We start from the raw sequence: 129,433 nt of genomic DNA, 5'->3' as shown, positions 1-129,433 counted from the left end.
GTTTGATAGTTTATGTATAAAAGTTGTCGCTGGTCTTCAGATATTTTATATTATTTATTCATTACTTATCATAGTTTTTAATTACTTATTTCCTTTCCTTACTAGGCTATTTTGATATGTTGGAGCTCTGGGCTTATAGCATCATGCTTTTCTAATCAGGGTTATAGCTTAGCTAGTAATAATGATAACAATAATAATTTAGAAAGCAAAGTAAAATATCAACTATGGAAAGTGTGAAGAACTTTAGCGAATTTAATTTGCCTTTGATTTTATATATTATTTATTGCATGGAGGTACAAACAAGATGACCTAACCATGTCATGAATTTGCATTTGTATCCCAATTTAATCATTAGGGTAAGAAATTAATATACTGATCAACATGCAGATAAAAGCTAATTCGCCTCATTGGGAAGGCAGACGTCTTCACTTAGATCAAGTTACCCATGAAATTCCAGCAGCAAAGAAAACTAAGGCAAGAATTTCCTTATATAAAAACGTATTTTAGGAAAATGTAAGGAAAACTCTTGTAGTTCTATATTTCTTCACAGAACGTTCAAATTAAATTACAGTAAATATCTTGAACTTTTTAAAGGCCTCGTTTAAGAACGGGTTGATATGTTTCGTTTCATAATTTATGTATAAAAGTTGTTGTTGATAAGATATTTTATATTGTTTATTCATTACTTTTCTATAGTTTATTTATTTACTTATTTCCCTTCCTCACTAGGCAATTTTAATCTGTTGGACCCTAGGGCTTATAGCATCATGCTTTTCTAATCAGGGTTATAGCTTAGCTTGTAATGATGATAATATTAATGTAAAGGCAAAGTAAAATATAAACTATGAATAGTGTCAACTTTAGCGAATTTAATTTGCCCTTTATTTTATGGATTATTTATTGTATGAAGGCACAAGAGAACCTATTTTGTTTTTATTGCGTCCTAGGAGCGTTTGTAGGGTGACGGCCAGATCCCGTAGAAAACGGGAATATTCTGATCTGTGGCCGTCGTTCTAAAAACGATTTTGGCGGGAGAAGCTAACTTAAAAAACCCACCTAACCTATGCTAAAAGCCATATCCTTACCCAGAGGGGCTTCGCCCCCCCCCCCTTACACAACAGTTTCCTTACCTACAAGTAGGACGGGAGAAGCTAACTTAAAAACCCACCTAACCTATGATACAAGCCGTGTCCTTACCCAGGGGCGCTGCGCCCCCCGGAACCCCCCCCCCCCTACACAACATATTTAAGATCCGTAGACCATTTCCAAACGTTTTTATTCTATACAAGATAACAGTCGGTGCGATCATAAGCAAATTAGGACGCTTGGTCGTAGCGCTACAAACTACCCGCATCCTAATTTAATCATCAGGGTAAGAAATTAATATATTGATCAACATACTGGTAAAAGCTAATTCGCCTCCATGTGGAAGGCTGATGTCTTCAATTAGTTTAAGTTATCCATATATTTACAGCAAAGAAAACTAACACAAGGAGATTTTTTTATAGAAAACGTATTTTCGGAAACTTTTGGTAAACTCCTGTAAATCTATCTCTTCACAATTTGCCTATTTGCGACGGGAACGAGTGTAATTTACGAAGAGAGCGGAATTTTTTCTATAGCAAAAGTAGTTTTTTTTCCTAAGTTACATTGCCCTGTAATACAGTACAATAATACCAAAATCATTTCATTAAGCTGTCACTCCTTGAGATTCATATCGTATTTAACCTACGTTAGAGAACCCCCTACTTACCCTGTGTAAATGAACTTGCCACCAAGACAAAATCCATACTTCAGTATTCACTACGGTTAACTTTTCAAATAAGCATGAAAACATTCTGTACTTGGTATATATATATATATATATATATATATATATATATATATATATATATATATATATATATATATATATATATATATATATATATATATATATATATATATATATATATATATATATATATATATATATATATATATATATATAATCTTCTTATTGTTTTCAAAACTTAACAGTCTCCAAACAGAGCAGCTTTAGGAAAAAAAATGGTCAGGGACACACGTTTGAACTTGAGAGTTGAGGGTGATCCCCATATTCAGGAAACTTCCACATATGATTCTTACTTGATTTAGTTAGAGTATGAATATGGAAGACGCGGATGTCTGTTTTCTGTTGTAACCACCCTTGTTAGTGAAAATTGATAAATGAACATCTTAAGCTTATGTGTTACTGTCAATGCAAACAAATTGTAACAACTTTCAACTTTACCAGTTAAATTGTTGATAAATCCCCCTGTGCAGTAAGATTTCCATGACATAAGTTACTTCATACATATACATAAAAGGCTCATCAGTAGCACACTGAACTGCTACACACATTCTGCCAATGACTCCTATATTGCATCCTCTCTTTAGGCTTCAAGGTCCTCCTTTTTCATTGTCTATATAGCCCTATCGAGGCCTTCCTCTCCTACTTCTATGCACACGTTATCTGCTTGAAGGACATTATGATTAAAATCCTGTTGAATGCTCACTATTGTTTTTTGGAGGGCAATGCTTACAGCTTTAGCTATTATGCCCAGAGATGTGTAAATTTTACAGTGAAGATTACATCGGACACTATCCTACCATGACACTCCAAAGATGTACGTTGTCCCACCTAAATCAGGTGATACAACAACATTACGTCAATATCCATGACTGGAAATCCTCCCAAAAAGAACAAATTGACAGAGCCTAGATTGTTCACAGGGAGAAAAATTACAGCAGGCTCATAATAGCTGAAGCTATATACTGCAGGCTTCTTAAACGGTGATTTCAGGGATTCAGTGAAGAAGCTCTCAGAGCAGTTTTTGTAGAAGAGCCTAGGCCCTTAAAAGTAATTGATCAATGAATCAGGGAGTCGTGACTCACCTTTCTCCATATCAATACTGTGGCCTTGACGTCCTTGTGCAGGAAAGGGTCACAGCCTCAAGCACTGGGGCATTTCTTGGGGCGATTACTTCCTCCTGTCCCACTTGACCAGTGAATCAGGAAGCCACTGCATTGCTTCTTTTCATGACCCACTTGGCCCATTAGTTCGCTAACAGATGGGCCAAATAAGTCACCGCCTTCATGCCTGGGAGGACTAAGTAGATGTATTTCTTGTTCATTGTGAGATTCGACAATTCTTGAGATAAAGCAAAATATACAATTGCCCATGACAAGTGGTCAATCGAGAATGTGCTTGGAGGCATGATATGGAAGCCACCTTTCATGGGAGCAAACTCAGAGTCCGAGAACGAAATGCCCTCGTACTTGAGTTTCTCTGCCGGGATCCCTGCTGTCAGCACTGCTATAGCTGGATCGATCGGAAGAAGCAATGGGTTCACTTCTTCCAGCACATAGAACCTGCGTTGTCGAGAGAGAGCTGGAGGCAGGATGTGATAAGGTCGGCTCAAGAGAAAGGAATTCTTTGGGCAAGAAGTCTGAGAATTTACCCTCACAAGTGTCCCTTGAGCAGGAACAGAACACAGGAGCTTAAAGACATGTCTCAATCCTTGAGGTGTGCTAAACCATCAAGCAATGATTGTTATCCTGCTTTTAATTGGCTCCATAGAAGTCTCTCTTAAGGTGTTGAACTCAATGATGTGTGAGACCTTGACGAAATTGTACTCTGTCTTAGGATTATCGGCGTCAATGACCTTAGATGTCAGGATGCCTGGAAACTTTAAATCAATTAATCAATCTCAAGATTCTACTCTCTGCTTGCACCAGTCCTGAGTCGGGTGCTGTAAGGTCGATAACCTTCCGAGACTCAAACCCCCTCTCTTACTATAGGAGTAAAAGCATTAATATATTATATTAAATATGCACAAAAGACACTAGGCTACACTAGCATAAAACTCATGCACAAAGGGTCAGCCATTTAAGCTAGTCTATCAAACCATATAAAACCTTGTTTAACTCAAAAGAGGTAAAGAGGTAACAAATTACTCCCAAGCCATCATGAATATCGAAGCTGTGACGGCATGTTATATCAGAAACTGTAAACAACTCTACACTACATATGCCTTAGATAAGGATAATCATCTATATGAAAGGGGGAAAATTTCATAGAAGTGGTTTAGGTGGAAAGATACAAAAATTAAACACTGTCATGCTGACATGAAAGCCATAAGTGAATGGTGTCATATGCAATACAGTATCAACAAATCAAAACAAATCACAAAAATGTTATTTTTATTAATAAAATAAATTTTTGAATATACTTACCCGATAATCATGTAGCTGTCAACTCCGTTGCCCGACAGAATTCTATGGAGGGATACGCCAGCTATCACAATACTAGAAGGGGGTGTACTTACCAGCGCCACCTGTGGCCAGGTACTCAATCATTTGTTGTTGACACCTCCTCAATTATTCCTCGGTCCACTGGTTCTCTCTGGGGAGGAAAGGGAGGGTCGATTAAATCATGATTATCGGGTAAGTATATTCAAAAATTTATTTTATTAATAAAAATAACATTTTTCAATATTAAACTTACCCGATAATCATGTAGCTGATTCACACCCAGGGAGGTGGGTGAAAACCAGTGTACATGATTAAAGGATAGCTAAGTATCCCAAATTTCATATAACAGTTATCTCAAATAACAATGAAATAATAAGTACCTGGTAAGGAAGTCGAATAGAACCGTTACTCTGCCTTTTATTTAAAGTTCGTCTTCCTTACTGAGCGCAGCGTTCCTCTTGGAGGCTGAATCAACCCAAAGGTGCCAAAGTACAAGGGGTTGCAACCCTACTAAAGGACCTCTACCAAACCTTTAACCCAGGCGCTTCTCAAGAATGAATAGACCACCCGCCAAATCCAAGGATGCGGAAGGCTTCTTAGCCTACCGTAACAACCATAAAAACAACAATAAAAGTATTCAAGAGAAAGGTTAAAAAGGTTATGGGATTAAGGGAATGTAGTGGCTGAGCCCTCACCTACTACTGCACTCGCTGCTACGAATGGTCCCAGGGTGTAGCAGTTCTCGTAAAGAGACTGGACATCTTTCAGATAAAATGATGCAAACACTGACTTGCTCCTCCAATAGGTTGCATCCATAATGCTCTGCAGAGAACGGTTTTTATTAAAGGCCAACGAAGTAGCTACAGCTCTTACTTCGTGGGTCCTTACCTTCAGCAATGCAAGGTCTTCCTCCTTTAAGTGAGAATGTGCTTCTCTGATCAGAAGCCTTATATAGTACGAAAGCCCATTCTTGGACATGGGTCTCGAGGGTTTCTTGATGGCACACCATAAGGCTTCTGACTGTCCTCGAATAGGTTTAGACCTCTTCAGATAATATTTGAGAGCTCTGACAGGGCAAAGAACTCTCTCTAGTTCGTTACCTACCATGTTGGAGAGGCTAGGTATTTCGAACGATCTAGGCCAAGGACGTGAAGGAAGCTCGTTCTTTGCTAGGAATCCAAGCTGAAAAGAACATGTAGCTGATTCGGTTGTGAAACCAATGTTCTTGCTGAAGGCATGAACCTCACTGACTCTCTTAGCTGTTGCAAGGCAAACGAGAAAAGCAGTCTTGAGGGTAAGATCCTTGAAGGAAGCTGACTGGAGAGGTTCGAACCTAGATGTCATAAGGAACCTTAAGACTACGTCGATTCCAGCCTGGAGTGGAAAGACGACGTTCTTTAGACGTCTCAAAAGACTTGAGAATGTCTTGAAGGTCCTTGTTGGAAGACAGGTCCAAACCCCTGTGGCGGAGGACTGAGGCCAACATGCTCCTATACCCTTTAATCGTAGGTGTTGAAAGGGATCTCTCATTCCTAAGATGAAGAAGGAAGTCAGCTATTTGGATCACAGAGGTATTGGTAGAGGATATTGAATTGGCTCTACACCAGCTTCGGAAGACCTCCCACTTAGACTGGTAGACTCTACGAGTGGAAATTCTTCTAGCTCTGGCAATCGCACTGGCTGCCTCCTTCGAAAAGCCTCTAGCTCTAGCGAATCTTTCGACAGTCTGAAGGCAGTCAGTCGAAGAGCGTGGAGGTTTGGGTGCAACCTGTCTACGTGTGGTTGACGTAGAAGGTCCACTCTTAGAGGTAGAGTCCTGGGGAAGTCGACTAGCCATTGAAGTACCTCTGTGTACCATTCTCTTGCAGGCCAAAGGGGAGCAACCAGCGTCAGCCGTGTCCCTTCGTGCGAGACGAATTTCTGCAGAACTTTGTTTATAATCTTGAACGGAGGGAATGCGTACAGGTCGAGATGGGACCAGTTCAGAAGAAAAGCATCCACATGAACCGCTGCAGGGTCTGGAACAGGGGAACAATAAAGCGGAAGTCTCTTGGTGATGGAGGTGGCAAACAGATCTATGGTAGGTTGACCCCACAAGGTCCAAAGTCTGTTGCACACACTCTTGTGGAGGGTCCATTCCGTGGGAATGACCTGATTCCTTCTGCTGAGGCGATCCGCTGAAACATTCATATCGCCCTGGATGAACCTCGTGACCAGTGTGAGGTTTAGACCTCTTGACCAAATGAGGAGGTCCCTTGCGATCTCGTAAAGGCTCCTCGAATGGGTCCCTCCTTGCTTGGAGATGTAAGCCAAGGCTGTGGTGTTGTCTGAATTCACCTCCACCACTTTGCCTAGCAGGAGGGACTTGAAGTTCAACAGGGCAAGATGAACTGCTAACAGTTCCTTGCAGTTGATGTGGAGTAATCCTTGTTCCTTGTTCCATACTCCTGAGCATTCCCGTCCGTCCAAGGTCGCACCCCAGCCCGAGTCCGATGCATCCGAGAAGAGATGAAGATGGGGGGTCTGGATGGCCAATGATAGACCCTCCTTGAGAAGGAGATTGTGCTTCCACCACCGGAGAGTGGTCTTCATCTCTTGGTTGATAGGGATAGAGACTGCTTCTAGAGTCGAGCCCTTGTCCCAATGAGCTGCAAGATGGAATTGAAGAGGGCGGAGGTGGAGTCTCCCTAGCTCGACAAACAGGGCCAGAGATGAGAGGGTCCCTGTGAGACTCATCCACTGTCTCACTGAGCAATTGCTCCTCTTCAGCATGCTCATGATGCACTCTAGGGCTTGGTTTATCCTGGGGGCCGATGGAAAAGCCCGAAAATCCCGACTCTGAATCTCCATTCCCAGGTACACAATGGATTGGGAGGGAATGAGTTGAGATTTCTCTATATTGACTAATAGACCTAGGTCTCTGATTAGATCTAAAGTCCAAGAGAGGTTCTCCAGACAACGACGACTCGTGGAGGCTCTCAACAGCCAGTCGTCTAGGTAGAGGGAGGCTCTGATGTTCGATAAGTGCAGGAATTTCGCTACATTCCTCATCAGATGAGTAAAGACCATAGGAGCTGTGCTTAGGCCAAAACACAGGGCTTGGAACTGATAGACAACCTTTCCGAAAACGAATCTCAGGAAAGGTTGGGAGTCTGGATGAATGGGAACGTGAAAGTATGCATCTTTCAAGTCCAACGAGACCATCCAGTCCTCCTGTCTGACCGCTGCTAAGACCGACTTGGTCGTCTCCATTGTGAACGTCTGCTTGGTGACATACTCGTTGAGAGAGCTGACGTCCAGCACCGGTCTCCAACCTCCTGTCTTTTTGGCTACAAGAAAGAGACGGTTGTAGAAGCCCGGGGATTGATGGTCCCGGACTATAACCACTGCCTTCTTCTGCACAAGTAGCGACACCTCCTGTTGCAATGCTAGCCTCTTGTCCTCTTCTTTGTAGTTGGGAGAGAGGTTGATGGGCGATGTGGTCAGAGGCGGTTTGAGGCAGAATGGAATCCTGTAACCGTACCTCAGCCAACTGACAGACTGTGCGTCTGCACCTCTCTTCTCCCAGGCTTGCCAGAAGATCTTGAGTCTGGCTCCTACTGTTGTCTGGAGAATCTGAGAGTCAGTGCTTTCCCTTAGATGTCCTGGGTCCTTTCCTAGACTTGCCCCTGTGAGAGTCTGGACGGGAGCTTCCTCGGCTGGGGGCTCTACCACGAAAGGGCGGTATGAACCTAGTGGCCGGGGTATCAGCCACTGGGGAGCGATAAGTCTTGGGGACAGAGGTGGTAACCTTAGACTTACGAGCCGATGAGGCTACAAGATCGTGCGTGTCCTTCTGTATCAGGGCAGCCGACAAGTCCTTAACTAGCTCCTCGGGAAAGAGGAACTTTGAGAGTGGAGCAAAAAGGAGCTGTGACCGCTGGCACGGTGTAATGCTGGCTGAGAGGAAGGTACACAGTTGTTCCCTTTTCTTCAACACCCCTGATACAAATAACGACGCTAGCTCACCCGATCCATCCCTGATAGCCTTATCCATGCAGGACATAATTAGCATGGCAGAGTCTTTGTCCGCAGGAGATGTTTTCTTGCTGAGGGCTCCCAGCCACCAGTCGAGAAAGTTGAACATTTCGAAAGCTCTGAACAACCCTTTCAGAAGATGATCCAGGTCTGAGAAGGTCCAACAAACCTTCGAGCGTCTCATCGCAGTCCTCCTAGGCGAGTCCACCAGACTTGAGAAGTCAGCCTGGGCAGAGGCAGGTACTCCCAAGCCTGGTGCTTCCCCTGTGGCATACCAAACGCAACCTTTCGAAGCGAGCTTCGTTGGAGGGAACATGAAGGAAGTCTTGCCCAGGTGTTGTTTAGACTGAAGCCACTCCCCTAAGATCCTTAAAGCCCTCTTGGAGGATCTAGCTAGGACAAGCTTAGTATAGTTCGACTTAGCTTGTTGTACGCCTAGCGAAAACTCAGATGGAGGAGAGCGGGGAACAGCAGAGACGAAGTGGTCAGGGTAAAGCTCCCTGAGTAGAGCCAAGACCTTTCGAAAATCAAAAGACAATGGAGAAAGCTTAGACTCCTCCACGTCTGATGAGGGATCAAGGTGTGCCTCCTCATCATCCGACACTTCATCAGCAGAGGGTAGCGAAGCAATAGGACCAGAATGCTGAACCGCAGAGTCAGAACGGGTAGGAACAATAACAGAGGTTTCCTCATCTTGAGGGAAAACCTGAGGCTCAGACTGCATAGGCTGAACAACAGACGGAGCAGAAGGCAGGCGCATGGGTGAAGGAGGTTGACTCCTAGCAAGAGTTGAACCCAAGGATTGCACAAGCTGAGCGGAGGACGGAGGCGGAGTAGTCCGTTCCTGTTCCTGTGAGATGAGTGGAGCATGAGAAGGTTGAGGCTGCGCAGAACAAGGTAAAGTTCTCGCAAGCTGAGGCTCCTGAGGCGCAAGTCCATGGTGTAGAGGAGCTTGCCTAGATGAGGGTTGAGCTCGCTGCAGCGATGGTTGAGCAGACAGACTCACGGAGGGGAGAGGTTGTTGTACCCCAACCGAGAGTTGCACCACTGGTGGAGCAGCAAGGGGAGGAGGAGGAAGAGTGGAATAACTCTCCTGATCCCAAAGCAAGGGTTGCCTTAAAGAAGGCTGAGGCTGAACAACACTGTGAACAGCAAACTCCGAAAGTGGCTCAACATCGTACGCCTGGCAGATGGTGCTGCGACCAGGCGGAGCAGGTGCAGGCTGGGCGAGCACAGGCGGAGCAGGTGCAGGCTGGGCGAGCACAGGCGGAGCGAGAACAGGTGGAGGGAGTGTAGGCGGAGGAGGAGGTGCAACACTCTCAGCCCGACACTCACGCATCAAGTCCGAAAGCTGAGCTTGCATGGACTGAAGCAGGGTCCACTTGGGGTCGGCAGAAACGATAACAGACTGAGGTAAAGTCACAGTCGGGGTCTGTATAGGCAGAACCTTACTCCTCTTGGGCGGAGTACAGTCGACCGATGACTGAGGCGAGTCGGAGCTGAGCCAATGACTACAACCTGGCTGAGCACTCGCTGACTGAACTCTACGTTTAAGCGGTCTCGAGACCTGAGACCAACGTTTCTTCCCTGCATGAAGATCAGCGGACGAGAAGACGGGCTCAATCGTCTGCGGGTGGGAGTGACGGTCTAAGGAAGACACGCCCGCAACCACCGAGGATAATTCTGTGCGCCTAACAAGGCCTGTCGAACCCTTAAGCCCTTCGACATTGCTTCTCCCCTGGGCATGGGAGCTTGCAAGAGGTCCCGGACTGGGAGGACGACTGGCTCGCACAGAAAAATCCTCACGCACCACACTGGCACCACTAGCACTTGGCACTGCACAGACACTAGCACTCGTCACAGCACTGGCACTATTTCCACCCACTGCACTCTTGACCTTCAGTTCTTTAACCTCGGCCATCAGAGACTTATGGTCACTTACCACTGATTCTACTTTATCTCCTAAAGCCTGAATAGCACGCAAAACAGTTGACATATCAGGCGGAGGGCACACAGTAGGTTCGGGGGTAGCCACTACAGGGGTAGGAAAAGGTAGGGGATCATGAGGTGAGGAAAACATAGAAGAGTGAGAAGAACTTCTCCTAACTCTAGTTCTCTCTAACTTAGATGAATATTTTAAAAGACGTACAAAATCCAATTCCGAAAGTCCGGCGCACTCCTCACACCGATTTTCTAATAGACAGGGCCTGTCCCTACAGTCAGAACAAGCGGTGTGAGGATCTACTGAGGCCTTCGGAATACGCCTATTGCAAGACCTACATCGTCTATGGGAGGGAGCTTGCGAAACGTCAGACATCTTGTTTCAAAGAGTTAGTCAAAGGGTGATCCAAAAACAAGCAAAAATTCATTAACCGTTAATCAGTATTTATATAAAAGCTATCTAGCTAATATAAAAAGGATTCCAGTATGCGACAGCCGTTAATCTAAGAGAATACTTCACCAAATATCCATGAATAAACTCGAAGACCATGAGCGTATCCCAGAACGTCTAGCCGGAAGCACGACAGAGGAATAATTGAGGAGGTGTCAACAACAAATGATTGAGTACCTGGCCACAGGTGGCGCTGGTAAGTACACCCCCTTCTAGTATTGTGATAGCTGGCGTATCCCTCCATAGAATTCTGTCGGGCAACGGAGTTGACAGCTACATGATTATCGGGTAAGTTTAATATTGAAAAATAAATTTTTATCATTAAATTAACACCTAATTGTTCAGTAGCCACTTTCCACTTGGTAAGGGTAGAAGAGGCTCTTTAGATATGGTAAGCAAGTCTAGTCTTGGATAATGCTATAGCCTCTGTACCATGGTTTTCCACTGTCTTGGGTTAGAGTTCTATTGCTTGAGGGTACACCCAGATACACTCTTCTGTGTTTCCATATTGTTTATAACAAGCAAAAGATAGTGGCTGGGTGCAATCTAAGCTCCCAGATAGTGGTCTCCAGTATTAGCATTGGTGCTCACTGATGATGTGTTAGGGGATGCCAGACGAATTTCAGCATTGGAGGTGCTGTGACAGGTTCAATTGATCCTAAACTTGTAGGTCTTGCCACAAGTTGGGAAACTACTGCCAGAGTTATTGATTCCTTTTAATGACCAGATAGTACTAAATTGGATCTCTCTCTCTCTCTCTCTCTCTCTCTCTCTCTCTCTCTCTCTCTCTCTCTCTCTCTCTCTCTCTCTCTCTCTCGTTATGGTTCATTTTTCTTTTTCCTCTTTCCCCCTACACCAGGGAACACTATGACAACCAAAAAATGCCTCTTAATTCATGGAGTTGATTACTGCTCTGTAATGGGTCAGTGGCTAATTTCTACTTGATAAGTGTAGAAGAGAGACTTTAGCTGTGATAAGCAGCTCTTTTAGGAAACTCCAAAATCAAACCATTGTTTTTTAGTATTGGTTAGTGCCATAGCCTCTGTACCATGGTCTTTCATGGTCTTGGATTATATTTTTTTTGCTTGAGGGTACACTCAGACACAATATTCTATCTGTTCTCTTATTTCCTCACTGGGCTATTTTACTTATTGGATTCCTTGAGCTTATGTCATCCTGCTTTTCCAACTAGGGTTGTAGCTTAGATAGTAGTAAGAATAATAATAATAATAATAATAATAATAATAATAATAATAATAAAAATATTAGTTACAATAATGCACAGTGAGGCAGTGCTTTACACGGTGAAACATGGGCTATTACGAGCTAATATCTGTAAGAATTCTTGATATGCCTGTTTTTTCCATGAATCGGTATTTGTGGCTAGAGTTAAGGCAGTCAGATTACCGAAAACTTGAAAAGCACTTGAAGTAGTTAGTTGGTAAAATAAGATGAAAATCAGTAGATAAATTATAGAATACTGTACAATACTAACTTAATTAATATCTAAACTCAGTTTTTTTTTACATTCATAGCTTATTTAACTTTGGTAGCCATTTGGCTGAGATTTTGATAAGGGGTCATCTTAGAATATTAAGATTCATGGTTGGAGTAGAGTAGTAAGATTATGTTGCAAATTTGGAAATGAAAGAAGATTGAGAACCTACATAGTGAAATAATTTGAATATGTAATGAGGACAAAGACCTCTAGGAAGGCTCAGGAAATTGGGGAAAAGCCCTAACACGAATTAATGAAAACAATTTAAAGTACTCAAAGGAATGAAGAGAACTCATTTCCTGTCTAACCACATAAAGGAGAAAGTTAACTTAAACATTTATGAGGATGATTTTTCAAAAGGATGAATTCTTAAATCTATTATCCATACCAAGGTTTAATATTCTATTATACTAGATAAAACACCCTGACTTCTAAGTTTCCTATGAGAAGTGATCAGTTTGTAGTAAGGACCATGACAAAAGTAAAATTACAAGACAAATTACTTTATATAAGGGATTTTGACAAAGGAAGAATCTATTTCTGGGCGAGAGACCTGTGCCGCCCAGTGAAATGCTCCTTTTAGCACCATTTCTTAGGTATATAACTGCTATATATATTACCAGAGAAAAATTGCATAGGAATGCCAGGTTGAACCCAGCTCGCTCACCTATATAAGGTGTCGGTATAATACTGGGTCGAGATAAATCATAACCAGAGGCCTCGCACCAATTAGAGATTTCCTCTTCAAAATCCCTGAAACAGCGAGATGCCGTTCAACATCTATGCTGCGTAAGCTACTACTACCAACCCAACCCAAGCTAGTGACCTCACTCCCTATAGCACCCCAAGTTTGGGGCCCAAGCAGGGAGGGATTTGGAGGATGGGTTCAGTGGGCGGCACAGGTCTCTCGCCCAGAAATAGATTTTTCCTTCGTCAAAATCCCTTTTCTGGGCTGAACCTGTGCCGTCCAGTGAAATAGTACAAGAGAAAAGGTCCCAAACTTGAAAATTACCTGAGAGGAAAACAATTAAAGACATGGTAACACCAAATGGTTTACTCAATAAACGTATATAAGGATTAGGGGTATAACCTCTCTAATATCGAAAATTAATAAAGATAACATGTAAATCACTCTCCCTAGGAGGGATGACAGGGACAGCTAGGTATTAGCAGTCACAGGATAAAACCTAAATTACAACATGATTGAAAAGGTAATATGAGTGAAAACAACAAAAAACAATTCGTGGAATAAGAACGATTGACATAATAAAATGTTACACTGTACTGGTATAGCTCAGCTAAAACAAAACCAAAAACCAAGGTAGGAACTGTAAGTAAGGCAGGTAAGAGGAAGGAGATAGCAAGACATGGTTAGTTAAGACTCAGCATGATCAGGTGGAACCACATTCCCCGCTGCTACTGTAGCGAATTTAAGGGCTTCCAGAAGTTTTAAATAGTGTCGCTTAAATACTGTTGGGGACTTCCAGCCTGTATATTTAGTAAGTTCAGTGAAATTCATGTAATGAAAGTAGTTAACTGAGGTAACTACAGCTCGTATATCATGGACATGGGGGAATGAATCAGGATTAGCCTGTTTAATGAAATATAAAATTTGTTGCCTGATCCCTTTGAGGGTAATGGTACCACCATGTTCTCTAATGAATAAGGGCCCTGAGGACTTATAGGAGGTTCTATTTAAGTAGGATTTCAGGGTGGTTACGAGACATAGTGATGGGTCCGGAGGAAGCGGAACAATCTTCCAGGAGGACCACCTATTCTGGGGATTCTCATTTTTGGCTAAGAAAACTTTGTCAGGAGAGAGGAGAACTTCCCCTGACGAGAGAAATTCAATATGGCCCGGGTCCCTAGTCAAGGCTGCAAGTTCTCATATTCTGGTGCCAGAAGCTAGGCTCATAAGGAATCAGGTCTTCCTTAGCAAGGGTATATAATCACATGAGTCATTGAGGGTCTCGGATGCCAACTTGAGGACATTCAAAAACCAGCAAACCGAGCAAGGGCGAATAGATGGTTTCAATCTGGCGCAGGCTTTTGGGATTGATGAGAATAGTGGATCTGTTAGGTCTATGTTAAACTCGATATGGAAAATCTTCTTTAGAGCAGATTTAATCGTGGTAATAGTGTTGGCTGCCAGACCTGACTCAAAAAGGGATCTGAAGAAGGTTACAGTCAGATTCATAGTCATTAATTCGACCTTTGAGTCTTTCAAAAATTTTGCAAGCTTCCTAACTGCTGAATCGTATTGGCGAAGGGTAGAATCCCTTTTGTCAGACTCCAAAAATAAAGTATTTTGCGGATCGATATCTGCACCTTTTTGGGCTGCAAATTTCAAGACGTCCATAAAGCTAGGGCACCCTGAATGTTTGAGGAAGCGAACACAGTGCAAGTTTGTACTATTTGCGTCAGAATTGGGTTGGGTATCTGATGGGGATGGAGACCCAATTCCAGCATCAGAGGAAACCAATTGCTCCTGGACCAATTGGGAGCCACGAGAGCCACTTGTCCCGTGAAAGTCCGGAGTTTGTCCAGCACCTTCATCAGCAGATTTACCGGTGGGAACAAGTAAATCTTCTCCCAAGTGTTCCAGTCTAGGGACATTGCGTCTACGGCATAAGCTCGAGGGTCCAGGTTTGGGGCTACATAACATGCCAGTTTGTGATTGGACTCTGTTGCAAAGAGGTTTACTTGGAGACCTGGGACAGGATCCAGCGGAATGACTTCAGATCTAGAGACCATTCAGACTCCAACGGGGTTGTCCTCGAGAGTACGTCCGCCACTACATTTCGGACTCCCGCCAGGTGGACGGCTGACAAGTGCCACTGATTTGATGCTGCTAACGAAAAGATTGTTAAAATCACATGGTTGATGTTGCCTGACTTGGAACCTCCTCTGTTTATTCAGCGGACTATGACTTCACTGTCGAGACCCAGTCTTATGTGTTGTTTCTTGGCTGGGGATAGTCGTTTCAGAGTTAGTAAGACTGTCATGGCTTCTAAGATATTGATGTGAAATTGTTAAAGCATCGTCGACCATAGTCCCTGAACCTTCCTGTGCTGTGAGTATCCTCCCCAGCCTGTCAAGGAGGTGTCTGTGTGGATAATGAGTTTTGGAGGTGGGTATTGTAAGGGGACTGACTTTGCCAGGTTTTTGGCCTTCGCCCATGGCCGGAGTCTCCTCCTCAGAACTGGAGGAAGACGAGCTTTCTCATCCCGATACCTTTCGTTCGCTCTGGAGCGCCAAACTCTGTTTATGTCCTTCAGTCTGGCCTTCAGTAAGACATCTGTGACTGAGGCGAACTGTAAGGAGCCCAGGATCCTCTCCTGGTTCCTTCTGGACGTCAGCTTGTCCTTGAGAAAACGTTTCGTGCTCTTTGCTATTTCTGTTCTCTTGGCTTTGGGGAGACATAAGGTATGAGAGCGTAGATCCCACTGTAGTCCTAGCCACTGAAATTTGGACTCTGGGACCAGCCGAGACTTCCCGAAGTTGATCTGGAACCTTAAGTGTTGTAGGAATTGAATTACTTTGTCCGTTGCCTTGAGATAGTCCTAGACGTTGTCTGACCAAATAAGCCAGTCGTCTAGGTATGCAACTACCTGAATTCCTTGGGTTCGTAACTCCTGGATTACTGTTTCTGCCAACTTTGTGAAAATTCTGGGGGCAATATTAAGCCCGAATGGCATTACTTTGAATGTGTAGGCTTAGTTGCCTAGTTTGAATCCTAGGAATGGACGGAAGTGCCTTGCTAACGGAACGTGATAGTAGGCATCTGTAAGATCTATGGAGGTGGTGACGGCCCCACGGGGAAGTAAGGTCCGCACTTGAGAAACGGTTAGCATGCGGAACTTGTTGCATTGAATGAACAAGTTCAGACGAGACAGATCTAGAATGACCCTTCGATTGTCTGAGCCTTTCTTTGGCACGCTGAACAAGCGACCTTGAAATCTCAAATGTTTTGCTTCTTTGATTGCGTTCTTTTGCAGTAGATCTTGAACAAATAAAGTCAGCTCCTCCGTTGGAAGTTGATGGAAACTGGTCGGTGGAGGGGGCCCTTCTATCCACCTCCACTCCAGACCTCTAGAAATTATGCTGAAGGCCCAATTGCTGAACTTCCAACGGTTCCAGAATGCACAAAGCCTTCCCCCTACCTGAGAGCTTTCAATAGCTTGATGTGGATTTGCCTCCACGTCCTCCGACTGATCCTCTGCCACGGTAGAAGGATTTTCCGCCACCTCTGTTGTGAAATGATCACCTTGTTCCGGAACCTCTACCACGTTGGTAACCCTGAGAGTTACCCCCGGGTTCGTAGTTGGGGTTAAAGGTGGGGGAGGTGGCAAAGGAGGTGGAAAGCACCTGGCTCTGGGGAACCAACACGTATTGTTGTTGGGGGTGGCCTTTGGAAGTGGATGGTTGATTTCCCTGTGCCACCGGGATAGGCTGTACCACTTGAAGAGGTTGGCGGTATTGGGCAGAGTGGTACGGGCGTAGCCTCTTCTTGCCTCGAGATTGAATGCTTGGCTGTTCAAACTTTCGTTTGGGCATGAGGCCCCAGCGAACCTTGAGGCTCTGATTAACCCTAGCCGCTTCCGCAAGGACATTATTCACCAGGTCTTCCGGGAACAAGTCCGGACCCCAGAAGGGGACTTTAATAAGTTTATTCGGCTAATGCCGAATGGTAGCTTCGGCTAGCACATGCCTACGGCAACGGCGTCTAGCTACTAGAAAGTCGTAAGCATCTGACAATAATAATTGAAGTAAAGACTTCGTTAACACTTTAAATACCGGCTCCTCTTCGTATGTGAGAGAGAGCACCTCTGCCATCATCCCGGAATTAAGAGTAAACCTGGTCCGGGTTTCAAACTCAAGACGGATCAAGGATTCCGGGAGCCTCGGAAGTTTTTCGCTGAACTGTGCCGAAGCACAGTCAGCTGCTAGTTTGCCAGAAGTAAAAGTGGCCTGAATATTGTGCCAGCACTCATTGTCTGACGGGAGCAAGAGAGATGTTGAGTCTGTCTGTCGTAGTTGTGGCAATGGTTTGTCTCCGGCAACGGCCTGAAGAGCGAGCTCCATCACTTTTGTAATGCATGGAGTAGGGGTTTGCTCGTCCACAAGGAACGTGGGATAGGAACTCTTGTGGGGGGTCAGCATAGTGTTGACACAATCCCATTCGCCCATGGTCCAAACCCAAGTAGATTGGGCTTGCTCCTTGGGATAAATAACGGTCTCTTTTGGGACCTTGTCCAATCTAACAAGAGCCTCCTCAGTCAGCCGGGCGAAGCCGGGAAAAGGGAATTTAAGACCGGGAGGGAAGAATTCAAAATCTTCGACCGGCCAGGTGCCACAACCTTCGATGGTCAACATGCCATCAGTGTAGGGAGAGTGCAAGGCCATTCTCCAAGGATTATTTTTAGTGAAGGGTGGGAGCTTAGAGGCGTCCGGGATGATGAATTGTTGCTGCTGTGGCAACCCCTGTCTCATGAGGCCCTCCATGAGACCTTCTTGGGTCTGCAGCTTGTCCGTGATGGAAGACATCATCGAACCAATCTGCGTCAGCAGTTTAGATGAAAAATCCTCCGGGTCGAAGGACGCCGGAAGAGGTGCGGAGGCTGTCTGCGCTCCGGGGTCGTGAGAGGGAGGGGAGGCGACAGCGGAGTCTTTAGGGACTCTAGAGCAAGAAGCCTTTACAGACTTCGAAGACTTCGGACATTTAGAAGCCTTCCGAGTCTTAAGCAAAGGCCTCTTCTGAGACTTTACTTTAGGGGGAACCGGGCGGGATCTGGTACCAGACCCGTGGTCCCTCCAGGAAACCCTGAAAAGAAGAAGTATTAGAGGATGTAGAGAAAGACGGGCTAAGGAGAGGAATCTTAGCCCGAGACCCACCTGCCTCCCTACCTGGTTCTGGCTCGTCAAGAGCCATAGGTTCCACGTCCAGGTTCAGAGCAGCGACATCGTCAGTGATAGGGTCGTTGGAAGGTCCTAAATCCGCAGGGAGGCCGATCATTGCGTTAATGTCGGCAATGATGGGGGCCGCGACATCACTGGAAACTGCTGCCGATGATTTAGCATTCGGGTATATTAGGTTGCAATACTCCTCCGATAGTACATAAGGCTGCTTTGCTTTTACGTTTCGAGCAAAGCTACCTACCCAGACTTTCAGGGTTTCCCGGGCTGAAGTCTTAGCAGACTGGGAGCTCTGAAAGAATATACTTTAAGGATAGAAATCCGGAGGAGTAAGGATATCTTAATTGTCAAGGAATGAATCAATCAAAATTGTAAGGAACAGACATGGAAATAAAGGTTAAACCATGCATAAGGGTGGATCGAAACCGAGAGATACTCACCGAATCCGAGGAGAGGGTGGAGATCAACTCATAGCATATGAGGCAGTTGTCCGGGTGCCAAACCACCATGCCGTCCACCTGGACGCCACAATTGGCATGGGACCTACACACTTCGTGGCCGCAGGGTTGATGGAGAACGGCCGCGCAGGCTGTCATTTGGCAACGGACCATCTGTAATAGGAATGATCCATGAGTACCCCATATTATTAGATATCTTACAAAGGAACCCAGGGGGTCCGGGTATTAAAATTAAATCAGCATGCACATCGGCATATAGGATCATGGTATGTAAGCAGCTTAAGATATCTCAGAAGGACCCGGGGGACCGGGTAAGATAAGTCAGGGTACACTTGAATATAAGCTAAGAGAATATTTCTAATAGTTAAGATATCTCAGAGAGGTCCGGGGGAGCCGGATATTAAACTTAAGTCAGGATGCACTTAAATGTAGAATAAGGATACGTTACAGTAACCTAGAAAATAAACCTCTGAGAAAAAATCTAGTTCCGTATTATGATCATTTCAAAGTGTGTTGTCCATGGCGAAAGATATAGTTTCCCGTCCATAATGTAAAAGAGTAGAGTCGTAATATTAAAATCAGTCCCGTCAGACCCGGGAAGCAGTTGCAGGAGGCCCGGAGGCCAAGCAATGTGTCGTAAGACCCTCTCAATAAATTCAAACCTTCATAGCAAGATTCCCCAGTAACGGGAGAAAACAGGACAGTTCCGTGACACACGGGACAGACGGGAAAACTGGTAGCACAAAGCACTCAATGTAAAACTGGTAAGACTTAATCATAAAGGAAGTTCCGTAGGTTGCGGAACATACTTGTATCCTAACAAACACAATAACTCTCCATATCCAGGGTGTAAATTAAAATAATACGGATTCCGTCGAGTACGGAAATAATAAAAATGCAACCCGGCCGGGCTTAGTTCTCCCTCCCGACGCTGATGGCCAATCAGGGCGGCGGGGAGAAAACGGGAACGACCAGGTACATGTGTACTGGATGAAAACCCCGGGGGAAAGTCTCGCCACCCACTAGTGAGTCGTAATAAATCCCCGTAGGGATGAGGGGGAGGGGAAGGTGGTGGGAGAACTGAGGTACGAGAAGACTCGCCCGTAGAGTTAAACCACACACACAATGAACAGTAGGAGAGGGACCCCTGAGTTGGGGGTGAGATAGTGGGGGAGCGAGAACAAGTCCATGAGGAGGAACAAGGAGATCACGTGAATATGAGACAGGAATGCCAACCTGTCCGAAATAACTAAGAACATAATAGCCTGGTTGTAATCGGATACGGAACAAACAGAGATCATAACGGAACAGTAATAATGATCAACTAAATATCAAATAATGTAAAGCATTGAACTGGAATAAGCATGCATAAAACAAATTAGTAAGAGAGGGACGCAGGAGATTGGCAGGGGGGGGGGGGTATGATGGGGAGCCTGTAGAGCGGGTGAGACGCTCTGATCAGGGGTACCAACTGAATCTACTGCGGATAGATGCCGACAGTAAGATGCTAATAACTGCCTCTCGTAATAAAATATCCGTGTCTCGAGAGTCCCACTCGAACTAAATAATGATACTAGATGGTAATCATAGCGTAAACAATGATAAATATTGAAACTGACAATAAATAAGGCATGAGCGAAACCAACTAGACCAAGCCCGAAGGCAGGCATGCCAACCGAGAACAAGCTATGATGAATAGATGATCTAAAAATTAAACTGGATCTAAAAGACTTACAATAAATATAGGTGTAATGGTGAAATAACTCCAAAATAATGTTCGGAACGGATAACAATCAGTAATGAAACTCATTGTGAAACGTGACGAACGAGCGAAGGAGGGAAGCGCACCAACAGACCTCGGACGGTCGGGACATCGAGACAATAACACTCGAATAATTAACAATTAAAGGCAATGCTACCTCCCAAAGCTCAAAACTCATAGATCTGGTACTTAACTTTGATGGGGAGACCTGAGAGTCCGACATCAGAGCGAAAAGCGGAGAAAACACCAAAGAAACACCAGACAAAAAAACGTAAGGCGTATACTATACGGGTGCTATAAATGGAGTGAGTTCACTAGCGTGGGTTGGGTTGGTAGTAGTAGCTTACACAGCATAGATGTTGAACGGCACCTCGCTGTTTCAGGGATTTTGAAGAGGAAATCTCTATTTGGTGCGAGGCCTCTGGTTATGATTTATCTCGCCCCAGTAATATACCGACACCTTATATAGGTGAGTGAGCTGGGTTCAACCTGGCATTCCTATGCAATTTTTCTCTGGTAATATATAGCAGTTATATACCTTAGAAATGGTGCTAAAAGGAGCATTTCACTGGGCGGCACAGGTTGAGCCCAGAAAACCCATTTTTAAATATTGTGCATCTGCCCAGGTACAATTTTTTTCACTGCTATGGTAATGTAAACAGATTTTGTTTATTTTATTTAATAATGAATAAATATATGACAGTTCTTTGAACAGTACATTTATGCTCTGCAGTAGGAGAATCAAGAATTACATACAATGCGTGGAATCTTTCAAAAGGCTGCCTCTCCAAAAAATAATTTATCTTTACAATAAATCTTTACCAAACACAACACTAGAGAGAACAGCTTTCCAATCTAGAGAAGGAGGAGATGGTAAAACATCACATTTGGCATATTTCAAAGCTTCACTAACTGGTGTAGGCCAAGTGTATAATTGAAATTTTAAAATCGATGACTGGTGATCTGCAGGGTTCTTACATACTTCAAGGCATATTTCACCTGCAAATATAAACATGTTAGTTAACCTCTGATAAAAAATCTAGAGAAAAAATAAAGAAACAAGCTATATAAAATATAAAACCATCAATAGCCATAAAAATAATAGTATTATCTCCAAGAAAACCATATCTTATTGAGCAAGAGACAGAAATATCACCATAATATACAGATTTATCCACAAATTTATATTGTACTGTTATGTAAAAAATAAAATTTCAAAATGCAAGCAGCCAACTACTAATCAATTTGTTACCACAAGAATTATGAAATGATAGTTTGAAAGTGTAGCTGAAATTTAAGATGCTGTATTTGAGCATTTGTAGTAAGAGAACTACTTAGCCAGGATTTGACATAAACTCATCCAAGAGAATACAAAATACTGTAACATGACTCAACAATACATTCAGAGAATCAATAAGCAAATAATTACCATGAACTCAATCAGAAACTAGCAGTGGAGACTGGGTGTATCACAAAGTAGTAGATTGTTCTTAAATTCCAGTTACCAGTAAGCTCTTGCGTAACAATACACACGACCCTATGTATTGCAAAAACTAGAGCAGTTCCTGATATTTATTGATTGGGTCGAAGAAAAATTTCTACCATCATTCATGTAGTTAATTATTAGAGTAAAAATGACAAATTCGGAGATAATTTGTATTTTTCCTAACTATACAAACCTTAGCTATTTACATTGGGTTTACCTTTCGGCATAGCTGAAATTGACAAGCCAATAGATTTTAATGAGGGTTAGCTACCCCCGTGCTAGTTAGCGTACCCCTCCCCCCCCCCACACACACACTAGTGATTTGCTTCACTTCACTTAGAGATAGGACTTGACTTGGGGGACAGGGCTGGTGGGCAAATATGTGTAAATAGCTAAGGTTTGTATGGTTAGGAAAAATACAAATTATCTCCGAATTTGTCATTTGTTCCGTAACCGAAATACAAACCACGCTATTTACATTGGGTGACTTACCCCTTAGGAAGGGTGGAAAGTCCCCAGCCATACTGACTTTGGCTTTACCCGGGGACTCTGACTCCAAGTGAGCATCACTCGAGAGAGGGAGTCCCTGCATCTCACAAGTTCCTTGCTACGCAAGGAACGTGTGGCCTACATAAGTTGTGTGTGGAGGAAAGAGCGTAACTCGCCCTATGAAGTTGACCTTGAGACCTTTGGATAGGAATCCAGGATAGGACGTTCCCAATACCACCTCGTCAGGGTATGTAGGACGCGACAGTATTAAGCTTAATACTAGGAACACAAGGAAGCATGGTTTACCTGCACACGTTGAGGTCAGCTATGCGGAGACCAGGATGCTGCTTCCCCAAGAGAGGGGAGGATGAAGAAAGAAGTAAGGGTCAGACATACACTTTCATTCACGCAGACTAAAACCGGGTACCAATGCCCTCAACCTACTGCTACTTGTCCATAAAGGAGCCTGAGGTTAGACCAGCTGTTGTGCAGCCATCACAGGGCCGATAGAAAAAGTATCGAGGCTCCTTTGGGTCACGTCCTGCAGGTAGTGGGCTGTGAAGGTCGTCTGACGCTTCGAGACCCCAGCTTGAGGTACCTGCGTCACAGAGAAGTTTCTCTTGAAGGCCAGGGACGTAGCGATGCCCCTGACGTCATGTGCCCTAGGGCGACGTGACGAAGGAGGGTCTGGATTCAAGGCGTAATGAATAACCCTTCGAATCCAAGCCGAGATGGTGTTTTTGGTGATCCTCCTCTTCATCCTGCCTGTGCTAACAAACAATGCTTGCACTTGAGGACGAACTGCAGCTGTTCTCTTCAAGTAACACCTCAAGACTCCTCACTGGACATAGTAGCAGCTGGTCTGGGTCGCTTGTTACAGAATGGAGACTCGCGACCCTGAAAGAGTCGAACCGTGGGTCCGGCACTCCAGGGTTCTGAGTCTTGGCAACAAACTCAGGGACGAACCTGAACGTTACCTCCCCCCATCCCCTTGAATGGGCGACGTCGTACGCGAGACCATGAAGTTCTCTAACTCGCTTGGCAGAGGTCAAAGCGAGCAGGAAAGCCGTCTTCCAAGACAGGTGACGATCAGAGGCCTAGCGTAATGGTTCGAAGGGAGGTCTCTTAAGAGCCCTGAGGACCCGAACCACATTCCAAGGAGGTCTCACTTCCGACTGAGGGCAGGTAAGCTCATAGCTACGTATGAGTAAGGAGAGTTCCATCGAGGAAGAAATGTCCACTCCTTTCAGCCTAAAAACCAAGCTCAAGTCTGAGCGATAGCCTTTCACCGCTGAGACTGAAAGGCGCATTTCCTCCCGCAAATAAATGAGAAACTCCGCTATTGCTGGAATAGTGGCATCGAGTGGAGAGATACCCCTCCCACGACACCAACCACAGAAGACTCCACTTCGCCTGGTAGACTCCCTCTGAGGACTTTCGCAGGTGCCGAGACATCCTCTCTGCAACCTGTTGCGAAAAGCCTTTCTCCATGAGGAGACGCTGGACAGTCTCCAGGCGTGAAGCCGAAGCGATGCTATGGCTCTGTGGAAGATGTTGCAATGCGGTTGTCTGAGTAGCTTGCGTCGTGGGGGAAGTTCTCTCGGGAGCTCCGTCAGGAGCTGCAGAAGGTCCGGGAACCATTCTGCGTGATGCCACAGCGGAGCTATCAGAGTCATCGACAAGTTGACCGATAGTCTGGTCCTGTTGAGCACCCTTCTCATCAGACAGAACAGTGGGAAGGCGTACACGTCGATGTTGCCCCACCGTTGTTGGAAAGCATCTTGCCAGAGTGCCTTGGGGTCCGGGACTGGGGAGCAGTACAGGGGCAGTTTGAAATTCAAAGCTGTCGCGAATAGATCCACGTTCGGGGAACCCCACAAATCAGGACTTTGTTGGCTATCTGAGGATCCAAAGACCACTCGTTACTCACTATCTGCGAAGCCCTGCTCAGACTGTCGGCGAGCACATTCCTCTTGCCAGGAATGAAGCGAGCTGATAGTGTTATCGAATGGACTTCGATCCACCTCGGAATCTCTACTGCAAGATGGGATTAGCCGCTGCGAAAAAGTACCTCCCTGCTTGTTGATGTAAGCCACTACTGTGGTGTTGTCGCTCATCACCACCACGGAGTGACCCGCCAGGGTCCGTTGGAACTGTTGAAGAGCCAGGAAAACGGCCTTCATTTCTAGCAGGTTGATGTGCAGGTACTTTTCTGATTCTGACCAAAGGCCTGAGGTCCTCTGGTTCAGAACGTGAGCCCCCACCCTTCTTCTGACTCGTCCGAAAACAGTGTCAATTCCGGGGGGAGGGCGAGAAGATCCACTCCCTTTCGCAGGTTCTCGGCGACCAGCCACCACCGCAGGTCTGCCTGTTCCGAAGGTCCCATTGGGACCAGGAAGTCCGGGGAATCGGATCCTTGATTCCACCGGGACTTGAGCCGCCACTACAGGGATCTCATCCTGAGACGGCCGTTTGGAACCAGACGGGCCAGGGAGAACAGGTGACCTAAGAGACGCAACCACGATTGGGCAGGAAGCTCTTCTCACCTGAGGAAGGGTTCCGCCACCCTCCTCAGCCTTGCTATCCTGTCGTCTGATGGAAAGGCTTTGTGGAGATTGGTGTCTAACAACATGCCTAGATAAACCAGTCGTTGGGACGGCTGCAGAGAGGACTTCTAGAGATTTACCACGATCCCCAGATCCTGGCAAAGTCCTAGAAGCCTGTCTCGGTGTCGAAGAAGGGTCAACTCCGAGTCTGCTAGGATCAGCCAGTCGTCCAGATAACGGAGGAGACGGATGCCGTTCCTGTGCGCCCACGACGAAATCAAAGTAAACACTCTGGTGAACACCTGAGGTGCTGTGGAGAGACCGAAGCACAGCACCTTGAACTGGTAGGTCTTACTGTCTAGGCAGAATCTCAAGTACTTCCAGGAATACGGATGGATTGGGATCTGGAAGTACGCGTCCTTCAGATCCAGTGTGCACATGAAGTCTTGTGGTCTCACCGCAAGTCTGACCGTGTCCGCTGTCTCCATGCTGAACGGAGTTTGCTTGACAAACTTGTTCAGAGCTGAGAGGTCGATGACGGGTCTCCAGCCTCCAGACGCCTTCTTTACAAGAAAGAATCGACTGAAGAAGCCTGGGGAGCCGTCGACGACCTCCTGGAGAGCATCCTTCTTGAGCATGGTCTCGACTTCTGCCCGAAGGGCTAGCCCCTTTACCGATCCCATGGCATAGGAGCTCAAAGACACTGGATTCGCTGTCAGGGGAGGTTGAAATGTCGTGAATGGGACGCGATATCCTTGGCCAATCACGGAGACCGTCCAAGCATCGGCCCCATGTTGCTGCCACCTGTGCACGCAACTTTGAAGGCATCCCCCCACAAGTGGACACGCGGGGGGACTGCCACTCCTAGCGCTTGCGGCCAAGGCCGCTTCCTCTAGGAGTCTTGCCTCCCCTGGAGGACTTACCGCCCCTCTTGTCCTTGGCAGGAAAGGGCTGGGGCTTAGACACCACTTTCTTAGCTGCCGGCGCCTGCTTCGGTGTCTTGCAAGGTTGCTGCTGATGTTGCTGTGGAGCTGGAGGCTTGTAGGGCCAAGATGCAAGGGCCGTTTGGAGGAGGGAGTCCTGATTTGACTTCCTCCACCTCTCAGCTGTACGTTCCATGTCCTGGGGCTCAAACAAATTCCCCCCGAGGAGGGAGGCATGCCTGAGCCTGTTGACGTCCACGGCGGGGACCTTCGGATGGATCTTCTCGGTCACCGCATCACGGCGCTTGAGAACCGAGTTGGCCCACAGGTTGGTAACCTGATGTACCAGGAACTCGATGCTCTCCTTAGACAGATCCTCAGAGCGCAATAGGATGCCCAGAAGACCCTAGCCAGACATCCAACCACGAAGTGGCCTGCATGGCGCACTTCGCGACCTTCTCATGGATTAAAAACTCCGACGCCGAGAACGTCACCTGCTGGGCGGAGAGCTTTTCAAGAGGAACTCCCCTAATCAGCTCTTCTACCAAATGGTGGAGGGGAAGAGCGAGGCTAGACTCCCCCATGATCTCAAAATACCTCCTCTGGTGGAGACGAGGAGGTGGGAGGAGTTTGTTCCCGGCAGAGGAACGACTGGAGGTAGCGAGTACAGTGTACTGCGAGTTGAGCATTAGCCCTGGCTCTGGCACTCTTCAGCCCCTGGGACTAGGACAGAGCCGCAATGGCCTTTGGGGGCTTCTGAGTCCCATAAACCTGATCCAGGACCGTGTCCTTGCCTTCACGGGGGGCGATCACAGGGTCCATGAACCCATTGAGCTGTCTCATGAGGCCAAGGACCTGCCAGAAGGCATGCTCAGACTCTTGCTGCTCCCCTCCCTGCAGACTGGCAGCTAAGTCTCCTGTCCCCGGAAGCTCTTCCTGGGGAGACACGTGGACGTTCTCCCGGGGTCTAGCTGGTTCCTGACGAATACGTGCAGAAGACTTCGGCAACGTCTTGGAGTCCTTGGGTTCCCTCCTGAGCGGGATACAAGACTCCAGCAAGGTGGTCTGGTAGGCACCCTCCCCGCGAGACGATTCTCCTTCACGAGGAGGTGACTCCCCCCTTGGTGCCGAGGGGGAGACCGCCGCCTCACTGGACTCTCCCGAGGACGGAAAAGCCTCGTCCAAGGGAGAAGGAGAAAACGACTGTGAAGGGGACGGGGCCTTCCTGACGGACCTCTTAGGAACCAACTTCTCCCTGGGAGAAGTCACCACGAAGTCCACTCCCCTCCTTCTCTTCAGCGGGGGCGAGGCCGTCGCTGGTTTGTGTCCTGGATCGGCGAGTGCCGGCTTCATAGCCTTCACTAACGCCCGCATCAAAGGACCAAATCAGGACTGCCGAGACACGGACACAGAGTCCGAAATTCCCGCTGGAGGGAAGGGGATCGGGCGATCCTTCGGAGTGGACACCACTGGACCTGCCTGTAAAAAAAAAAAGGGGAAAAAAGTTGTCTAGACCTCTCCGAAGGTCCTTCCTTGTCCTGCAAAAGTGACCTGCGCTTAGGAGGAGGCGATCCCGACTGTGACCTGGCGACACATGTCCCTGCTGCTGCCACGAGCTGCGATACCCGACGCGAACGAGGGTCGTGCTGACGCTCACGCGAGGGCGACACGAAAGAGTCGTGTGCGAGGGGCTGTTGGAGCGCGGGCGCGGAGACAAACGAGCTCGGGAGCGATCGTGAGCCGGCGCACGGGCACGTAGGCGAGTGAGCGAGTGGGGCGAGCGGACGAGCTGGCGAGTGAGCGTGTTGGCGCGTTGGCGAGTGAACGCATTGGCGCATGGGCGAGTAAACGCGTTGGCGCGTGGGCGAACGAGAGCGTTCAGGAGATCGCTGAAGGCCAGGAGACCGATAGTGTCCTGGAGATCTGTGACGCGTGGGCGAGCGATGGCGAGTTGGCCATCAATGGCGCGTTGGCGAACGCTGACGCACAGGCGAGCGATGGCGAGCGGTGGCGCGTTAGCGAGCAATAGCGCGTAGAACGCACAGGCGAGTTGATCACAGGGGACTTATGTTTCTCTGGATCTGCTGGGCGCTGACGCATAGGATAGCGCTTGCGCGCAGGCAATGGATCACGCGAAGGATTAGGAGATCGCCGGCGCTCAGGAGAACGCTGACGAGAACGAGAACGTTGACGCCTCGGAAATCGCTGTCGCGCTGGAGAACGCTGGCGAGCAGGGAGACGGCGCATAGAAGGCTGCACATGAACTGTCGGCGCGACGCGCAAAGGCGAACGCTCGCGAGTTGGCTCAGGAAGAGGAGGCGCGTGGGCGTGCAGGGACTCTAGACGTTCGCGCAGGAGACCGCGCGCATTGCTGCGCAGGAGAAAGCTGACGAGCAGGATGGCGCTGATGAGCAGGATCGCGAGGACGAGAAGTTAAGTCCTTGTCCAAGTCCTGAACCGGAGTTCTAGGACGCGTGGGCGAGCGTGGGTGACAGGGCGCGTGTCAGGAACTGGAAGCACAGGTGCGCGGTGGCGAGCAGGAGATCTAGTGCGCTCAGGAGACCGTTGGCGCGCTGGGCGCACAGCAGGAACAGGAGGATGTTCTTTATCCTTAGGAGAGCGCTGGCGAGCAGTAGGGCGTTGATCATCCGAAGAGCGCTGGCGATCAGGAGAGCGCTGGCGATCAGGAGAGCGCTGACGAGCAGGAGAGCGCTGACGAGCCGGAGAGCGTTGGTGAGAAGCTATGCGTGAACGCGCAGGAGGGCGCGCAGAGGAACCCTGACGCGCAAGGGAAGTGCCCACACCGTGGGCGACATCCCTTTGCCCCGAAGGGACCGGTGCCCGTCAGCTGACGAGATCAGACTGCTGGCCATCTGCACAGGAAGTCGAAGGTCTGGAAGGTGTAGGAGAACGAGAACGATCCCCGGAGAGGTCTAAGGACGCTGCTGCTACAGACTGCTTCTGGTGAGGAGAGTCCCCATCGAAGGACGGAGGAGAAGACTCGAAAAGGCGCCTCTTGACACCCTTATAGGGAGACGGGAGGCCCTTGCGGCGAAGCGGACGATGAGCCTTACGGCGAAGGCAGCCACAAGGAAGGTCGTCAGGATCATCAGTCCTCCGAAGAGGAGTCTCAGTCAGAGTGCTCCCCCGAGGGGGAGACTTAGCCGCAGGAGAGCCCGTAGGACCCCCTTCCCCCTCCGAAGGATGTACAGAAGGGGGAGGAGAGCCTTCAGCAACGTCATCACCATCAGGTGCCGCAGATGTCTGACCAGACTAGTTGGAAGCCTCTGCCACCACGACGTCGACGATAGACAGAGGATCTACCTCTGCTATCACCGGCGACTGCTTGACAGCGGCCCCCAACTGAATAAGGTCAAATAGGGCTTCCTTGGAGGGCAGGCCCTTAAGCCCCAAGGAACCCCAAAGCTGAAAAAGATCATCATTATACATGGAGTTAACATCATCAAAATCCTCCCCCGGAGGAGGAGGGGGAACCGCCCCGCTAAGGGAGGCGACGCCCTCTCCCGCACTCCGAGGTCGGGAAACAGAATTAGGGCCTGCGCTCCCACTCGGCGGCCTCTCAACAGGAGCCGGACGAGGGGGAGCTTCGGAGGAGGTTTAGGGGGCGGAAGAAGAATCCCGAGAGCCTTCCTCCTTCAAGGCAACCCTCGAAGGAGAATGGTCTCTCTTGGGCTTCTTCTTACGCCGGCGGGCAAACCTCTCCCACTGGGAGGCAGACCACTCACTACATGTATTTTCACTATCACACCGTCGGCCTCGACACTGCGGGCAAAGGGTGTGAGGATCAGTATCCACCGCAGACATGAAGGTACCGCAAGGGCGGCCGGCAATACCAGGGCACTTGCGCATGATGAACTGCAAAGGGCGAGGCCAACTTCAAACAGACAAAGTCTGAGGAAAAGCAAAAAAAAGATTAAGGCTGTCAAAAAACGAACAATAGCCAGAGACGTCTGTTCATTGTCCGAGCCAAAAGTGAAGTGAAGCAAATCACCGGTGTGTGGGAGGGGAGGGGCATTAGCTACCCCTTCCCCTACCCCCGCTAACTAGCGCGGGGGTAGTTAACCCTTGTTAAAATCTATTGGCTCGTCAATTTCAGCTACGCAAAAAGGTAAACCCAATGTAAATATGGTTTGTATTTCGGTTACGGAACAAAGCAAGCTTTTCCCTTCAAATCGTCCCTTGTGAAAAGGAAGCATTAATCTTGCATTTCAATTGCTGTTGTTATCTTTTCGGCATAAGTCGGACTAAAAAAGTATCATAGAACCAATTTCCCTGCTCAGGTCCTAAGCAAGAATGCTATGCTACCGACTGTGTAATGTAGTTTGACAGACTCAGCATGTGAAAAATTAAAAGTGACTCCTGATTTATAGACAGACTAATCAGTGAGTCTCTTAATATTGACTGAGTTCAAGCACTCAAGACAGGGCAGTCTGAAGCTCCCCAAAACAAATTTTTTTATTCAAATGAGCTTTCAATCATATTAATACTAGTCTATGAAGAATGTGTAGGACTCATTGAAATATAAAATATTTACCTTTGATTACATTAGAACCCATCAAATTCAAGGCCACTAAATAGAGAGGATTGAAATTCAAAAGCCAGATGCATGAAGTCAGGATACCTCGCACAGCACTAAGGCTAACTCGAAGCTGTAAAAGGGAAATTGTTTTAAAATGATTTCATAAAAGAATATCTTCCTAAGACTCCCTCACATAGGTTAGTCACCTTTCTTTTGTATTTGCAAATAAAAAACTTTATTGCAGGTGTACTTATGATCCAAATTATGAGAAGGAATCACCTTTTAAGGGAAGTCTTCTGTATTTTGTTTACATAATGTAAAAACATTCTTCTATTTTTCATAATACTTTGAAGTAATATCAAACCTACTTTATATTAGTATACTTACAAACTCATACAAAGATTGACTTACCATGACAAAGACCAGATAATAAACAGTAGTTGTTGGTAATAAGAATATTACAAGTGTGAAAACCACAGCCGTGAGAACTCTTTTCAAGGACATATGCTTTCCTGTGTCACTGTCAATTCTTAATTTTAAGGGGTTCCATTTCCGACCTCGAAAGGCTCTCCACTGGGATCCTAACAGTGATATTTGGAGCATGTGGATCCTGCAAAACAAAATATGACAACCGTATACAGTAGTTTAGTAGTTTCCACTAATAATGACTAGTAAATTACAGGATTGAGTAGCTTCCAGACATAAAGATTAAAGCTAATAAATTTCTCTATGTACCATTTATAAGTTACATACTTTTGGATGTTTTGAAAAATGTCCATGACAATACATTAAGAAAAAAATATGCACAGAATTTACAGCTGACATTTAAGAATAAAGATTTAGGTAGTGTATATTACTCGATACTGTATCTGCAGTCCTTTATACAGAATACTTTTACCCTATTAAACTCCAATATTATTCCTTACTGAGTATAACAGGTCTAAAATTAAGGGATGAATATGGTAAAATATTTTCCTATCTTTACTAAAGAAAAAGAGCAATAAATTTTCACCAATGTTAAATAAATAAACACTATGCAGGAGAGAAAATAAGAAGCCTTATATGGAAAAATGATACTGTATTTTAATTATAAAATAAATTTTTGAATATACTTACCCGGTGAATATATAAATTGCTGCAACTCTGTTGCTCGACAGACACATACATAAAAAAACTCGCCAGCGATCGCTATACAGGTTGCGGGTGTGCCCACCAGCGCCATCTGTCGGCCAGATACCACTCTCGATGTAAACAAAACCTCAATTTCTTCTCATCCCACTGCATCTCTATTGGGGAGGAAGGGAGGGTCGTTTAATTTATATATTCACCGGGTAAGTATATTAAAAAATTTATTTTATAATTAAAATATCATTTTTAAATATTTAACTTAGCCGGTGAATATATAATAGCTGATTCACACCCAAGGAGGTGGGTAGAGACCAGAGTTAAAAATGTTTACATCGTATAAGCTAAGAGTTTTTTATTTCATTTTGACAGTTATCAATATAACAAAACCAAAATAAATAGGTACCTAGTAAGGAAGTCGACTTAGACGATTACTCTGCCTTGTAAGTACGTCTTCCTTACGGAGCCCAGCAATCCTCTTAGGATGCTGACAGACCCCTAGGAGCTGAAGTATCAAGGGCTGCAACCCATACAACAGGACCTCATCAAACCCCTAATCTGGGCGCTCTCAAGAAATGACTTTGACCACCCGCCAAATCAACCAGGATGCGAAAGGCTTCTTAGCCTTCCGGACAACCCATAAAAACAACATTAAAACATTCCAAGAGACAGATTAAAAGGATATGGAATTAGGGAATTGTAGTGGTTGAGCCCTCACCCACTACTGCACTCGCTGCTACGAATGGTCCCAGTGTGTAGCAGTTCTCGTAAAGAGACTGGACATCTTTCAAGTAAAATGACGCGAACACTGACTTGCTTCTCCAATAGGTTGCGTCCATGATACTTTGCAGAGATCTATTTTGCTTAAAGGCCACGGAAGTTGCTACAGCTCTAACCTCGTGCGTCTTAACCTTAAGCAAAGATCGGTCTTCCTCACTCAAGTGTGAATGAGCTTCTCGTATTAACAATCTGATAAAATATGACAAAGCATTCTTTGACATAAGCAAGGATGGTTTCTTAACCGAACACCATAACGCTTCAGATTGGCCTCGTAAAGGTTTAGTACGAGCTAAGTAGAACTTAAGAGCTCTAACAGGGCATAAGACTCTTTCTAGTTCATTGCCTACGATCTCCGATAAGCTAGGAATATCGAAAGATTTAGGCCAAGGAAGAGAAGGTAGCTCATTTTTGGCTAGGAAACCAAGCTGCAGAGAACAAGTAGCTTTTTCTGACGAAAACCCGATGTTCTTGCTGAAGGCATGAATCTCACTGACTCTTTTAGCCGAGGCTAAGCATACCAGGAAAAGAGTCTTAAGAGTGAGATCTTTCAGGGAGGCTGACTGTAAAGTCTCAAACCTGTCTGACAAGAGGAATCTTAGGACCACGTCTAAATTCCACCCAGGAGTAGCCAAACGACGCTCCTTAGAGGTCTCGAAAGACTTAAGGTCTTGCAGATGTTTATTGTTGGAAAGATCTAAGCCTCTATGCCGGAAGACCGAGGCCAACATGCTTCTGTAGCCCTTGATAGTAGGAGCTGAAAGGGATCATACTTTTCTCAGGTATAAGAGAAAATCAGCTATTTGGGCTACAGAGGTACTGGTCGAGGATACGGAAACTGACTTGCACCAGTCTCGGAAGACTTCCCACTTCGATTGGTAGACTCTAATGGTAGACGCTCTCCTTGCTCTAGCAATCGCACTGGCTGCCTCCTTCGAAAAGCCTCTAGCTCTCGAGAGTCTTTCGATAGTCTGAAGGCAGTCAGACGAAGAGCGTGGAGGCTTTGGTGTACCTTCTTTACGTGTGGCTGACGTAGAAGACTTCTGGGAACGTCTGCTAGCCATCGAAGTACCTCGGTGAACCATTCTCTCGCGGGCCAGAGGGGAGCAACTAACGTCAACCTTGTCCCTTCGTGAGAGGCGAATTTCTGCAGTACCTTGTTGACAATCTTGAATGGTGGGAATGCGTAAAGATCTAGATGTGACCAATCTAGGAGGAAGGCATCTATATGTATTGCTGCTGGATCCGGGACTGGAGAGCAATAGATTGGAAGCCTCTTGGTCAGCGAGGTTGCAAAGAGATCTATGGTGGGTTGACCCCAAGTCGCCCAAAGTCTCTTGCACACATCCTTGTGGAGGGTCCATTCGGTTGGAATTACTTGACCTTTCCGACTGAGACAATCTGCTAGGACGTTCAAGTCGCCCTGGATGAACCTCGTTACTAGGGAGATGCCTCGATCTTTTGACCAGATGAGCAGGTCCCTTGCGATCTCGTACAAAGTCAGTGGGTGGGTACCTCCCTGTTTGGAAATGTACGCCAAGGCCGTGGTGTTGTCCGAGTTTACCTCCACCACCTTGCCTCGAAGGAGATTCTCGAAGCTTATCAAGGCCAGATGAACCGCCAAAAGCTCCTTGCTGTTGATATGCATGCTCCTCTGACTCGAGTTCCACAGACCTGAGCATTCCCGACCGTCCAGCGTCGCGCCCCAGCCCAAGTCCGATGCGAACGAGAAGAGAACGTGGTTGGGTATCTGAACTGCCAGGGGAAGACCCTCTCGTAGGCTGATATTGTCCTTCCACCAAGTCAGACAAGACTTTATCTTTTCGGAAATCGGGATCGAGACCGCCTCTAGCGTCTTGTCCTTTTTCCAGTGAAAAGCCAGATGGAATTGAAGAGGACGGAGGTGTAGCCTTCCTAGCGAGACAAATTGCTCCAGGGATGACAGCGTTCCTACCAGACTCATCCACAGCCTGACTGAGCAGCGTTCTTTCTTCAGCATCTTCTGGATGGAGAGCAGGGCTTGATCTATTCTGGGGGCCGACGGAAAAGCCCGAAAAACTTGACTGTGAATCTCCATCCCTAAATACAGAATAGTTTGGGATGGGACCAGCTGTGACTTTTCCAAGTTGACTAGGAGTCCCAATTCCTTGGTCAGATCTAGAGTCCAATTGAGATCCTTCAGACAGCGATGACTGGAAGAGGCTCTGAGAAGCCAGTCGTCCAAATAAAGGGAGGCTCGGATGTCCGATAAGGGGAGGAATTTTGCCACATTCCTCATAAGCCTCGTAAACACGAGAGGAGCTGTGCTTAGGCCAAAGCACAGGGCCCGAAACTGGTACACCACATCGTCGAAGACGAATCTCAGAAAAGGTTGGGAGTCTGAGTGAATGGGGATGTGAGAGACCATCCAGTCTTCCTTTCTGACCGCTGCTAGGACTGACTTTGTGGTCTCCATGGTAAACTTCGTCTTTGTGACAAAGACATTCAGAGCACTGACGTCTAGCACCGGTCTCCAACCTCCTGTCTTCTTTGATACTAGGAAGAGACGGTTGTAAAACCCCGGTGATTGAATGTCCGAGACTTTGACCACCGCTCCCTTCTCTAGCAAAAGAGACACTTCCAGTTTCAGGGCTTGTCTCTTTTCTTCCTCACGGTACCTGGGAGAGAGATCGATGGGGGACGTCGCTAGAGGAGGTTTGCGTACAAAAGGGATTTTGTACCCCTCTCTGAGCAACCTCACAGATTGTTGATCTGCGCCTCTCTTCTCCCAGGCTTGCCAGAAGTTCTTGAGTCTGGCACCTACTGCTGTCTGAAGTTGCGGGCAGTCAGACTCTGCCCTTAAAGGACTTGGATCCTTTTCTCTTCCCTCTCTTCCCTTCGGCACGAGCACCTCCCCTGCTGGAGGCTCTGCCACGAAAGGGCGGGATAAACCGAGACGCTGGAGTGTCTATCCTAGGTCTAGCAGACAAGGCAGGCAAAGGGGGAGCTTTGCGAGCCGAGGACGCAACTAGATCGTGGGTGTCCTTCTGCACTAAAGACAAGGCAATTTCCTTAACCAAGACTTCAGGAAACAGGCACTTAGACAAGGGCGCAAAGAGTAGCTCAGATCTTTGGCATGGCGTCACTCCAGCAGACAGGAAAGAGCACAGAGACTCTCGTTTCTTCAGGACTCCGGACGTGAATGAAGCGGCAAGTTCGTTGGACCCATCACGGACGGCCTTGTCCATGCAGGACATAATGAGTAAGGAAACGTCCTTATCTGCAGAAGAGATTTTCCTACTCAGGGCTCCTAAACACCAGTCCAGGAAGTTAAAGACTTCGAACGCCCTAAATATGCCTTTAAGAAGGTGGTCCAGGTCCGAGGGTGACCAACAAATCTTCGAGCGTCTCATGGCAAGGCGGCGGGGAGAGTCTACAAGACTTGAGAAGTCGCCCTGGGCAGAGGCAGGAACTCCCAAGCCGAGAACTTCTCCCGTGGCATACCAGACGCTCGATCTAGACGAGAGTTTAGATGGGGGGAAGGCAAATGCTGTCTTCCCTAAACTCCTCTTGGTCTCTAACCAATCGCCTAACAGCCGTAAAGCTCTCTTGGATGAGCGAGAGAGAACGAGTTTAGTAAAGGCAGGCATGGTAGTAGGAACGCCTAAGACAAACTCTTGACGGCGGCGAACAAGGAGCCACAGAAATAAAGTGATCAGGGAACAACTCTTTAAAAACAGCCATGACTTTTCTAAAGTCCAAGGATGGTTGAACTGCTTTAGGCTCATCTAGTTCTGAAGGTTGATCCTCAGGATGTGGTTCAGCAACGTCCTCATCTGACAGTTCCTCATCCGATAACTGATGAGAAAACGGCAAAGGTGTAGGCATCGTTTGACTCGCAGAGTCCGGTCGCACTGGTGCATACGTGACGGAGCCGGACGCAGCGTCCTGGAACTGCTGAACAGTCTGGGAACTGTCAACAACAACAGGTGCGCGAGGACGCACAGCGTCCACCCGAGACTGTTTAGACCGTCTGGGTTGTGCAGTCAACACCATACCGGGTTGCGGAGGTTGACGCACCGCGTCAAAACAAGTCAACTCTGATGGTTGATGAACGTCCTGAACGTCACCAATCACATCAGTGCGTTGCCTAACGTCAACGTGCGGCTGGAAATCCACACTGGGTCGCATCGGTGGAGGTACTACCCCAACTGGTTGACGCGAGAAAGCTACATCAACGTCAACAGGACGCACAACAGACCGCTTGGATGGCTGATGGCCAGTAGGTTCAACGGAAACCTTCTCAGCATTGTAGTCCTCCATCAAGGACGCAAGCTTGGACTGCATGTCTTGCAGTAACACCCATTTAGGGTCTACGGAAGCAGGTGCGGTAACAGACGGGGTTAGCGAATGAGACGGCACAACTTTGCCTCTCTTAGGCGGCGAGCAGTCATCAGATGACGGCAACGGGTCCGAACTGTCCCAGTGGCTACAACCGGGACGTTGGACTTGTCCTGAAGGGACCGACTTCCGCTTTAAAGGTCTGGAGACCTTGGTCCAAGGTTTCTTACGAGAAACACCTTCGGACGACGAGGTAAAAATGGGCTCTCTCGTCTTACGTTGGTAGGGGCGATCTTGGAGAGATACGCCTGATACCATAGAGGGAACGTCTGTTCGCTGATCAAGGCCTCTCGAACCCATGAGTCGTACGACATTGCTTCTCCCCTGGGCTTGGGAGCTTGCAAGAGGTCCCGGACTAGGGGGACGACAGGCACGAACAGACGAACCCTCGAGCGCAACACTGTTCACAACACTTTGAGAAACACTAGGCACTTTAACACTTTCCGCCGTGGCACTTTGGCACTTGAGTTCCTTTACGTCCGCCATGAGTTGATTTCGGTCACTTGCTAAGGCCTCAACTCTCTCCCCCAAGGCATGAATAGCACGCATCATGTCTTGCATAGACGGTTCCTGAGTGCTAGGAGGGGGGTTAGGAACAACCACTACAGGGGAAGGATTAGGTTCAGGGGCATGTGGAGAGGAAAAATCTACCGACCTAGAAGAACTTCTCCTTACCCTATCTCTCTCTAGTCTGCGTGTATATTTATCGAATTCGATAAAATCGAATTCCGAAAGGCCCGCGCATTGCTCACACCGATCTTCCAATTGACAGGTTTTACCCCGACAATTGGAACAAACAGTGTGAGGGTCGAGAGAAGCCTTTGGAAGACGCCTATGACAGTCCCTAGCATTACATTTTCTGAACTTGGGAACTTGAGAAGGGTCAGCCATTTTGAATTAGTCAAGGGAAAATTCCAAAAAACGATCTAAGCCATCAACAATTAATCCGATTCAAAAAAGAGTTCAAGGATTTATTTGAAGAAAAACACCTGTACTGCGAAAGCTCAAACCAAATTAAAGTACTTCACCAAATATGATGGGAAAAAACTCCAGGTTCAACAGCGAGTAAAGTACGTCTTGTCGACACGTCGACAGAGAAGAAATTGAGGTTTTGTTTACATCGAGAGTGGTATCTGGCCGACAGTTGGCGCTGGTGGGCACACCCGCAACCTGTATAGCGATCGCTGGCGAGTTTTTTTATGTATGTGTCTGTCGAGCAACAGAGTTGCAGCAATTTATATATTCACCGGCTAAGTTAAATATTTAAAAAGATCACTTTCAAGGAAGTCTATGTTGATACTTATTGACGTAGTACAGTATATTGTACTCTTTTCACACGTAATTAAAAAAAAGTGACAAATATTAGTATGAGGGTTTTATTGCAAAAACATATGTTAACTGAACAGACTAATTTGAAGTTGCAATTCAACGATAAATTTTACTCTAAATTGAAGATATAATATATGAGTTATAATGAAAATTCAATACAAAATAACCAATAAAAATGTTTCAATACATTCCTCGTCCTAAATTATTATGCCATGCCAAAATAAGTCTCCAAATTTGTATAAGGCTTTATTCAAATAATTATCAGCAATTACAGTTAGTTCTCCATAGAACTGATGCAAAAACTTTTCCTAAAGATAAAGGCCTTAAAAAACTGAGCACACTGGCTACCGCTCTGATAGCATGCGATTTATCCTTCTCACAGGCAAGAGAGATTTGTCCAGTGAGGTGTGAGAATAGCTGATAAATTCCTTTAACAAAAAAGACATTGCATTTTTTATATTAATCATCATCATCCCTTCTTCTACACCTATTGACAAAAAGAGTCTTGGTTAGATTTTCCCAGTCGTCTCTATTTTGAGCTTTTAGACCAATACCTCTCCATTCATCATCTCCTACATCACGCTTCATAGATTTCAGCCATGTAGGCCTGGGCCTTCCAACTCTTCTAGTGCCTTGTGGATCCCAGTTAAAAATTTGGTGAACTAATCTCTCTTGGGAACGGTGAAGAGCATGCCCAAACCATCTCTATCTACCCCTCACCATGATGTCATCCACATATGGCACTCGAGTAATCTCTCTTATAGTTTCATTTCTAATCCTGCCCTTCCAGTTAACTCCCAATATTCTTCTGAGGGCTTCGTTCTTAAATCTACAAAATCTGTTGAATGGTGTTTCACTGTCTTACCATGACTCATGTCCACACAGCAACAGCGATCTCACTAACCTGCCATATGTAGTCTGATTTTCATATGTAATTTCAGGGGATTTGATTTCCAAATTTTAATTAACCTAGCCATTGTCTAATTATCTTTTTTTCAATCTTTCATTAAAATCCAATTTTAAAGACCTTGCATTAGAGATAATAGTTCCTAAATATTTATATGATTCTACCTCATTAATCTGTTCTCCTTCCAATGATATTTCATCTTCATTGCATATTCCATTCTCAACATCTCTGTCTTTCTTTTATTTATCTTCAGCCCAACCTCATGTGATATTTTATGCATTTTGGTAAGCAAACATTGCAAATCCTTTGGTTTTCTGCTAATTAGGACAGCATCATCAGCATTCTCTAGGTCAGCTAATTTCTTATTACCAATCCAGTCCAATCTTTCGCCACCATCTCCAACTGTTCTATGCATTACAAAATTCATGAGAAGGATAAACAACATAGGGGACAACACATTCCCCTGGAGTACTCCATTTTTCATTGGAAATTCATTTGACAGGACTCTACTAACATCAATTTTGCACTTGCTATGCTCTTGAACAGACTTAATCAAATTTATATATTTAAGAAGATTAACATGGTAATGCAGTGCTCGCCACATTGATGTTTTGCTTTCAATGTCAGTTACATAGAAAAGGTATATCAGCTGCAAATATGTTATAAAAAATTACAGTATGTTCCGTAGTAAATGCTTATTAATACATTTCAAATCAATAACATATATTAAATTGATTAGAAAAAGCAATCACAGATTTCAAAATGATTATCTAAACACTAATTATACTTTTATAACAATGATAATCCAGTTACTCTGAAAATACTCGGCATCATTCAGACTTTTTCCACCACTAATAGAAGTTGTTTTCTTTTAATTAAATAAATATCAGCCTTTGATAAAATTACTGTACAATAAAAATAGCTCTGGACTCAGATCATATTTTGGATTAACAGCAAAATAAAACTGTTTCAAATCTCAAAAATAAAATATCTGAATGGATTTCAAGAATCTTAAATTTTCCTTCCTTAGAGATTTGGATAATTCTGCCAACAGACAGAATTGAAAATAATTACAATAGTTACTTTTACATAAAGGTCATGAAATTCACAAACCATACCTTGCAGCATAAACATAAAAACAGTACAGATGGAGAGTTGCTAGATCTAGGAGATCTGATAGAATGGCTACTTGAATTGAAAATCCAAACATTCCAAGCCATACTAAGATCCAGGCTAAAGCTTTCAACAGAGGATCAGCCAGTTCTGAAAATAAAGGTTCTCTATTGAAGTTTTTTCATACGAGTTAATAGTACACATTTAACAATAGAAGCCTTGTACATTAAAACATGACAAATTCGAAGATAATTTGTATTTTTCCTAACCATACAAACCTTAGCTATTTACATTGGGTTTACCTTTTAGCGCAGCTGAAATGGCGAGCCATTAGAATTTACCGGGGGGGGGGGGGGGGGGGGGGGAGTGGTAGCTAGCTACCCCTCCCCCCCCCTCACACAGATGAATGCTCACTTTCACTTAGAGATAGGACTTGTCTTGGGGGACAGGGCTGGCGGGCAAATATGTGTAAATAGCTAAGGTTTGTATGGTTAGGAAAAATACAAATTATCTTCGAATTTGTCATTTGTTCCGTAACCGAAATACAAACCATGCTATTTACATTGGGTGACTTACCCATTAGGTAGGGTGGAAAGTCCCCAGCCATACTGGCTTTGGCTTTACCCAAGGACTCAGAATCCGAGTGAATCGCACTCGAGAAAAGGAGTCCTTGCACCTCACAAGTTCCTTGCTCCGCAAGGAACCGTGTGGCCTACATAAGCTTGTGTGTGAAGGAAGAAGTGTGACCCGTCCTAGGCAGTTGACCTGGAGTTCCCGAAGGAACTCTGGGTTAGGACGTTCCCAATACCACCTCGTCAGGGTATGAGGGACGCGACAGTATTGACTCAATACTCGGAACACAAGGAAGCATGGTTTACCTGCAGAGGTTCGAGGTCAGCTATGCAGAGACCAGGATGCTGCCTCCCCATAGAGGGGATGATGAAGAAAAAAATAAGGGCCAGACATACTTCTTTCATTCATGCAGACTAAAACCTGATAACAATGCCCTCAACCTTCTGCTACCTGTCCAAAAAGGAGCCTGAGGTTAGACCAGCTGTTGTGTAGCCACCACAGAGCGATAGAAAATGTATCAAGACTCCTGTGGGTCACGCCCTGCAGGAAGCGGGCTGCGAAGGTCATTAGACGCTTCCAGACTCCAGCTTGTAGCACCTGCGTCACAGAGTAGTATTACTCGAAGGCGAGGGACGTTGCGATGTATCCAACATCGTGCTGTAGGGCGACGTGACGGGGGAAGGTCTGGAGACAGGTCGAGATGAATGTCCTTGAGTCCGGGCTGAAGAGGTATACTGATGACTCTCCCCCATGTCCTCCTTGTGCTCCCAAATCGGCTGCAACTGAGGACAAACTGCAGCTGTTCCCAAAGCTAACCTCTCGATTCCTTTACTGGCAAGAAAGAGAAGGTCTTGGGACATCAGATACAGAATGGAGACTCGAAATCTTGAAGGAATTGGACCGAAGGGCTGGGACCCCAAGAATCTGAGTCTAGCCAACAACTCAGGAGTGAACCTGAATGTTGACTTCCCCTCTTCCTTAGAAAGGGGGAGTCGTACGAGACCAAGAAGATTGCTTACACACTGGCCGTGGCCAGAGTGAGCAGGACCCCCCGGGCCGGAATACAATCCGAGGCCTGTCGTAAAGGGTCTTGAGAAGATCTCTTAAAGGACTAAAAGTCCGAGCCATGCTTCATGTTGGAGGTCTTCCTCCGACTAGGGGAGGGACGATCGTAGCTTCGCATGAGCGAGGAAAGATCCAGCGGGCAGGAAAAAGTTATTCCTTTAAGCCTGAAGGTCAGGGAAAGGCTGAGCGACAGGCTTCATTGCCGAGAGCGGAAAGGAGTTTCCTCCCGCTGAAAGGCAATAAGACCATTATTGCTGGAGAAGAGTCCTCAAGGGAAGAGGTATATCTCCCACGGCACCAACCACCGAAGACTCTTCACTTTGCCTGGAAGACCCCTGCGGATGACTATCGCAGATGACGCGACCTCCGTACCGCGACTGTAGCGGGTTGTCTCTTCTTGAGGAGGAGGCGTAGTGTCTCCAGGCATGAAGCCGAAGCGACGCCCCGGTTCGGGAGAGATGTCGCAGTGTGGTTGTTTGAGTAGTCTGCGCCGTGGGAGAAGCTCTCCCGGGAGTTCCGTCAGGGGAAGCAGAGGGTCCAGAAACCGTTCTGCGCATAGTCCCAGTGGAGCTCTCCCATTGAAAGGTTGACAGACAACCTGGTCTTGTTGAGACCCATTGTCCACAGACAAAAAGGAGGGAAGACGCAGGCGTCGAAGTTGTCCCACCATCACCGGAATGCATCTTGCCAGAGTCTCGGGGTCTGAGACTGGGGGGAAGAACAGCGGAAGCTTGAGGTTCCAAGCTGTCGCGATCAGGTCCCCCAGACCAGGACTTGCTGGTTACTCAAGGTCAAAGACTCCCAGGTACACTCTCTCTACGAGGCTCTGCTCGGATAGTCGGAGAGAACATTCCCCTGCCTGGAATGAGAGATCCGATGGTGGTATTGAGAGAATCTCAATCATCCCGGTATCTCTACTGCAAGATGTGAAGGTGTGAAAATGCGTCCCCTGCTGGTTAGAACACGCCAGAATCATGAAGTCGACGCGCACGGGGCGACTCCTGTAGGATCTGTAGAGGGGCCAGACTACGGCCCCTAAGCCTTCCTGAATGATGGAGAGGTATCCTTCAGGTCTTGACCATAGGCCTGGACCAGAACATGGGCCCCCCCTTTCCTTTGACGAGTCCAAGAACAGCATCAAGAATGTGGGGAAAGGACGAGAATATCCACTACCATCAAGAGGCTCCATAGGTCAACACCCATTGCAGGTCTAATAGTTCCGCTGGTCCCATAGGGGCCAGGAAGTCCGGTTAAACGTTGCCTGAAACCACCGGAACTTGGACCGCCCCACATGGAACTTATCCTGGGGCGACCGTTCGGACTATAGGCGGGTCAATGAGGAAAGGAGAACTAGGAAACATTCCAAGGTAGGGCTGAAAGCTCTGCTTGACTGAGAACAGGTACTGCGACTCTCCTCAGTCTTGCCACAGTCAACTGAAGGAAGGGTCGGAGGATGTGGCAACAGAATCTGGCGTCCCCAGGTGGACACCCATCCAAGTACCGACCAGAACCGACGTTGCTTAACCTTGCTGGACGGACGAGAAGCGGGGTTTTCAACGTGGTAAGGCCGTTGACTCAATATCATGGCCAGATACTCCAGATGTTGAGGCAGAAGAAGAGAAGGCTCCAAGCAAAATACCATGAACCCAAACTCATGGTAAGCATCCAGAAGCTTGTCCTGGCGCTGAAGAAGGTCGAACCCGAGCCTACCGGAATTGACCAGCCCTCCAAAAAGCAGAGGAGGCGAAAGCCTGCATCTGAGCGGCCATGAGGAAAGCAGGGAGAGTTCTCTGGGGAAAAAAACCTGCTATGCCATGGCGGGATAGCCACACTGCATCATAAGCAGGAATACTTGCAGTCTAGGCTGAATTCGACGAGCTCCCTGGAAGATGGATGGAATGGAAACTGAAAGTACCCGTCCTTCCGATCCAGGGTTTAAGGAGTCCTGTCGCCTCGTTACCAGTCTGATCGATTCTGCTGTTCTACGCTGGCCGAAGTTTGTTCGACAAACTTGATCAGGGCTGAGAGGTCGACTACGGAACTCCCCTCTCAGATCCTTCCTTACAAGAAAGGATCGACTGAAGAGGCCGGGGGTAAAGCCGTCGGTGATCCTATGGAGGACCTTCGCCTAAGGTATGGATCATTCTGCCCAACCAGGCAACTCTTGCTGACGCTATGGCATAGAGGTTCAGAGACACTGAATTCGCTGACAGAGACGGCAGGCGCGATATCCTTGGCTGATCACAGAGATTATGCGGGAATGGGCATCGGGAAGCTGTCATCCGGATGAGTAACCTTAAGCATCCTCCCAGTGAGAAACCTGCAATCCTAGAGTTCGTGAACTCTGCCGCTCCTTTTAGGACTATGCCCCCCCCGGGGGAGCCTCCCGTGCCATCTGTTCCTGACAGGAGGAAACTGCAATTGGACACCTTGTCCCAGTTGTCGTAGCCAATAACTTAGGGCGACGTGGTTGAAAGAAAAGGGCGCTGGAGCCCTGCAGAGTCTGGAAGAAAGCGCCTTGGAGGAGTGAAAACGGAAGTCGATTTCCTCGCACAGCCGCTGTCTAAGTCTCTGTCCTTGGGCACAAACAAACTCTTCTCAAGGATGGAAGGGTGCCTGAGGTTGTCGACCTCCACAGATGAGACACCCGAAGGAAGCCCTCAGTCAGCGCGTCCAGATGGTACAACATCGAGCTTGTCCGCAAGTTAGATACTTAACGACGAAAGGACAAGGTGCCTGAGCCCGAGTGGAGGAAAGTACCCATGATCTTCCTGTAGTTTCCTTGAACCAAACCTCGGGCCGTAACCGAGGAGGGAAAGGACCTGGTAAGCCCCCAGAGGAAGGGGTAAGCAGTCACCCCTTGGCCGATGGAGAAATCTCGAACGGAAAGCCCCCCGCCAAAAATCCTTCCAGGGAATGACGGGGAAGGGCTAACCCAGGTTCTGGAAAGAGGAGTGTTGCTCAGACTTCCTTAAGTTTCTTCGTATTCTTGCAAGTGTCATGCTCTGCGTTTACGGGGTGAGGCCGTGTTCTGGAAATACGCTCCAGAAGAACTCGCCAGGCTGGCCATGCTGCGAAAACCCCAATGGGAATCGTGGTCGCTATTGCCCTGGAGCTCGCGCGATGGTAATTCAAAGATTTGCGCGTGGGCGAACGTGGAAGCGCCCATACGCGGTCACGCAGGAACGCAATCGAAGGTGAGCGAAGGAGCGCAGAAGGAGGGCGAGCGTGGTAGGAAGGGCGAGAGCTGGTGGTCGGCGAGCGATAACCCATAGACGAGCAATGGATACTGCAAGAATTAGGCCGACATTCGTGCGAAGAAACACTGTAGGTTCGAGCGACGGAACACCGTCGGTTCGCTCGACGGAACACCGTCGGTTCGCGCGACGGCACACCGTCCGTCCGCGCGATGGAATACCGTCGCGGGCGAACATTGGAGAGCATGCGTGTGGGCGCGCGGGCGCGCAGGCAAGCGGTCGCGCGGGCGCGCAGGCAAGCGGTCGCGCGGGGCGCGCAGGCGAGCGATCGCGCGGGCGTGCAGGCGAGCGATCGCGGGGGCGAACGGCCGCGCGGGCGAGCGGGCGCGCAGGCGAGCGGGCGCGCGGGCGAGCGGGCGCGCGGGCGAGCGGGCGCGCGGGCGAGCGGGCGCGCGGGCGAGCGGGCGCGCGGGCGAGCGGGCGCGCGGGCGAGCGGGCGCGCGGGGCGAGCGGGCACGCGGGCGCGCGGGCGAGCGGGCACGCGGGCGAGCGGCCGCGCGGGGCGAACAGCCGCGCGGGCGCGCAGGCGAGCGGTCGCGAGGGTGGGCAGGTGAATGAGCGCGATTCCGAGGCGGCGAACGCAAGCGTTAGCGCGATGGTGAGGAAACGCGCTGCCGCGTGGGCGAGGAAGACCGCTGGCGATATGGATCAACTGGCGATCGGTGGTGAGCTGGTGAGCGCTAACGCGCAGGTTGGCGATGGCACGTTGTGGCATGTCGACGCGATGGCGAGCGATGGCGAGCAGCATGCGCAGGTGAGCGATCGCGCGATGGCGAGCAGCATGCGCAGGTGAGCGATCGCGCGATGGCGAGCAGCATGCGCAGGAGGGCGATCGGGCGATGGCGAGCAGCATGCGCAGGAGGGCGATCGCGCGATGGCGAGCAGCATGCGCAGGAGGGCGATCGCGCGATGGCGAGCAGCATGCGCAGGAGGGCGATCGCGCGATGGCGAGCAGCATGCGCAGGAGGGCGATCACGCGATGGCGAGCAGCATCCGCAGGTGGGCGATCGCGCGATGGTGAGCAGCATCCGCAGGTGGGCGATCGCGCGATGGCGAGCAGCATGCGCAGGTGGGCGATCGAGCGATGGCGAGCAGCATGCGCAGGTGGGCGATCGCACGATGGCGAGCAGCATGCGCAAGTGGGCGATGGCGAGCTAGTAGCTGGCGAACCATGTTCCTTCAGAAGCGTTGGAGAACGTTGGCGCGCCGGCTGTAACACACGCGGGCGATCCGGAGATCGCCGAGAGACAGCTGATAGCTGACGTGTAGAATGCTGTTGAATAGGCGATACTAAAATCGCCTGTGCGCGCTGGCGAGCAGGTGAACGCTGGCGAGCAGGTGAACGCTGGCGAGCAGGTGATCGCTGGCGAGCTGATGATCGCTGGCGAGCTGATGATCGCTGACGAGCAGAAGGCAACGCGTGGAAGCCTGCGCATAGAAGAAGAGTCCTTGACCCAGACCTGAACCGAAGTTCTAGATCGCGAGGGCGAACGTGGGTGCACAGGGCGCGTAACAGGAACCAACAGGAACAGCAGGGATGATCATCATGAAAGCGCTGGCGAAAGGAGAGCGCTAGTGATCAGGAAGCGCTGATGAGCAGGAGAGCGCCTGTGCGCTAACACTGAGCAGGAGCAGGAGAGAACACAGCAGAAGGGCGCGCAGGGGAACCCTGACACGCAATGGAAGAACCCCCGTGGGAGGCAACCCTTTGCTCCGAAGGGAACGTTGTCCGTCGGGAGACAGATGTCCATCGGAAGACCGTTGCCTGTCCGCTGGGAGACTGATGTCCGTTGGAAGACCGTTGTCCGTCGGGAAGACCGTTGCCCGTCGGAAGACGAGATCAGACTGCTGTCCATCTGCACCAAGGTGGAAGATCAAGAAGAAGGAGTTGTAGGCTGCAAACGGAGATTCAAAAAGGCGCCTCTTAGCACCCTTATAGGGAGATGAGAGGCCCTTACGACGAGGCAGACGGTGGGCCTTACGGCGAAGGAGGCCAACAGCAACAGCAGCAGAAGAATCCTCCGAAGAGGAGTCTCTATGAGTGTACTCTCTCGCGAACGAAAGAGAAACACTTCGTAGAAGAGACTGGTCAGCCAGTGACCTAAAAGGAGCAATCCTCCAAAGAAGGGCTCCTGCAGTTGCCCAGCCCCTTGAGCGAAACTGCAGGTGTGACCGCTCAGCACCAAGAGCATAGTCGCACGAAAAAAGGGCAAGAGAAGAACCCCCCCCCCCCCCAAAAGGGGAAAAACTCAAGCCTGGACAGGAAACTTCCCTCAGAAGGAAAGTTACCCGCCCAAGGAGGCAAGCCTCCTGAGAGTTCTAAAATGAACTGGAGAGCTGTCCGTCGTCACGGGAGTACTTCCAGTAGAAGGAGACACGCCCCTGACGAAAATACAAGGGGGGAGGCAGCAACAGCCGAATCCCCAGGCCTCAACAAGACAGCTCACATCGTTGCCATATTACAGAAACGAACTAGATCGGTACGTAACTGTAAAAAAATCATTAGTACACATTCATTCCCCCGGGAAGGCTCCGAAGAGGAATCCCGAGGGAAAGGAAACAAGAATTACACAACAGGCACGTGCCCTCACAACCACTTACACTCACGGAAGGAGAGCTGTAACCAAAACAGAATTATAACAATTATAATTATGAAACTATGTAATTATGTAATTTAAAAATGAACACTAAAGAAAGAACGAAAACCTCGAAAGGAATCGTTCTACAGGCTGAAAAATTAACAACCACAATTAGATTCATAAACTAATTGAGACAAACGTACGACGTAGCAACCCCCCCACAAGGAAAGGAAGCTACAAGGGCGTAGTAACACGTAGTAAAAGGGTGAACGACCTCAAGAGAGAGAGAGAGAGAGAAAGACCTAAGTCAAACTTGATCGCCACCCATAAAATTACGCCGTGGTGGCCTAACTGCCGAGGACTCCACGCAGATATCGTACACTACACACACAACTCTGAAAAGGAAACTTACTGATTTCTATACTCAAATATATATACAAACATGAAAACATGTTTACATATATATTGAGTAAAAGAAAAGTAAGCGATTAAGTAAAGACAACACAAACAATGGCTGCCAAGAGAGGACCAAGACAGAGACGTGTGTCACAGTCCAAGCCAAAAGTGAAAGTGAGCATTCATCTAATGGTTAGCCATTTCAGCTGCGCTAAAAGGAAAACCCAATGTAAATAGCGTGGCTTGTATTTCGGTTACGGAACAAACTAAGTTTTACATTACTATTCACCAGTAAACTCTATACTGTATTGACATTACATCTATATAATATGTTATTTTGATAATAAAATAAATTTTTGAATATACTTAGCCGGTGATTATATAAGCTGCAGCTCTGCTGCTCGACAGAAAACTCTAGGTAAAAAATCCGCCAGCGATCGCTATGCAGGTAGGGGGTGTACTTCAACAGCGCCATCTGTCGTGCAGGTACTCAGTACTCATTGTAAACAAAGAACTCAATTTTCTCCTCGGTCCACTGCGTCTCTATTGGGGAGGAAGGGAGGGTCCTTTAATATGTAATCACCGGGTAAGTATATTCAAAAATTTATTTTATTATCAAAATAACATTATTCAATATTTAACTTAGCCGGTGATTATATAAGCTGATTCACACCCAGGGGGGTGGGTAGAGACCAGCAATAAATGTTTACATTATTATGAGCTAAGGATTTTTTATTTCATTTTAGAAGTTATCAAAATAACAAAAATAAAATAAATAAGTACCTGGTAAGGAAGTCGACTTGAACAATTACTCTGCCTTTTTAAGTACGTCTTCCTTACGGAGCCTCGCGATCCTCTTAGGATGCTGAGCGACCCCTAGGATCTGAAGTATGAAGGGTTGCAACCCATACCACAGGACCTCATCAAAACCTCTAATCTAGGCGCTTCTCAAGAAAAGAATTTGACCACCCGCCAAATCAACCAGGATGCGAAAGGCTTCTTAGCCTTCCGGACAACCCAAAAACAACAATAAAAACATTTCAAGAGAAAGATTAAAAAGGTTATGGAATTAGGGGATTGTAGTGGTTGAGCCCTCACCCACTACTGCACTCGCTGCTACGAATGGTCCCAGGGTGTAGCAGTTCTCGTAAAGAGACTGGACATCTTTAAGATAAAAAGACGCGAACACTGACTTGCTTCTCCAATAGGTTGCGTCCATTATACATCGCAGAGATCTATTTTGTTTAAAGGCCACTGAAGTTGCGACAGCTCTAACTTGATGTGTCCTTACCTTCAGCAAAGCTTGGTCTTCCTCACTCAGATGGGAATGAGCTTCTCGTATTAACAGTCTGATAAAATAGGATAAAGCATTCTTTGACATAGGCAAAGATGGTTTCTTAACTGAACTCCATAAAGCTTCTGACTGTCCTCGTAAAGGTTTAGTTCGTCTTAAATAGAACTTAAGAGCTCTCACAGGGCATAAGACTCTTTCTAGTTCATTTCCAACCATATTCGATAGGCTTGGAATATCGAACGATTTCGGCCAAGGACGAGAGGGTAGCTCGTTTTTAGCTAGAAAACCAAGTTGTAAAGAACATGTAGCCGTTTCAGATGAAAATCCGATATTCCTGCTGAAGGCGTGAATCTCACTGACTCTTTTAGCTGTGGCTAAGCAAACCAGGAAAAGAGTCTTTAAAGTGAGATCTTTAAAGGAGGCTGATTGTAGCGGCTCGAACCTTTCTGACATGAGGAATCTTAGTACCATGTCTAAATTCCAACCAGGTGTAGCCAAACGACGCTCCTTCGTGGTCTCAAAAGACTTAAGGAGGTCCTCTAGATCTTTGTTGTTGGAAAGATCTAAGCCTCTGTGACGGAAGACTGATGCCAACATGCTTCTGTAACCCTTGATAGTGGGAGCTGAAAGAGATCGTTCTTTCCTCAGGTATAAAAGGAAGTCAGCTATTTGAGTTACAGAGGTACTGGTCGAGGATACAGATACTGACTTGCACCAGTTTCGGAAGACTTCCCACTTCGATTGGTAGACTCTAAGGGTGGATGTCCTCCTTGCTCTAACAATCGCCCTGGCTGCCTCCTTCGAAAAGCCTCTAGCTCTCGAGAGTCTTTCGATAGTCTGAAGGCAGTCAGACGAAGAGCGTGGAGGCCTTGGTGTACCTTCTTTACGTGTGGCTGACGTAGAAGGTCCACCCTTAGAGGAAGAGTTCTGGGAACGTCCACTAGCCATCGAAGTACCTCGGTGAACCATTCTCTCGCGGGCCAGAGGGGAGCAACTAACGTCAACCTTGTCCCTTCGTGAGAGGCGAACTTCTGCAGTACCTTGTTGACAATCTTGAACGGGGGGAATGCATATAGGTCTAGATGTGACCAATCTAGGAGAAAGGCATCTATATGAACTGCTGCTGGGTCCGGGATTGGTGAGCAATATATTGGGAGCCTCTTGGTCATCGAGGTTGCGAAGAGATCTATGGTAGGCTGGCCCCATGTGGCCCAAAGTCTCTTGCACACATCCTTGTGTAGGGTCCATTCTGTTGGAATGATTTGTCCCTTCCGACTGAGGCAATCTGCCATGACATTCAAGTTGCCTTGGATGAACCTCGTTACTAGTGAAATGTTTAGATCTTTTGACCAGGTGAGGAGGTCCCTTGCGATCTCGTACAACGTCATAGAGTGGGTCCCTCCTTGCTTGGAGATGTACGCCAAAGCCGTGGTGTTGTCCGAGTTCACCTCCACCACTTTGCCTTGAAGGAGAGACTTGAAGCTTTTCAAGGCCAGATGAACTGCCAGTAGCTCCTTGCAGTTGATATGCATTGTCCTTTGACTCGAGTCCCAAGTTCCCGAGCATTCCCGACCGTCTAATGTCGCGCCCCAGCCCGTGTCCGATGCGTCCGAGAAGAGAACGTGGTTGGGAGTCTGAACAGCTAGGGGCAAACCCTCTCTGAGGCTGATACTGTCCTTCCACCAAGTCAGGGAAGACTTCATCTTCTCGGAAATGGGGATCGAGACCGCTTCTAGCGTCTTGTCCTTTTTCCAGTAAACAGCTAGGTGATATTGAAGAGGACGGAGATGTAATCTTCCTAACGATACGAACTGCTCCAGGGATGATAGTGTCCCTATCAGACTCATCCACTGCCTGACTGAACATCGTTCCTTCTTCAGCATGTTCTGGATGCATAACTGGGCTTGACTTGTTCTGGGGGCCGACGGAAAAGCCCGAAAAGCTAGACTGTGAATCTCCATCCCTAAATACACAATAGTTTGGGATGGGACCACTTGAGACTTTTCCATATTGACCAGGAGACCCAATTCCTTGGTCAGATCTAGAGTCCACTTTAGATCCTTCAGACAGCGACGACTGGAAGAAGCTCTTAGAAGCCAGTCGTCCAAATAGAGGGAGGCTCTGATGTCCGCTAAATGAAGGAATTTGGCTACATTCCTCATCAGCCTCGTAAACACAAGAGGAGCTGTGCTTAGGCCAAAGCACAGGGCTTGAAACTGGTAGACAACCTTTTCGTAAACGAATCTCAGAAAAGGTTGGGAGTCTGGGTGGATGGGGACGTGAAAGTATGCGTCCCTTAGGTCTAAAGAGACCATCCAGTCTTCCCTTCTGACTGCTGCTAGAACGGACTTTGTGGTCTCCATGGCGAACGTCTGCTTTGTGACAAAGACATTCAGCGCACTGACGTCTAGCACCGGCCTCCACCCTCCTGTCTTCTTTGCCACTAAGAAGAGACGGTTGTAGAAGCCCGGGGTTTGATGGTCCAGGACTTTGACTACCGCTCCCTTTTCTAGTAAGAGAGACACCTCCTGTTTCAATGCTCGTCTCTTGTCTTCCTCTCTGTACCTGGGAGAGAGATCGATGGGAGACGTTGCTAGAGGGGGTTTTCGTACAAACGGGATCTTGTACCCCTCTCTGAGCAACTTCACAGATTGTGCATCTGCGCCTCTCTTCTCCCAGGTCTGCCAGAAGTTCTTGAGTCTGGCTCCCACTGCTGTCTGAAGAAGCTGGCAGTCAGACTCTGCCTTTAAAGGACTTGGTTCCTTTCTTCTTCCCACGTCTCCCTTCGGCACGAGCACCTCCTCTGCTGGAGGCTCTGCCACGAAAGGGCGGAATAAATCGGGACGCTGGAGTGTCCATCCTTGGTCTAGCTGACAAGGTAGGCAAAGGGGTGGCTTTGCGGGCAGAGGACGCAACCAGGTCATGGGTGTCCTTCTGTATCAAAGAAGCAGCAATCTCCTTAATCAAGTCCTCTGGAAAAAGGCACTTAGAGAGAGGAGCAAACAGAAGTTCGGATCTTTGACAAGGTGTCACTCCAGCTGACAGGAAAGAGCAAAGGTTCTCACACTTCTTGAGGACTCCGGATACGAACGATGCAGCAAGCTCACTAGACCCGTCACGTATGGCCTTGTCCATGCAGGACATGATGAGCAAGGAAGATTCCTTCTCAGTCGGGGAGATCTTCCTGCTCAAAGCTCCCAGACACCAGTCTAAAAAGTTGAAGACCTCGAAGGCTCTAAATATCCCTTTCAACAGATGGTCTAGGTCCGAAGGTGACCAGCATATCTTAGAGCGTCTCATGGCTAGCCTGCGGGGAGAGTCTACAAGACTTGAGAAGTCGCCCTGGTCAGAGGCAGGAACTCCCAAGCCGAGAACTTCTCCCGTGGCATACCAGACGCTCGATCTGGAAGAGAGTTTAGCAGGGGGAAACGTAAAGGCTGTCTTCCCTAGACTCTTTTTGGACTGCATCCACTCTCCTATAACTCGTAAAGCTCTCTTGGACGAGCGTGCGAGCACGAGTCTAGTAAAGGCAGGCGAGGATGACTGCGTACCTAAAGCAAACTCTGATGGAGGAGAGCGCGGAGCCACAGACACAAACTGGTCCGGAAACATCTCTTTGAACAGAGCAAGAACTTTTCTAAAGTCCAAAGAGGGTTGCGTGGACTTGGGCTCGTCAAGGTCCGAATGTGGTTCATCAACGTGTGCCGCATCGTCATCATCAGAGAGTCCATCATCCGAGTATTGAGGAGGAAGCGGCAATGGAGTAGGTATCGGCTGGTTAGCTGAGTCCGGTCGCACGGGTGCACGCGTGACTGAACCGGACGCAACGTCATGGAACTGTTGCCCAGTCTGTGAGCTGGCAACAACCATAGCAGCGCGGGGACGCACAGCATCTACTCCAGACTGTCTAGTCTGATGTGGGCGAGCAGAGGTAACCACACTGGGTTGCGGAGGTTGACGCTCCGCGTCAAAACAAAACAACTCTGACGGTTGTTGTACCTCGCGAACGTCAACGGAAGGTTCCGTGCGTCGCTGAACGTCAACATGCGACTGGCAGGGTACACTGGAACGCATGGGTGGCGGGACTCTCTCAGCTGGAGTGAGCAAGAAGGTCGCCTCAGCGTCCACAGGACGCACAACCGAGAGTGTTGTTGGTTGTAGGCAAGAGGTTGGTGCAGCAGCAACCTTCTCCGCACGAAAGTCCTGCATTAGAGACGTTAATTGGTACTGCATGGTCTGCAGCAAAGACCACTTAGGGTCTGCAGTAGCAGGTGCGGCGACAGACGGTGTAACTGCCTGAGGCGGTACCGCTTTGCCTCTCTTAGGAGGTGAGCAGTCGTCGGAAGACTGCAGCGAGTCCGAACTGACCCAGTGGCTACAACTGGGCCGTTGGACTTGCGCGGAAGGGACCGACTTGCGCTTAAGAGGCCGTGAGACCTTGGTCCATGGTTTCTTATGAGAAACCTCTTCCGCAGACGAGGAATAAATGGGCTCTCTCGTCTTTGTGTGGGTGGGACGATCTTGGGTAGATACAGTGATACCTCGGTAGTCGAACGACTCTATACTCGAACAATTCGGAGTTCGACCAAAATTTTCGAGAAATTTTTGCTGCGGTGCTCGACCAAAAATTCGGTACTCGACCAGCCGAACACGTGACGACCGCATGGGCTTTGTGATGATCGCGCCATCTCGGCCACTCTCGCTTGTTCGGGAAGCATCAGTTCTCTCGAGAGCGTCACTCAGACAACGCGCGATCAGCATTCGTTGTGATTTAGTGATTTTCAGTGCTTTTAATTGCTTTTTTAGCTTTCATAATGAGTCCCAAGAAAGTAATGAGTGTTAAGGGGAAGGAGAAGAGGAAAACAGTGCGAACAACGATCGAGTTGAAGAAGGAAATTATAGCGAAATATGAGAATGGTGTACGAGTGTCCGATTTAGCGGTAGAATACGGAATGGCGAAGTCGACCATTTCTACGTTTTTAAAGCATAAAGAAATGATTAAGAAGGCGAATGTTGCAACGGGAGTTACGGCGGTAACTAAGCAAAGGCCACAAGTGATTGAGGAGATGGAAAAGTTGCTTTTAATATTTATTAAAGAAAAACAGTTGGCCGGGGAAAGTGTTAGTGAAGCGTTCATTTGTGAAAAAGCGTTGCATATCTATGAAGAATTAGTGAAGAAAAGTCCGAGTACCAGTGAAAGTGATTCATTTACATTTAAAGCGAGCAGGGGTTGGTTTGAAAAGTTTCGTAATAGAACAGGTATTCATCGTGTTACTAGGCATGGGGAGGCAGCTAGTTCGGATCAAATTGCAGCCGATAAATACGTGGGGGAATTCGATCGGTACATAAATGAACAAAATTTGATCGCACAACAAGTCTTTAATTGTGATGAGACTGGGTTATTTTGGAAGAAAATGCCAGCCAATACGTACATTACCAAGGACGAGACGAAGATGCCAGGTCACAAGCCAATGAAAGATAGGCTAACATTGTTGCTGTGTGCAAATGCAAGTGGCGATTGCAAGATCAAACCCTTGTTAGTGTACCACTCGGACAACCCCCGGGTGTTCAAACGAAATAATATTTGTAAAAGTGCACTACCAGTTATGTGGCGCTCGAACACTAAATCTTGGGTCACAAGACAATTCTTTACTGAGTGGATAAACGAAGTGTTTGCCCCCCAGGTTAAGGCTTACCTCATTGAAAAGAGCTTGCCAATGAAATGTCTTCTGGTTATGGACAATGCTCCTGCACATCCTCCAGGTCTCGAGGATGACTTGAAAGAAGAATACAGCTTTATCAAAATCAAATTCTTGCCCCCCAATACTACTCCCATACTCCAGCCCATGGACCAACAGGTCATTTCAAACTTCAAAAAACTCTATACCAAGGCCCTTTTCAGAAAGTGTTTTGAAGTGACCAGTGACACGAAGTTGACCCTAAAGGAATTCTGGAAGGAACACTTCAGCATCCTCAACTCTGTTAACATGATTGACCAAGCTTGGCGAGGTGTGACCTATAGGACATTGAACTCTGCCTGGCGTAAGCTGTGGCCATCATGTGTCACAGAGAGGGAGTTTGAAGGTTTCCAACCAGAGGCGGGTCCAAGCACTGCTACCCCTGTAATTTCTGATGACACTGATGTCGTTGAGGAAATTGTTGTCATGGGCAGGAGTTTGGGGCTTGAGGTCGACAAGGATGATATTGATGAGCTTGTAGAAAGCCATTCTACCGAGTTGACTGTGGAGGAATTGTTGCACCTGCAACAACAACAGCAGCAGGATCTGATTGTGGAGCAGGAATCTTCAGAAGAGGATGAGGTAAGGGAGGATGTTCCAAGTTCTCTCATCAATGAAATTTGTTCCAAGTGGGCAGATGTGCAGGCTTTTGCTGAAAAATACCACCCAGAAATTGCAGTAGCAAACCGGGCAGTGCATATGTTTAATGATAGTGTCATGTATCATTTTCGAAAAATACTGCAGAGGAGGAAGAAACAATTAACAATAGACCAGTTTTTCACAAAAGAAAAGAAAGCTGCTACATCAAAGCCTGTTTCTCCTCCAAAGAAGAGACAAAGAAGAGAAGAAACCCCTGAAATAGATCTGCCCACCCTTTCATTGGAGAGAGAAACAACTCCTGAAGGAGAACTACCCCGCCACATCATGGAAGGGGACTCTCCTTCCAAGCAGTAACCTCCCCCTTCCATCCTCTCCACATCCATCCCTGTATGCCATCGAACCGCTGCTCAAAGGTATGTTCACTACAGTACAGAAAATGGTTTAAAATTGTTTTATTTTAGTACAGTAAATGGTTTAAAATTGTTTTATAGGATTTTCTGACCAATTTCATACACATTTAGATAATTATTGTTGTTTAGGTACACGTTTTATTAATATTTTGGGCCTGTTCGAGTGCTTGGGAACGGAATAGAATATATACCATTATTTCTTATGGGGAAAAAAAATTCGGTACTCGAACAAATCGGAGGTCGAACACGGATCTCGAACGGATTATGGTCGAGTACCGAGGTATCACTGTACGCCCGAAACCACGGAGGGAACGTCTGTTCGCTGATTAAAGCCTCTCGAACCCATTGGTCGTACGACATTGCTTCTCCCCTGGACTTGGGAGCTTGCAAGAGGTCCCGGACTAGGAGGACGACAGGCACGAACAGACGAACCCTCAAACGCAACACTATCCACAACACTATCACTCACTTTACCACTTCCCACTGCACTTTTACACTTCAGCTCCTTGACGTCTGCCATGAGCTGGTTACGGTCACTAGCCAGGGACTCAACTCTCTCACCCAGAGCTTGGATGGCACGCATCATGTCAGCCATCGAAGGTTCCTGAGTGCCAGAAGGGGGATCGGGAGCAACCACTACAGGGGAAGGAATAGGTTGTGGGGCATGAGGAGAGGAAAAATCAACAGAACGAGATGAACTTCTCCTGACTCTATCTCTCTCTAGCCTACGTGTATATTTTTGGAATTCGATAAAATCGAATTCCGAAAGCCCAACGCATTCCTCACATCGATCTTCCAATTGACAGGTTTTATCCCGACAATTGGAACAAACGGTGTGAGGATCGATAGAGGCCTTCGGAAGACGCCTTGAACAGTCCCTAGCATTACACTTCCTGAATTTTGGGACTTGAGATGGGTCAGCCATTTTGAATTGGTCAAAGGGGGATTCAAAAACTATCCAAAGTCATCAACAAATAATCCGATATCAAAAAAAGAATGCAAGGATTTATTGAAGAGAAAGCCTGCACAGCGAAAGCTCAAAACTAGAATAGTGTACTTCACCAAATAGTTGTGAAAACAAATCCAGTTAGCAACAGCGAATTAGTAGGTCTTGCCGGTAGCACGACAGAGAGAAAATTGAGTTCTTTGTTTACAATGAGTACTGAGTACCTGCACGACAGATGGCGCTGTTGAAGTACACCCCCTACCTGCATAGCGATCGCTGGCGGATTTTTTACGTAGAGTTTTCTGTCGAGCAGCAGAGCTGCAGCTTATATAATCACCGGCTAAGTTAAATATTGAAAATATATAAATAATTATGCATGAATAGTATATTTCAGCCCTAATATAACAAACTGCATGTATCCACTGAAATGAATCTTATTCTATGAAAAAAGTCCAATAGTGTACTGTATTTCCTTTTTCCTCAAATCTGATTGAGCTAGTTCCACATTTAAACTAATGTACCCTGCAGTATTTCAGGCAAAACCCTTGCATAGTTAAAAATAAATGCTGGTGTTATATATTTACATAATGAGTGTTTCTTGGATTTTGTAAAGGGGATGTAGAAGACATCCCCTATACCCTAAATAAGTGGATGATTGAAAAATAACTACTTACATAAGGCTGGCCCAAAATGTTTCAATATTTAATAGGTAATAAAAACTGGAGCACGAATATACATGAAAATGTTAGATTCTCTGTTAGAAGGGAAAGGGAATAAATGGAAATTTTATTGAGCAAAGGGAATTTTTTGAGTCCAAGATTGCCCTTATTACTAGCTTAGCTCATAATAATAATAATAATAATGATAATAATAATAATAATAATAATAATAATAATAATAATAATAATAATAATAATAATAATAACAAGTGAGCAAGTCCTGAACGCGGACATGGTCCTCGTAGAGGACATACCTCCGCCAAGGTGACCTAGAGCGCCATATGTCCTAGAATCATGAATTGATGTGACTTCGACCTTCACATGACCTTGACCTTCACGTGACCTTCAAGTGACCTTGACCTTCACGTGACCTTGACCTTCACATGACCTTGGCTTCAAGTGACCTTGATCTTCAAATGTACTTGACCTTCACGTGACCTTGACCTTCAGGTGACCTTGACCTTCACGTGACCTTGACCTTCACGTGACCTTGACCTTCAAGTGACCTGCTTGACTTTTGACCTTCAAGTGATCTTTGTTCATTTGCCACTGATACTTAATATGACATTGATATAATGCACCAATATGACCTTGACCTTTGACCTTTATAAATTTGAACATCACCCATGGGTTGCGCCTGGACTAGGACTTCCCTGTTGGCTTATGCAAAAGTCAGTGCTTTATTTCTGTCTCTTGATATGGCCACTTATGTCATAGTGACACCAGTGACCCCTGTGACCTTGACCTTGGGGTGACCTTGACCAAAATTTAATCAGTTCTTCCATACACATTGGGGAACTACTTGGCCAAGTTTGAAGTGATTCCGTGTAGAAATGTGGCCTCTACGTTGTCCACAGACAGACAGACAAACAGAGAAACAAACAAACAAACAAACCGAACCGAAAACATACCCTCCTGGCGGAGGTAATAATAATAATAATAATAATAATGGCAGGATCTGTTCACTGATGCCTTATGAAGATTAATACTTAGGGTCTATAATAGAAGATATGGGGAGAATAAATGATGAGGAAAAACATCAGATACAAAAAGGTTGGAACAAGTGGAAAACAGCCTCTGGAGTTCTTTGTGACAAAAGAGTGAAGGGAAAGTTCCATAAGATCAGTTATGCTCTGCAATACAGAAACAGGAAGTAGGACAAAGAAAGAGAAGAAAATGTACATAGGAGAGATGAGAGAATTAAGATAGATGTCTAGTGTAACAAGAGAGAACAAAAAAAGTAATAAGTACACGAGAGGGTCAACTAAAGTGTTCAGAATATCAAGGAAGTGCAGAATTGGAAACTGAAAAGGTATGAAGACCTACTAAGAAGGAAAAAGACCGTATTAAAAGGTATGTCATGGAAATGGAGTTGCAAGATAGAGGAAGAAGAAGAAAAAGAAAGAGGTGAAGACACTGTGTAGAAGGGGACTAACAGAAGAGGGACTTGATGAAGCAAAAGAGCACTTAGGAAATAGATGGACAATAGATGTATTGCCGAGTTGAGATTTTAAAAATTAGTCATAATTTGGTGTGGAAAAGTGATGAAAACTGTAGAAGCTGGTGAAGGTTTGGAAGAGCGTGAAAGGTAAATGTTGTGAGCAAATGACATGTAGTTATGTATGAGGGTAAAAGAAACCAATGGTTGTTTACATGAATGGTGGAAGAATGGTATCAGATGATTTGTATAGGTATTTGGGAGTAAATAATAACAGATGACAGCAGGATGAGAAAAAATGCACCTTAATAAAAGAACAAGGAAAAACTAGACTGCATATAAGACCAGGGTGAGTGGTACAATAGGATTGTGAATGATTCATTGAGCTGATCATGAACCTTATTATGTGTTCAAGTCAGACATCTATTGTAGTTGAAATAGTGTCAGGTAGTGAATGCTTTGTTTGGCGAGACAGGGGGCTTTCCATGCTTTCATAATTTCTACTAGTTAAATGGCATTGTTTCTCCACCCAACCTGAGTGTTAAGACTTTATGCTCCTTTCTCTCCATCCAGATCTAATCACATAGGAGTAAAAGAAAATAATACTATAAAGGAAACGAGAATATATACAGCAGAATATGGCAATGACAGAATATAAAATGAGATAAAGTGGAGTAATGTACTTCTTTATTTCTTAAAAGTTACCTACCTAAATACACTCTCCAAAGGTGTACATGGTAAGAGAAAAAAGCAGACAGTGCTTGTGTGAGGGGTTGATTCAACTTAAGACCTGCCGGAGCTCCACTCAGCCATTCCAAGAGATCTTGGACACAAGACGATAAAACCTGTTGAGTGGGAGAAAAATTATTCACTATTACTTGCATTAAAAGTAATGACTTGAATAGTTGATGAGATAAAAATATCACACTAAGGTAAATAATATGTCAATTCCCTTACAAAATAAATCACATGCTATGCAAAAAACAATAATAAACTGGAATACTGTGTTTACACAGTGGAATTATCCAAGTTTCTTGTTCAACCTTGTGGAAAATATGATATTTTAATTATAAAATAAATTTTTGAATATACTTACCCGGTGAATATATAGCTGCAACTCTGTTGCTCGACAGACAAAAAACTGTACAAAAAAAACTCGCCAGCGATCGCTATACAGGTTGCGGGTGTGCCCATCAGCGCCAACTGTCGGCCAGATACCAAGCTCCATGTAAACAAAGACTCAATTTTCTCCTCGTCCCACTGCGTCTCTATTGGGGAGGAAGGGAGGGTCATTTAATTTATATATTCACCGGGTAAGTATATTCAAAAATTTATTTTATAATTAAAATATCATTTTTAAATACTTAACTTAGCCGGTGAATATATAGCTGATTCACACCCAGGATGGTGGGTAGAGACCAGTAAAATATGTTTACATTTTATGAGCTAAGAGTTTTTATTTCATTTTAGAAGTTATCAAAATAACAAAAACAAAATAAATAGGTACCTGGTAAGGAAGTCGACTTGAACGATTACTCTGCCTTATAAGTACGTCTTCCTTACGGAGCCTCGCGATCCTCTTAGGATGCTGATAGACCCCTAGGAGCTGAAGTATCAAGGGCTGCAACCCATACAACAGGACCTCATCAAACCCCTAATCTGGGCGCTCTCAAGAAATGACTTTGACCACCCGCCAAATCAACCAGGATGCGAAAGGCTTCTTAGCCTTCCAGACAACCCATAAAAACAACATTAAAAACATTTCAAGCGACAGATTAAAAGGATATGGAATTAGGGAATTGTAGTGGTTGAGCCCTCACCCACTACTGCACTCGCTGCTACGAATGGTCCCAGTGTGTAGCAGTTCTCGTAAAGAGACTGGACATCCTTTAGATAAAAAGACGCGAACACTGACTTGCTTCTCCAATAGGTTGCGTCCATTATACTTCGCAGAGATCTATTTTGCTTAAAGGCCACGGAAGTTGCTACAGCTCTAACTTCGTGCATCTTCACCTTAAGCAAAGCTCGGTCTTCCTCACTCAGATGTGAATGAGCTTCTCGTATTAACAATCTGATAAAGTATGATAAAGCATTCTTTGACATAGGCAAAGATGGTTTCTTAACTGAACACCATAAAGCTTCAGATTGGCCTCGTAAAGGTTTGGTACGCTTTAAATAGAACTTAAGAGCTCTAACAGGGCATAAGACTCTTTCTAGTTCATTGCCTACGATCTCCGATAAGCTGGGAATATCGAAAGATTTAGGCCAAGGCCGAGAAGGCAGCTCATTTTTGGCTAGAAAACCAAGTTGCAGCGAACAGGTGGCTTTTTCTGACGAAAATCCGATGTTCTTGCTGAAGGCATGAATCTCACTGACTCTTTTAGCCGAGGCTAAGCATACCAGGAAAAGAGTCTTTAGAGTGAGATCTTTCAGGGAGACTGATTGTAACGGCTCAAACCTGTCTGACATGAAGAATCTTAGCACCACGTCTAAATTCCATCCAGGGGTAGCCAAACGACGCTCCTTGGTGGTCTCAAAAGACTTAAGGAGGTCTTGAAGATTTTTATTGTTGGAAAGATCTAAGCCTCTATGCCGGAAGACCGATGCCAACATGCTTCTGTAGCCCTTGATAGTGGGAGCTGAAAGGGATCGTCCTTTTCTCATTAATAAGAGAAAATCAGCTATTTGAGCTACAGAGGTACTGGTCGAGGATACAGAAACTGACTTGCACCAGTCTCGGAAGACTTCCCACTTCGACTGGTAGACTCTAATGGTGGACGCTCTCCTTGCTCTAGCAATCGCACTGGCTGCCTCCTTCGAAAAGCCTCTAGCTCTCGAGAGTCTTTCGATAGTCTGAAGGCAGTCAGACGAAGAGCGAGGAGGATTTGGTGTACCTTCTTTACGTGAGGCTGACGTAGAAGGTCCACCCTTAGAGGAAGACTTCTGGGAACGTCTACTAGCCATCGAAGTACCTCGGTGAACCATTCTCTCGCGGGCCAGAGGGGAGCAACTAACGTCAACCTTGTCCCTTCGTGAGAGGCGAACTTCTGCAGTACCTTGTTGACAATCTTGAACGGTGGGAATGCGTAGAGATCCAGATGTGACCAATCTAGGAGGAAGGCATCTATATGTATTGCTGCTGGGTCCGGGACTGGGGAGCAATAGATTGGAAGCCTCTTGGTCAGCGAGGTTGCAAAGAGATCTATGGTTGGTTGGCCCCAAGTGGCCCAACGTCTCTTGCACACATCCTTGTGGAGGGTCCATTCTGTTGGAATTACTTGCCCTTTCCGACTGAGACAATCTGTTATGACATTCAAGTTGCCTTGGATGAACCTCGTTACTAGGGAGATGTCTTGACCTTTTGACCAGATGAGCAGGTCCCTTGCGATCTCGTACAACGTCAGTGATTGGGTACCTCCTTGTTTGGAGATGTACGCCAAGGCCGTGGTGTTGTCTGAGTTTACTTCCACCACTTTGCCTCGAAGGAGAAACTTGAAGCTTTTCAAGGCCAGATGTACTGCCAACAGCTCCTTGCAGTTGATATGCATGCTCCTCTGACTCGAGTTCCACAGTCCTGAGCATTCCCGACCGTCTAGTGTCGCGCCCCAGCCCACGTCCGATGCGTCCGAGAAGAGAACGTGGTTGAGAGTCTGAACAGCCAGGGGAAGACCCTCTCTTAGGTTGATATTGTCCTTCCACCAAGTCAAACAAGACTTTATCTTTTCGGAAATCGGGATCGAGACCGCTTCTAGCGTCTTGTCCTTTTTCCAGTGAAAAGCTAGATGGTATTGAAGAGGACGGAGGTGTAGTCTTCCTAGTGACACAAATTGTTCCAGGGATGACAGCGTCTCTACTAGACTCATCCACAGCCTGACTGAGCAGCGTTCCTTCTTCAGCATGTTCTGGATGAATAACAGGGCTTGACTTATTCTGGGGGCCGACGGAAAAGCCCGAAAAGCCAGACTGTGAATCTCCATCCCTAAATACACAATAGTTTGGGATGGGACCAGTTGCGACTTTTCCAAATTGACTAGGAGTCCCAATTCCTTGGTCAGATCTAGAGTCCACTTGAGATCCTTCAGACAGCGACGACTGGAAGAGGCTCTGAGAAGCCAGTCGTCCAAATAAAGGGAGGCTCGGATGTCCGATAAGTGGAGGAATTTGGCCACATTCCCCATCAGCCTCGTAAACACGAGAGGAGCTGTGCTTAGGCCAAAGCACAGGGCCCGAAACTGGTAGACCACATTTTCGAAAACGAATCTCAGAAAAGGTTGGGAGTCTGAGTGAATGGGGACGTGGAAGTAGGCGTCCCTTAGGTCTAGCGAGACCATCCAGTCTTCCCTTCTGACCGCTGCTAAGACTGACTTTGTGGTCTCCATGGAGAACTTCGTCTTTGTGACAAAGACATTCAGAGCACTGACGTCTAGCACCGGTCTCCACCCTCCTGTCTTCTTTGAAACTAGGAAGAGGCGGTTGTAGAATCCCGGTGATTGAAGGTCCGAGACTTTGACCACCACTCCCTTCTCTAGCAAAAGAGACACTTCCAGTTTCAGGGCTTGTCTCTTTTCTTCCTCTCTGTACCTGGGAGAGAGATCGATGGGAGACGTTGCTAGAGGGGGTTTGCGTACAAAAGGGATTTTGTACCCCTCTCTGAGTAACTTCACAGATTGTGAATCTGCGCCTCTCCTCTCCCAGGCTTCCCAGAAGTTCTTGAGTCTGGCTCCCACTGCTGTCTGAAGTTGCGGGCAGTCAGACTCTGCCCTTAGAGGACTTGGATCCTTTCCTCTTCCCTCGCTTCCCTTCGGCACGAGCACCTCCTCTGCTAGAGGCTCTGCCACGAAAGGGCGGAATAAAGCGAAACGCTGGAGTGTCTATCCTCGGTCTAGCGGAAGATGAAGGCAAAGGGGGAGCTTTGCGAGCTGAGGACGCAACTAGATCGTGAGTGTCCTTCTGCACTAACGAAGCAGCAATTTCCTTTACCAAGACTTCTGGAAACAGGCACTTGGAAAGGGGAGCAAAGAGAAGTTCAGATCTCTGGCATGGTGTAACTCCAGCAGACCGGAACGAGCAGAGAGACTCTCGCTTTTTCAGGACTCCGGATGTGAATGAGGCAGCTAGCTCATTGGACCCATCACGGACGGCCTTGTCCATGCAGGACATAATGAGCAAAGAAATATCTTTATCTGTCGAAGAAATTTTCCTGCTCAGGGCTCCTAAGCACCAGTCTAAAAAGTTAAAGACTTCAAAAGCCCTAAAGATCCCTTTCATAAGGTGGTCCAGGTCCGATGGTGACCAACAAATCTTCGAGCGTCTCATGGCAAGGCGGCGGGGAGAGTCTACAAGACTTGAGAAGTCGCCCTGGGCAGAGGCAGGAACTCCCAAGCCGAGAACTTCTCCCGTGGCATACCAGACGCTCGATCTAGAAGAGAGTTTAGATGGGGGAAAGGCAAATGCTGTCTTCCCTAAACTCTTCTTGGACTCTAACCAGTCTCCTATCAGCCGCAAAGCTCTCTTAGACGGGCGTGCGAGGACGAGTCTAGTAAAGGCAGGTGCGGTAGAAGGCATGCCTAATACAAACTCTGACGGCGGAGAACGAGGAGCCACAGAAATAAACTGGTCAGGAAACAACTCTTTGAATACAGCCAAGACTTTTCTAAAGTCCAAAGATGGTTGAGTTGACTTAGGCTCGTCCAGTTCTGACTGTTGATCGTCTTGTTGTTCAGCAACATCCTCATCAGAAAGTTCCTCATCCGAAAACTGATGAGGAAACGGCAACGGGGTGGGCAACGTCTGGTTCGCTGAGTCCGGTCGCACTGGTGCATGCGTGACGGAGCCGGACGCAACGTCATGGAACTGCTGCACAGTCTGTGAACTGTCAACAACCATGGAAGCGCGAGGACGCACAGCGTCCACCCGAGACTGTCTAGACCGTCTGGGTTGAGCAGTGGAAACCACACCGGGTTGCGGAGGTTGACGCACCGCGTCAAAACAAGTCACCTCTGATGGTTGTTGAACGTCCTGAACGTCAACAACCACCTCCGTGCGTCGCTTAACGTCAACGTGCGGCTGGCAACCCACACTGGATCGCATCGGTGGAGGAACCACCTCAACTGGTAGACGCGAGAAGGTTACCTCAGCGTCAACAGGACGCACAACCGATCGCTTGGAAGGTTGTTGGCCAGAAGGTACGGTAGCAACCTTCTCCGCATGAAAGTCCTGCATCAAAGACGTAAGCTTGGACTGCATGTCTTGCAGCAAAGCCCATTTAGGGTCTACGGGAGCAGGTGCGGCGACAGACGGTGTTAGTGACTGAAGCGGTACCGCTTTGCCTCTCTTAGGCGGTGAGCAGTCATCAGATGACGGCAACGAGTCCGAACTGACCCAGTGGCTACAACCGGGACGTTGGACTTGTCCTGAAGGGACCGATTTACGCTTTAAAGGTCGTGAGACCTTGGTCCAAAGTTTCTTACGAGAAACACCTTCAGACGACGAGGTATAAACGGGATCTCTCGTCTTACGTAGGTAGGGGCGATCTTGGGGAGATATGCCTGATACCATGGAGGGAACGTCTGTTCGCTGATTAAAGCCTCTCGAACCCATGCGTCGTGCGACATTGCTTCTCCCCTGGACTTGGGAGCTTGCAAGAGGTCCCGGACTAGGAGGAAGACAGGCACGAACAGACGAACCCTCAAGCGCAACACTGTTCACTTTCACTTGGCACTTTATCACTTCCCGCGGCACTTTGGCACTTAAGCTCCTTAACATCTGCCATGAGTTGATTGCGGTCACTTGCAAGGGACTCAACTCTCTCCCCCAGGGCATGGATGGCACGCATCATGTCAGCCATCGATGGTTCCTGAGTGCTAGGAGGGGGGTTAGGAACAACCACTACAGGGGAAGGAATAGGTTGTGGGGCATGAGGAGAGGAAACATCAATAGACCTAGAAGAACTTCTCCTAATTCTATCTCTCTCTAGCCTGCGTGTGTACTTTTCAAATTCGATAAAATCGAATTCCGAAAGGCCCACGCACTCCTCACTCCGATCTTCCAATTGACAGGTTTTACCCCGACAATTGGAACAAACAGTGTGAGGGTCGAGAGAAGCCTTCGGAAGACGCCTAGAACAGTCCCTAGCATTGCATTTTCTAAACTTGGGAACTTGTGAAAGGTCAGCCATTTTGAATTGGTCAAGGGAAAATTCAAAAAAACGATCTAAGTCATCAACAATGAATCCGATACAAAAAAGAGTTCAAGGATTTATTTGAAGAAAAACCCTGCACAGCGAAAGCTCAAAACCAGAATATAGTACTTCACCAAGATGATGTGAAAAACTCCAGTTAGCAACAGCGAGTAAAGTACGTCTTGTCGACACGTCGACAGAGAGAAAATTGAGTCTTTGTTTACATGGAGCTTGGTATCTGGCCGACAGTTGGCGCTGATGGGCACACCCGCAACCTGTATAGCGATCGCTGGCGAGTTTTTTTTGTACAGTTTTTTGTCTGTCGAGCAACAGAGTTGCAGCTATATATTCACCGGCTAAGTTAAATATTTAAAAAAGTCTATTGTCAGTGATCTTAAAAAAGCAGGAAGCCTTCCCTACATCAGTATGTAGGGACTACTGCAAGCTTACAACCTGTCTCTAATGACTGAGCTTGTCTGCTAGAAAATTTTTCTCGGATTGTGGTAGCTGATGTGGTAATGTCCCTGACTGGCAAACGCTCAAATTCATTAATTACTTTGGTCGCTGCAGCAACCTCACCATCCTTGTGAGCTAAGGAAAGGGGGTTTGGGAGAGCCTATAGATCTTTCTGCTTAGTCATCAGCAGACACTGCCAGGCCCTCCTTTGTCCTAGCTTGGGTGGAGAGGGGCTTGGGCACTGATCATATGTACAGTATATGTGGTCAGTCTCTAGGGCATTATCCTGCTTGATATGGCAGTGTCACTCTCCCTTGCCTTTGCCATTCATGAGTGGCCTTTAAAAATAAAAAGAAAATGAACAGTGCTATCAGCTGTACGGTGTTGTTAACTCTCCAGGTAAGCACCTGCTTTGCCAACTCACAAAGGATCTGTGATGGACCCCTCAGGCAGCTTAGGTGCATGAATCACCACTCCTTTGACTGGCCAGACAGTGGTGCACTGAATCCTTCTCTCTGGTTATGGCTCATTTTCCCTTTGCCTACACATACACTGAATAGTCTGGCCTATTCTTTATATACTCTCCTCTGTCCTCATACATTTTACAACACTGAGATTACCAAACAATTCTTCTTTGCTTAAGGGGTTAACTACTGCACTGTAATTGTTCATTGGCTACTTTCCTCTTGACAAGGGTAGAAGAGACTCTTTTAGCTATGGTAAGCAGCTCTTATAGGAGAAGGACACTTCAAAATCAAACCAATGTTCTCTAGTCTTGGGTAGTGCCATAGCCTCTGTACCATGGTGTTCCGCTGTCTTGGGTGTAGAGTTCTGTTGCTTGATGGTACACTCGGGCACACTGTTCTATATTATTTCTCCTCTTGTTTTGTTAAAGTTTTTATATTTTATATAGGAGATATTTATGCTGTTACTGTTCTTAAAATATTTTATTTCTTCATGTTTCCTTTCCTCACTAGGTTATTTTCCCTGTTGGAGCCCCAGAGCTTATAGCATCCTGCTTTTCCAACTAGGGTTGTAGCTTAGCAAATAATAATAATAATAATAATACTAATAATAATAATAATAATAATAATAATAATAATAATAATCTGTAAACAGCCACATCTTTGGAAGAAGACAGTAGAGTGGAACTCCTCTGGTGAATTTTTCGTTGTTCAGCAGCATTGGTTGCGGATCAGTGACGTTTCAGAAACCACTGGAGCGATTACTGGTGGAGACATCTGTGAGGAACAAGTTTCTCCAATGAGGAAAAATGCCCCAGAGGACACTATAGGAATAGGTGCGCCACCTCTCTGAGCCTGCCAATACGCTGCTGCTGTATCTAATAACATACCCAGGTACTCTATCTTCTGCTTAGTGGAACTCTTCTTTTTTCAATTGATCATAATCCCCAGATCATTACTGTTCACATTTCACAATGATCTTTAGAACACTAATCTAGCTTGTGATCACTAAACTACTCTCTATACTTAATTTAGCCTTCTTTTTAAGTTTACCAGTTCAACGTTCTAAAACAATAATCTGTGCCAATAGGCTTCAATTTGATTTCTCCCCTTTAGGTGTCTTTAGTGTATATAACATTCTATATTTTTCTCATTACATCTTCCACTTGCACTAGATTTTTGTTTTTATCTTGTCTCTTTTTGAATGTTTTTTCTCTGATTTGTACAATACACAGTACTGTTTAATGGAAAGCTCATTAATTTCTACAACTTTTACCAATTCCTCCATACATAGTATCCATGCAAGATATGCCTTTCTGTAGTAGATTTTTATCATATAAATAATTTACCTAACCAACTATGAATAATAATGATGGTTAATTGCAATGTCTGATTCTCTCATAACTTTGAAGAACTACAGTTTTCAAGTAACTTCTATATCTATATACTGTATCAAGAAAACTGAATTATTTTTTCAAATCTCTCCTCCAGAAAAATACATGCCTACTTTATAAAATTCTAATATATTTGTATATGCCTTTTTTTTCCATACTGAGAATACTGTGTTAAAATTAAGTTCCTTACCTTTGTCCAGCTGCAGAAAGTGTCATACATATCATTTACTGAGGCGTGATGACCGATAAAGTATGCAACAGTTATTCCACAGAACACATCTAAAAATATCATTGTAATCAAACGGCCACTCAATATAGTACTCCTTCTGTTTTTTAACAAGGAGGTTATTTTTTCTAATTGGCTAATCCTGAAAATTATCTGTTGAAGTGCACTGCTCGTGTAATCCACCTTGTTTTGAAGAACAGAATGAATATTTCTTATGACAATATTTGGAATGAATGTCATTGTATAAATCAGAACTTCTATGAACAACACAGCATGTGAAATATTTCTTTTATTCCTGCTTTCATAGACTTTTTCTTCTTTTGCAACACACTCCACAAAATAAGGCACTACATTTTCTGAGTGCTTATCTCCCTGCATGGAATACTTTTGAAGAACAAGTTCTGATTCCCATATTTCTTCACTATTGAAGTAAACAACAGTAACATCCTCTAATGGGACACTATGCCCATATAAACTTAGTCGTTTCACGCTGACACTAGGTCCACTTAGTAATTCTAACCAAATGTTTCGATAGGAACTTTGACTTGTTTCTAAATTGCTCCCCATGAAACCAACAATTTGCCCGGGTTGGGACTCTCCAGGTGACAAAACAATAACCAAACTCTCAGCATCTGTAAGTGACCCTGCAAAAAAATAAATAAGTAAATAAAAATCATCACTGTACATTCTTCCTTCTACATTTGTAGAAGTATACTTGAGCATTAATTACTATTTTTCAATATTAAACTTACCCGATAATCATGTAGCTGTCAACTCCGTTGCCCGACAGAATTCTATGGAGGGATACGCCAGCTATCACAATACTAGAAGGGGGTGTATTTACCAGCGCCACCTGTGGCCAGGTACTCAAGTACTTCTTGTTGACACCTCCTCAATTATTCCTCTGTCGTGCTTCCGGCAAGACGTTCTGGGATACGCTTATGTTCTTGGAGTATTTTCACGACTTTGGTGAAGTATTTCTCTTTGATTTCGGCTGTCGCTTTACTGGAAACTTCTATATTAGCTTAGTTAGCTTTTGGAATTAATTTGATTAATTATGGTGACGAGAGAGTATGAACTCTCGTTCACTTTTCAATGGCCGACCCTTCCCTTAGACGGAAGTGTTGGTGTCTAAGAGAGTATAGACTCTTTCTTAATTTTGCTTAACAAAAGTTATAGATTTATTTTATATCTCTCCGCCTCTTATAGGCCTCTTCGATTAACTTCCTTTTATTATAAACTCATTAAAATTAATTTTTATATTTGTTTATATTCGACCTTCCTAATAGTAGGCGGTCTTTTACCGAAGTTAATAAACTTTGAGCCCGTCATTTTGGTTTTACCTGTTAACATATTATGCTATTTCCGCCACAGAGTTTGAAAGATTTTCTTTGACAGTCTCGTACTGTTTTCAAAGTTGAACTAACGTTTTGTTTTGTCTCTGCAGTTGTTGACGTTCAGAACGTTCAACTTGCACTCTATCGTTACGATAGAGAAAGAATGTTCACGGTTTCACGTTGCAGTAAGAGTAACCGTGTCTAGCGTTTTGTTCATTCTTTCTTAACTTAATGGTTTTGATCCTAATAAAGGAACTTTTCAGTTTTTTTTTTTTTTTTTTTTTTTTTTTTTTTTTTTTTTTTTTTTTTTTTTTTTTTTCCTTTAACAATAATATGTTTTAACGATATATATGATTGGGCTCTTCTCTCAGGTTCTAAGTCAAGAGAGAGAGAGAGAGAGAGAGAGATAGAGACGGAGGGAGAAAGAGGATAAACGTTTCATTCAAACCTGCCAGGCGTACGAGTAACGTCGTTATCGTTTTTGCTCTTCTCCCTAGTCTCTTTAGGGGAAGAAACTAAACGTTTCTAGAGTGATCTAGTGTTTAGTCTCTTTCCAACCACTGAATTATCTTTCATTAGATTTTTCTGTTACATTGTAATTCTGTTTTCGCAATTACTAACTTTGAGAAAGGATAGAATTGCGTATTTCAGGTACAAACCACTTAAAGTTTCGAGTTCAGTGAAATAAGTGCAAACAGAAATCAAAGTGATAAGTGATTAGTGCGTGAGGGTACTTTTGTGCGCGCCAGTCGTCCTCCCAGTCCGGGACCTCTTGCAAGCTCCCAAGCCCAGGGGAGAAGCAATGTCGAAGGGCATAAGGGTTCAGCAGGCCTTGATCGGCGCACAGAAGTATTCTCGGTGGTTGTGGGCGTGTCTTACCGAGACCGTCACTCCCACCCGCAGACGATTGAGCCCTTATTTTGCTCGTCTGCAGAAGAGATTAGGAGAGAAAATAAAGGCAGAGTAACGCTGGTCTCAGGTCTCAAGACCTCTTAAACGTTAAGTCCAGCCTATGCCAGACGTACGAAGTTAAAGTTCACAACCCGAATGCAGTCATTGGGTTAGCTCTGACTCTCCTCAGTCATCAGTTGATTACACTCCGCCTAAGAGGAGTAAGGTTCTGCCACAACAGATCTCTGCTGTTAAGGCTTTACCTCAGCAGAACTTAGTGTCTGCCGACCCCAAGTTAACTCTACTGCAGTCCATACAGTCACAACTTTCGGTCTTGATGCGTGAGTGTCGGGCTGAGAGTGTTGCGCCTCCGCCTCCGCCTACACTCCCCCCCGCCTATGATCGCTCCGCCTGATCACAGTACCACCTGCCAGGCGTACGATGTTGTGAACTCTACTACAGTCCATGCAAGCACAGCTTTCGGACTTGATGCGTGAGTGTCGGGCTGAGAGTGTTGCTCCTCCGCCTCCGCCTACACTCCCTCCACCTACACTCGCTCCGCCTGATCACAGTACCATCTGCCAGGCGTACGATGTTGTGGACTCTACTACAGTCCATGCAAGCACAGCTTTCGGACTTGATGCGTGAGTGTCGGGCTGAGAGTGTTGCTCCTCCGCCTCCGCCTACACTCCCTCCACCTACACTCGCTCCGCCTGATCGCAGTACCACCTGCCAGCAGTTCCACCTGCCAGGCGTACGATGTTGAGCCACGTGCTGAGTTTGCTGTTCCCTGTGGTGTTCAGCCTCCGCCTTCCTTAAGGCAACCTTTACATTGGGATCAGGAGGATTATACCTCTCTTCCTCCGCCTCCACTTGCTGCTCCACCAGTGATGCAACACTCGGTTGAGGTACAACAACCTCTCCCGTCCATGAGTCAGTCTCCTCAGCTCTTGCTGCAGCGAGCTCAACCCTCCACAAGGCAAGCACCACAACACCTTAGCCTTGCGCCTCAGGAGCCTCAGCTTGCGAGACATTTACCTTGTTCTGCGCAGCCTCTTCCTCATCGCGCTCCGCTCACACCACAGGAACTGGAACTTGCTACTCCGCTTCCGCCAACCGCTCAGCAAGCGCAACCCTTGGGTTCAACCACTCATGCTAGGAGTCAGCCTCCTCCACCCATGCGCCTTCCTTCTGCTTGTCTTTTATTCAGCCTTTGCAGACTGAGCCTCAGGTGTTCCCTCATCGGAGTCTTGAAGAGGAAACCACAACTATTGTTGTTCCAGCTCGTTCTGACTCTGCTGTTCAGCATACCTTACCTCCATTTTCATACCATGGTTTAAACCCCATGCAAGCATGCATAAAGCACTCTAGCACTGGTCATGGAATTTCTGAGAAATGTTAAACGCCATGCACACGCTCTGCTTTCCTTACAGCAGGCTCTGCTTACAGCAGGCTCTGCTTACTACATGCTCAGCATTCAGCATGCTCTGCATTCAGCATGCTCTGCATACAACATGCTCTGCATACAGCATGCTCTGCATTCAGCATGCTCTGCATACAACATGCTCTACATACAGCATGCTCTGCATACAGCATACTCTGCATACATCATGCTCTGCATACCTTACCGCATGCTTCTCAACACATCTTGGGTTGTTGCCAACTCACTAGACTGTCAAGCAGTTTCATAACGTTGCCTTCTAGTCTGCTGCTTTTGCACCAGTGAACCCTCACTCAGAGAACTTAGCTTTTCTAGGATAAGGTCCCTGTAGATGAGAAAGTTCTTTTCTCCCTCCTTCTGATATTCCCTTGAGGACTCTGTCATTTGGAGGGAGCCTTTAGCTGCATAACCTCTTATGGACTTTTATTTAAGCATAACATGCTTACAGGGAAGGTAATGGTTCCACTTCAGCCGCTAATCCCGTCTGTTACCACACCTGCTCCCATAGACCTTGAGCTGTGTTGCATGACATGCAGTCCAAGCTTAGTCCTTGTTAGAGGATTTTTTGTTTACGGAGTCAATGTGTCACGAGGAAGACGTTCAACAACCAACAGAAGGGACTTGTTGTGACGCAGTGCGGCAACCTCAGCAACCCGTTAAGGAGTTGTCTGTACGACCCAGACAGTCTAGACAGATTCGGGTTGTCACTGTACTTCCTCGCTTGCCCATGATTGACAGTTTACAGACTGTGCAGCAGTATCATGATCTTGTGTCCGGCTCCGTCAGACGACTGGCTTTTAAGAGCTCCCACAAGTCGTCGCTGTCTGGAGATTTTCAAATGGACTATGGATCTGACCAAGGAACTGGGCCTCCTGGTCAATTTTGAGGAGTCTCAGCTCGTTCCATCCCAGACCATTGTCTCCTTGGGTATGGATCTTCAGAGTCGAGCTTTTCGGACTTGTCCGTCGGCCCCAAGGATCTTCCAAGCCCTAGAATGCTTCCAGAGCATGCTGAGAAGGAACCGATGCTTAGTCAGGCAGTGGATGAGTCTAACAGGGACACTTTCATCGCTGGCCCTGTTCATCGAGTTAGGGAGACTCCACCTCCGCCCCCTTCAGTATCATCTAGCTGCTCACTGGATAAAGGTCATGACGCTAGAGACGGGCTCAGTTCCTGTTTCCGAAGAGATGAGGTCTACTCTAACGTGGTGGAAGAACAGCATTCTTCTCAAGGAAGGTCTACCATTGGCTGTTCAGACCCCCGACCACCGTCTCTTCTCGGACGCATCGGACACGGGCTGGGGTGCGACACTGGACGGACAGGAATGCTCGGGAACATGGAATCAGGAGCAAAGGACACTTCACATCTATTGCAAGGAGTTGTTGGCAGTTCATCTGGCCTTGATAAACTTCAAGTCCCTCCAGCTTAACAAGGTGGTGGAGGTGAACTCCGACTACACCACAGCCTTGGCTTACATCTCCAAGCAGGGAGGGACTCATTCGAGGAAGTTGTTCGAGATCGCAAGGGACCTCCTCATTTGGTCAAAAGATCGAAAGCTCACGCTGGTAACGAGGCTCATTCAGGGCGATATGAATGTCATGGCAGATCGCCTCAGCCGGAAGGGTCAGGTCTTCCCCACAGAGTGGACCCTTCACAAGAATGTTTGCAGCAGACTTTGGGCCCTGTGGGGTCAGCCAACCATAGATCTATTCGCTACCTCGATGACCAAGAGGCTCCTCTTGTATTGTTCTCCGATTCCAGACCCAGCAGCAGTTCGCGTGGATGCCTTTCTGCTGGATTGGTCCCATCTCAACCTGTATGCATTCCCGCCGTTCAAGATTGTCAACAAGGTACTGCAGAAGTTCGCCTCTCACAAAGGGACACGGCTGACGTTGGTTGCTCCCCTCTGGCCCGCGAGAGAATGGTTCACCGAGGTACTGCAATGGCTGGTCGACGTTCCCAGGACTCTTCCTCCTAGAGTGGACCTTCTGCGTCAACCTCACGTAAAGAAGGTACACCCAAACCTCCACGCTCTTCGTCTGACTGCCTTCAGACTATCGAAAGACTCTCAAGAGCTAGAGGCTTTTCGAAGGAGGCAGCCAGAGCGATTGCCAGAGCAAGGACGACATCCACTCTCAGAGTCTATCAGTCTTAATGGGAAGTCTTCCGAAGCTGGTGCAAGGCCAATGCAGTTTTCCTCAACAAGTACCACTGTAACCCAGATTGCTGACTTCCTGTTACCTCTAAGGAACGTAAGATCCCTATCAGCTCCTACGATCAAGGGTTACAGAAGTATGTTGGCAGCGGTTTTCCGCCACAGAGGCTTGGATCTTTCCTCCAACAAAGATCTACAGGACCTCCTTAGGTCTTTTGAGACCTCAAAGGAACGTCGGTTGTCCACTCCAGGCTGGAATCTAGACGTGGTCCTAAGGTTCCTAATGTCATCAGGATTTGAACCGCTCCAATCAGCCTCTTTTAAGGACCTCACATTAAAAACTCTTTTCCTCGTGTGCTTAGCAACAGGTAAAAGAGTAAGTGAGATCCACGCCTTCAGCAGGAACATAGGTTTCACATCTGAAACGGCTACATGTTCCTTGCAGCTCGGTTTTTTGGCTAAAAACGAGCTTCCTTCCCGTCCTTGGCCTAAGTCGTTCGAGATCCCAAGCCTGTCCAACATGGTGGGGAACGAACTGGAGAGAGTACTTTGCCCAGTTAGAGCTCTTAAGTACTATCTAAGAAGGTCAAAACCATTACGAGGACAATCAGAAGCCTTATGGTGTGCTATCAAGAAGCCTTCTCTTCCAATGTCTAAGAACTCAGTTTCTTACTACATCAGGCTTCTGATTAGAGAAGCAAATTCTCATCTGAAGGAAGAAGACCTTGCTTTGCTGAAGGTAAGGACACATGAAGTGAGAACTGTGGCTACTTCAGTGGCCTTCAAACAGAACCGTTCTCTGCAGAGTGTTATGGATGCAACCTATTGGAGAAGCAAGTCAGTGTTCGCATCATTCTATCTCAAAGATGTCCAGTCTCTTTACGAGTACTGCTACACCCTGGGTCCATTCGTAGCAACGAATGCAGTAGTAGGCGAGGGCTCAGCCACTACATTCCCATAATCCCATAACTTTTTAACCTTTCTCTTGAATACTTTTTATGGGTTGTACGGTCGGCCAAGAAGCCTTCCACATCCTTGTTGATTTGGCGGGTGGTCAATTCTTTCTTGAGAAGCGCCAAGGTTAAAGGTTGTGATGAGGTCCTTTAGTATGGGTTGCAGCCCTGTATACTTTAGCACCTTTGAGTTGATTCAGCCTCCCAAGAGGAACGCTGCGCTCAGTAAGGAAGACGATCTTATTAAAGGCAGAGTAACGGTTCAAGTCGACTTCCTTACCAGGTACTTATTATTTCATTGTTATTGTGGATAACTGATTATATGAAATACGGGATACTTAGCTATCCTTTAGTCTTGTACACTGGTTTTTCACCCACCCCCCTGGGTGTGAATCAGCTACATGATTATCGGGTAAGTTTAATATTGAAAAATGTTATTTTTATTAATAAAATAAATTTTTGAATATACTTACCCGATAATCATGATTTAATCGACCCTCCCTTCCTCCCCATAGAGAACCAGTGGACCGAGGAATAATTGAGGAGGTGTCAACAAGAAGTACTTGAGTACCTGGCCACAGGTGGCGCTGGTAAATACACCCCCTTCTAGTATTGTGATAGCTGGCGTATCCCTCCATAGAATTCTGTCGGGCAACGGAGTTGACAGCTACATGATTATCGGGTAAGTATATTCAAAAATTTATTTTATTAATAAAAATAACATATTTCAATAAAATATTGAGCAATTACTGTACATTAATAATGGTGTTTCATAAACATAGATTTCTTACTTTGTTCCTACCATAATAACCAAATAAATTAAGACATTTGTAGTGACATATTAGATCTATAAATGTTTCATTTATACCTTAATATAAAAAAGAAGGCATTAATACCTAATTTGAAAAACAAGTGAAATAAAGTGGAATCTCTGTTGTAGCCAAGACCTCTAGCACCAGGTTGAGTCCCTCTGTCTCAAGTGTCTAGCTCAACAAAAAGGTTAATCTTGGAGGAACTTTAATAAAGAGCTATGAAGAATTCTCACCCACTAAATATGTGTTTTTTTCCTATAAAAGGTAAAAATTTTAAACATAAATATGTATTCAATACAGGTACTAAAAATAATATAGAATATATCTTTCTTCCAAGTGAATTGTAGTTCAGGATGGAGGCTGTTAAACTTGCCTCAACACACTTCAACCAATCAGAGGTAATTTGTATCTTCAACTTTATTACAATTATAATACCTCTGGGTGGTATTCACCCTGGTTCTAAATTGAATAAGTAATATGCTTATGTAAAGGATTGTTTGTTACCTTACTTACCCAAGAATGAAGCCTCTGTGGAATGTGCATTCACTGTAGTGATACCATATATATCAACCTAAAATAGGATCTATAAGTTGCTGGGAGACTTAATAAGTGGATATTGACTCTAATTCTGAAAAGTCTAATAAATGAATCATATAAGCTATTGAGGATCCTCCAAGCAGATAATTTGTTTGTTTCTTTTCTGCATTTTGCACAGTAGATATAGGAAGCTTCATAGGCTAATGGTAGAAGGATACATTTTCATCACTTCCTTTTTAGAAGAGAACTACTGTACATAACAGGAAAAGGAGAATGTTATATCTATCTTAACAGTTTCTTACTTAAGGCCTGGGAGAGGATCTACAGAAGAACTTTGAGAAAAGGTCATTACAGTATCCAAATTAATCTACTATAAATCCATGTGCTATTCATTTAAATAAGCAAGAGATTTCACAATCTCTTTAGAAATACAAAGCATTTCCATTTTCGATTTAGTTGCCAAAAATATGAAGAACCAGTTTAAGGATACAGCATGATTGCTCATGCATCCTGTCTTGTCCAACATTTCAAAACTTCATTCTTGTAGAGCCGCATTTATTAGAAATACACTTTTTGTTGGTGCTGCATTTTTTCCAGTTGTGGGGATTTTGAGCTTAGCACTCACTTCCTTAGTGACCGGAATTATTCATGTGTCCACTAAGTTTCTTAGAGCCAGTTTTTGTGAGGTTTGTAAGATAAATAGACTTACTTCTGGGAAGTTGAGCCCTATATGAAATGTGTTCAATGATGCAGCAGTGTGTGCTTAAATTTGTCTCGTACTGAATGTGGTAGTTTGCATGAAGATGAAATAATTGAATATTTATGTTTAGCTGCAGTTAGGGGTAAATATACGGATAATAAATATAAAGATAGCGAAAGCACTATTAGATTGGAGTCTGGTTCTAGTTCCCAGATGTTCCTAAACCTTCCCCCACTGCTGTAGTTTTTCTTGCACGCAAGACTGGGTCATGTAAGTAAGTCAGGTTAGTATAGTGGGATTTCAAAATGTTGTGGTTTTAATACCTAATGTAAATGGGAGATAAGATCTGATGTGTCTGCTTTCTAATTTAAGAAATGTTTAAAATTTATGAATGCAAGTACAGTAGTAAAGAAGGCAATTGCATAGATTCCATAGCCAAGTAAAGATATCCTTTGCCTTACAAGGATGCCTCGTCTTATGATTAAGATGTTACCTGACAGACAACTGTAAGCATATACAAGGTGGAAGGCAACTAATCAGAATGGGGGAGGTTTCTGTGTGCTCATCAAGCAACTAAGATGTAACAATAGCCCTCCCTTAATTACTGTGATGCAAAATTTTACCATAAGCAACTATATGTACAGTATTAAGCTTTATGCCACTGCCACTAGCAAATGACTAAGGAAATTGCAGACTAAATTCCCAGAGAAATTTTGCATACTGTATATATAATTACAAGACACTCTGCCTCCTAAATATTTTTTTACTTCATTTGATTGTCCTAGTATGAACCAAGACAATTTGTCCTGTTCTTTTTTTCCTGTTCATCACTTGGGGAAATATTCCAATAGTCCTCTAAACAAAATTTTAAAGAAATTTGCATATTTCCCAACTATAAAATCTGGAGTTTTTTAATAAGAATATGACTCCAGCAAAGCTGGAACAGCTGTTACAGACAAGCCAGAGGAGGAGAAAGTAGAAGTAAAAGAAGAGGAAGAGTGCACAAGCTGCTTCTTGCCAGTTTTCTTCGGAGTTGAGGTCTTGGGGGATCAACAATGATGTTTCCACGAATGAAGAGGCCACAGGGGCCTCTTCAGCAGGAGGCATGACCACCACAACACCAAGGGATGCTTTAAAAGTCTTGGTGGCAGCTAACACTTTCAAAAACTTTCCTGCCAACTAAGTACTAGCAATGCCCTAAGAAGGCCACAACTTCCTAATGTCCAAGTCCTCATCATTGTCATCGGTTTGTAAAACCAGACGAGACCTTTAAGGTAAAGGCAGAGGAATATTACCTTCACTATGGGAAAATTATTATTTCTCTTTCCCCAAGGATTGCCACGAGGGCGAGTTGATCTCCCCTCCACGAATTCCTTCAGAGGACCCGGCCCTAAAAGAACACGAGGGAGACACAGCAGGTCGAAAAACACTGACAGTAAAGGAGCTTGAAAGTTTCTTCAGTATCAGTTATGGCATAGTCAACGCTGATTCCAAATGTCTTTCTAAGCTTCCTACTTTTTCTTCTTAGCAAATTCCACCCACTGCTAAATTGGCCATGACTTGCACTCATCACAAGGGGATGACTGCGAACAGTCAAACCTCTACAAAAAATACAGATTTTAATGGCTGTTCCAACATTGCTGATGCCATTCTCTTGTTAATGAACAATGGTTTGTATTCATGTAGGCACCAAATAAATTCATCGTACCTGAAGATCTGGTAAATTGTCCGTGAACTGGTCCAGGTCCACGTGTTCCAAGTTGTTTTGGCACAAAAATTGTTGCAGTGAAGCCTGTCATTTTGATCTCATGTAGACACCAAAATCATATCTGAAATCTTAGAAAAGAATTATTACAAAGAGATACCTGGTAAAATAAGAAAGCATTTATTTATGATTATGATATTTTAATCCTTTAAATTTCTTTTTCAGTCCTGTGAATATTGAACTGTTTCATTATTTGACAGGAAATTAATTAGTACAGTACCATTATATTTGATACTAGAATAAATATTCATATTTTGTATAGTACAAATCAGTAACAATCTTCTTTATAAACTGCAACACAGTTAACCCTTTTACCTCCAGGGTATTTGGAAATTTCCAACCCTTAACCCCCAGGGGGTTATTTTTTTCCCAGCACATTTTGCAGTATATTTTTTTTAAAATTGCTCTAACAGACTTAATTTTTGTCATAGAGAGGTCAGGTTGGTCTCATTCTCTTGGAAAATGCCTGAATTTTCTCAAAAAATTATCAAAAAATATGAAAAACTAATTTTTATAGCTTTTTTTTTGCAAGGACGTACCGGTACGTCCATGGGGGTAAAAGGATGGCTTTTGTGAAATGTACCAGTACGTCCTTTGGGGGTAAAAGGGTTATTTGTCTACTTTAGTTCGAATATTAGAATACCTTAACTGTACTAGATACTTCACCATTTACAGTTAATAAAACCATTAAATTTAACAAGTTTAAAAGTAATTTGTATTTTTTCCGAGCTATACACAACCGAGTCCTTTAAAATAAGGATATGTCCTCAACAGAGTTGGAGTGATCTTTGAATTATTACTAAGGTAGTCATTTAATGGCAGGTAATCATAATCAATTATTTTCAAGACAAGATATAATCATGTTATGGCAATAGAGAAATAATAACATCTACAGGTTTTGTTAATTATGTACATAAGGCAGACTCGTTAAAAATGGGGACCTAAATGAGGTTAACTTGAAAAGTATTAGTTAGGAGATGGTACAATAGGTATGCTTAGGCATGTAGTAACAGCTCAAAGGCTAGACAATGAATCATTGATTAATTGGTAATTTATTCTTCTTTTCAATTATCTTTATTCATTAATATTTTGCCCTTCTGTGTGTTTAATGTATATCACCAACACTGTTAAAATTAATCGTAAGTTTTAATTTTACCCCACTCCAAGCTGTATTTGGAGCCTTTGTATATCAGCGGCCAGTTCCTTGAGCAAGTATAAATATGGAAACCATCCAAGTTAAAATTTAATCCCCTGACCTACAAGCCATGTCCTTACCCACTTATCTAACGTCCCCTTGTGACGCCCCTTATAATGCTGTATTCTTAGTCAGCCGTCATTAACATACAGGTAGCTGTGTTTTCCCAAGATTATGATATAATAGTCCAGTTGCTAATCTATATCCCCGGCTTTTTCAAATCTTTAAAGCTAAATTAGACTATAATTAGTTATCAGAAAAAAATTGTCTACATTAGCATAATTGAAAAGTACTGTACCCAGCTATAGGCTACAGCAAGAATTATCCTTAACTACTGTAGCCTATATCGATGCTATCTCATTTGAGGGAATTTAATCATTTGGATTAGGATAATCCATTATCTTTCACTTACAAAGAACGGTTCAAGTGTTGTAGCATAATTAGTCATAAGGATAAAGGGTGGGGTTAGGCTACTGTCCTCCAAGACTGTGGCACACTCAACTTCCAACAATGCTTACGTACAATTAACGTAATTGTAACTTACAATATGGAATGGTTGAATTAAACAGCATCTGCAGTGTACAACTAATAATATTCACAAAAATATTTATCATAAATGTAAAAATACTATGATCTACAGTCCAGGCCAGTTTATTTTAGTAGTGTTTTGGGTCGTTAACTTTGTAACGGCTACCCTTTGCTTATTTTTCTCCAATTTTGGTTTAACTCCTGTTATTATGTTATCTCAAGTTTTTGAGTTTCTTCTTCCCTTTTGTATTATGTGTATATATATATATATATATATATATATATATATATATATATATATATATATATATATATATATATATATATATATATATATATATATATATATATATATATATATATATATATATATATATATATATATATATATATATATATATATATATATATATATATATATATATATATATATATATATATATATATATATATATATATATATATATATATATATATATATATATATATATATATATATATATATATATATATATATATATATATATATATATATATATATATATATATATATATATATATATATATATATATATATATATATATATATATATATATATATATATATATATATATATATATATATATATATATATATATATATATATATATATATATATATATATATATATATATATATATATATATATATATATATATATATATATATATATATATATATATATATATATATATATATATATATATATATATATATATATATATATATATATATATATATATATATATATATATATATATATATATATATATATATATATATATATATATATATATATATATATATATATATATATATATATATATATATATATATATATATATATATATATATATATATATATATATATATAGTCAAACTTCTCCCTCCATTGCAGGTTAAAAGTAATCTTGTCTATCCCCATAAATGATTTTTCTACTTTTCCATCTACAGTAAAGATTTTTTGCATATCTTCGCATATTGTTAGCCCGATCTGCATTTATTACTATCTACCTTTAATGGATTAAGGAGGCTCTGTGTATGTAAATTCTTAACTTGAAGCTATTTTTTGCCCAGCCCGTATTTTGTTTCGCAAACGTATTGAGATAGATATCCACCGGTACCAAATCATATCCGTTTTCTTTCACCAATTCATGTCCGTTTTCTTTCACGATAGTATGTTGTCTTGTTTTAATATCTTACTTACTTGTTTACTTGTTTTGGGTTTAAATCCAACCCTCCACTGAAGTCGAGTGAACTACTTCTCGGGCGGGTCCATATTAATCATCTAACGAAACATTTTCATTATAACTTATACAATTCTTTGATTGTAGCATCTTCCAAATCATATGATCTTGTGAAAAATAATGTCTTTAGTTTCTTCTTGAATCCAATTGCTCCCTTTAGGTCCTTCATTTCAGTTGGCAGTTTATTATAATGTCTAGGCGCACAGTAGCTAAAAGCCCTTTCACCAAATTTACTATTTGTTCTTGGTTCAGATAGCTTATGTTTGTCACTCATGTGTTTTATGTTAACATTTGTTTCTATTTCTAGTTTGTTCAGGCATTCTTTTAGATATTTTGGTTCAGTATCTTAAACGTTAGTAAGAGTAGCTTGTATTCAATTCTCGCTTTTACCGGTAGCCAGTGTAATCTAATTAGTGCAGGGGTAATTCTTTCCCTATTGTGTAGTCCTTTTTATTAATCTAGCGGCTCTGTTTTGTATTCTGAATTTTCTTCAGCTGATAATTTGGTAAGCCATAGAACAGTGAGTTCCAGTAACTAATTCTTGAAAATATGTGGTGATTAATGAGTATGGCCACAGATTTTTCATCTAAGTATTTACTAATAAATGCTATGTTTCTAATATGATAGTTACAATTTCTTACCATATTATTTATATGTTCATTCATTGTCAGTCTATCATCCATGATTACTCCAAGATTTCTGACAGATTTCTTTAGGTCAATGATCGATTGACCTATTTCAATTCTTTGGAAGCATTCGATTCTTTTTATATCTTTTTCATTTTCAAAAATAATACATTCACTTTTATCTTCATTGAGCTTGAGTTTTTTTGTTAACATCCAAGCCTTAATGTCATTCATTATTTCATGTATCTTTCTTTTAGCTTCATCAACTGATTCTATTGAGAAATAGAATTGTGTATCATCAGCGTATATTTTAAATTTAACTCTCTGAGTTTCAAGTATATTTGCTAGTTCAATCGTGTAAATTTCAAACAGGAGAGGACCTAGTACACTGCCTTGAGGCACCCCTTTGGTTAGTTTTCTTGTCTCAGATTCAACATTTGATATTACTACTTTAACTTTGCGGTTTTCAAGATAACTCACAAACCAGTCATATGCTCGTTTTACGATGCCCACAGCTTTAAGTTCTTCCATCAGATATGTATGTTCTACAGTATCAAATGCTGCACTTAGATCAAGCATCACAAGAATGCAACACTTGCCATTTGTTATAATTTCTGTTATGTCATTTTTAATGGCTAACACTGTTGTTTCTGTGGAGTAATTATCTCTGTATGCAGATTGATCATCAGGTATGGCATTGGATTTTTTCAGATGTTTCCAGGTTTGTTCTTGTACAGCAGTTTCAATAATTTTCGAAAAATATGACAGATTTGATATTGGCCTATATGAACTTAAATTGTCTGCATCACCTTTTCCTTTGTACACAGTCTTGATACATGCAACTTTTTCACAATCAGGGAAAACTGCCTGTGTTAGACTCATATTTACCATGTTTCGGTAGGTCTCTTGTAGTCTGGTGAAATTTTCTGCATCTTTTACATCGTTAATTGGAAATGGGTCATTTCCGCAGTAGTTTTTTTTTACTTTCTTTATTATTCTCATATAATCACTTTGACTTAACTTTTTGAATACCCTTAGCTTACTTACACCTGTTGCTGATGTATTCCTTCGTTCTGTTGTGACGATGTTGTGAAAACTGGAGCAGATTTGATTTATTTTGTCCTCAAAATAATCAATAAAATTATCTGCTAGGCATTTAGGATCATTAGTTATGTCAGGCAATACTATTTCTGTCTTTAGACCTAATAGTTTATTTAGGTTCTTATGTATTTTCTGTGGGTCATTTTCATTGCACACTTTATAATAGGCCTTTTTTTTTAACTAAGATAAGGTAATTGTAGCTATTTCTAGCTGCTTTGTAATGTTGCCAGTTTTCATTAATTTTATTTCTTTTCCATTTATCCTCCATTTTTCTTTTTCTCTTTTTCTCTTCGTGTAATTCATTATCAAACCAGTTCGATTTTTCTTTAATTGTGATTATTTTTGTTATTTCCGGGCACCTATTATTATAATTAGTTGCAAGTATAGTTTTACTTCTATCAGTAATGCAGTTTATACAGGATTGTCTCTCTACGAGGGTGTGGTTTTCTTCACAGTTACAGATTGGTGTTATCCCTTTTATATCCTCTAGGCTTTGTTCAATTAACTCTTTTGGATCAAAGTTAGTCTTAGTTCTGTATGTGATTTCCTTCTGTATTGCATTATTTTTTTCTAACATCTGTTTCAAAAGACATTAACTTATGCATTGGGGATATAGAGCAGTCAGGTTCAGTCTCCATGTTTAGTATGATGTTGTTGTTTTTGTTTATTATAACTAGATCTAGTATATGATTAGACTGAGCTGTTGGTTCAGACACTATGTTTTCAAGGTCGTGGTTGTCAATCAATTCTCTAAATTCATTGACATATGGGTCTACTCTGTTATCAAAATGTAGGTTGAAATCACCACATATTATTACATTTCGATTATCGTTCAATGTATCTAGTAAGTTATTAAATTCATCTAAGAACACTCTTTTGCTTTTGCTCGGTGGTCTGTAGAGTATAACTATTTGTACATTTACATTTCGAGATAAAATTTTAATATTCATATATTCAAATGAATTAACTATGAGATGATTTCTTACTGTGACTTTATATGATTTCTTAATTAAGATTCCAATGCCACCACCTCTTTTGTCTTCTCTTGATTCATGATAAAAGTTATAAGATTTAGGTGTCATTTCATTTATTATCTCTAGTGTAATAACAGAATGACCCAAACTTCAGTCCTTAATGCTCAATTGGCTGTATACTTTGGAGCTCGTAATATCAATTTAGACGTCTTGTTTCCAGAACTTATAACTTGTCTGTATCCTCTTTGATTAGATGAATTATTTCTGTCGACTGCTATCCAGTTACTAAAATCAGTGTAGACATTACCTTACAACAAAATAATGAAAACTTTGTGTCATGCACCAAGATAACCACATTTATTATCTTACTAATGCAAATATATCAGATGCAATTAATTAAGGAGAGCGTGTTTACGCTGAAGCCGGTAACTGTAGACAAGGTTAGTGGTAGGCTACAGAGCAAAGATAGATCATGGTGTACCTGAGGTGTCCTGCAATTAAATGTAACATGACTAAAGTCCCGCTTCTACAACGTCTTAACGGTTTTTTTTTAAAGCTAGCAAAATGTCGCACTTTCAATTAACTTTTGTGAGTTTTGTCCTGCTTTGTTCACGTTTATTCCATTTGGTTTTTTTTTTTTTTTTTTGGTGTTACAAAAATAAAATTCCCCATTTTAGTGGAATAGTACTGAAATTTTAGTAATTGTTTACAACACGCTCTCCATTTACTCCAAAATAATGCAATCCCGCAGTTCTCTTGGTTATTTAAATTCTGGGAAAACAATAATTAGCAAGATATGTTGAGGAAGGGGAAGGGGTTATAAAAAGAAAATTTTGTTTAATTTTGATATTTCCTTTATCTGGTAACTTGAATCGTCCTCTCCGACTGCCACGATACCGAGTGAAGTAAATTAAAGGAATAGTATAGTCTGTAAAGTGCATGAAGTGTAGCCCTTTGCAGCTAGTGATGTCGGCAGGATAAATTCCCAAGAAAGTTACGATGGTAGTATGCATTGTGTGTGTGTGTGTGTGTGTTTTCTTATTTTCGGTTTAAATCCAACCCTCCACTGAAGTCGAGTGAACTACTCGGACGGGTCCATATCAGTCATCTAACGAAACATTTTCAATATAACTTATACAATTCCTTGATTGTAGCATCTTCCAAATCATATGATCTTGTGAAAAGTAATCTTTAGTTTCTTCTTAAATTCAATTGCTCCCTTTAGGTCCTTCATTTCAGTTGGCAGTTTATTATAATGTCTAGGCGCACAGTAATTAATAGCCTTATCACGAAATTTACTATTTGTTCTTGGTTCAGATAGTCTATGTTTGTCACTCATGTGTCTTATGGTCTAAAGTTCTGGGACCCGCGGAACTGTACGGTCTGCCAGGATCGCCTGGTCGACGCGTTCAACAATCCTCCCTCAGCGGAGGTTAGGGACGCTTCTCGAGAGAAGCTACGCAAATGGGTGCGTGGCTTCCAGAAGAACGCCACTGGACCGTACCTTGCCACTGAAGACATGAGGGCCTTACTGTTCCCAAAGGCATCCCCAGATTCTGTGGTCCCCAAGGATCAGATCCCCACCGTCCAGATAACGGTGGAACCCGATGTTGTCATGGCCCAGTCCATGCACGAGTGTCACCTGGATGCCGACAACGAGGAACGTATGTCGGATATTTCGGAGAACACGGAGAGGACCCTCATGGCCCAAGATGTGGACGATGAAGAGGACCAGGTGGATTACACCGAGTCGGAGCAGGAGGTCGCTCCGCCTTCCACCCCCGCCCCTACTCCTACACCGACGGAAGTGTCTCTCCCGTCTACCTCCGCTACTCCGGACCCCATCCCATCCGCCCAGGAGATGTTCCGTATGATAGAAGCCCTTATGGACAAGAAGCTTCAAGTGACATGAGTACATCAGGTCCATGGGAGGTTCCAAAGAGTCGAAGAAGATTTCGGTTAAGGACCCCCCGATATGCTCGCACGCCAACCCCTGGAGGTATGCTGAGCATATGATCATCGCAATGGGCAGGATCTTCATCAGCGAGAAGATCGGCTCGGTTGCCCTGGAAGAAGTGGAGTTCTTCCCGAGCTTTGAGGCTTACCCGGACTGTTACGTCCGGCTTCGATCCGAACCTGCCTCTAAAGAAGAGACCGAACCAAAGGAGGTGATAGTTTTCGATCTCCAGAAGGCCCAGGCTATGCTAGCCAAAGCTGTTAAAAGTAGGGGCTTTACCTGCCCAATGCTCCCGGCACTGAGCAAGAAGCATCCTACCTACGTCGCACCCGACGACGCAGTCCTTCCCTTTACGGAAAAGGCCTTCGCTGCGTGTCACAAGGCAGTGGAAGAAGGGAAGCCCTGTCCTGCACTGGAGGAGTGCAGACAATTCTCCATGGTGACTCCCCCCGACGTTCGACACTGGAAGGATATCCAGCATATCTTCGTGGTGGGAAAACTAGACCCTGACGTGGCTGGACGTCAGTTTAATGAAGACCTCCTGAAACTTAATGACCATCTCCTTCGTCGGGAACAAGACACGAAAGAAAGGCTCGCAGCATCCATGTCCCTCCAAGTACAGCTTGACGTCATGGCTGGTGACACCAGAGTCCCCGACCACTACATGGTACTCGCCAAATCGCACATGTCGACTCTGGTAAAGGACCTGTACAATTTCATGAAGGCTCGGAGAGCCTGTCGTGAATTCGTGTTCTCAGGTGCCACAGTGAGACACGAACCCCGGAGGCTGATTTCCTCCAACATCTGGGGTAAGCACCTCTTTCCCTCCGACCTTGTGAAAGAGATCACCGACAAGGCCGCCACTGAGAATAGGAACCTTCTCAACAAGTGGGGCATGTCGAAAAAGAGGAAATCCTCTCAGGACGATGGCCCTCAACCTAAGAGGAAATCCTCCAAGCCAAAACCCCAGCAACGTCAACAGAGACGGCAGTTTCCGGGACCCGCTACTCCCCAAGTGGCTGCTCAGCCACAACAGACCTTTCAGCTGGTCACCCAACCGGTTTTGTCCCAGTCACCGGTTTTCACCCCTGCCTTTGAGCAACAGACTACTACCTTTCGTCCCAAAGGTAGAGGCTCAAGCAGAGGTGCAGGCAGAGACGCATCTCGCCGTCCCTCCAGAGGCAGAGGAGGGAGGAAGGGGAGCTAGCGGCCGAGGCAGTAAGCCCTCGGGACACCAGAAGCAATGAAGTGCTTCCGGTGGGAGGAAGACTCCGCCAATTCCAGGATCGTTGGACCTTCGATCCCTGGGCACACAGCATCGTCAAGAAGGGTCTAGGCTGGAGTTGGACTCAACCACCCCCAACCTTCCAGCAATTCTTCCAACAATCAACCCCCCTTCTGGAAGAATATGTCCTAGATCTCTTGAACAAGAAGGTGATAAGGAGGGTAAAGTCAACCAGGTTCCAAGGGAGACTGTTTTGCGTCCCCAAGAAAGACTCCGACAAGCTCAGTGTCATTCTAGACTTATCCCCCCTCAACAAGTTCATAGCGAACAACAAGTTCAAGATGCTGACTCTTCAACAGAAAAGGACCCTTCTGCCTCGAGGTTCTTACACGGTCTCCATAGACCTGGCGGATGCCTACTGGCATGTTCCAATGAACCATCACGCTTCCTCCTACCTAGGATTTCAACTCCAAAGGAAAAGCTACGCCTTCAGGGCCATGCCCTTCGGCCTCAACGTGGCCCCTCGGATCTTCACAAAGCTGGCGGATGCCATAGTACAACAGCTCCGCCTCCGAGACGTCCAGGTGATGGCCTACCTCGACGACTGGCTAGTCTGGGCTCCATCGCCCGAGGATTGTTTAAAATCCTGCAGCAAAGTCACCCAGTTCCTAGAACACCTGGGATTCAAGATAAACGCGAAGAAATCTCGCCTCTCTCCAGCTCAGAAGCTCCAATGGTTAGGAATCCAGTGGAACCTTCAGTCACACCGCCTTTCCATCCCCCAGAAGAAAAGGAAGGAAATAGCAGGGTCTGTCAAGCGACTGCTGAAATCCAAACGGATCTCAAGACGCCAGCAGGAACGAGTTCTAGGCTCTCTACAGTTCGCCTCAGTGACAAACCCAGTGCTTCGTGCACAGCTAAAGGATGCCGCGGGAGTCTGGAGACGTTCTGCATCCATCGCTCGAAGAGTCCTCAAGAGACGGCTCCCAAACAGGCTTCAGCTTCTCCTCAAGCCGTGGTCGGAAGCGACGGCCCTGAAAAGGTCCATCCCTCTTCAACACCCACCTCCATCACTCAACATCCACACGGACGCTTCGCTGGAGGGTTGGGGAGATCACTCCCACCAAAAACAGGCTCAAGGCACATGGTCTCCCCTATTCAAGACGTTTCACATCAACATCTTGGAGGCCATGGCGGTCCTTCTAACACTGAAGAAACTCTCCCCGCCTCCCTCGATCCATATTCGTCTAACCCTAGACAACTCGGTGGTAGTTCGATGTCTCAATCGCCAAGGCTCAAGATCGCCCCAGATAAATCAGGTGCTCCTGACAATCTTCCGTCTGGCAGAGAGGAAGAAGTGGCACCTGTCTGCAGTTCACCTACAAGGATTCCGCAACGTGACGGCGGACGCTCTATCCCGGACAAGCCCGATAGAGTCGGAATGGTCTCTAGACGCAAGATCATTCTCCTTCATCTCTCACCAAGTCCCAGAACTTCAGATCGATCTCTTCGCAACGAGCGACAACAATCAACTTCCTCGATATGTGACCCCGTACGAGGACCCCAAGGCAGAGGCAGTGGACGCCATGTCACTGGACTGGAACAGATGGTCCAAGATCTACCTGTTCCCTCCCACCAACCTTCTGCTGAAAGTCCTCTCCAAGCTGAGAATCTTAAAAGGGACAGCGGCCCTGGTGGCTCCCAAGTGGCCCTGGAGCAATTGGTACCCCCTGGTCCTGGAGCTGCAGCCCACGCTAATCCCTCTCCCGGGCCCAGTTCTCTCCCAGCAAGTACAGAAGTAGACTGTCTTCGCTTCATCATCGAAAATCAAGGACCTTCATCTCATGATTTTCTCTCCCTATCCGCGAAGAAAAGGTTTGGGATCTCAAAGAAAAGTCTAGACTTCCTCGAGGAATACAAGACCGAATCCACAAGACGGCAATATAAATCATCTTGGAGAAAATGGGTCTCATTCGTCAAGGCAAAAAATCCTACGGAAATCACCATTGATTTTTGCATGTCCTTCTTTATTCACCTTCATGGACAGGGCTTGGCAGCCAACACGATTTCTACTTGTAAATCGGCTTTGACTAGACCACTGTTGTATGCCTTCCAGATTGATCTGTCCAGCGACATCTTCAATAAACTGCCGAAAGCATGCGCTCATCTACGCCCAGCACCCCCACCGAAACCGATCTCCTGGTCTTTGGACAAGGTGCTCCATTTCGCCTCCAACTTGGATAATGATTCATGCCCTCTCAAGGATCTGACTCAGAAAGTTATATTTCTTTTTGCTCTTGCTTCAGGAGCCCGAGTCAGCGAAATAGTGGCATTATCAAGAGAAGAGGGTCATATCCTGTTTACTGACTCAGGAGACCTTACCCTCTTCCCGGATCCGACGTTTCTCGCCAAAAACGAATTACCCACCAAAAGATGGGGCCCTTGGAGAATATGCCCCCTGAAAGAAGATGCCTCTCTATGCCCAGTAGAGAGCCTCAAGGTCTATCTTCACAGAACTTCGGACTTTGGTGGAGGCCAACTCTTCAAAGGAGAAACATCGGGCAGCGACCTGTCACTGAAACCACTAGAGCGAAAATCACCTACTTCATTCGCAGAGCGGATCCTGACAGTACACCCGCCGGTCACGATCCTAGAAAAGTTGCATCGTCTCTGAATTTCTTTCAGAGTATGGATTTCGAAAGCCTTAAGAGCTTCACAGGCTGGAAATCCTCGCGTGTTTTCTTCAAACATTATGCGAAACAAGTGCACGAAGTCAAACATTTTGTGGTAGCCGCAGGTAGTGTTGTGAAACCTGCACCTAACTCTGCATAGAACAGTGAGTTACTTGGGACTCTAACTCTTCGGGTGCCTATGTTGACCCTCGAGTGATACGTAGTGATGTTGAAAACACTTAGTGCTTTTCATATAACTGTTCTTATCCCAGGTGAAATGTCATAGTCGTCACACGAGTGCCGCATGCCTAGAGCATGATGTGTTTTATTTTAAAGACTGACGTTCCTCGAGAACGAGTGCCTACTAATAAATTTGAATTTCTCTTTCAGATTCAAGAGCAAGTCTTTCATTACTATGTACATTATAATTTATTGTAAATTAACTTTACATATCTTGCAATTCATTAATATTCTCTGCAATTGTGAAATAAGATTTTTATTTTATTACTTGTGCGTCTCAATCCGCTCCTACTTATTCTATGAAATACAAGTCTTGTCATAGTTTTATTATCCCCTTCCTCTTATGGTTGATGAAGATACTAAGGTCTCAACCCTTATTATATATTCACCTGTGCAATGTAATATTCTAACACGAATACTTACTCTCTTCATACCTTAGAGACCGGACAATTCTCCATTAACATACAGTGCCTAACCACCACTTGTCTGCCCTTGAGAATGTTCCTATATGAATGCCAACCATTCAGTCTTGTCTCCAAGTTCTTCAAGTTCTTTTAGCAAGGTGAGTAGCCCTTCGATAACCACTTTGATCTCAGCATGGCCCGTGGGAACTTCACTGCCAGGGGGGCAGGAAGGTCTCTTCACTACGGTTCTTCTATTAAGATTACTATGCTACTCTGTTCAAAGCCCTCGGCACTTACTCAAATAGGGGAAAATCTACCACGATACATTGATTCTCTGGTATTCTTCCATCAGGACGCCATGGCTTGAGCCCAAAAAATGGATTTTGAGCGAAGCGAAAAATCTATTTTTGGGTGAGATAGCCATGGCGTCCTGATGGACCCTCCCTGCTACTTCGTCCAGTTTTTTCAGGTCCCACCCTGTCCTGCTGTAGCATGGTGATCGGCAAGCAACTGGCTTCAGGATGAGGACGGACGTGACGTCATTTAGCAATGGCGCCCGTTTGTTTACGTCTCGAGTACCAAAAGTAGCCACGAACGAGATTAGCTGTGGAACGGCTCCCCAGCTATTCTCCGCCCCTACACACCGAAGTGTTAACTCTGTTTGGGGTGTAGATAGCTATGTGGCGCGTTAATACATGCGTCCCCTGTTGATATACGATGTCTTAAAAGGGAAACCTTTAGGATACTCGCTCCAGAAGTTAGAATTCTGTGATAACCTGTGGTTAAATTCTCTGGGAATATTTAGTAGTGATATACCCAAGGAAGCTACCAAAAAGGAACCTTCCATCAGGACGCCATGGCTATCTCACCCAAAAATAGATTTTTCGCTTCGCTCAAAATCCGTTTATTATTCCTCTGTAAACATACTATATCCGATCGCATGGGTGACTTCACAAGTATCATCGTCAGTTCAGTGTGTAGTGTGTGTGGGGGAGGGGGCATCTCAATTTTTAAACATCAAAAGGGGCATCTCAGATTTTCAAAACAAAAATTAAAACGGATTTTGAGCGAAGCGAAAAATCTATTTTTGGGTGAGATAGCCATGGCGTCCTGATGGAAGGTTCCTGTTTGGTAGCTTCCTTGGGTATAAGACTACTAAGATATTCCCAGAGAATTTAACCACAGGTTATCACAGAATTCTAACTTCTGGAGCGAGTATCTCAAAGGTTTCCCTTTAAGACATCGTAATACAACAGGGGACACGCATGTCTGAACGTGCCACATAGCTATCTTCACCCCGAACAGAGTTAATGCTTCGGTGTGTAAGGGCTGAGAATAGCTGGGAGCCGTTCCACAGCTAATCTCACTCGTGGCTACTACTGATACTCGAGACGTAAACAAACGGACGCCATTGCTCTGATGACGTCACGCCCGTCTTCATCCTGAAGCCAGTTGCTGCCCATCACCATGATACAATTGTGTAGGGTGGGAACAAAACTGGACGAAGTAGTAGGGAGGGTCCATCAGGACGCCATGGCTATCTCACCCAAAAATAGATTTTTCGCTTCGCTCAAAATCCGTTTTTTGGGCTCAAGCCATGGCGTCCTGATGGAAGAGTACCAGAGAATCAATGTATCGTGGTAGATTTTCCCCCAGTGTTAAGTGCCTAGGCATTGACAAAACAGCAAAGTAATCTTAGGTAAAGAACCATAGGAACGAAGTATCCTGCCCCCCATTGGTAGGAAGTTCCCATGGGCTATGCCGACGTCAAAGTGGTATTGAAGGGCTATTCATCCTGACAGAAGAACTTGAAGAACTTAGAGATGAAGCAGAATGTTTGATATTTGTATAGGAACATTCTGAATTAGACCAGTGGTGGTTGGGCACTGTGTATAGAGTTCATCTCTTGGTTATCAGAAGTAAGTATTCGTGTAGGAACCTTACTGAGACAGGGTGAATATAATTTAGGATTAGACATCTTAAATTCTTCATGACCATAAGAAAGGAGGAATAAATAAAACTATGACAGTATGTATTTCATAGTAGGTAGGAGCTGAAAGAGACGCATAAGTAATAAAATAGAAATTTTATTTCACAATGCAGAAATTAAATAATTTACAGAAAAAGTAAAGTTCATTTACAGTAATAATAATGTACATAGAAATAAAGGCTTGCTCTTGAATCTGAAAAGGAATTTCAGGATTAGTAGGTACTCGTTCTCGAGGAACGCAAGTCTTTAAACAACACATCATGCTCAAGGCATGCGGCACTTGTGTGACACTATGACATTTCACCTGGGATAAGAACAGTTATAAAAGCACTAAGTGTTTTTAGACATCACTATGAATCGCTCGAGGGTCAACATAGGCACCCGAAGAGTTAGAGTCCCAAGTAACTCACTGTTCTACGCAGAGTTAGGTGCAGGTTTCATAACACTACCTGCGGCTACCACAAAATGTTTGACTTCGTGCACTTGTTTCGCATAATGTTTAAAGAAAACTCGCGAGGACTTCCAGCCCGTAAAGTTTTTAAGGCTTTCAAAGTCCATGCTCTGAAAGAAGTTCAGAGAAGATGCCACTTTTCTAGGATCATGACCAGCGGGTGTACTGTTCGGATCCGCTCTGCGAATGAAGTAGGTGATTTTCGCTCTTAATTGTTTCAGTGACAGGTCGCTGCCCGATGTTTCTCCTTTGAAGAGTTGGCCTCCACCAAAGTTCGAAGTTCTGCGAAGATAGACCTTGAGACTCTCTACTGGACATAGAGAGACATCCTCCTTCAGGGGGCATATTCTCCAAGGGCCCCATCTTTTGGTGGGTAATTCGTTTTTAGCGAGAAACGTCGGATCAGGGGAGAGAGTCACTTCTCCTGAATCGGCAAACAGGATGTGTCCCTCTTCTCTTGATAATGCCACTATTTCACTGACTCGAGCTCCCGAAGCGAGAGCAAATAAAAATATAACTTTCTGAGTCAGATCCTTGAGGGGGCATGAATCGTTGTCCAAGTTGGAGGCGAAATGGAGTACCTTGTCTAGTGACCAGGAGATCGGTTTCGGAGGGGGTGCTGGGCGTAGGCGAGCACATGCTTTTGGTAATTTGTTAAAGATGTCGTTGGACAGATCGATTTGGAAAGCATATAGAATTGGTCTAGTCAAGGCCGATTTGCAGGTTGAAATCGTATTGGCTGCTAATCCTTGTCCATGAAGGTGAATGAAGAAGGACATACAGAAATCAATGGTGATTTCTTTAGGATTTTTTGTCTTGACAAAGGAGACCCATTTCCTCCAGGATGATTCATATTGCCGTCTCGTGGATTCGGTCTTGTATTCCTCTAGGAAGTCTAGACTTTTCTTCGAGATCCCAAACCTCTTCTTTGCGGCAAGGGAGAGAAAATCATGAGATGAAGGTCCTTGATTTTCGATGATGAAGCGAAGACAGTCGACTTCTGTACTTGTTGAGAGAGAACTGGGCCCGGGAGAGGGATCAGCTTGGGCTGCAGCTCCAGGACCAGGGGGTACCAGTTGCTCCGGGGCCACTTGGGAGCCACTAGGGCCGCTGTCCCTTTGAAGGTTCTCAGTTTGGAGAGGACTTTCAACAGAAGGTTGGTGGGAGGGAACAGGTATATCTTGGACCATCTGTTCCAGTCCAGTGACATGGCGTCCACCGCTTCTGCTTTGGGGTCCTCGTACGGGGCCACGTACAGAGGAAGTTGATTGTTGTCGCTCGTCGCAAAGAGATCCATCTGAAGTTCCGGGACCTGATGAGAGATGAAGGAGAACGATCCTGCGTCTAGAGACCATTCCGACTCTATCGGGCTTGTCCGAGATAGAGCATCCGCCGTCACATTGCGGAATCCTTGTAGGCGAACTGCAGACAGGTGCCACTTCTTCTTCTCCGCCAGACGGAAGATTGGGAGAAGCACCTGATTTATCTGGGGCGATCTCGAGCCCTGGCGACCGAGACAACGAACCACCACCGAGCTGTCCAGGGTTAGACGGATGTGGATCGAGGGCGGCGGGGATAACTTCTTCAGAGTTAGAAGGACCGCCATGGCCTCCAAGATGTTTATGTGGAACGTCTTGAATAGTGGAGACCAGGTCCCTTGAGCCTGTTTCAGGTGGGAGTGACCTCCCCAGCCTTCCAGTGAGGCATCCGTGTGGATGTTGAGTGATGGAGGAGGGTGTTGGAGAGGAATGGACCTTTTCAGGGCCTTTGCTTCCGACCACGGCTTTAGGAGGCGTCGAAGTCTGTTTGGAAGCCGTCTCTTGAGGTCTCTTCGAGCGATGGATGCCGAGCGTCTCCAGACTCCCGCGGCATCCTTTAGCTGTGCACGAAGCACTGGGTTTGTCACTGAGGCGAATTGTAGAGAGCCTAGAACTCGTTCCTGCTGTCGTCTTGAAATGCGTTTGGATTTCAGTAGTCGCTTGACAGACCCTGCTATTTCCTTCCTTTTCTTCTGGGGGATGGAAAGGCGGTGTGACTGAAGATTCCAGTGGATTCCCAACCACTGAAACTTCTGAGCTGGAGAGAGGCGAGATTTCTTCTCGTTGATCTTGAATCCCAGGTGTTCTAGGTACTGGGTAACTTCGTTGCAAGACTTTGCACACTCTTCGGGCGATGGAGCCCAGACTAGCCAGTCGTCGAGGTAGGCCATCACCTGGACGTTTCTTAGGCGGAGCTGTTGTACTATGGCATCCGCCAGTTTTGTGAAGATCCGAGGGGCCACATTGAGGCCGAATGGCATGGCCCGGAAGGCGTAGCTTTTCCTTTGGAGTCGAAATCCTAGGTAGGAGGAAGCGTGATGGTTCATTGGAATGTGCCAATAGGCATCCGCCAGGTCTATAGAGACCGTGTAGGAACCTTGAGGCAGAAGGGTCCTTATTTGTTGAAGCGTCAGCATCTTGAATTTGTTGTTCTCTATGAACTTGTTGAGGGGGGATAAGTCCAGAATGACTCTGAGTTTGTCTGAGTCCTTCTTGGGAACGCAAAACAGTCTCCCTTGGAACCTGGTGGACTTTACCTTCCTTATCACCTTCTTGTTCAAGAGGTCTAGAACATATTCTTCCAGAAGGGGGGTCGATTGCTGGAAGAACCGCTGGAAGATTGGGGGTGGTTGCGTCCAACTCCAGCCTAGACCGTTCTTGATGATGCTGTGTGCCCAGGGATCGAAGGTCCAACGATCCTGGAATTGGCGGAGTCTTCCTCCCACCGGAAGCACTTCATTGCTTCTGGTGTCCCGAGGACTTGTTGCCTCGGCCGCTAGCTCCCTTTCCTCCTCTACCTCTGGAGGGACGACGAGATGCGTCTCTGCTTGCACCCCTGAACGAGCCTCTACCTTTGGCATGAAAGGTAGTGGATGGTTGCTCAAAGGCAGGGGTGAAGACCGGTGACTGTGACAACACCGGTTGGGGGACCAATTGAAAGGTCTGTTGTGGTTGGGCAACCACTTGGGAGGTAGCGGGTCCCGGAAACTGACGTCGTTGCTGACGTTGCTGGGGGTTTTGGCTTTTGAGGTTTCCTCTTAGGCTGAGGTCCATCGTCCTGAGAGGGTTTCCTTTTTCTGGACATGCCCCACTTGTGGAGAAGGTTCCTATTCTCCGTGGCGGCTCTGTCAGTTATTTCCTTGACAAGGTCAGAAGGAAACAGGTGCTTTCCCCAGATGTTGGAGGAAATCAGCCTCCGGGGTTCGTGTTTCACGGTGGCACCGGCAAACACGAATTCACGACAGGCTCTACGAGCCTTAATGAAGTGGTACAAGTCCTTCATTACTGTCAGTAAGTGGGATTTGGCTAGTACCATGTAGTGATCTGGTACTCTTGTGTCACAGGCCATCACTTCCAGTTGGACTTGATGAGAAAGAGATGCCGCAAGCCTCTCCTTCGTGTCTTGTTCCCGGCGAAGGAGGTGATCGTTGAGCTTAGGGAGGTCTTCATTAAACTGACGTCCGGCGACGTCAGGATCGAGCCTTCCCACGACGAAAGTATGCTGAACATCTTTCCAGTGTCGAGCGTCAGGGGGGGGTCACGATGGAGAAGGGTCTGCACTCCTCCAGTGCAGGGCAGGGTTTCCCTTCTTCCGCCGCTTTAAGGCATGCAGCTAAGGCCTTTTCCAAGAAAGGAAGAACCGCAGTGTCAGGTGCAACGTACGTAGGATGCTTCTTGCTCAAAGCCGGAAGCTTAGAGCAGGTAAAGCCCCTACTCTTAAATGCGGAGGCTAGCATAGCCTGGGCCTTTGCGAGATCGAACACTATCTCTTCTTTAGGTTCGGTCTCTTCCTTCGAGGCAGGTTCGGAACGAAGCCGGACGTAACAGTCCGGGTAGGCCTCGAAGCTTGGGAAGAACTCCACATCTTCCAACGGGACCGTGCCGATCTTGTCACTAACAAAGATCCTGCCGGTCGCAATAACCATATGCTCTGCATACCTCCACGGGTTGGCATGAGAGCAAGCGGGGAGATCCTTGACCGAAATCTTCTTCGGTTCTCTGGATCCAATCATCGACCTGATGGACTCCTGGTTCTCCTTCAGCCTGTCGTCCATGACGGCTCTAATCAGCCGGATCAGTTCTTGGGTAGAAGAGGAAGGATCCGGAGTCGAGGAGGTAGACGGAATGGACATTTCCGTCGGTGTAGGAGTAGGAGGAGGGATGGACGAGGGAGCAGCTTCAAGCTCCGACTCGGTGTATTCCACCTTGTCTTCGTCCTCTTCGGCTCCTTGAGCCATAAGCGTCTTCTCCGTGTCTTCCGAGACGTCTGAGATCTGTTCATCATCCTCGGAATCTAAACGACACTCGTGCATGGACTGAGCCATGACCACATCAGGTTCCACCGTAATTTGGACAGTGGGGATTGCTTCTTTTGGTACCACTGAGTCAGGGGAGGCCTTAGGGAACAGCAGGGACCTCAGTTCTTCGGTGGCCAGGTACGGTCCAGTAGCATTTTTCTGAAAGCCACGCACCCACTTGCGCAGCTTTTCACGAGAAATGTCTCTAACCTCCGCTGAGGGAGGGTTATGGAAGGCCTCAACTAAGTGGGCCTGGCAGACCGTACAATCCAGTGGATTCCAGAACTTCAAATCCCCTTTCTTGTCTGCACAAGGGGCGTGAGTCCTGCAAGCCGTATGCCCGTAAAACGGACGATTAGATAGGAGTAGGAGAGCCGCCGGTAGTAGCCGGCGGCAGCCGGCAGTCCCTCGGTACACGGGGGGCTGGCGGCAAGGGTAGGGAAGTCACCAAGTAGGAGGCAGGTATTGCCGACAGTAGAGGCGGCAAGAGACCGGCACCCGGATAGATAGAGAGACAGGGGGAGGGGGGAAGGGATGCAGGAAGTACCGTCAGGGTTCCAGACATCCCTCCCCCTCCCTGAGGGGGTGTACCCATGATAGAGGCAGGCTCTAACATCCATGAGCAGGGGTCACTAGGGACCGGGAGCTAGGTAGCCCAAGGGAGGGCTAGGGAACACCCAAGAGGGGGGGGGGGGGAGACTCCCAAATGCAGAACTATACTAGTAACTAACCTTATAGGACACTATGAAGGTATATGTACCAGAGTGGACTGCACAAGGAAGCTCGGGTAGCCCTACTCATCCACCCTAAGGAGGAGTTGTAGGACAGGGGACAGATGAGTATAAACTAACCTAAGCATAGGCTAGGCTATACAAGAGATAGGTGGGGAGGGAGAAGAGAGAAGTCTTCCCAGGAAGGGTTTCTGTACCAGAGCGGCCACTAAGGGAAGGGAGGACACTCCCTAACCTAAGATCAGGCTGATCGGCTAAAACGGTGCAAGAGTACAGTTTCAGCATGGAACAGAGAAACCTTCCTAACCCTACCTAGAACAGGGCTAAAAGTCCTGAACTAGGCAAGGAAGAAGACATATCGCTATCGCAGGAAAGTCATAGACTATCCTAGCCATAGAGGTAGGCTAGCCTAACCTCACTCTCAGACGCAATCCTAAAGGGGGTTCATTCCTTTAGGGAGGACCGAGAGGCGATATATACTCTATTAGACAATTAATCCCTTTACTCAGAAAAGGGATCAAGGCTAAATAAAGGGAATGCCAAGGCAGGGGATGAAGGAAGCATATAGGGGTCCTAATATTAGGTTAGGCTAGAAAGAATCACTGACTAGCCTATCCCCTATATGGTCCCTGAAGGCGAAAACATTTGCATCACTGTCAAAAGTATTGTAAAATAATAATGCCACTATCTTCATATCTTAGTCTAGGATCACTAATAAATCATGCATGAACACTTGTATGTAGGCTCCTGGCCTGGGGGCTATAGTAGCCGACTGGTATGAGGTCAATCGATTACCGATAAAAAGCGTCTAAACACGATATAAAAGTTCCTAGCTATGAAGACTAAATAAACTAATGTATTCGATTAGTATATAATGCCGGAAGCGTTGTTGTGGCTAACTAAATAAGACATGCAAAACAACAACGACGCCATAAAATGGCGGGTCCGGTAGAGGCACAGCTCTGCCACAAAACATCAATTATTTCGCAAAATAATATTTACTTTACGGCCAGAGCTTAATTAAACAATACTGGAACCTTGTACTCAACTTTCCAGAAGAAGGCGAGGCTGAAGGTAACGACATAGCGAAGATGCAAAGCGATAAAGATAACACAGGGAAAATCCGTCTAAGTAGGGCAGCTACTAAACAAAGGATGAAGACGGGCGTGACGTCATCAGAGCAATGGCGTCCGTTTGTTTACGTCTCGAGTATCAGTAGTAGCCACGAGTGAGATTAGCTGTGGAACGGCTCCCAGCTATTCTCAGCCCTTATACACCGAAGCATTAACTCTGTTCGGGGTGAAGATAGCTATGTGGCACGTTCAGACATGCGTGTCCCCTGTTGTATTACGATGTCTTAAAGGGAAACCTTTGAGATACTCGCTCCAGAAGTTAGAATTCTGTGATAACCTGAGGTTAAATTCTCTGGGAATATCTTAGTAGTCTTATACCCAAGGAAGCTACCAAACAGGAACCTTCCATCAGGACGCCATGGCTTGAGCCCAAAAAAGCTATATTAACAAAGGCTACTTACCTAGGTCTCTATTTCGTCAAGGTGCTCGTGCCTATATATAATTAAGTGTATATTTATATTTATTTTAATTTGTGTATTAAATTGTGCAGACATACAGGCCTATGTGATGAATAAACATTGATTATAAATAATAATAATAATATTAATATCGGAAAGCTGGTTTAACCCGAAGGGGTCTTCAGCTTATATATGAAACATTGAAAAAATAATTAAACTTGCGCATTTAATTGCAAGGAGGCAAAACGATCATCCAAGAGCATTACAATAGAGTTTGTCCATCATATATTTATATGTATATAATAAATTATAGCATTTGTAACCTAACACAAACACAATGGTTAGGCATGAACTGATAAAGATTTGACATTATAATGCAAAACTTTTACATACATTTTGACAATCAAAAATTATGATACACAAGGTTAGGCTAAATTATCAATATTAGCTTTATAATTATAAACACACTCTTCATTGGCCCAGTGTTTATCTAATTTTGGACTTAAAAGCATTAAAGGGAAAAACAACAAATTCTGGAAGCAGTTTATTCAGTGGAAATGTATGCCCACTCATGTTCTGCCTTTGTAAGTTTAAAAAGCATCTGAATTGCATGTGCCATAAGTTGAATGAATTCTGCATCTGGTATGGATCTAGGCCATCAATTAGATAGTTTCTGCTTGTAAAAACGCTTATCACCCAACAATTTTTGACACAGTCGCTCTCATTGTCCATATTCGCTGTAGCAGCCGCTATTTTTTCGCTTTGTATGTCCTCCAGCATGGCCGCCGGCGATTCCCAGTGACGTCATTGAAAGGACTCTATACGATACCTTATTATTCAGGACTAGTGTGTACTATTCAAGTCTTTTAAAAATACAGTATGTCTGAATGAATTATGTTGAGTCTGTGGACAGTAGAATCGCAAAATTTCAGGTACTGTAACAATTGAATAATTTCCATTTCCAGGATGATGATCGAAGATAAAACGGATTTTGAGCGAAGCGAAAAATCTATTTTTGGGTGAGATAGCCATGTCGTACTGATGGAAGGTTCCTTCAGTAGCTTCCTTAGGGTATATTTGACTACAGTAGATATTCCCAGAGAATTAAACTAAAGGTTTCACAGAATTCTAACTTCTGGCGCGAGTACCCATAAGGTTTCCCTTTAGGATATCCTATAATAACAAGGGACGTATGCTTGACACGCCACATAGCTATCTGCACCCCACATAGCGTTTGCGCTACGAGGAGGAAGTGTGGCAAGTTATGGGAGGAGCCGTTACTAAGTTCTCCTCCTTCGTTACTGTTACGGAACTCGGTGACGTCATAACCGCCGTCATGTTTGGCCGCCATCTTGGTTGGTCACCGTTGCGTGCCTTCCTAATTCCTTCCAGCGTCTAGGCCAGCCTCCATGATACAATAAGATTGGGAGGGGCCTGTTAAGGCCTGAATAGAGAACAAGGGTGGGTCCATCAGGACGACATGGATATCTCACCCAAAAATAGATTTTTCGCTTCGCTCAAAATCAGTTTTTTGGCCTCAGGCCATGTCGTCCTGATGGAAGTGTACCAGAGAATTAATGTATCGTGGATTTTTTCCCTTTTTGTAGTACCATACGACTTCTAGACAATATTCCTTTGGTGTGATGACCACAGAGACCTGTGACATTTCCGTTACATGTCACTTCAGAGAAACATGTACAGTACTATGATCCCGCTTCCTGCCCCCCCCCCCCCCCCAGCAGGGAAGAGTCCTACTGGATGTAAGGCATTTCCGTTACATGTCACTTCAGAGAAACATGTACAGTATACTATGATCCCGCTTCCTGCCCCCCCCCCCCCCAGCAGGGAAGAGTCCTACTGGACGTAAGGAAAATCTTGAAGTTACTTGATAGAGGAACTCGCCTAGCATCAGAGATACCTGCCGGTCCCAGGGCCAGATAGAAGATGGCAAGTACAACGTGTTGGAACAAATTACCTTAGTCTAGATGAGTCTGTATCAATGAAAAAACAATAGTATAATTATTGTTCAGAGTATCAATCATATCATGAGGGAAGTAAAACTCTCAAACAGTATTTTATTTCCAAAATGAGGGCGAAATAAGACGCACAAGTAGAGCGAATTCTAATTTAATTTTTAGTCAAAATAAGAATTAGTATACAGCAGTTAATAAATATATATTGAAATGGAATGCAATCAGTAACATAGGCTCAAGACATTAATAGAAAAAGGGGTGTGGAATCTGAAAAGGAAAAACTTGCCATTACACACATTAGTCCTGTAGGAACTATAAAGTTTTTCTAGAATGTCTTATATGCACTTCATGTTAAGAACATGTGGCACACGTGTTTTAGTCTGTGACTTCACCTTTGTATAAGAACAGTCCGTAGTGTCCCGAAGGAGGCACTAATTTCACTATGTTGCGCACTAGGGTCAACACAGACACCCTTAGAGTCCCAAATAACTCTCTGTTCTACGCAGCACCAAGCAGCAGATTTTAGCACACTACCTGCAACTACAACAAATCTCTTAAGTTCATGCACCTGCTTCGTGTAGTGTTTGAAAAACACTCTTGAAGACTTCCATCCTGTGAAAGAGCGAAGACTTTCGAAGTCCATTGACTGGAAGAAGTTCAGAGAAGAGGCGACTTTTCTGGAATCGTGACCTGCGGGTGTACTGTCAGGATCTGCTCTGCGAATAAAGTAGGTTATCTTTGCCCTTAGTTGTTTGAGTGACAAGTCGGACCCCGATGTTTTTCCCTGAAGAGTTGTCCTCCGTCAAAGTCTGAAGTTCTTCGAAGATAGACCTTTAGACTCTCCACTGGACATTGAGAGACATCTTCCTTCAGAGGGCAGATTCTCCAGGGGCCTGTTTCAGCAAACTGGATCTGGCCCTCGTCTCTTGATAATGCCACTATTTTACTGACTCGGGCTTCTGAGACAAGAGCAAATAGGAAAATCACTTTTTGAGTCAAATCTTTCAGAGGGCAAGTTGCACTGTCTCCAAACTTGAGGCAAAGTGAAGCACCTTGTCAAGAGACCAAGAAATGGGTCTTGATGGGGGTGCAGGTCTGAGCCTAGCACATGCCCCTGACAGCTTGTTAAAGATGTCATTTGACAGGTCTATCTGGAAGGCATAGAGTAATGGTCTCGTCAAGGCCGATTTGCAGGTGGAAATCGTGTTGGCTGCTAAGCCTTGTCCATGAAAGTGAAAGAAGAAGGACAAACAAAAATCCATTAAAATTTCCGTAGGATTTTTAGCCTTGACAAAGGACACCCACTTCTTCCAAGATGACTCACATTGCCTTCTGGTAGATTTTGTTATGTATTCCTCTAAGAAGTTAGCATTTCTTCGAGATCCCAAACCTCTTCTTGACGGCTAGGAAGAGAAAATCATGAGTTGTAGGTCTCGGGTTTTCCTTGATGAAGCGAAGGCAGTCGACTTCTGAACTTGCTGGGTTAGAACTGGGTCTGGTAGGGGAATTAGCTTTGGTTGTAATTCCAGGATTAATGGGAACCAGTTGCTCCGGGGCCACTAGGGCCGCTGTTCCTCGGAAGGATCTCAGTTTGGTGAGGACTTTCAGCAGAAGATTGGGTGGAGAGAACAGGTAAATCTTGGTCCATCTGTTCCAATCTAGGGACATAGTGTCCACCACTTCTGCTCGGGGGTCCTCGTATGGGGCTACATGGCGAGGAAGTTGTTTGTTGTTGCTCGTTGCGAAAAGGTCGATCTGTAGTTCCGGGACTTGATGGGAGATGAAGGAGAATGAGTCTGCGTCTAGGGACCATTCTGACTCTTATCGGAGTTGCCCTAGATAGAGCATCCGCTGTCACGTTGCAGAATCCTTGTAGGTGAGCTGCTGAGAGGTTCCATCTTTTCTTGTCCGCTAAGCGGAAGATGGGTTAAGCGGAAGATGGGTAGCAACACTTGGTTGAGTTGGGGCGATCTTGAGCCCCGACGGTTGAGACATCTGACCACGACGTCGCTGTCGAGTCAGACGGATGTGAACTGAGGGACGTGGAGACAGCCTCTTCAGAGTGAGAAGGACCACCATGGCCTCCAAGATGTTGATGTGAAACGTCTTGAATAGAGGAGACCATGTTCCTTGAACTTGTCGTTGGTGGGAGTGACCCCCCATCCTTCTAGCGATGCATCTGTGTGGATAACGACCGGTGGAGGTGGTGGTTGAAGAGGTGCCCGATCTTTTCAGGTTCTCTGCCTCCGACCATGGCTTTAGGAGTGATCGGAGCCTGGTCGGCAGAGATCTCTTGAGATCTCGTCGAGCGATTGATGCGTATCTTCTCCAGACTCCCGATGCATCCTTTAGCTGTGCTTGCAGCACTGGGTCTGTCACTGAAGCGACAGTTCGAATCTAAATTTCTCTCTTTAATGTTTTTCTTTTTCTCAATATTACTTCGACCTTATCCTAATTTCATAAACTTTCTTTAGTCTTGCTTTCCAAACTCTATGAGAAAAATTTCCCTCATTATATATGTGTATATATTATGTATATATATATATATATTTTTTTCTCCTATGGCTTGGATGTTTCTACATCCGTTGTAGCCCCGGCGGGGATGTTCATACATCCTTTATTGCTGCCTGCTTTGATGAGTGGGAGGAGGTATCACGGTTGGGAGGTGTTTGCATTCAAAGCTATATGTGAGAGTATTGGATGATCTCAGCCCTCCCGAAGATGGTTTGGACCTTTTTGGCAGAACTATTCTCAAGTGTTGGGTCTTTGGAATCCAGGGGTATCCAATGCTTGGGGTAGGACTCTCGGCTTTTGGCCGGAAGCCCGTCATTATAGATATGGGGAGGATGATTCCATAATTTCTTGGTCTCAGTCCTAACAGGTGGGTTCAGCTTACACCTGTGCCTCTATATCTGTTTTGATGCTATCCTTCGGGTAGGGTATGTAGTGGACCATCTGGGAAGTATACTCTCATTGTGCCGATAGTGGAGAGTGCAAATTTCCTTTCCAACGTGTTATGGCCTAATATTCTCGAGCAGGTACATCAAGCTAACCCTTTTCTCTCTCTCTCTCGTCTAATGAATTCTTTAAGGAAAGAACCCCCATCCCCTGGATACGCTGACTCTCCCCTGGCACTGTTGACGACCTCTGCTAATGTGATAAGGGAAAGCTCTGTTGATGACCTCGGAACGGGAAAGGACCATTCTACTGATATTTCAAAATATGTTATTTTTATAATAAAATAAATTTTTGAATATACTTACCCGGTGATTATATAAGCTGCAGCTCTGCTGCCCGACAGAAAAACTCTACGCTCGAAATCCGCCAGCGATCGCTATGCAGGTAGGGGGTGTACTTCAACAGCGCCATCTGTCGAGCAGGTACTTAGTAATCAATGTAAACACAGAACTCAATTTTCTCCTCGGTCCACTGGGTCTCTATTGGGGAGGAAGGGAGGGTCCTTTAATATATAATCACCGGGTAAGTATATTCAAAAATTTATTTTATAAAAATAACATTTTTCAATATTAAACTTAGCCGGTGATTATATAAGCTGATTCACACCCAGGGGGTTGGGTAGAGACCAGCATTAATTGTTTACATTATTATGAGCTAAGGATTTCGTATTTCATTTTAGCAGTTATTCAAAATAACAAACATAAAATAAATAAGTACCTGGTAAGGAAGTCGACTTGAACAATTACTCTGCCTTTTTTAAGTACGTCTTCCTTACTGAGCCTCGCGATCCTCTTAGGATGCTGAGCGACTCCTAGGAGCTGAAGTATCAAGGGTTGCAACCCATACTACAGGACCTCATCAAAACCTCTAATCTAGGCGCTTCTCAAGAAAAGAATTTGACCACCCGCCAAATCAACCAGGATGCGAAAGGCTTCTTAGCCTTCCGGACAACCCAAAAAACAACAATAAAAAACATTTCAAGAGAAAGATTAAAAAAGGTTATGGAATTAGGGGAATGTAGTGGTTGAGCCCTCACCCACTACTGCACTCGCTGCTACGAATGGTCCCAGGGTGTAGCAGTTCTCGTAAAGAGACTGGACATCTTTAAGATAAAAAGACGCGAACACTGACTTGCTTCTCCAATAGGTTGCGTCCATTATACTCTGCAGAGATCTATTTTGTTTAAAAGCCACTGAAGTAGCAACAGCTCTAACTTCATGTGTCTTTACCTTCAGCACAGCATGGTCTTCTTCATTCAGATGGGAATGAGCTTCTCGTATCAACAGTCTGATATAATAGGAAACTGCATTCTTTGACATAGGTAAAGAAGGTTTCTTAATAGAACACCATAAAGCTTCTGACTGTCCTCGTAAAGATTTAGTTCGTCTTAAATAGAACTTAAGAGCTCTAACAGGGCATAAGACTCTTTCTAGTTCATTTCCAACCATATTTGAAAGGCTTGGAATGTCGAACGATTTCGGCCAAGGGCGAGAAGGTAGCTCGTTTTTGGCTAGAAAACCAAGCTGTAAAGAACATGTAGCCGTTTCAGATGAAAATCCGATGTTCCTGCTGAAGGCGTGAATCTCACTGACTCTTTTAGCTGTGGCTAAGCAAACCAGGAAAAGAGTCTTTAAAGTGAGATCTTTAAAGGAGGCTGATTGTAGTGGCTCGAACCTTTCTGACATCAGGAATCTTAGTACCACGTCTAAATTCCATCCAGGTGTAGCCAAACGACGCTCCTTCGTGGTCTCAAAAGACTTAAGGAGGTCCTGTAGATCTTTGTTGTTGGAAAGATCTAAGCCTCTGTGACGGAAGACTGTTGCCAACATGCTTCTGTAACCTTTGATAGTGGGAGCTGAAAGGGATCTTTCTTTCCTCAGGTATAATAGGAAGTCAGCTATTTGGGTTACAGAGGTACTAGTTGAGGATACTGATACCGACTTGCACCAATTTCGGAAGACTTCCCACTTCGACTGGTAGACTCTAAGAGTGGATGTCCTCCTCGCTCTAGCAATCGCCCTGGCTGCCTCCTTCGAAAAGCCTCTAGGTCTAGAGAGTCTTTCGATAGTCTGAAGGCAGTCAGACGAAGAGCGTGGAGGTCTGGGTGTACCTTCTTTACGTGTGGCTGACGTAGAAGGTCCACTCTTAGAGGAAGAGCTCTGGGAACGTCCACCAGCCATTGAAGTACCTCAGTGAACCATTCTCTCGCGGGCCAGAGGGGAGCAACCAACGTCAACCTTGTCCCTTCGTGAGAGGCGAACTTCTGCAGTACCTTGTTGACAATCTTGAACGGGGGGAATGCATAAAGGTCTAGATGTGACCAATCCAGTAGAAAGGCATCTATATGAACTGCTGCTGGGTCCGGGATCGGTGAGCAATATATTGGGAGCTTCTTGGTCATCGAGGTTGCGAAGAGATCTATGGTAGGTTGGCCCCAAGTGGCCCATAGTCTCTTGCACACATCCTTGTGTAGGGTCCATTCTGTTGGGATGATCTGACCCTTCCGACTGAGGCAATCCGCCATAACATTCATATTGCCTTGTATGAACCTCGTTACTAGAGAAAGGTTTAGATCTCTTGACCAGGTGAGGAGGTCCCTTGCGATCTCGTACAACGTCATAGAATGGGTCCCTCCTTGCTTGGAGATGTACGCCAAGGCCGTGGTGTTGTCCGAGTTCACCTCCACCACTTTGCCTTGAAGGAGGGACTTGAAGCTTTTCAAGGCCAGATGAACTGCCAGTAGCTCCTTGCAGTTGATATGTAACGTTCTTTGATTCGAGTTCCACGTTCCCGAGCATTCCCGACCGTCTAGTGTCGCACCCCAGCCCGTGTCCGATGCGTCCGAGAAGAGAACGTGGTTGGGGGTCTGAACAGCCAGGGGCAGACCCTCTCTGAGGTTGATACTGTCCTTCCACCAAGTCAGTGCTGACTTCATCTTCTCGGAAATGGGGATCGAGACCGCTTCTAGCGTCTTGTCCTTTTTCCAGTAAACAGCTAGATGAAATTGAAGGGGACGGAGGTGTAGTCTCCCTAACGAAACGAACTGTTCCAGGGATGATAGAGTCCCTATCAGACTCATCCACTGTCTGACTGAACATCGTTTCTTCTTTAGCATGTTCTGGATGCATACCTGGGCTTGACTTGTTCTGGGGGCCGACGGAAAAGCCCGAAAAGCTTGACTGTGAATCTCCATCCCTAAGTACACTATAGTTTGGGATGGGACCAGTTGGGACTTTTCCATATTGACCAGGAGAACCAATTCCTTGATCAGATCTAGAGTCCACTTTAGATTCTCCAGACAGCGACGACTGGAAGACGCTCTTAGAAGCCAGTCGTCCAAATAGAGGGAGGCTCTGATATCCGCTAAATGCAAGAATTTGGCAATATTCCTCATCAGCCTCGTAAATACAAGAGGAGCCGTGCTTAGGCCAAAGCACAGGGCTTGAAATTGGTAAACAACCTTGTCATAAATGAATCTCAGAAAAGGTTGGGATTCTGGGTGGATGGGGACGTGAAAGTATGCGTCCCTTAGGTCTAAAGAGACCATCCAGTCTTCCTTTCTGACCGCTGCTAGAACTGACTTTGTGGTCTCCATGGCGAACGTCTGCTTTGTGACAAAGACATTCAGCGCACTGACGTCTAGCACCGGCCTCCACCCTCCTGTCTTCTTTACCACTAAGAAGAGACGGTTGTAGAAGCCCGGGGATTGATGGTCCCGGACTTTGACTACAGCTCCCTTTTGTAGCAAGAGAGACACTTCCTGCTTCAAGGCTAGCCTCTTGTCTTCCTCTTTGTACCTGGGAGAGAGATCGATGGGAGACGTTGTTAGAGGGGGTTTGCGGACAAACGGGATCTTGTACCCTTCTCTTAGCAACTTCACAGATTGCGCATCTGCGCCCTTTTTCTCCCAGATCTGCCAGAAGTTCTTGAGTCTGGCTCCCACTGCTGTCTGAAGAAGATGGCAGTCAGACTCTGCCTTTAAAGGACTTGGTACCTTTCTTCTTCCCACGTCTCCCTTCGGCACGAGCACCTCCTCTGCTGGAGGCTCTGCCACAAAAGGGCGGAATGAATCTGGACGCTGGAGTGTCCATCCTGGGTCTAGATACGGTAGGCAAAGGGGTGGCTTTGCGGGCAGAGGACGCAACCAGGTCATGGGTGTCCTTCTGAATCAAGGAGGTAGCAATCTCCTTTATCAATTCCTCTGGGAAGAGGCACTTTGAGAGAGGAGCAAAAAGAAGTTCCGATCTCTGACACGGTGTTACTCCCGCTGACAGGAACGAGCAAAGGTTTTCCCGTTTCTTGAGGACCCCGGAAACGAACGAAGCTGCAAGCTCACTGGATCCGTCACGTATGGCCTTGTCCATACAGGACATAATGAGCAAGGAAGTTTCCTTGTCTGAAGGGGAGATCTTCCTGCTCAACGCTCCCAAACACCAATCCTAAAAGTTAAAAACCTCGAAGGCTCTGAACACTCCTTTCAACAGATGGTCTAAGTCTGAAGGAGACCAACATATCTTGGAGCGTCTCATGGCTAGCCTGCGGGGAGAGTCTCCTAGACTTGAGAAGTCGCCCTGGGCAGAGGCAGAAACTCCCAAGCCGAGAACTTCTCCCGTGGCATACCAGACGCTCGATCTGGAAGAGAGTCTCACAGGGGGAAACGTAAATGCTGTCTTCCCAATGTTCTTTTTGGACTGCATCCATTCTCCCAACACTCGTAAAGCTCTCTTAGACGAGCGGGCAAGGACGAGTTTCGTAAAGGCAGGCGCGGATGACTGCGTGCCTAAAGCGAACTCAGATGGAGGAGAGCGTGGGGCCGCAGAAACAAACTGATCAGGATACATCTCCCTGAACAGTGCAAGAACTTTCCTAAGTCCAAGGAGGGTTGCGTGGTCTTGGGTTCGTCGATGTCCGTATGCGGGTCGTCAATGTGTGCAGCGTCGTCATCATCAGAGAGTCCATCATCTGAAAACTGAGGAGGAAGCGGCAAAGGAGTAGGAATCGGCTGGTCAGCTGAGTCCGGCAGCACGGGTGCACGCGTGACTGAACCGGACGCAACGTCATGGAACTGTTGCCCCGTCTGTGAACTGGCAACAACCATAGCAGCGCGGGGACGCAAAGCGTCTACTCCAGACTGTCTAGTCTGCTGTGGGCGAGTAGAGGTATCCACACTGGCTTGCGGAGGTTGACGCACCGCGTCAAAACAAAACAACTTAGTTTGTTGTTGTAACTCGCGAACGTCAACGGAAGGTTCCGTGCGTCGCTGAACGTCAACATGCGGCTGGCAGGGTACACTGGAACGCATGGGTGGCGGGACTCTCACAGCTGGAGTGCGGGAGAAGGTAGCCTCAGCGTCCACTGGACGCACAACCGTGGGAGGTTGTAGGCTAGAGGTTGGTGCAGCGTCAACCTTCTCCGCCCGAAAGTCCTGCATCAATGACGTTAACTGTGCCTGCATGGTCTGTAGCAAAGACCACTTAGGATCTACAGTAGCAGGTGCGGCAACAGACGGTGTTACTGCCTGATGCGGTACCGCTTTGCCCCTCTTAGGAGGTGAACAGTCATCGGAAGACTGCAGCGAGTCCGAACTGACCCAGTGGCTACAACTGGGCCGTTGGACTTGCGCGGAAGGGACCGGCTTGCGCTTAAGAGGCCGCGAGACCTTGGTCCATGGTTTCTTCCGAGAAACCTCTTCTGCAGACGAGGAATAAATGGGCTCTCTCGTCTTCGTGTGGGTGGGGCGATCTTGGTTAGATACGCCCGAAACCACGGAGGGAACGTCTGTTCGCTGATTAAAGCCTCTCGAACCCTTTGGTCGTACGACATTGCTTCTCCCCTGGGCTTGGGAGCTTGCAAGAGGTCCCGGACTGGGAGGACGACAGGCACGAACAGACGAACCCTCGAGCGCAACACTATCTACAACACTTTCCACAACACTACCACTCACTTTGTCACTACCCACTGCACTCTTACACTTCAACTCCTTGACGTCTGCCATGAGTTGGTTACGATCACTCGCCAATGACTCGACTCTCTCACCCAGAGCCTGGATGGCACGCATCATATCTGCCATCGAAGGTTGTTGAGTGCTAGAAGGGGGATCAGGAGCAACCACTACGGGGGAAGGAATAGGTTGTGGGGCATGAGGAGAGGAAAATTCAACGGAGCGAGATGAACTTCTCCTGACTCTATCTCTCTCTAGCCTACGTGTGTATTTCTGGAATTCGATGAAATCGAATTCCGAAAGCCCAACGCATTCCTCACATCGATCTTCCAATTGACAGGTCTTATCCCGACAATTGGAACAAACGGTGTGAGGATCGATAGAGGCCTTCGGAAGATGCCTTGAACAATCCCTAGCATTACATTTCCTGAACTTAGGGACTTGAGAAGGGTCAGCCATTTTGAATTAGTCAAAGGGGAATTCAAAATCTATCCAAAGTCGTCAACAAATAATCCAAAATCAACAAAAGAATGCAAGGATGTATTGAAGATAACGTCTGCAAAGCGAAAGCTCAAAACTAGAAATGTGTACTTCACCAAAATATGTGAAAACCAATCCAGTAAGCAACAGCGAATTTAGTAGGTCTTGCCGGTGGCACGACAGAGAGAAAATTGAGTTCTGTGTTTACATTGAGTACTAAGTACCTGCTCGACAGATGGCGCTGTTGAAGTACACCCCCTACCTGCATAGCGATCGCTGGCGGATTTCGAGCGTAGACTTTTTCTGTCGGGCAGCAGAGCTGCAGCTTATATAATCACCGGCTAAGTTTAATATTGAAAAAAAGTAATTTGGGTAACACTAGCAAACTTCGAATCCTTCATGTTACCCAAATTTCAATAGAGACAAATTATGATGATCTATGTAAAGCATTTGAATGCTATGGATGCATAAAAGAAATAAGGATGAGACTTGAAGCTGAAACTTGGGATTCATGGGTATCTTATAGTAGTTATGACGAAGCATTTAGTGCAATAAGTAATTTTAATAATATTAAAATTAATAACTTGAATGTCGAGGCTGCTCTCTGCGATAAGGTACCAAAAGATTTGGATGTGTACAGGCCTGCCGATTGGTTGGAAAAAGACGCAGATTTAGTTATGCCCTCCCAGAGAAATCCAAAACCACCGTTGTGGCTTATAGCTGAATCAAAGGGGATTACAGGGAATTATTTTAAAATAGGCAAATTGATTCAGAAAAAAGTAGGAACTATTGCACCAGGCGATATATCTCATTTTGGAAAAAATAGTTTCCTTATCCATGCCAAATCCAGTACACAGTCGGTAATATTGTCCAATATGAAAATAAGTAATGATGACATTAAGTTAGATGTCAAACCCCACCTAAATTTTAGCTACGGAAGGGGCGTAGTTTTTAACAGAGATCTATATGATTTTACAGAGAGGGAGATACTAGCCATGTGTCCATTAAATGTATGGAAAGTTCATAAAGTCCCAGGTACATCAATGATAATCCTTACGTTCCAGGATGCTGATGTACCTTTTCATATTATTATCGAGAACGAAAGGATTAAAGTAAGATCCTTCTAGCAGAAGCCATTGCAATGCTTTAATTGTTTTAAATTTGGGCACCCGTCAAAAGTTTGCAAAAAAGAGAAGATGTGTGGTATTTGCTCCAAATCTTACCATGGAGAGAGTGCACTTGGAGCCAGGTGTTTAAATTGCAGCTCGAATCACAAATTCACAGACAAGAGCTGTGAGCTATATAAGTTGGAGGAAGCTTCCCTCAACAAATCAAACTTGGAACATATAAGTGTGACCCATGCCAAAAGACTATTAAATAAATCAAATACATATGCTAAGGCATTAAAATCACACCAACCTAGCGCTGCCAATAGCTCAAAAAAAAGTATACTATCTGACAAAATGTCAAATAACGAGGTAACCATATTACCTCCTGAGGCTTTACCACGGTGTATTAACACTAGGTCATTGCCCATTGCACAGCCTTCAGCTGCCATTACAAAAAATGATACAAACCTCTCTCAGGCCATGTCCTTGCCTGATCTGATGGAGGTTCCACTTAAGACTAACTTACCTGATGCACCTGTTGTGGGAAAGGTGCAAAAACCTCGAATCCCACCATCTATTAACTGTAAAAGAGAGAGACCTCCATCTCTCTCTCCACCCTCCATTAGAAACGTTAAGGTTATGACATCAAATAAATTTGATGTTTTGTCTGTTGATGTTTCTAATGAACTAGAAGATAAACTGAATAAATCAGAAATTCAAGTTGAGGTCCACCATCCACCTCAACTAATAGATAAAAAGGATACAAAGAAAAACTCAAAATGTAAAACCCAACATAACAAGACCACCTCTGAAGAAACCTACAGGTAATAATGTTAGATTAAAAACTGCTAATGGGAAGACCTCATCAAAGATGTCTTCCAGAAATAATCCATAGTTTTCTCCTCCATTTTGCAATGGAACTGTCAGAGTTTGAGAGCGAAATATGAAGAACTTAAGCTCCTAATTCATGAACATTCCTCCATAATTGTATGTCTACAGGAAAGCATGCTTGATTCTAACACTCCTAGTCCTCGAGAGTATGTTAGATATAGAACACCATATAATCAACAAGCAGGGAGCTGTGGCGGAAGTCTCATGTACATTCGTCGAGATGTTCCCCAAATACCTATGTCTATACGTACAACCCTGCAGGCAGTGGTTGTACAAATTAATATAGGGAGAAAATATACAATATGCTCTCTGTACTTGCCTCCAAATGATAATATTTTATATGATGATTTAGCAGAGGTCATTCAACAACTTCCTCAACCTGCTCTCTTACTGGGAGATATGAATGGTAGACATCCTTTATGGGGTGATGTTTTGGCCAACACAAGGGGCAATATCATCTCATCAATTGTGGAGAATGAGGATGTGGGACTCCTTAATACAAGAGAGCCCACACACTTCCATGTTTGGACAGGTACCTTGTCATGCATTGACCTTTCAATCGCAAGCTTTAACTCCCTTCTTGATTTTGATTGCACCAATCATCATAAACACCAACAAGCATCCGCCTTTGCAAAGATCCCCATGATGGAATCTAGACAAGGCAGACTGGGTTAAATTTTCTGAGCTAAGTGAAATCGAAGGGAGAGCAGAACAGTTTGAAAGTATTGATGAGGCCATTGACCTACTGAATGGAACTCTCCATACAGCAGGAATCAATTCGATTCCCAAAACCACAGGACTATTCAAAAGACGACCAGTCCCGTGGTGGTCCTCAGAATTAACAGCCTTGCACAGAGCCACCAGAGAACTCCTGACTAGATTGCGTAGATGCCGTACGGATGAAAATTTGATATCATACATAAAGTGTAGAGCACAGTTCCGTCGTGCCATGAAAGAAGCTAAATGCCAATCTTGGGTGGCTTTTGTTTCCTTAATAGTAGAACACAACCATCTTCTGTATGGAGAAAAATAAAAAAAATTGCAGGCAAATTTACCCCGAACCCACCACCAGTGTTGAAAGTGAATGGTCAGTTTGTGACTGAAGGAAATGAAGTTAGCAATGCCCTGGCTGACCATTTTTTAAATGTATCATGCAAGAGTGTAGCATCTCCTGATCAGGAGCATTGAAGAAAAAGAAAATTTAAATTTTGCAACAGGAAGGGAAGAATCGTATAATTCTCCTTTTACTGAAAGAACTTTATTCTGCACTCGCTTCTTGCAACAATACAGCTCCTGGACCCGATGGAATTCCTTATGCAATGGTTAAACATGTACATTTTAATACAAAGTTATTTATTTTAAGTTTGTTCCGTAACTGAAATACAAACCACGCTATTTACATGGGGTAATTACTTTGGCGTAGCTGAATGACGAGCCATAAGAGTTTTAACGAGGGTTTACTACCCCGCCGCAAGTTAGCGGGGGGTAGGGAGGGGTAGCTAGCTACCCCCCTCCCCCTCCCTCACACACACCGGTGAATGCTTAACTTTACTTTTGGCTCGGGCGGAGAACAGACCTGTCTGCTCTCTCCCTCGCTTTGACTGCCATATTTAATCTGTTTTTGCTTTTTCTTTTTCAGTGTGTTTGAAGTTGGCCTCTACTACTATGCGTACTTGCCCTGGACCTCCCGGCCGCCCTTGTGGGACCACTATGTCGGCGGTCGACACCGATCCCCACACCTTATGTCCTCACTGTAGGGGCCAGCGGTGTGATAGTGGTAACGTGTGTATAGAATGTAGAGAGTGGTCTACCTCCCAGTGGGAGAGGTTTGCCCGGTGCCGGAAGAAAAAGTCCAAAAGGGATCTCTCTCCTAAAGAGGCTTCTTTGAAGAGAGAAAATTCTAGGACTTCTTCTTCCGTAGCCCTTTCCTCCTCCGAAGTTCCCCCTCAAGCGGTCTCTTCCGAGAGGCCGGCGAGTGGTAGCGTAGACTGTACTGCTGTTGACCGATCCCGGGGTGCGGTAGAGGTAGTCGCCTCCCATACGAGGCGGCTGCCCCCCTCCCCCGGAGGAGGATTTGAATATGTCTAATCGTGATTTATTACAGCTTTGGGCTTCCTTGGGGCTGCAGGGTTCGCCCTCCAAGGAAGCCCTGTTTGACATTATTAAACTTGGTGCAGCTGGCAAACAATCGCCAACTACAGCAGGGATAGAGCCTCCCTCTGTCTGTGGTTGACGTTGTTGTGACCGAGACATCTCGTGGGTCAAGTCAAACCCCCGTTCCTGTTGCTGAGGTAGCTGACGGTTTAGATTCCCCCTCCGAACACCTTTCGAGGGAGGATCTAAGTCCCATGGCACCTGCCGGTGATTCTCCCCCTCGGGGGAGTTCACTCGCAGAGACTCCTCTGCGGAGGCCCCTTGATGATCAGCCTGCTGATCCCACGGCCCCTTGTGGGCGTGCAAGGCGGAAGGCTCATCCTCCCCTTCGCCGTAGAGGTCTTCCTTCCCCTCACAAGGGAGTTAGGAGGCGCCTTTTTGGCTCGTCGTCGCAACAGTCCTCTGCGGAGGAGACGACTCGCCGTTCGCCGACCCTGCCAGCTACCACCTTAGACCTCTCCGGGGATCGTTTGCGATCCCCTTCGGATGATGGTCTTCTTTCGGGACACAGTGACCAGTCTTCCTCCAGACCTGTTGACTTGCCGTCACCCTTTAATGTTGCAGATGCGCGCCACCTGATCCTGCCACTGTGCAGGCACCGGGCCCCTCGGGGCTGAAGGGCCTCGAGCGCAAAACCGCGCCTCTTACCCTCAAGTGCCAGGTTCTTCCTGCACGCCCTCCTGCTGCTGCCACTGTTCCTGTCTTAGCGCCACAGTGCTCACCTGCACGCATGCGCGCCCCTGTTCCTGCTACGCACCAGGGTTCCCCTGCGCGCCCACATCCTTCTGCGCCCCGGCTCCTTCCAGCAGTTCCTGTGACAGCGCCCACCTGCGCCCCAGCGTTCCCCGCTTCCTGCCTCATCGCGCGCAGTTCAAGAGGTTCCTACGCTAGCGCACAGGCACTCACAGGTTCCTCTGGACTCGCAGCGCCCGTCTGGAGTTACACGCAGTTCCAGTTCCAGCACTCACGCGCTCGCCAACGTGCCAGCGCGCTTCCATATCACAGTGCGCCGCCGATGAGGCGCCTAAGTTAGCCCACGGGCGCTCACAGGCACCCCAGGGCTCTCCTTTCAGACCGCGCGATCCTGCACGCGTTCCAGCCGTGCGTGACGCTCCAGTCATCAAGGTGCCTCGTGCAACCCTCCAGCGCTCACCTGTGCGCCCTCATCAAACCGCGCGTCCTGCTCGCCCACTGCAGCAGCGCACACCCTGTGCGTCCACATCCTGATGCGCGCCCACGATCGCCTGCGCGCCCACAGGCGAGTATGCCTGTCCGGTCGGACCAGCGCCAACCTACACGCCAACGCGCCATCCCTTCCTTGCGCTATCCTGAACCAGTGCTCACGCACCCTCGCCTGGTTCTCCCGGATACGCGCTCGGGTGCCCCTTTCCTCTCGCGCCCTACAGGGCCGCATCAGAATGCTGCGCGTCCTCGCATTCAGCCGCCTCCCGTTCCGGCTCCTGCGCGCCACACGCCCTCGCCATCTCCTACGCGCGCCCGCTCCAGCTTCTGCGCGCCCACGCGCCCGCACCATCGCCAGCGCGCCATCGCTCCCACGCTCCTGTGACCTCGCCTGCGCGCCACCGTGCCCTCGCACCCGCTCCACCACCCTCTCGCGCCCACGCCGATGCACATGCGTGCCCGCGCGAACGCGAGATTCCTGTGTCACGCGAATCTTTCGCGCACGACCCTGACCAGGGCCCATCACGCGACCTCCAGCGTGAGCGTCACCAGGCAGACAGGTCTTTGTCTCGTTCCCCTCCCCGCAAGCGCAGACCAGCGCGCTCGCCGGAGGAGGGGCGGTTCCCGGACAGGTTTAAGGACTTTCCTTTCAACTTAACAGGCGAACCTGCATTTGTCGACTCCTCCAAGCGATTGAACGATCCCCTTCCCTCCAGAGGGAGTGTTACACAGTGCGACTGTCAGCCAGCAGCCCTGGTTCGGTACCCTAGTCAGAGCTCATGTGCTGGCGATGAAGCCCGCCCTCTCTAACATGGGTCGCAAACCAGTGGCAGCTTCCTACCCCCTGAAGAGAAAGAGAGGGGTCTCTCCCGTGGAAACACCTCCAAGGCCTATTTTATCTCCTCGCTGATCCTTGCGCAAGGCTCCTCCCCCCCTCCCCCCCCCCCCAGACTTTCTCTCCCTCCCCTGCGAATGAGGATTACCCATCCTCAGGAGAGTCGGACGAGCCGGACCATTCCCCCATCGCACCAATGGGGGAAGCTCCGCCTCTCCCTGAGAAGTCTTCTCGTCCATGGGTGGAAAAGAGCCTGTACCCTTCGTTACTCGAGTCCTGTATCCCGCCCAGGAGGGAACCGAAGGACTCCGAGACGATTCCTAAATCGTCAGCAAGGATCAGGCAGGAGCCATCTAGACGTTCCGAGGATGTCCACGTGTCCCCCCAGGAAGAGCCACTGGGGACGGGAGACTTCGCTGCCAGCCCTTCAGGAGAGCACCAAGAGTCAGAACACGGATTCTGGCAAGTCCTGACCCTCATGAGGAACCCCAACGGAATCCCAGACCCGAGAGTCCTCCTCGTGAAGGTAAGGACACAGTCCTGGACTGCAGCTACGGCACCCAGAAACCCTCTAGGGCCAGTGCAGCCTTGCCTTGGTCTCAGGGGATGAAGAGTGCCAGGGACAAGGTCGAGGGCCAGCTCTCTGAGCTTGCCTCCTCCAGCAGATCTAGCGCTGGTAACAAGCTCCTCCCTCCTCCTCGAGTCCATCAGAGGAGGTACTTTGAGATCCTTCAGGAGTCTTGTTTGGGTCTTTCGATGCAACACTCTGTGGAAGAGCTCACTGGGGGAGTCCCTCTTGAGAGACTTTCCAACCGGCACGTGTCCTACTCAGCCACTGAGATCCTAAGCCAGGAGAAGGTCGCTAAGTGTGCCATGCAGGCAACTTCGTGGCTTGACATCTGGCTGGGGTCTCTGGGCATCCTGGTGCAGTCTGAGGACCTCTCCAAAGAAAGCACCAGGAAGGCACTGGAGACTTTCTTACTCTCAGGCACACGGACCATTGAGTTTCTGGCCCAACAAGTCTCGAACTTGTGGACCAATAAGATTCTCAAACGTCGGGACGCTGTGACTGAGAGGTTCCACCAGAAGGTTCCCAGTTCGTAGGTTAGCAGGCTCAGACACTCTTCCGTGTTCGGTAAGAGTTTGTTTGAGTCTAAGAACGTGGAGCTTACCGCTGAGAGGTGAAGGAAGTCCAACCAGGATTCCCTCATCCATAGGGCTCTGACATCAAGGCCCTACAAACCCTCAGCGGCTCAACAGCCCCGTCCAGCTAAGGACACGAAGAAGACCACTGCAGCGAAGCCGAAGGTGTGTAAGCCCTTTCCTGCCAAGAGCAGAAGGAGCAAGAAGTCCTCCAGGGGAGGCAAGAACCCTAGAGGTAACAGCCGAGGCCGTAAACGCTAGGGTTGGCAGTCCCACTGCATGTCCACCAGTGTGGGGATGCCTACAAAGTTGCGCGACAAGGTGGCAGCAACTCGGGGCAGATACCTGGACGATTTCCGTGATCGCTCTGGGTTATCGCGTCCCGTTCACAACCTCTCTACCTCCCCTGACAGCGAATCCAGTGTCGTTGAGCTCTCTTGCCATGGGATCGGCAAGAGGGCAAGCCCTTTGGGCAGAAGTCCAGACCATGTTGAAGAAGGACGCTCTCCAGGAGGTTGTAGACGGGTCCCCAGGCTTCTACAGTTGACTCTTTCTTGTGAGAAAGGCGTCTGGAGGCTGGAGACCAGTCATCGACCTCTCAACCCTGAACGGGTTTGTCAAGCAGACTCCGTTCAGTATGGAGACGGCAGACACGGTCAGACTCGCAGTGAGACCACAAGACTTCATGTGTACACTGGACCTGAAGGACGCGTACTTCCAGATCTCAGTCCATCCGTCTTGAAGGAAGTACCTAAGATTTTGCCTAGACAACAAGATCTACCAGTTCAAGGTGCTGTGTTTCGGTCTCTCCACAGCCCCTCAGGTGTTCACCAGTGTGTTCACCCTCATCTATTCGTGGGCTCATAGGATCGGCATCCATCTCATTCGTTATCTGGACGACTGGCTGATCCTAGCAGTCTTCGCCACCGAGACAAGTTCCTCGAAGTTTGCCAGGATCTACGGATCATGGTAAATCTCGAGAAGTCCTCTCTGCAGCCCTCTCAGAAACTGGTATATCTAGGCATGGTCATAGACACCAATCTCCACAAAGCCTTCCCATCAGACGACAGGATAGCAAGGCTGAGGAAGGTCGCGAGACCTTTCCTCAATCGAGAAGAACTCCCAGCCCAATCGTGGCTACGTCTCCTCGGCTACCTCTCCTCCCTGGCTCGTCTCGTTCCCAACGGTCGCCTCAGAATGAGATCCCTCCAGTAGCGACTCAATTCCCGGTGGAATCAAGGTCACGATTCCCCGGACACTTTGATCCCTATGGGTCCTGCGGAACGGACGGACCTCCGGTGGTGGGTGGCGGATGAGAACCTACTAAAGAGAGTGGATCTTCTCATCCTTCCCCCGGATTTGATGATGTTCTCGGACGCATCAAAGAAAGGGTGGGGGGCCCACATTCTGAACCACAGGACCTCAGGCCTGTGGTCAGAATCAGAAAAGTACCTTCACATAAACCTGCTAGAAATGAAGGCCGTGTTCCTGGCACTTCAGAAGTTCCACCAAGTCCTGGTGGGCCACTCCGTGGTGGTGATGAGCGACAACACCACGGTGGTGGCTTATATCAACAAGCAGGGAGGTACCTTTTCGGAACAGCTATCCCATCTTGCAGTAGAGATCCTGAGATGGTCCAAAGTCCACTCGATCCCGCTAGCGGCTCGATTCATTCCAGGCAAAAGGAATGTCTCGTCGACAGTCTGAGCAGAGCGACGCAGATAGTGAGTACTGAGTGGTCTTTGGATCGCCAACAAAGTCCTAACTTTGTGGGGTTCCCCGACGGTGGATCTGTTTGCTACAGCGCTGAATTTCAAGCTCCCGCTGTACTGCTCCCCGGTCCCGGACCCCAAGGCTCTGGTAGGATGCCTTCCAACAACGGTGGGACAACGTCGATGTCCCAATTATAACAACTTGCGGAATAGATATTTGTTTGAGGCTCGAGGTGAGGGTGGCAGGTTCATCCTTGCCAAGATTCTAGGAAATGATGTGTCCTACCATGCAAGTGGCATTTTTAGATTTCTTTCAGAAGCAGGTCTTCTGAAAAATATTTAACTTTTATGACATTCAATTTTTATGATTTTAATTGAATACTCTTTAATTTTTTATTTTATTTCATTTTTTATTTTTGTATACATAAATTAAATGTTACCGGCGTCAATGACCTTAGATGTCAGGATGCCTGAAAACTTTAAATCATTCATTCATTCATTTCCCCCGTTCTGTCTGATAAGGAGGGTGTTCAACATGACCAGGATATCGGTCAATCTTTCAATGACCCTGATAGCTCCGCTATGGCATTCCCGGACCTTCTGCAACTCCTCACGGAGGTTCCGAGAGAACTCCCTCCACGTGCAAGGTACTCAAACAACCACACGCCAACATCTACCACAAAGACGTAGCTTCGCTTCGACGTCACGCCTGGAGACTATCCAGCATCTCCTCACAGAGAGGATTTTTGCAACAAGTTGCAAACAGGATGTCTGGTCACCTGCGCAAGTCATCCGCAGGGGTCTACCAGGCAAAGTGGCGAGTCTTCTGTGGTTGGTGTCGTGGAAGGGGTATCTCTCCCCTCGATGCCACTATTCCAGCAATAGCGGAGTTCCTAGTGTATCTGCGGGAGGAAATGCGCCTTTCAGTCTCGGCAGTGAAAGGCTATCGTTCAGCCTTAAGTCTTGCCTTCAGGCTTAAAGGAATGGACATTTCTCCTTGCTGGAACTTTCCCTTCTCATACGGAGTTATGAACTTACCTGCCCTCAGTCGGGAGTGAGACCTCCTCCATGGAACATGGTTTGAGCTCTCAGGTCTCTGAAGAGACCTCCCTACGAACCATTATGCCAGGCTTCTGATCGCCCCCTTACCTGGAAGACGGTTTTCCTGCTAGCTTTGGCCTCGGCCAAGCGAGTCAGTGAACTACATGGTCTCTCGTACGACATCGCCCATTCAAGGGGATAGGGAGGTACTGTAACGTTCAGCTTCGTCCCTGAGTTTGTTGCCAAAACTCGGAATCCAGGAGTGCCGGACCCTAGGTTCGACTCTTTCCAGGTTTCGAGTCTCCGTTCTGTAACAGATGACCCAGACCATCTCCTACTGTACCCAGTGAGGAGTCTGAGGCTGTATCTTAAAAAGAACAGCTGCAGTTCGTGAGCACCGGGAAGACGTAGAGGAGGGTCACCGGGAATACCATCTCGGCCTGGATTTGCAAGGTGATACATCTGGCCTTGAATCCTGACCCTCCTCCGTTACGTCACCCTAGGGCGCATGATGTCAGGGGCATAGTTACGTCCCTGGCTTTCAAGAAGAATTATTCAGTGACGCAGGTCCTTCAAGCTGGGGTGTGGAAGCGTCAGACCACCTTCACGGCCCACTACCTGCAAGACGTGACACACAGGAGGCTCGATACGTTCTCTATCGGCCCTGTGGTGGCTGCACAAAAGCTGGTCTAACCTCAGGCTCCTTAATGGACAAGTAGCAGAAGGTTGAGGGCATTGTTACCCGGTTTTAGTCTGCGTGAATGAAAAAATCTGTCTGGCCCTTATTCTTTTCTTCATCCTCTCCTCCCTTGGAGAAAGCAGCATCCTGGGTTCTCTGCACAGCTGACCTCAAACCTCTGCAGGTAAGCCATGCTCCCTTGTGTTCCTAGTATTTAAATGTAATACTGTCATTTCCCCATACTCTGACAAGGTGGTATTGGGAGAGTCCTAGCCTAGATTTCCATCTGAAGAACTCCAGGTCAACTTCCTAGGATGAGTCACTTCTCACCTTCACACACAGCTTATGTAGGCCACAGCAGTTTCACAGCTGCCAGTGAGGAGCAGGGACCCCTTATTTCTTGAGTACTTACACAGTCGAATTTGGGGTCCCCGGGCAAGCCAAAGCCAGTATGGCAGGGGACTTACCGCCCTTCTTAAGGGTTGAGTCACCCCATGTAAATAGCGTGGTTTGTATTTCAGTTACGGAACAAATGACATTCGTAGATATGTATTTTTCCTAACTATACAAACCTTAGCTATTTACACATATGTGCCCGCCAGCCCTGTCCCCCGAGATAAGTCCCACCTCTAAGCATTCACCGGTGTGTGTGAGGGGGGGTAGGGTAGTTAGCTACCCCTCCCTACCCCCCCCCCCCCCCCCCCCCGCTAACTAGTGGCGGTGTAGTAAACCCTCGTTAAAACTTTTATGGCTCGTCATTCAGCTACGGCGAAGTAATTACCCCATGTAATTTGCTAAGGTTTGTATAGTTAGGAAAAATACAAATTATCTACGAATTTGTCATATTATTAATAGAATATGGCATGATCATAGTTACCCAAGTGTTTGGGAACTAGCCATTATTTTAGCCTCTTTAAAACCCGATAAGGACAAGTTTTTAGCAGCAAGCTATTGACCTATTGCATTGACTTCGTATTTATGTAAAATCATGGAGAAGATGGTCAATGCAAGGTTGATGTGGTACCTTGAAAAGGTTATTTTATCACCGATTCAATGTGGATTCTGAAAAATGCACTCAACTGATGTGTTAATAAGACTTGAGTCCTCTATTTGTGAAGCCTTTGCTTCCAAACAGCACCATGTGAGTTTTTTTTTTTTTACCTTGAAAAGGCATATGATACCATATGGAGATATGGTATATTTAAAACAATTCATGAACTTGGATTAAAAGGAGAACTACCACTATTTATTCAGTCATTTCTTTCGCATAGTTTTTTTCAAGTGAGAGTGGGGGAAACTATCAGAGAGTAAGTGTCAGGGAGGAGGAGTTTGCTGAGTGTAACCATGTTTGCACTAGCAAGTAATGGGATATCCTCAGTCATTCCCCAAGATGTTCTCTCAACATTAATTGTGGATGATCTCTCAATATCATTTGCTGGCACTAGAATGGCAATGGTTGAGAGAAAAATCCAACACTCTATTGACAAAATTATCCATTGGGCCGACATGAATGGATTTAAGTTTTCGACAAGTAAAACTACCATTGTCCATTTTTGTCGTATCAGGGGAGTGCATCCAGACACGGATATATACATTAAAGGTCAACGGATACCATGTGCAAGTGAAGCTAAATTTTTAGGTTTGAAATTTGATTGTAGGCTGTCATGGGTTTCTCACTTAAAAGCGTTAAAAGCTAAATGTCTCGAGGCGCTGAATATCTTAAAGTATTATCCCATACATCATGGGGGGCAGAGCGCAAAACTATTTTAAAAGTATTGTCCCATACATCATGGAGGGCAGAGCGCAATACTATTTTAAAATTATACAAGGCCTTGATTTTTTCCAAAGTTAGTTATGGATGTGAAATATACTCTTCAGCCACCCCAAGCCAGTTAAAAATATTAGACTCAATACATCATGAAGGTATTAGATTGTCTACTGTAGCATTTAAAACCTCACCTATCCCAAGTCTCCTTGTTGATGCTGGAGAGTTACCTCTAGACCTTTACCGAATGTCTTCCAATAATACCGAATGTCTTCCATTATTCGGTATTGGTTTAGATTGCAAAGACTCCTTAAGTCTTTAGCCTTTCAGACTGCAAGCCTTGTAAGACACGCATCATACTTTGAGTTGCACCCAAAATCTCCTCAAGCTTATGGCTTGCCGGTGAAACAATTATTAAACAGTCTGGATATAATTAGAAGTAAGGTACAGTACTTCCATTCAAGGTATCATCAACGCCTCCATGGAATTACCAGAGGTATGTTTTTGTAAATACTTTATTGGAGTTAAGAAGAATATGACTGACCTAGAAGCCAGGTCTCTTTGTGGAACATGTTGAAGAACATAGAGGATTGACTTTTATATATACTGATGGCTCCAAATCTGATGCTGGCGTTGGATTTGGAGTACTGTACATAGTAATGGTTCTAATTGTAGAGGTGCACTTCCTCTAACAGCTTCCATATTTACTGCCGAACTGTATGGCATACTAACCGCTATTTAGAAAATAGTGTTGGAGGAGGAGGGTAATTAAACAATTATTAGTGATGCAAGAAGTGTCCTTCAAGCTTTAGAAGTTTTTAATTCTAGCAACCCTCTAGTTTTAAAGATTTTAGAATGGCTTTTTATTATTGGACGGCAAGGTATAACAGTTAGATTTTGTTGGGTTCCAGCACACGTAGGTGTGTCTGGGAATTAGAAAGCAGATTCACTGGCAAAGAATGCTGCATCTGCATCAGAGTTGCTGCCAAGAAGATATCTCATTCCGTGTAATGATTTCCTACCTAACATCAAGAAATTGGTTTGTAATAAATGGCAACAGCACTGGGATAGTCTAGATGGGCAATAAAATGAGAGAAGTAACAAATGCCATATCTCCTTGGAGGTATAACATGATGCCCCGAAAATGGGAGACTTCTCTTTGTCGTCTCCGTATTGGTCACACTCGGTTGACACACTAGTTTCTGCTAAAGGGCCAACACCAACCCTATTGTGAAGACTGTTTTGTACCTCTAACAGTGAGGCATTTGTTGACCGAATGCCCCAATTATAATAACTTAAGGAATAGATATTTGTTTGAGGCTTGAGGTGAGGGTGGCAGGTTCATCCTTGCCAAGATTCTTGGACATGATGTGTCCTACTATGTAAGTTGCATTTTTAGATTTATTTCAGAAGCAGGTCTTCTGAAAACTATCTAATGTTTATAATGACATCCAACTTTTACGGTATTATTTGAATAATCTTTTTAATTTATTTGTATGTATAAACTAAATGATAACGGCGTCAATTACCTTAGATGTCAGGATGCCTGAAAACCTTGAATCAGTCAATCAATCTAGCTTAACGAATAAGATCCTACGTCCCAGGGTTTTGAAGAACTACGATTCTTTATACTACAAGATGCAAAACTTTCTCCTCTACAGATTAATTAACTATTAACTACATTGATGGCAGGGTCCTTGATCAAGGAACCCCAGTACAATTGCACGACGTTATCAGCACTTGAATCTACTTCCATTGAGCCTCCGAGCAAAATCTTATCAACCACTGGTCGAGTGCAGTCTCGTACTTCTCCACAACCCTGGATTTGGCAAACCCTTAGATGACAAAGAAGTACAAGGACTTGATCCTGTCAGGTGCAAAGGGTGTTACCTTCATAGTTCACCAATTAGCTACTCACTAGGCCATGTTGGGTTCTAAAGAGAAGGATGCTGTAGCCTCATGCATTGCTTGGCTGGTGGGACAAGGATTTACTTTTGACAGTAACGCACTGGTATCTTATACTACAGCCCTGTTCTCACAGTAGAAAGGTTCGGAAGGACTTCCTTATCCATCGAGCAATTACCCTTAAGGGCTCTGGTCCTTCAAAGGTAACTATGCCCATAACTTTGAACCCTGCCCCCCCCCCCCCTGGTAGTTGGGTCTGAAGATTAACGTTCTGACATCCAGTGCTAGATCTGCATCAGTACTCCTTTCCTCCTCTAAGAAAGGCGTGGATGTTACTCCTTCCTTTCGCTCCCAACGTAGCCAGAACAGAAAGATGGGTAGAAAAGAGTAAAGAGAGACACAAGTGCATTTTACTCTTCATGGCTAATGTGAGCAGGAGTTGTCAGGTGAGCTGTTGGTCAATGGAGCAGCAGCACAAAACAGAGGTGGGTGATGGAAGTTATCTAGGATGGATACTGCTACTTTTCATCAACTCACATCCTCCCCTCACTCTAATACCGATGATGTTCAAGAACTATCATACCTGATCATGAAAGCTGTGGCCCTAGAGGTAGAAATGATATCAATGGAAATGAAGAATGCACTAGAAGTTTTGTAGGATGGTTTTCCCAGGCCTTTACAAACTTCTCTTCCTTGTGGAGAAGTCATCTGGGGGCTTGGAGACTGATCATCAATCAGTATCACTGAAAGAGCTATGTTTGCCCTTTTTACTCAAGATAGATAAGGCAAGCACCGTATGTGATCGAATACTGGAAGGTGATTCCATGCCTTCTGTATATCTGAAGGATGCTTGCTTTCAAATACCCATCCATCTGGCCTACCAAAAATACCTCCGCTTTGTCCGCGGAGTAGCGTACCAGTTCAAAACCCCATGCTCTGGACTGTCTACTGCTCCGCAGGTGTTGCACGCGGATCTTTTCTCGCACCTCGAAGACTGGCTGATTCTTTCCTCCTCCAAGAGACCATTATTTCAGGATAAAGATCCTTTATTTCCTTATGCCACGATCTGGGGATCATGGTAAAAGTCTTTACATCACTGCCTTGCAGAAAGACTTCTTGCCACGTAGCTGAAGCAGCAGCTACCAGCATTCTGCTCATCAGTTGCAGACCTGACTGCGGCATTAGATGAAGCATTCAAACACCCCTGTAACAATAGGGATACGCCTTTCCACCTTTATGCCTGATTTTCCAAATATTGAAGACTGCTGACGATGACAGATCTCTGGAAAATGCTGATGGCTCCTGAGTGGCCACACCTCAATTGGTATCCAGACCTACAAATGCTCCTCTTTAAAATACTTCGAGAACTATCCTTATGGCCCACCCTTCCCTGTCAGCCCCAACTTCAGAGGTACCACTACTGTAGTAGATTCCTTTGCTCTTCACAGTTGGCTACTATCCAGCTCCTCCAAGCAAAAGGCTTTTTGCAAGGCACTGCACTGGAAATGTCTGGATACCTGCAAAGATCCTCTGAAGCTGTCTCCCAGGAGAATTGGTTGCCAATTTCCTAGTCGGCATTTGTGAGGGGAAGCTCCTCTCAGTCTTTGTGGTGATAAGGCTATTGCATGGTCTTAAGCTAGGTCTTGAGAAAGGTTTAAACCTATCCTCTTCATGGGAATTGTCTATGCTCATGAGGAGCTTCAAGCAGTCTCCTCCTCCTACTAGGGAACTCAAAACCACCAGCATCTGACTTCTCTGGAGGTGTTTTAACCGGGCCAGCCCTATATAAACCCTTGAGATTGGTGTCGGATAGCAGTTGACCCTCAAAACTGTCTCCCTCCTAGCTTTTACCTCGACGGAGCCTTGTAGTTGAACTGCATGATATTTTGTATATCAGGTCACACCTAAGGTGGTCTCCACTTATGTTCCGGAGTTTTACCAAGACCCATAACCCCAGTCATTCACAACTAATGTTAGAGCCCTCCATCTCTTCCCTACAGGAAGTGACTTACGAAGATCAGGAAGACAGTTTCTCTGTTTTGTGAGGGCATTATGACAATACCTGAAAAAGACTCTGAACTTTAGACTGGAGCAATAGAGACCCCTTCTCAGTACTGAAAGGGTAAAAACAATATCATCATAGAACACCCCCACTCCTTTGTGAGACTATCAGACATGCTTATCCTGACATCAATGATGGAATGGATGGACTATCCCGAGCTTATGTGCATGAAGTCTCAAGTATCATATCTACCATAGCATTCAGGAAGTTACTGTGATACATCTTGAAGGCAGGTGTTTGGAAAAGTCAGACAATTGTCAATGCCTATTACCTTTGGGAGTATACACTCAGGTTCCTTTATACCTTCACTCTTACTCTAATGGTAGCTGTTCAATAGGTATTGTAATGAACTATACTGTTCTCCCTCATGGGACAACAAGTACATCGTCTTAAGATATGGGTCATGAGAAAAGTCTAGAACTAGAGGTATGAATGTTTGACCTTTTTACTCTTTCTTCCCCTCCCTGGATGCAGTAATAGTGCTTTTATGTGCTGGAACAGATGCATGATCGAGCATGTTTTTTTTTTTTTTTTTTTTTTTTTTTTTTTTTTTCTCTCCGAAGTACTGTATCTTACCCCTCTCCCAGAGGAGGAGGACAGACACAGATGTATGCAAACCAATTTCTCGTAAACTACTATATATTGGACACCATATCTTCAACACTTATTTGGGTTTGTCCGTGACAGTCTACCATTCACTGGACTAAGTCCAGCTTTTGTGACCTCTTTATGTCCATATTGTCGGGGAGTTTGACAGGAGTCATTATTTCGGATCCTTTTACAGGTCCAACTGCTTTGACAAGGGATATCCTCCCTCCAAAGAAAACGTCTCATATTAAAGCATGATGATTTATATGTGTAGGAACAATAAAAAAATTTTGAGATTTATATTTTCCTATTACAAAAATCAACCCTTTATTATGTTCCCTGCCTCAACCATCCCAAAAACCCTAGGTTCGGATCATAGTTGTTGTCCATTGCCTATTAGGTGGTTTATTTTCCACAAGCAAGCAACTGCTAACCACCTCGTTAAATGTTTTTATCAGCCATTTTTTAGCTTCGCTGGAATTATCATTCCTATTAAAGTCTGGTTTGT

The 129,433-nt window shown here is 45.8% G+C and overlaps 1 protein-coding gene across 4 annotated transcripts; it reads right to left on the bottom strand.

Moving 5' to 3' along the window:
* Positions 1–20,993: 20,993 nt before the first annotated feature.
* Positions 20,994–81,140, bottom strand: LOC137625822 (phosphatidylinositol N-acetylglucosaminyltransferase subunit Q-like). Of its 4 annotated transcripts, none has more exons than XM_068356700.1 (8): positions 80,999–81,128; positions 79,203–79,323; positions 68,633–69,312; positions 59,658–59,793; positions 39,939–40,083; positions 30,714–30,912; positions 30,318–30,432; positions 20,994–21,317 (listed from the first exon to the last, which is right to left on the bottom strand). In XM_068356700.1, the coding sequence occupies exons 2-8, from the start codon at positions 79,291–79,293 to the stop codon at positions 21,124–21,126; spliced, it is 1,560 nt and encodes a 519-aa protein (XP_068212801.1). In that variant the 5' UTR covers positions 79,294–79,323; positions 80,999–81,128; the 3' UTR covers positions 20,994–21,123. The 4 variants fall into 4 exon arrangements, with proteins under 4 accessions (XP_068212801.1, XP_068212800.1, XP_068212802.1 ...); XM_068356699.1 differs by having other exon boundaries at positions 79,203–79,330; positions 80,977–81,121; XM_068356701.1 differs by lacking the exon at positions 80,999–81,128 and adding an exon at positions 80,867–80,990 and having other exon boundaries at positions 79,203–79,330.
* Positions 81,141–129,433: the final 48,293 nt, after the last annotated feature.

This window comes from Palaemon carinicauda, chromosome 33, assembly GCF_036898095.1.
Source record: "Palaemon carinicauda isolate YSFRI2023 chromosome 33, ASM3689809v2, whole genome shotgun sequence".
In the NCBI taxonomy this organism is placed as follows: domain Eukaryota; kingdom Metazoa; phylum Arthropoda; class Malacostraca; order Decapoda; family Palaemonidae; genus Palaemon; species Palaemon carinicauda.
This window is presented reverse-complemented; position numbering and strand designations above follow the sequence as displayed.

Excerpts from the sequence above, each read along its gene's own strand:
- LOC137625822 (XM_068356698.1), bottom strand. The coding sequence starts at position 79,293 with ATGACAGGCTTCACTGCAACAATTTTTGTGCCAAAACAACTTGGAACA. Across the intron at positions 69,313-79,202 it reads ACAATTTACCAGATCTTCAG|GGTCACTTACAGATGCTGAG; the intron begins GTACGATGAATT and ends ATTTTTTTGCAG. Across the intron at positions 30,913-39,938 it reads TTTTATGTTTATGCTGCAAG|GATCCACATGCTCCAAATAT; the intron begins GTATGGTTTGTG and ends TTTGTTTTGCAG.